Raw genomic sequence first — 143,027 nt, forward strand, 5'->3', positions numbered from 1 at the left:
TCCATGTTTGATTTTTTTCAATCATTTGAATCTCCTCCTTCATGGCATTTTTCCACTCTGAAAATTTGACAGCTTTTTCAAAGCTTGCAGGTTCAAGAATGGCAACATTTGATCTTTGATAAATATCTATGAGTGGTCTGATTCCTCTCACTGGTTCATGATCAATGATTTCATTTTCAAACATATAATTTTCTTGATCTTGAAAGCTTATCATGTCTGCAGCAATTTGCTTGACTGATTTTTCCTTTGATTTTTCCTAATTCCAGGCAGCTTGCTCATTAAATCTCACATTTTTACTTACAATCATCTTGCCTGTAAGTGGATTGTAAGTCCTATAGCCTTTGGTGATGTTGCTATAGCCCAGAAAAATACATATTTCTGCTTTTTGATCAAGCTTGTCCTTTTTGATATCAGGAACGAACACATAACAGATGCTGCCAAAAATTTTGAGGTGGTGCACTGATGGTTTGCTTCCATTCCAGGCTTTAAAAGGAGTGTTTCCCTTCAAAGCTTTTGTGGGCAGCCTGTTGAGCAAATAGACAGAGGTATTGACTGCCTCTGTCCAAAATTTCTTTGAAAGATTCTTCTCAAACAGCATGCATCTTACCATCTCCATGATTGTTCTATTCTTCCTTTCACTGACTCCATTTTGTTGTGGAGTGTAAGTTGCTGTCAGTTGGTGTTCAATTCTTGCAACTTCACAAAACTCATTAAATCTGTCAGATGTGTATTCAGTACCATTGTCTGACCTTATGATCTTGATTTTGCAGCCACTTTGATTCTCAATCCAAGCCTTGAACTTTCAAAATACATTTGCAATTTCAGACTTTTATTTCATGAAGTAAATCCAACACATTCTAGTAAAGTCATCTATAAAAGCAATGAAATATCTACTGCCATTCAAGGACAAGGTTCTCATAGGACCACAAACATCAGTATGAACAAGTTGTAATCTTTCAGTTGCCCTCAATGCTTTGTTAATTGCAAATGGAAACTTACTTTGTTTTCCTAGTTGACAGACTTCACACACTCCAGCACTGACTTCAACAGTAGGCATGTTTAATACAAGATCATTTTTATGCATGAAATTCAATGCATTGTAGTTGAAATGTCTCATCCTTTTATGCCATAAAGAAGATTCATCATGTGAAGTAGCATATGCAGAGGAGTTTGCTTCATGCCAATTCAAGGAAAAACATTTTCCTTTCATATTAACAGTAAAGAGTTCATGGCCAGTGGGATCATGAATTATGCATGCCTTGTCTTTGAAGACTAAAGAGTAGTTATTTTCTAGCAACTGTCCTACACTTAACAGGTTTTGATCTATTTTGGGCACAAATAACACATATGAAATGAGTTTGGTACCTGTTGGTGTCTCAACTGCCACTACTCCTTTTCCTTTGACTTCTATGAAATCACCATTACCTATTCTGACTTTAGAGATGCAGGTCTTGTCTAGTTCTTTGAATATGTTGATATCAGATGCCATATGGTGTGTGCAGTCACTGTCAATGAGCCATGCACTGGAGGAGGTTCTGGTTCCATAGCAAGTTGCAACAAAAACTTGCTCTTCTAGCTGTTGTTGATTGTCAGCAACTCTGGCTTGTTGATCTGGCTGCTGATGTTTTTTGCTTTTACATACCTTTTCCATGTGACCAAGCTGCCTACAGTACCTACATTGTATGTTAGGTTTGTACCAGCAATATTTCTCCAAGTGAGTAGTCTTTTTGTAGTGAGAGCATGGTGGAAATTTTCCTTTCTTTTTACTGTTTCTAGAACCTTGGTTTCTTTGGTCTCCTTGTTTTCTGCCTTTACTTTCTGTTTGCATCTTGCCTTTCTCCTTGGCTGTAAAAGCACCTTCTGTTGAATTCTCTTGTCTGATAGCCCTTCTTTGCTCTTGAGCTTGTAGAGCATTGAACAATTCTGCTGGAGTTATCTTGGTCAGGTCCTTAGAGTCTTCAAGGGATGAGATTTTTGACTCAAACCTCTCTGGTAAGCTGACAAGAACTTTCTCTACAATTTTTTTGTCTGACAGCTCCTCACCAAGTAATCTAATCTTGTTTACTATCTTCATGAGTCTGTCATTGTACTCCTTTAAATTTTCAGACTCCTTCATCTTTAAGACTTCAAACTCTCTTCTAAGATTCAACACTTGCATTTGTCTTGTCTTGTCACTGCCTTGAAACTCTTCCTTGAGCACATCCCAAGCTTGTTTTACAGTTTCACAAGTCATGATTCTAATGAATATGTCATCAGAAACTGAAGACTCAATACAGCTTTTAGCCTTATACCTCTTTGCCTTTTCTTCACTATAATTTTTCATTTGAGTTACTGTTGGATTTGCAGGAAGTTGTGGTGGTTCCTTCTCATTTTCCACCACTTCCCACAAATCAAAAGCACTCAAATAAATCTTCATTTTGACAGCCCATATCTGGTAGTTCTCACCAGAAAAAATAGGAGGTGGAGGTAAGGAGCAATTGCTTGAGGCCATTTAAGGTTGACAAAGGCTGGCTGGAAAGTGTTTGATGGCTTTTCACTCAATTTTTGAAACTCACAGATCCTCTAAGAACTTAAAGAATGCTCTGATACCAATTGAAGGATTTAGAGCAAAGGAAGAACAAACAAAGACAGCAGAAACTAATCTGTCACTTGAAGTAAATTGGCTCATTTGATCATGAGCTTCATTTCATTAATTTATAGGTTTGAAAAATACAAAAGTTGTTGGCCTAACAGCATGGGTCACCATGCACAGACCCATCATTTTACCTAAACTAATCTGCTGCCAGAAAGTTTCAGCAGAAATGTCATACTAACTTGCTTCAACCACTAACACACTAACATGCTTCAGTACTAGCATGCTTCAACCACTAACATAAACTCCAATCATATCAAAGTACAAAGTAGCAGAAAGTTCAGCAGAAACTAAATTAATACTCCAAAGTTCAAAACTGCAAGAAGTTTTCTGTTCTGGCTAGAAAATAAGCTGCCTCGTTTCTTCTACGAAGCAATGGCTAATTTTGGTGCTATAGAATTGACACCTTGAAGCATCTACAATCAGCTATTAGAGTTTTAAAGGGGTGAGTGTCCACAGTCAACATTAGCATTTTCAATCTTGGGAGGCATAATTCACTTGAAAATTTTAACTAAGCCTGTAGTGACGCAAAGAGTTGAGCTATTAAAAGCCCATTCTCTAATATAGCTCAGCTTGTTGAATAATGAAACAATACCAAACCTCAAGTGATATGCCAAAATCGTCACTCATTACTTCTTTAGGCTGCAAGCCCTGGACTGCTGCGTTGACCCATCTAATTTCAGTTTAGCCCATCTGTAGGTTACTTGTTTCTAGCCAATGTGAAGAGTTAAAAGAAGTTTTAGCAAATTCACTGTAAGAGCATTCCTTTCCACATTCCAGCAAGATAACAGAAGTGTTAAGAATGTTTATAGAATCAAGTAATTTTCTTTCAAGAATCTGGCTTTGGGAAGGTACTAACAGCAGCAAATGAAAATCAGATTCCGAGAAGATCAGAAAGCACAAACACAATTTGATTTAAGCCAGGCGAAGTAGACGGGAAAAATAGGAATAACATTAAGAACGGCCTTAATTAAAGTGAGCCTTCCAGCATTGGGGAGACAAATCTCACTTCGTTCATATGAATCATTTTCAACTTCGAAAATCTCCTTGCTCTAAAACTAATATTTGTCTCACTTTGGAGAGAAAATAGAATTTATCACCATATTCTTCAATATAAGGAAACATATGCTGTATGCAATTATGAAAAAGGAAAACTACATTCTCTTGGAAGCTAAACAAAATTCTGTAAAATACAATGTCCAAAAATATAGAAGCCAAAATTTTATCCAAGCAAACACCAAGACATCTTAAGTCATGTAAAAGTAGCTTAGATGAGATAGCCATACCCCAAGTCTGTAACTATCCGCAAAAGATAAAAAACCCATTAATCATTCTTCATCCTCTTCATCTCCATCTCCATCTCCATCAGCAGCCCTCTTGGCAGCGGCCCTCTGCTTCCTTCTCTTTACTCTTCCAGGACATCCACCACCAAACGGACTAGTGAGAGAGAAATCAATGAGTTTTTGTGAATCAACTCTAACCATGAAAGAAGGAATGTTGACCACCTGCCTGCCAACGCTGCACAGCCAGAAGAAATTGAGCAGAGTATTAATGGACAAATGATAATTATTCTGCAATATTTTAAACACGAAAGAATTACTCAAACAGAATTGAATAAACCAACATAACTAGATAACACATTAAATAAACACAAAAATACTTCTATTGGTATATAAAAAAAATCGAACAGAATTTAGTAATCAAACAAGAAAATCAAGAAAAAGCATCCCAATGTCGACACGTAATAGATCAATAGAAAAAAGTTTTGATACAATAAAGTTAGTATCTTATTGCAGCATGCATAACCAGAAGCAACAGAACAAAGGAAATAGTTCACAATATTTATTCCAATATTCAAGTGATAGAAGCAAAAAAATGTCCCTCATTCAAAAGAAAAGTTGCACTATTTGTTTTGTGTACTTCCTATAACTAATGACATAATAACCCATATTTTACCAGTAAATCATATTGATTTTACAGTATAACCAATAATTAACATTTCGGGATCAAGAAAACACAACTTATATATCATATCATCCGGATAAAAGAATAAGTCAGAAACATACAGGCTAAAAGTTGATGTCAACAGCCATCATTCTCAACTGGCATCAAAAGAGTTATATAAGCTCACCTGATATGCCTCTGCCTGATAAGGACTCGGGAATGGTGGATAGATTTAGCCATACCAGCCTTGAATACAAGAGTCTGAAGGCGGCGCTGAAGGAAGTTCACGGTCAAGTCCAAGACATAATCAAGCTTGTTCTGGCTCTCATCCAAGAGTCCCATGTCGATTCATCCTGCGAAGAAGAGCCTCACCCTGACGTGGGTTCTTCTCATCAAGGGTCAGCGGATCCCTTGCAGCATTTCTGATACGGCTCAGAGCATACTGAACTCTCCAGAGCTCCCACTTGCAATGCAGCCCGTACTCTCCCACCAGCTTCAGCTCAGCATGTAATCGTTCCTTTTCATAAGGACGACTAGGCTTCTTAAATGTCCTTCCATCTGTAATCATTCATAAGTTTACACAACAATGAGAAAAAAAATCATTATCCAGCAAATCATTTACCAAACCAACACACAAACTTCAGGTCTGAACACCCATTTTTGTTAGGACAAAGGCAGCACCTTTTTTTTCAAGATCAATAAAATAAAATAAAGGAACACACGCACATTTCCATTTTATTTTTCCTCTGGTTTATAACCTACTACAAGCTTTGGTTCAGGATAGTTGCTTTTGAGGAGATGAATGGTTGGTTATATAGCAGTGGCCCATAAAATTCACTAATCAATTTTCCAAAGTTAAATTTCCAGATCCAAGCTCTAAAAGGGTGAACCGCTTCAAGTCTTTGCATACAAAAGCATAAGATACACTATCTGTCATATCCGCCATCTGAATTGAAGCGGTAAAAATTGCTTGGTACAACCACCATGGAAAGACAATGTGAAGAAAATCACAGCTGGTATATTTATGTCCAATTCAAACAAGTTAATGCTTTAAATTATTGCAATTCATACAAAGGAAAGACGAGGGAAACTCCTTTGCGCGTGGATGGTTGAATTTCCTCGGATGAAAAGACCAGCTTTGAAGGCACATCCTATTGGCCACTAGTTCTATCATGCAAGATTACTTCTTGCAGAGCATCTGGCTTTTGCATTTGTTGTTTATCCTTACATTTTCAACATCTGCAACAATGCATTAAAAACAATTGATAGTCCAATTATGTGTCAAACCGAGTAACCATGATGGATTCAAGCGGCAGGAGGTTTTTTACTGGCTCTGCGAATCCAGCCTCTCATCACGCTGTCCACTCCACTCTAAGGAGCTAGACGGTACTCGAGCTAAACTATTTGCTAGGAACGGGCAGGCCAAATATTAGGCACAATGGATCCTGCTGCATGAGTTAAGCCAATGTCCGATTGCTATATTGCCCCCACATGAGCAACAAGCTTGCGTTACTCAGCTCGGCGATGAAATCTTCTACTTACATTATATTTAAGAAATATGTGGATGTTGTAAGCAAGAGATGTGGGTTTTCAATTGACTCCCTTTTTCAGAAAGCATCTTATCGAGGCGGTGAAGTCTGAGGCCTTATCAGAAGAGAACAGTTGAATTGAAGGTAGTGAGTGCCAAATTCTATTTCAAATACTACGTAACTCTAAAATTCTAACTATTTGAAAATGAATGTATTATGGGACAAAAAATCTGATACTAGAATTTATTTTTAATTAAATTTCAAGATAAAATTTTAGGATTATATAGCTGCCAAATTTACGCAATTATATTTTGCATTACCTAACAAGAAAGAAAAAAAAAAACATTTTCATTAATGTAAAACTTTCCTCCAAAAAAATTCATATTGACAGAAAATCTGGCATACTTAATTTAACCATATACCTCAAGCTTCACAGAGCCATGTAGATAAAAGCGAGCACCGGCCTGCAATCCTTCCACTGCCATAAGCGGACGGTTTGCGATGGCTCTGTGAACCCAACCTCACGGAGGACCTTCCACTCTAGGAATCTACCACCTTGAACCCGACTCGGCAAGTACAACCAACGGTACATCACCTAACCGCCCCACAGGAGCTAAAAGCTGGCGTTACACAACTCAGCTGGCGGGGCTCTTCTTTGTGCTTTTTTTAAATTGCAAACAGATAAACTATTATACCGATGTGGGATTGCTTCCACTTTTCATGTATGTTGTGACGAGTGGTGACTTTGAGGTCTTATCTGAAGCTTAAAATCATCGTTCTTGTCAAAATTGATGATTGACAAAGATTAACTGGATTTACTTGCATTACAAACCTAATAATTACCTAATAAAAATGAAAGCAACGCATCTCAGCAGAACTTTCTTTCCGCCACCTTTATCGCACAATAATGGATTTCTTTTTGTTTTTCATTGGATAGTTACATGGTGGCTTGATCAGATAAATTGACATTAAACATTAGTTTAGAATCGATTTGTTTTAACTAATATCTCCTTAAAAAGGGAACTTCATGAAAATTAAACAGCGTTTGCAACCCTAGAGTAATAAATTTCAATAATAAAATAGTATAAAATGACAGAAAGTAATCTTCAATTTCAGGAGAATATGTGATTTTTGGAAAAATGTAAATACCTAGCAATGAGTGATTCTTCATAATATGAGATTGATAGATTCTTTGGTAGTTGAGAATCTCAAATAACTTAATCACGTATTTTTATTATAATGTCCTTCACTATATAAAAAACACAACAAATAGTTAATAAAAATAATAGATAATTAATGCGTTTCAGCTCCTAAATATGTAGTATTCGAGTGCCCAAATATATATATAAAAAAAAATTAATCAAGTCCTGCGTTAAGTTCATCTAAGAAACACATGAAATAATCCACTATTATTACGTTTTAAAGCCTAGAAACATAATATCCGAGTGGTTTAAAAAAAATATCATTATCAATTACTACATTTTTATTCCAAGGAACACAGTAAAAACGACAATTAATGTGTATCAAATCATAAAATATAAAGAACAATTATTGCATTTAGCTTTAAAGAAATGCAATAATTGATTATAAACATGATTTAAAAATGAACAATTACTGCGTTTCACTTCAAAGAAATATAGTAATTTATTATACACATGTTATATTACAATGAAAAATTACTATGTTTCTGTTAAAGGAAACACGGTAATTGAGCTTTAATTAAAAAATACAACAAAAACCCTAAACCTAAAATTGAATCAATTATATTTTTATAGAGGATAAAACTTAAACCCCAAAACCCTTGGCCGAACCTTAAACTACAAAACCTTCGACCGAACCTTCTCGGTACTTTGTCTCCTTTATCGCCCCCATCATCACTATCAATCCCATGTCGTCGATTAAGGTAAAAATGTGTTTACCTTTTCATATATATTAGAAAGCATCTACTGTCTATTTTTTTACATAAATATCTCAGAAATATGTCAACTATTGATTGAGTAGTTTTTAAACAATAAACATTAAAACTCATTTATTAAACTTAGAATCAAAGCTATGTCATTTTTATTTATGAATTTGTTGTAAACAATTGCTTGCATCTCTGTCATACTGATTAACTATATTTTAATGTTTTGATTGTCAACGAAATCTTAGGACAAGAGCATTTAAAAAAATAAAAATAAAAAATATGTTAAATCTTAGTCTTCTTTACTAAGTAGGTGCTAGAATTTTTTTTTCTCTTGTAGTCTGCGTGAAATTCTAGTGTTGTTCCAATTTTTCTAATCAAATTCTAGTATTGTTCATATGTATTAAAAATTATTTTCTTAGCACTCATGATAAAAAATATCCTATCCAGGTTGTGATATTGCAATTTACATTATTTTAGCCAAAAAAAAGAATTTTTTTTATGTAATTTTTTCGCATGTTCTCGAATGGTGATGTTATTAGTTCAGAAAAGAAATTAATCTTTAATATGTTAAAGATTTACATTTTTTTCTTCTATAGTGGCAAACATGGAAAACTTTGTCAAGGTATAAGATTCAACAACAGTTAAAAACTTAAAATATGAAGTTTGCCTCATAATAGTTAAATTATTAAAGTTGAATTTGATTTTTGATAGGTAAGGTGAATATTTCTTTTGTTGTTGATTATTAGCATTTATGTACATTTATAAATCAATTTATTTAATTTATGTTTAATACATGTAATCTATGCTATTGTCATTCCACATTTAAATTGCTTGATATATTCAATATATGTATTTGTTGCTAATGGCATTCCATATTTAGATTCGTATATATTAGTTGATATTATGGCTTCTGAAGAATATATGTCTACCTCTACCGAACATGAAGAAGAACATGGTATTAACACATACTCTTCGAAAAAAAGAAAAGTTAGAGGACGTGGTAAATTGGTTGAAGCAACCGGAAAAAAAATACATGTTGACTTCAATGCAGATGGGCAGCCTATGTTAAGTGGTGCATCAAAGATGGCTAGCCATATTGGATGTGTTGTCCGACAAACAATATCAATTAATTACGACAGTTGGAGAAAGGTTCCAGTAGATTCAAAAGACTGTATATGGGATTCAGTTGTGGTAAGTTATAATAATTAAATAACATATTATTGATCGTTTATGTCTATTGTTTATGGAATGTAATTATGCTCTTCTTGACACCTTTTAATATAATCTTTCAAGGAACGCTTTGATGTCCCAGTTGAATATAAAAAGTTTGTGTTGCAATCTGCTGGGGTAAAATTCAGAGATTTTAAAAGTAGATTGACAACAAATTTTATTTTGCCATTTGCTGACAATGTTGAACATTTGGCTCATCCTCCATCGACATATTCAGATGTTATTAGTGACAAAGAATGGGCAAAATTTGTTTCAGCTCGTCTATCAGATAAATTCAGCGTATGCATAACAAGCTTCATTTGTTTTCATTGATTTGATATTCATTAATCCCATACATGGTTATTTAATTTAGAGTGAACTACAAGCTAAACCATTTATTATTGATTTTGCTTTTTGTAGAAAACAAAAGAAGCTCAAAAGAAAATACGGGCCCAAAAAGTATATCACCATCGAGTATCAAAAAAAGGGTATGCAAATGTGAAGCATGAACTTGTAAGTATTTGATACTAGTTATTATACACATGGTTTATGATTTTTAATTCATTTAATAAAGTTGTCAACTTATATTTTCATATGGTTTTAGGAAACATCCAGCACAGGTATCGAAATATCAAGATGGGATGTTTGGAAAAAAGCACATATGTCAAAATTTGGAACCTATGGGAATGAAGCAACTGAACAAATGGCTAAAAAGATTGTAAGTTCATTTTGAAGTTATATCTCGTTTGCTATTTCACCATTTATGCATCTTAATATATTGTATTTATTTATGTTTGCATGTTATGTTTTAGGATGACATTGCTATGAAATTCACATCTGGTGAACTTCCAATTGGTCCTGGCGAAGATGTGATGACCATTGCTTTTGGTTCAAAAGAAAGACCTGGTCGTGTTAGGGGGGTTGGGAGCTTTGTTTCTCCAACAACTTATTTTAAAACTCAATCTAAACCTCGCACCTCAAAAACTGTTAAATATAAATCCATAATAGAACAACAACAACAACGAATTGATGAGCAACAACAACAAATTGCTGAATTGAAGGCACAGCTAGCTTCAACACAAATTAACATGATTCCATGCCAATCTTTTAGTGACCTTGTCAAAAATTAATTCGTGGATCAAGTGTTTGAGCAAACCTCTTCTTTGGTAATCATCATTCTTATGATTTTTGTGATGTTTATGATTTTTTTAGGATTTAATTTTTTATTGGATTTTTTATTTGATTGTATTTTAAAATATTTTATTTTTTTATTTTACAGGTGTCGCAATGGTTTTGAGGACTACTTAATGAATTTTGAAATTTTCAAAAATAAGGGGACTTACCACCAATCTTCTTTGGCTAGGTGTGATTAGGCACCTAAAAGTTTATCTTTTTAATAAAACCCTAGAACTAGTTTAAAGTTTATCAAAAAGACAATTTGGTCTTTGGAATCAAAGATGTGTTTGGAAGTACAATTGTGTGAGGAATGATTAACATTCCCATAATGCCTATTTTAAAAACAGTACCAATTAATCTTGTGTTATTCGTTAATTTTAATAAAAAAAAGTCTTAGGTTCAACATTTTAAAAAAAAAATTTCCTTTATTTATTACAACCAAAACCTCTTTCTTTCTTTTTTTTTCATTTGTTTGAAAGATAAATAAGAACATTGTATATTGAAAAATTCTCAAAAATATTTCAATACTTTAATAATATTAAAAAAAATGTTTTTACCTGAGAATTTTTTAGGACTTTTTAAGAATCTCATTCTCGATGGTTCATATTTATCTTCAAAAGTTAATATTTAAAATGTATATAATAACGTAATATTCAAAATTTAATCCAAACAATAATTTTTTTTATAAAAGTTTATTTCTTATTAAATAAAAAGTAAACAAAAATTTTTATTGAAAATTATTTTAATTGCCTATTACTTTGGCAGCATTTTAAAAAAATTTTCTAATCTAGATATTCCTAAAAAATCATCACTTAGATTTTTTTATAATCTTATCCTTGCAGACTCATACTTTCTTTTTCATAATTAAGATGCACATATGATGTAATGCAAATAAAGAAATATGATATCCATGCATAGGTATACCCCATTTATTTATGTATTTATATTTTATTTTGTTTTATCTTAATTTATTTATTATTATTTACCATCATTTCATTTTAAAAAATTGATTATTACTTTTTTCCCTTTCTTTTTATATTTTTCATATTTTTTATTAAAAATTTTATAAATATTCCAATACACTGTTAGTCTTTAAAAAAAAATTTTCACTTAGAGATTTTTAAAGAATCATTACTATGATTTTTTTAAAGATCTTACCATTGAAAATTTTTTTATTAATTATTAATATTTCATTCTAAAAGTTATGGAATAATATAATTTTCGATAAATAAATTTATTTCCTAAAAATACATATTTTATAAATATTTTATATTTTTATTTCTTTTAAAAAAATGTATTCAAATTAAAGGGAAAAAAATCTTTGTATTGAAAAGAACTTCTAAAGATTCTAATATTTTGATAATTTTTAGAATTTTTTTTTCACCTAGAGAATTCTAAAGAATCATTATTCAAACTTTCTGAAATCTCATCATTAAAAAGATTTTCATTTTTATTATTTTTAACATTTTTTATTTTTTATTATTTTTTTCTTTTTTACATTAACAAAAGAAATATTCACACAAAAATAAAAATAAACACTAATAATAATCTTTTAAGAATATGTATTTTCAAAAGAATTATTAATTATTTTCAAGGCAAGCACGTTTTATAAAAGAAAAATATTGACATGAATAATGTTAAAACATTCAAATAAAAAGCCCAAAATGGATAGAAACCATACCCAAAGAAGCCTTGATGTTGAAGCCGAAAAGTCACAAACCTACTAAGCCCAAGTTTGAAACCCAGCTACCGATAAACAAATAATCCAAATGGGTTAGGCCACTGAAACGGATCATGGGTAGGGTCAGCAAATCAACCCGAAACCGTCGGGTTTCGACTGAACCCGATTATTTAGGGGCGGATTTTTTTTTGAAAAAATGGATTTCGGGTCGATTCGGGTCGGGTCGGTTTTATTTTTAAAAATGTCAGATTCGGGAACCCGACCCGACCCGAGATATTTACCAAAATACCCTTACTATATATATAAATAATTTCTTTTAGGGTTCTGAACTTTGTTTTTTTCGTCGAAAATCTTGTTTGTTTACTAACTGATTTGGGAGCATCCGGTTCTGGCATAGTCCCTTTCGACGGATCGACCTCAGGCAGGTGGGCGACTGGTTGGAACCAGATTCGGGCGCATCCAGACTAGGGGTCTTGTTGGAACCAGATTCGGGCGCATCCAATTCTGGGCATAGTCCCTTCCGACGGATCGACCTCAGGCAGTGGTGGGCGACTGGTTGGAACCAGATTTGGGCGCATCCAGTTCTGAGCGTAGTCTCTTCCAACGGATCGACCTCAGGCAGTGGTGGGCGACTGGTTAGAACCAGATTCGGGCGCATCTAGACTAGGGGTCTTGTTGGAATCAGATTTGGGTGCATCCAGTTCTGGGCGTAGTCCCTTCCGACGGATCGACCTCAGGCAGGTGGGCGACTGGTTAGAATCAGATTCGGGCGCATCCAATTCTGGGCGTAGTCCCTTTCGACGGATCGACCTCAGACAGGTGGGCAACTATGTGTTTGTGAATGATAAATTTTGTTTCAAATTTTTTGAATGATGTCTTTGTGAATCTACGTCTAGACCCCAATATAATATGCTTGAATTGAATGTTACCAGTGTCATTGTTTTAGGTTTATAGTATTACTTTTGAGGCTTCTAGTTGTGACAATAGAAGAATATGTAATATTATTTTACTTATGGTCTCAACCTAGAAAAGTCTGTATAAAATCATCATCTTCAAGTTTATGATTAAATGCTTTTGTTGCTTGGAGTCAATGCTAGAGTAACTGTTTGAATTGGATGATATGAACTATCAAAGGAAAAAATTATTACACTAGACTTTTATTGTTATTTTCTTTTTGCAAGAAAAAATGAGTAAAAATAATCATGCTCTCTAATGTATGATAGGCTTAAAATCTCCAATGGCAAGTTGGAATTCCAGTTTTGTTTTAAAAAAATTTAAGGAAACTTAAGTACAATATTAAAGTCTTGAGAAATGGATGCTGAGAAACGTGAAAAAGAATAGTTGTCCTTATGCTTTTAGTAACAGTTAATTTATTTAGTTGCTTTATTTGTTAATATAAAAAATAATAACTCTAATTTTTTTTTTATGAATGAAGGTGAAATGTCTAATTTTGGAGATAATTCGTGTTCTCCAACACCTCCTACTTCTACCTCACATCAGTCACCAATTCAGCAAACTCCTATTCCAACATCTGACGAAAATACAACTCCATCATTAAGTGTGACTAACGATGGTACTGAAGTTGATAATAGTGGGTATAACTCAAGTAAGTTAAAATCAGAAGTATGGAAACATTTTAGAAAAGAGAAGATCAATAATGAATGGAAGGCAATATGTAATTATTGTAAGAAAAAACTTGGTGGTGCTTCTAAGAATGGGACAAGTCATTTGCGTGATCATTCAGAGAGGTGCAGCAAACGATTTTAAATGGATATTCATCAACAAGTGTTGCTAGCAAATCAAAGGAAGGCAGATGGAAAAGTAACATTAAAAAACTTTTCTTTTGATCAAAATGTCACAAGGAGGGAGCTTGCCAAGATGATAATCATGCATGAATACCCCTTATCAATGGTTGATCATATGCAATTCAGAAAGTATTCTTATAGTCTCCAACCTTTGTTTGCTATGCCTTCTCGAAATACTATAAAGAGTGATATTTTAAAGATTTTCAAAGAGGAAAAGGCAAAGACAATATCTAAGTTGAAAGCTAATGAAGGGAGAATTGCTATCACAACTGATATATGGACTGTTGATCACCAAAAAAGAGGATACATGGCTGTCACTGCTCATTATATCGATAATCAATGAAACTTACAAAAACGCATCATCAGGTATATTTTGTTAAATTGTCTTATTTTGATATTGTTTATTTTTTATTAAGTAATTATTATTATTGAATTAATTATTAAATTAGTGTAAATAATTGATTGTTTAATTAGGTTTGAATATGTGCTAACTCCACATACGAAAGAGGTCATTACTTCAAGTTTGATGAAATATTTCTTAGATTGGAATATTGATAGAAAACTTTCATCTATTACAGTGGATAATTGTAGTGTGAATGATGGTGTTATTGAGTTGTTAATTGATAGAATTGGTTGTGATGCACTTTTGCTTAATGAGACTTTTTTTCATATGCGTTATTGTGCACACATCTTGCATTTGATTGTGAAAGATGGATTGAGTGTGATTGGAGATGGAATTGATAGAATTCGTGATAGTGTCCTCTTTTGGAGTGCTACACCAAAGAGATGGGAAAATTTTGAAGAGGCAGCGCGTCAATTGCGCATTCCAACTTTAAAAAAGTTGTGTGTTGATGTCAAAACACGATGAAACTCTACTTACTTAATGCTTCGAACAGCTTTGTTTTATAAAGATGTCTTTTCTCATTGTGTGCAATTACATGGTGATCCTTTGTACAAATATTTGCCAACTGAAAATGATTGGATCATTGCAACTGAGATTTGTGAGAAGTTGAAATTGTTTTATGATATCACTGAAGGTTTTTCTTGCACAAAATATGCTACTGCAAATCTTTATTTTCCTAATGTTTGCAAAATCATATTGGCATTGAATGAATGGATTATGCATACCAATAGAATTATTTCATGTATGGCTGTGAGCATGTTAGGCAAATTTAAAAAATATTGGAATGATGTGCATGGTATAATGGGTGTTGCCATAATTTTAGATCCAAGATAGAAAATAGAGTTGTTGGAGTATTACTTTAAAAAAATTTATGGAGAAAATGCTGAATTTGAAATTGAAAGGATTGTACAAATATGTCGGGATTTGCTTAAGGAGTATGAGGAGAAATTGGCTTTGAAAAAGGAAGAAGGACCTTCTAGTTCAAGCTTTTCATTCTTAGATGGTGTTGATGCTACTGAATTAGGAAATTTGGGAGATTATGATGATTTTGTTTCAAAGAAAAAAAAGAAAAAATCAAAAGTAAAATCAGAGTTAGATCGCTATTTGGATGAAGAAGTCATACCAAAAAAAGGAGATTTTGATATATTGAATTGGTGGAAACTAACTGGACCTCAATTTTTGACCTTACAACTTATTGTTAGAGATATTTATGCCATACCAGTTTCTACTGTTGCTTCAGAGTCTACTTTTATTACCGGAGGGAGATTGGTGAGTGCGCAACGTAATAGACTTCATCCATCAACTATAGAAGCTTTAACATGTTGTCAAAATTGGTTATGGGCTGAAGAAAAAGGTACAATAATGTATATTATGCAATTTTATTTTTTATTTTAGCATATTGTTAGTTATTATATTTTATTGTTATATATTATTTGTTAATAGTTTATTTTTTTATTTGTAGGGTCAATTTCATTAGAAGAAAAGTATTTTTACGAAGATGTTGATGAGAGTGAGATTGAGGAAAAGATAACTAGTTTGGTAAATAATATTATTTTTTTAATTAATTTATTTTTATATTATTATTTTTAAATATATTATTTTATGAGATTTATTTATTCATCTTATTGTTTTATTTTATAGGACTAGTGTGGTTACAGGAGAATGATGATATGGAGCTTAGTGATGATGGAATGATTTATTGTGGTCTTGAAAGATTTTTATCATGTTAGATGAAAGGATGTTCGAACAATTTAGCTTTTTATTGTGGTGATTTAAGCTTTTGATGTTCATCTTGTATCATGTATTATGTTTAAATTTAGTTATTAACTTATGCTTGTTTAATATTTGAATTTTAGTTTACTAAGTTTTATATATTTCATAATTCCATCATCTATGGTAAGAATTTGTGAGTTTGAATTTACTATATTTTATGTATTTTATAATTCTATTATTTATGATGAGAATTTATGAGATTTTTACTAGATAAAAAAATAGTATGTACTAAGTTTGAATTTATGAGTGATTATGTTAAATTTGTTAATGCTTGTAATATATTTAGATTATAATTTATTACATTTTTGGTAAATTTAAATAGGTAGTATATTGAATTCGGGTCGGATCGAGTTAAATTCAGGTAAAAAATATTCTAGCGGGTCGGAGTCGGGTTTTTCAATAACAACTTTCGAGCGGGTACGGATCGGGTATCGAGTAAAATATTGAAGCATCGGGTCGGAGGCGGGGAAAGCAAAAAACTGCCCCGCCCCGCCCCGATGCCAACTCTAATCATGGGCTGCGAGTTCTGGTTGGATAGGTTGTGGGCTGCAAAAATCGGGTCGGGTCTAACCTGGTCAACTCCTTTCTTCTCCTTTCTTTTATTTTTACTACTTCACTATAAAAGTTTTTTTTTTTTTTTCATATTCATTCCAACATTTCTTTAAACAAAAAAATATATATATATATTCTATAACATTTTCAACAAAAAAGCCTAACCGCTGCTCAACCTAAGCACTACTGTCACTACCACCGCTGACCCCTATTTATCAAAATATTCCCCTAAAATACCAAAAAATTTCTCTCTTCCTTCTCTTTCTTATTACTTACTTGGTTTTGCCTAACACTTCTCCTACATTCATAGATTTGAGTCAAAAGTTTTAGCTTTAAGCAAAAAAATTCCACGCTCCGTCTTTTAAAACACTGTGTGCTTCTAGTACGTTCATCCCCTTGTCAATACCTTCTCTTCCTATAAAAATTAAGCCTCAAAACTCCCTTAAACACAAAAAAATTGAAGATTCATTCTTTTGTGCTTTGTTTTTTTTTTTTCTTTTACTCTGGCGTTGTGTTCCCCGTTTAAAAGGATGTGGTTTTTATGTTTTTTTTTTTATGGTTTTTGAGCTTGGTCATAGGGGGATTTTTTAGTTTTTTTTTTTTTTTTGAATATTTAGGTTGATGATGAAACTGGCAACGGGGTGGTTAGACAAGGTTGTGTTTGGGGTAGATGTTTGGTGGTGAAGTTGATGGTGAAATGAAGGGCTATAGTGTGAGGCTTGACTAGGCTAGCTTTGGAAGAGGGTGATTTTGACTGGTGACTTGGTGTTTTAGGCATTGCTTGAGTGGTGTGTGGCCTAGAAAGAGACTAAAAATGGCGATGCTATTTTTGGGCGATGGTGGCATTGGTTGAAGGTGATTCAGAGGTGGCTATCGAGTTGAGTGACTTGGTTTTACTATTGGTTATGATGGTTGAGTTTAAGCTGAATTTTGGTTTGTGTTTGTATGGTGAAAGGAAATACTGAGGCATTGGAATTCGACTATAAAGGAAGATTGATGGCTTTTTGGTTGTATGAAATGGTCGTTTGATTTTTAGGGTGATTTGGTTAAAGGTGGTTTATGATGGTAAGGATAAGCGTGGATGGGCTGTTTGGCTGTGGTTGTTATGGGGTGGTAGGGGGATTTGGTACTGCTTAGTGATGAGTTTGTGTTGATGTGTAATTATAGGTTGAATACAATGATAGGTTGCTATTTTTGGTGGTTCTTGAAAGGAAGTGGGGCAGTGGTGGTTCGGTTGGAGGTGTATGGGTTAGGAGATGGTGATGATGGTGGTAATGGATGAAGGCTCATTCCTTGGCTCCTTGATTTTTTTGCTATCCATTCCTCTTAGCTGAGCCTTAAAGTTAAGCTATTGTAGAGCCATGGTTTTGATAGGAAATAGGATTTTAATTTTTTACAGGGTTGTAATGCAACATAATGATGCATTTTTTGGGGTGTGGAATGTGTGATAAATTCACGTTAAGGAGCAGAGGGTAAAATTAGAGGTGAAAGATGGGAACTCGGAATGGTGAGGCAGTTTAGGGAAGGGAAGACATTTGGGAGAAAAAAAAAGCTGACCTTTTGGGTCTTTTTTTTTTTAAATTAAATATAATTTAACTCTAATAAAAAAAACTGGACTTTTAATTTAGGTTTAAAATTGACTTAGATTTTTATTCGGCTTTCAAGCCCACGTAACCTAACTTGAATTGAGCTTTTACTTAAATGGAATTGGATTGGGCTTTAATTTACATAACATGATCCAAAAGTGATTAATTTGAAATAAATTCGAACAAGTTTAATCCAATTAAAATGCTTAAGTTGACTCACATTGAAATGTTTAAATTGAGTATAAAAAAAAATTTAATTGATCTGAACAAAATTAAATATTTATAATTATTTTTTTTACATATTATTAAGAATGAAGAATAAAGTAAAGACATAAATAATAATTTTGTCTGAAGTCAATGATTCAAAGATTTTTTGAAAAATTTTTTCATGATTTTCAAAATTTTTTAGATTTTTTAATTTTTGATTTATTTGAATTTTTCATTTTTTTTTGAAAACTTTTTTTATTAGAGACTACACAACTTTCGAAGGTAGATTTAAAAGTTCATCTTATTAGGGGTTCCATAACTTTGAAAATTTAAATATAAAACCTCTTCTCGTTAGAGACTTCATAACTATGAAAATTTAAAATATTTTGCTTGGAAGATTTAGAAATATGTTTTGAGGTTTTATAAATCTCAACATTTAAATAAATGTAACTCTGAAGACTTGCAACTCTTGCCTAGGAGTGAGTAAATGGTCAATTCGGTCGGTTCGGTTTGAAAAAATCAATAATCGACTTAACTAACTTTTATTTAACAAATAATCGAACCGACCAAATATTATTAAATAACAGACCATAACCGAATCGACCAAAATCGGTTCGGTTCGATCGGTTTGGTTAAATAATCGATTTTTTTTATCATTTTTCTTCCTATTATGAATAATTATTTAACCATAAATTCAATTCAATAAAATTCAAACTCTAGTATCATTCAAACTAAATTACTAAAGAATTTAATAATTTCAACAATATTTTACCAAAAATAAATAAATAAAAATATTTATCTCAATTTTTTATTTTTAATTATTAAAAAATCGGTTAATTCGGTCAGTACGGTTATCAATTTTAAAAATCAAAAATCGATCGAATTAACCAATTTAACCGATTTAAAAAATCGATTATAATTAAAACCGAATAAACCGAACCAATTCAACCGAATTCACTCGATTTTGGTCGGTCTAATCGGTTCAAACCTACTTTTGCTCACCCCTACTCTTGCCCCGATGACTTAGAGATTATGCTTGAAAATCTTATAAATCTCTACATTTACGAAAGTAACCCTATTAAAACTTTAAAGATTTAAAACGTTTTGCCCAGAGGACTTAGAGATTATACCCAGAGGTTTTACAAATTTCAACATCTATGAATGCTCCTCTAAATAGAAGCCTTGAAACTTTAAAATTTTTTCTAAAAATAACTTATCATTAATAGAGGCTTTAAAACTTTAAAGATTTCATCTAAAAAAGGCTCTTTTAGCCAGAAGTATTGAAACTTTAAAAATCTTATCTGAAAAAAGCTCATTTAACTAGAGGCATATAAACTTTAAAGATTTAAAACGTTTTGTCCGAAAAACTTAGATATTATAACCAGAGGTCTTACAAATATCGACATCTTTGAATAATCATTTAAATAAAAGGTCTTGAAACTTTAAAATCTTTTCTGAAAATAGCTCTTCATAAACAAAGGTTTGAAACTTTAAAGATTTCATCTGAAAAAGGCTTCTTTAATCGGAGGCATTGAAATTTTAAAAATCTTATTTGAAAAAAATCCCTCTAACCAGAGGCATTGAAATTATAAATATTTAAAATATTCTACCTAGAAAACTTACAAATCCTTTGTAAAATTCTCCTTTCCAAAAAGAAATGTTCAATTTTTAGGATTTTTTGAAATTTGGATATCACCAATGAAAAATTATATGACTTCGAATATCATCATCGAAGAGAGCTCGGATATCACCATCGAGAAAAGATGCAAATGTCTATGAATATCACCACTAAAAAAACTAGAATATCATCATCAAGTAAATGCAGATAACTTCGAATATCACCAGTGAAGAGATCTCAAATATCATTATCAAGAAAAGATGCAAATTCAAACTTGGATACTTAGATATCACCACCAAGTGAATGCAAATGTTTTTGGATATCACCAACGAAGGGCTCTCTGATATCACCACCAAAAAATTTTGAGTAAGCTTAAATATCATAATCGAGAAATTTTAAGGAAGCTTGGCTATTACTATTGAAAAATTTTTAAAGATATTCAAGCATGAATATTCGAATATCACCACTGAAGATATTTGAAAGAGCTCGGATATCACCACCGAAATATTTTAACAAAATCCAAATATTAATACTCGAATATCGCTACCGAGTGATTTTAAGAAAACGTGGATACCACTATTGAAAATATTTTAATAATAAGGCTCGGATATCCTCATCAGGAATTATTTAATGAAAACTCCCACCAAAAAAATTAATGAAATTCAAACATGAATACCTAGATATCACTACCGAGTGATTTTGAAAAAGGCTTAGACTAAAAATTTAAATAAAATTCAAATATAACTATACAGATATCACCACCGAAAACTTTTAAGAAAGCTCAAATATCACCATCGAGAAATTTTAACGATATTTAGACATGAATACTTAGATATCATGTCCAAGTGATTTTAAAAAAGGCTTGGACATCACCACCGAGAATGTTTAATAAAATTCTAATATCATTACCAGAAATTTCATTTTTCCTTTTACCTGTCTTCATTGTTTTCAATTCCTTTTTTGTTCTTTCTTTTTCACAACTCATAAAGACTTGAATTTGCTTTTTTTTTTCAAGGTTTTGAAAGCTAACAAATTTAGTTATGCCTAAAGGTGCAAATGCCAATGTCCTTATGCAAATGTAAATGCCACAAACATGTGTCCCTCATTTCTATGATGTAAATGCAAATGTCTTTATGTAAATGCAAGAATCGATGTCATGACAAAACTTTTTCATGATGCAAATACTCAATGCAAATGTAAATGATCTTTTCATGATAAAAAAATTCCATACAGAGATGTAGATCCCACTATTAAAATTTTTTATACAAATGCATAATACATGACTTGAAAATTATGTAGATGTCCTCATACTAATGCAAACACAAACATCTAATGATGAAAATGTCTTATACATGATGTAAATGCCCTAGTGGCGCAAAAATCTAAAAATTTTCTTTTTTGTTTGCAAGACTTTTTCCTATTCAATGTCAAATCATTTACTTATTTCTCTTTCCTCATCAAATCAGTCTTCATCTTTTTTCTAATAGATTTTCTTTCCATTTTTTCCTATCTTTCTTCTTACTCCCTCATTTATTTTTGCTTCTTATTTTTTTCATAATTTTTTTCAACCAAGATTTATTGACTCTCTTTTCACTTTTAAATCCAATCATACAACATTGATGTGATTTATGCTAACTTTATTTTCATGACAAATTCAAGAAAACAAACCACTATGTTCTTGTTACTCAATCAACCAAAAACATTTTTCATGCCAAAAACAAACATGTCACCTTTCATGTTTTCTTGCCCCAATATCATAAGCACTTATTTGCCTTTCCATTGGAAAATGATCTTATTTATTCTCCCTAAACAAATATTCTGTTTTTTTTAAAAGACTAATTTTTTAGTGAAAAATATTTTATTTCATAAATAAAAACTCACTTTATATTGACACAATCCTTACCAAACATAATTCTTTTTTTACAACAAAATAGATTTCTCTACTTTTTATCAAAAATGCCTAACAATTAACTCAAAACTGACCAATAAAATTCCCCTACGTAACTAAATTTCATGATAAAAAAATAAAATTTTTTATAAAAAAATGCTTTTCGAATCTCTCCAAAATAGGTATTCACTATTATGGATGAAAAAAGTGATCCTTTTTCAAATAGATTAAATAGTCTATCACATCAAGATTCGGTTCATTAGAGAATGCCTTACAACTTGAATAAGAAAAATGAATGATCTTTCATCTAGGCTCATGAATGAAATATGAATTTTCTAAAAAACAAGAATTTTTTTAAAATCAAATATGTTTGACTTTCTATTTAGTCTCCAAACGTAACATTTTGATTGATGTCAAGACTAATTATGATAGGTTCAAGATTGTAAAAGGTCATTTATGAATGGAAGAAAAAAGCTCAAAGTTTTTTTAAGTTAATCCTTTTGATGGATTTTAGGGCATCAACCTTCTTAAATCTTTTAAAACTATAGGTTGCTTCATACTAGTTTTTTTTTTTTACTTTGCTTGGCATCCAAATTGGCTTCAAAGCTTTCATATTTGCTTTAGACTACCTTTTTTAGGGTTTTCACCTTAGAGCCCCATTTTTTTCCCTTTTTTTTTTGTTAATTATTTCATTATGCATTTTAGAATTTCAATTTCATCCTAAATGAGTTGACAAATCAAGTGGGTATCTTGGGAATGAAAAAAAGTAAAGGATTCAAAAGTTTTATGATATTTACTTAAAAAAAAAGCTCATCAATTTAAGCATTCATTCTGGATCCAATATGAATTTTTCTAAAGATGCAATGTAAGCCAAGGTTCAGGATTTTAAAAAAAGGATAAATATGCTCAAAATAAGTATTTAAAGAGATCAAACCAAGGATCATTTCTTGTTAAGGGTTTTTTCAAGGGACATTTGTCATTTCTTTTCTCAAATATTGTCATTCTATCACATTATTCATCTCTTTTACTTTTTTTTTCTTTTTTTTTGTACACATTCACCTCTGATTTTATGAATTCAAAATTTTTTAAAAACTCATTTATTGTACATTTACCCCATCAACATGTAGGGTTGTTTTCTTATACTTGAAATAAGATCTCACTATTCGTGATTCTTAAATATGTCCCTTCTTTACCCCTCAATGTGAAGGGTGATCCTTAGTCAGGGTTCATTGAAAAAAAATTCATCAGACTCAAAGGAATAGTAAAGGGATAATTTTCTTATTTGTGAAAAGATAATGGAATATGATCATTTATCATCTCAAGCATAACCACTTAAAATAAATAGCGATTCCTTTTAGGAAAATGAATATGAAGAAAGGTTTTATTTCCAAAAATTTATTTTTCAAGATTTTTGGTTTTCTTGACTTTTTCTTTTGAAATTTTCATTTTAGGCTTTTTTTCTCCTTTTTTATTTATTTTTCAATTCTTTGTTTGAAATTATTTGAATTTCTTGAATACATGATATCACAATCATTTTTATTTTTATTTTTTATTTTTTTTTCTTCTTTTATACATGCTCTCTATAAGTCATACATTAATCCATTCCATCAAAAACACAATGTATGTAAGATGCCCTTTTTTAACATGCTACTTCAAATGAAAACCCATATGATAATGATGATCACATTGATGAACTCGCGTGAAGTCTCAAATTTTTCATGTCATTCAATTAAAAGAAAGGGTTGTGGAACAAATCAATCAAGTAAAAGCAATAAATTAACTTGTTATTCATGCTCATATGCCCCAAAACATGGGATAAGGTAGGGTGAGAATTGAGCTTTTATGTGTTCAAAAAAAGTTTGATAAAATATGAGTGATTTTGCTTTCAACATACTTGAGGCTATAGCATAGTCTTGACATGTAAGGTTTCAAATTCTTCGTGTCATTCAATTAAAAGAAAGGGATATAGCACAAATCAATCAAGTAAAGGTAATAAGTTAACTTACTTAACATGGGATAAGGTAGGTGAGAATTGGGCCTTTGTATGTTCAAAAGAAGTTTAATAAAATTTTGGGTGATTTGGCTTTTAGCAAACTTGAGGCTATAGCATAATCTTGACACATCAAATTACCAATATCTGAATTTTTTTTTAAAAAAAATGTCATGTTTACTTGATTTTCTAAAAATTAAAAAAAAGTATTTTTTATTTTTTTTCAAATTAACTCTCATTACTCATTGCCTAAGAAAAGATTATCACCATTTTTTATCACCATATGATCAAGTGAAGACAAGGCTCGTGAATTCAAGTTCATGCCCCCTGAAGGGTTATAGCTTATAAGTGAAATTATCTAAGTGGTTTAGGACATGAGAGTATTCAAAAAAAAGGTGAAGGTATTGAATGAGTTCATATCTAATAGTAATCACCAATTCCTTCAAAACTCTTGTCAATTTTTATATAAAAACATGAATTTCTCCTCTCTTTTTGAAAAAACCCATTTTTTCAAGAATTTGTTTCTCTTACTTCTTCTTTTTATCCTAATTTTCCTTCATAATCTTGAAAATTTTTTATATAAGAGTTTATTCTCAAACAATTTCACATCAATTTTTTAATTTTTCTCAAATAAAAGTTAGAAAATATAAAAAATAATATTTACAAATACAATCTAACCAATCAATAAGTTATTATTTACAAAGTTTAAAAATTAAAAATCATCCCTTTTGAAAAACCAATAGTCTACTTTCAAGAATTTCAAAAATAAATTTATGCACAACATTAGAGAGACAAAAATCATCTATGATCAACAATTACGCTTTCATTTCCACAATGTTATTTTTCATCTTGAACTTTTTTTGTTCAACGTACTCAATCCTCTCCAATATTCAACTTCTTTAAGTTCTTGCCAAACTCAGACAAAAAAGAAGTATATTAGTTGGAAGATGGCTTGAGTTTTATCAAATTTCCATGATCATGATCTTCCTTTGCAAGAACTTTAGGATTTCTTTTTACCCATAGGAGCACTCTTTATCCAACAAATGATGGGATGTCATAGAGAATAGTTAATAAATGCATGAATGACATGATATTTCCATGATGAATTTGAAAATGTGTCTGCAATAAAGATGATGCATTTTTTTTTAAATGTAATTCATGTACCATTCAAGTTTGATGAGAATCATATTATTTATCCTCTTATACATAAAGTAACAAGATATATATACATGAAATAAAGTGTATCTGCAATGCGAATGTAATGAAAATGAATCATTTTTGGATACATGTGCATTAAATATAATGTACCAGTGTTTGAGTGATGAGACATTTATGTGAAATGCAATATATGTACAATAAAACTATGTAAATGTATTGCATGAAATGCAAAATCTTGTTACAAAGATAGTGACATGCGTTCATATGAAATGCGATTTATACAATGCAAGTTTTATGAAAATCATATCATTTGTGATTCCACATATATGAAATATAATTATATAGTACATGCGTGATGAGATATAGGTACATAATGATGAAACATGCTTATATGAAAAGTACTAGCATATTATATATATGATAAGACATATTTACATGAAATGCAATGCACGTACTATGTAAACCCAATGAAATTGACACTATCATTTAGATATTTAAGTATGAAATAAAGTATATGTACAACCTTATTATTTTTAAATGGACACAAAAATAATCAAATGAAATGCAAATGGTCAAATAGTATTCAAAATCAAAATGTTCCTTTTTTCATTTTTTTTTTTTAGAAAGAAATATGAATTCAAGAAAATATTTCTTATGAAAAATTAAAACACATAAAAATCAAATATTTATTTGTATTGTTGCTTTTATTATTTAGCCAATTAAACAAAAAAAATTCCTTTTTTGAAAATTTTTCATCTTTTTTTTTTGGAAATTTTTGTTTTTTGTTGTTTTTATTATTTTGATTATAGCAAAGTGCAAAAAAAAAAAATTTTTTTGAAAATTTTTTGAAGATACAAATCTTAAACAAATAGTAGATGAATTAAACAGTATATCAAAAGAAAATTTATTGAAAGAATATTTTTCATTTTTTTCAAAATTTTAATTTTATTTACACTATTATTACCCATAAATACATATTGTATAAGAATGTCCTTCATGTGTCTTTATTAGTGTAATTTTTACAAAAAGGTGGGTATGGCTCTACGTAAGGCTGATTCCCTAAGATTCACTACATGTTGAGTGAAAATTTATAGTCTAAAAATTCTCAAATTGTTCCTCACTAGCATCCTTGTAAGATTAGTAAGGCACCCTAATCTGAACCATTATAGGTTACAAATGAAAATTGTTCAATTTGAGTGAGAGTATTTTACTTGTCATTGTAGAAGTTATCACCTCACAAAAGCATAAGTATTCTACTCCCTCCTAAAAGGGATGGAGCCTAGATATAGAACACATTCATGACATGAATGTGCCGTGTGTGAATGAAAGAATATAACATTGAAAACCTAATCTTAAATGCCTTACAAACTATTAAGAATAATCTATAAAAAACATAAAACAATAAATGAATAAATGGCATAATTAAAATGAAATGCATGTAATTTTTTTATTACTATTGTTATTTTAAAAAAAAATCAAAATCAAGAAAATTAAAGTTAAATATCAATTAAGACCATTAAATTAAAATTAAGGATAGCACATAGTTAATTTTGGCCTGACTCAAAAAAAATTACCTCTTTAGTAGAGTCGTCAAGCTATGATAATGATTTTGGAAACTACTTAACAAATTTGAAAATTTTAAAAACAGGAGAAGTTGCCACCAAATTTTTTTACTTAGGTGTGATTGGCCACCTAAAAGTTTATATTTTTAATAAAACCCTATAACTAGTTTAAATTTTATCAAAAAAATAATTTTGGTCTTTGAAATCAGAGATAGGTTTGAGAATACGATTACGTATGGGGAAGAATTAGCACCTCCATAACACCTATTTTAAAAAGGATACAAATTAATCTTATGTTATCTTATAATTTTGACAATAAAATCTTAGGTTTGACATTTAAAAAAAAATAATTTCCTTCATTTATTACAATCAAAACTTCTTTTTGTTTTTTTTTTCATTTGTTTAAAAGATAAATAAGAATCTTAAGTATTGAAAAACTCTAAAAAACAATTCAATACTCTGATAATATTAAAAAGAAATTTCTCACTTAGAAATTTCTTAAAAATCACTTCTCAAACTTCTCAAAAATCTCATCCTCAACGGTTCATATTTATTTTCAAAAATTAATATATGAAATGTATATAATAACGTAATATTCATAATCTAATCCAAATAATTTTTTTATAAAAGCTTATTTCTTATTAAATAAAAAGTAAATGAGAAATTTTTAGTAAAAACTATTCTAAATGCTCTATTACTCTGTTAGCATTTTAAAAAAAATTTCTCACTTAAAATTTTTTAAAGAATCACTAATTGGATTTTTTTAAGATCTCATCTTCGGAGACTTGTACATACTTTTTCATAATTAAGATGCACATATGTTGCAATGCAAATAAAGAAATATGATATCCATGCATAGGTATAGCCCTTTTATTTATGTATTTGTATTATATTTTATTTTATCTTTATTTATTTATTATTATTTAACATCATTTCATTTAAAAAAAATTGATTATTACCTTTTTTCTTTTCTTTTTATATTTTTTGTATTTTTTAAGTGAAAAAAAAAAGATTTTTTTATGAAAATTTTATAAATACTCCAATATGCTGTTAGTATTTAAAAAAATTTTCTCACTTAGAGATTCTTAAAGAATCGCTACTCGGACTTCTTTAAGATCTTATTATCAAAAAAGTTTTATTAATTATTAATATTTTATTCTAAAAGTTATTCAATAATATAATTATCGATAAATAAATTTATTTCTTAAAAGATGCATATTTTATAAATATTTTATATTTTGATTTCTTTTAAGAAAACTATTCAAATTAAAATAAAAAAAATTCTTTGTATTGAAAAGAGTTTCTAAAGATTTTAATACTTCGATAATTTTTAGAAGACTTTTCTCACTTGGTGAACTCTTGAGAATCGTTATTCAGACTTCTCAAAATCTCATCATAAAAAAGATTTTCATTTTTATCATTTTTTTTATTTTTATTTTTTTTACATTAACAAAAGAACTATTTACACAAAAATAAAGATAAACACTAATAATAAATTTTTAAGAACACATACTTTCATAAGCATTATTAATTATTTTCAAGGTAAGTACGTTTTATTAAAAAAAATATATTGATACGAATAATATTAAAACATTCAAATAAAAAGCTCAAAAATGCATAGAAACCATACTCAAATAAAGCCTCGATGTTAAAGCTCAAAACCGCGTATCTATTAAGCCCAAGTTTTAAACCCAGTTGCGATTAAACAAATGATTCAGACGGGCTAGGCTACTGAAATGTGTCCTGGGCTGTGGGTTCAGGTTGGATGGGTTGTGGGTTACAATAAGCGGGTTGGGTCTAACTCGGTCAACTCATTTCTTCTCATTTCTCTTTTTTTTTACTACTTCACTATAAAACTTTATTTTTTTCAAATTCATTCCAAACTTTCTTTAAACAAAATAAAAAAGCAAACGTTATTTGATATTTTCAACACAAAAACCCAACTGCCGCTCAACCCAAGCGCGGTTGCTGACCGCCTTTCATCAAAATATTCCCCCAAAATGCCAAAAAATTCCTCTCCTCATTCTCTTTCTTGTTCCTTACTTGGTTTTGCCTAACACTCCTCCTACAATCCTAGATTTGAGCTGAACGTTTTAGCTTCAAGCTAAAAAAAATTCCACCTCCCGTTGTTTGAAACACCGTGTGCTTCCAGTACGTTTATCCCCTTATCGAGACCTTCTCCTCCTCCAAAAATCAAGCCTCAAACTCTCCTAAACACTAAAAAATCGAAGCTTCATTCTTCTATGCTTTTTTTTTTTACTTTGGCGTTGTGTTCCCCACTATAGGGAATGTGGTTTTTGCTTCTTCTTTTTTAGTGTGTGGGTTTTGAGCATGGTCACAGGGGGATTTTTTGGTTCTTTTTTTTCCTGAATATTTAGGTTAATGGTGAAACTGGCTACGAGGTGGTTGGACAAGGTTGTGTTTGGGGTGGATGTTTGTGGTAAAGTTGATGGTGAAATGGGGGCTGCTAGGGTGTGAGGCTCAGTTAGGCTAGCTTTGGACGAGGGTGATTTTGACTAGTGACTTGGTGCTTTAGGCAGTGCTTGGTGGTGTATGGGCCAGGAAGAGACTAAGAGTGGCGATCCTATTTTTGGGAGATGGTGGCATTGGTTGAAAGTGATTCTGAGGTAGTTATCGGGCTGAATGACTCGATTTTGTTGTTGCTTGTGATGGTTGAGTTTAGGCTGAGTTTTGGTTTGGGTTTGTACGGTGAGATATAGAGGAAGGTGGATGGCCTTTTCATTGTGCAAAATGGTTCGGTTCGTTTTTGGGGTGACTCGGTTGAAGGTGGTCTATAATGGCAGGGGTAAGCATGGAGAAGATGTTCGGCTGTGGTTGTTATAGGATGGTAGGGGGCTTCAGTGCTGCATGGTGATGAGTTTGTGTTGAGGCGTAATTGGTGAGTTGAATGCGTGGGTGGGTTGTTATTTTTGGTGGTTCCCAAAAAGGAGTGAGGCAGAGGTAGTTCTGCTGGAGAAGTGTGGGTGGGGAGATGGTGATGATGATGGTAATGGCTGAAGGCTTTCCCCTTGGCTTCCTAAATTTTTTGCTATCCATTCCTTCCCAAGCCGAGCCCGAAAGTTAAGCTCTTGTAGAGCTATGGTTCATATAGGACATAGGATTTTAATTTTTTTTAGGATTGTAATGCAGCAGAATGCTGCATTTTTTATGGTGAGGAATGTGTGATAAATTGACGTTAAGGAGCAGAGGGTAAAATTATTGGTAAAAAATGGGGGCACAGAGGGAAGATTTTTTAGGAAAGAGAAAGCCAACCCTTTAGGTTTTTTTAAAATTAAATATAATTAACTCTAATAACAATAAAGAAAAATAAACTGGACTTTATAATTTTAATTGGGCTTATAATTGACTTGGATATTTATTGGACCTTCAAAAGCACATAACTTAATTTGAATTGGGCTTTTACTCAAATGAAATTAGATTGAGTTTTAATTTACACAATACGATCCAAAAATAATTAATTTAAAATAATTTTGTATGAGTTCAATCCAATTAAAATATTTAAATTAACCCACATTGAAATGTTCAAATTGAATACAAAAATTAAATAAATTTAAATTGATTTAGATAAAATTAAGCATTTATAAATTTTTTAATTTTAAATAATTTCACTTGTAGAATTTGCATGTATTATTTAATTATACGTGTAAGTAAAAAGATCGATTATTACCATTTATCTCAATAATGAATTATTTAATTATCCTTTAATATCGTAGATTGGACAGGAAAAAATTCTTAAATTTATGATATGAAGAAAATATCAATAACTAAAATTATTGCATAAATAAAGTTAACTTATATATTTATTTAAATATATTATAATGTCCTTCCATCTCTAATCATTCATAATTTTACGTAACAATGAGAAAAAAAAAATCATTATCCAGCAAATCATTTACCAAACCAACGTACAAACTTCAGCTCTGAAGGCCCAATTTTGTTAGGACAAAAGCAGCACCTTTTTTTTTTTCAAGATCAATAAAATAAAATAAAGGAACACGCATATTTCCAATTTATTTTTCCTCTGGTTTATAACCTACTTAAAGGAATACTCCAATTCCAGATGGCCTAAAGATTACAAGCTTTTGGTTCAGGATAGTTGCTTTTGAGGAGATGACTGGTTGATTATGTAGCAATGACCCAAAAATTCACTCATCAATTTTCCAAAGTTAAAATTCCAGATCCAAGCTCTAAAAGGGTGAACCGCTTCAAGTCTTTGCATCCAAAAGTATAAGATACACTATTTGTCATATCTGCCATCTGAATTGAAGAAGTAAAAATTGCTTGGTACAACAACCATGGAAAGACAATGTGAAGAGAATATAGCAGAATCACAGCTGGTATTAATTATGTCCAATCCAAACAAGTTAATGCTTTAAATTATTGCAATTCACACAAAGGAAAGACAAGGGAGACTCCTTTGTGCGTGGATGATTGAATTTCCTTGGATGAAAAGACCAAATTTGAAGGGACATCCTATTGGCCACTACTTCTATCCTGCAAGATTACTTCTTGCAGAGCATCTGCTTTTGCATTTTTTATTTATCCTTATATTTTCAACATCTTCAACAATGCGGTAAAAAAAAAATGATAGTCAAAGTAGGGGTCAACCCGAGGAGCCAAGTTGGATTCAAGCGGCATTGGCTGCCTTCCACTGCAATTTTAGGATTATATAGCTACCAAATTTACGCAATTATATTTTGCATTACCTAACAACAAAGAAAAAACATTTTCAGTAATGTAAAACTTTCCTCCAAAAAAATTCATATTAACAAAAGTCTGGCATAATTAATTTAACCCATAATACTTCAAGCTTACAAAAAGTGACGGTTCAGTTGGGTTCAACTCACAGAGCCATGTTGGATCCAAGCGGCACCGGCCCGTAATCCTTCCACTGCCAGGAGCGGGAGGTTTTCGCTGCTCTGTGAACCCAGCCTCACGCGGTGCCCTCCGCTTTAGGAATCAGGAGACTCAAAGCTTTAGCTCAAGTCCCCTGGCTCAACTACTGGCTTGGAACGGGCGGGCCAGGAACTAGCCACTCTAAATCCGACTCGGCGAATGGAACCAATGGTCCATCACCCTAACGCCCCCACATGGGTTACAAGCTGGCGTTACACAACTCGGCATGCAGAGCCGGTCTTCGTGCATTTTTTAAATAGCAAACAAATCAACTATTATAGCGATGTGGGATTGCTTCCACTTTTCATGTACGCCGTGACGAGTGGAGGTCTTATCTGAAGCTTAAAATCATCGTTCTTGTCAAAATTGATGATTGCCAAAGATTAACTGGATTTGTTTGCATCACAAACCTACTAATTACCTAATAAAAATGGAAGCAACACATCTCAACAAACATTCTTTCCACCACCTTTATCTCACAATAATGGATTGCTTTTTGTTTTTCATTGGATAGTTACATAGTTGGTGGCTTCCTCAGATAAATTGACATTAAACATTAGTTTAGAATCGATTTCTTTTAACCAATATCTCCTTAGAAAGGGAAATTCATGAAAATTAATCAGCGTTTGCAATTTTGGAGTAATAAAGTCCAATCATATCATAGAACAAAATGACCAAAAAGTGACATGATAGTTACGAAGCATTTGATTTACAAAATCTTAGATTTCGAGAAAAAATATAATTCTCAAGAAATTGTAAATTTTTTATAAAGTTTGATTCTTCACAACATGAGATTGTTAAATTCTTGTGTTTGATAATGGAGAATCCCATATTACTTAATCACGTATTTTTATTATAATATCTTTCACTACATAAAAAATACAACAAATTGTTAATAAAAATAATAAACAATTAATGCATTCCAACTCTTAAATACGTAATATCTGACTAATTTTAAAAAATTTTCATTATCAATTACTATGTTTCTATTCCAAAAAATACAATAAAAACAACAATTAATGAGTATCAAATCATAGAATATAAAGAACAATTAATGCATTTAGCTTCAAAAAAATACAATAATTGATTATACATATGGTCTAAAAAATGAAAAATTATTGTACTTTGCTTCAAAGAAATGCAATAATTTATTATACACATGTTACATTACAATAAGCAATTATTGTGTTTCTATTAAAATAAATGCAATAATTGAGTTTTAATTAAAAAATACAAAAGAAACCCTAACCTCAAAATTGAATCGATTTTATTTTTATAGAGAATAAATCCTAAACCCTAAAACCCTCAGTCGAACTCTTAACCACAAAAACCTCGACCAAATCCCTTTAATACTTTGTCTCTTTCATCGCCCCCATCACCATTGTTGATCCCTTGTTGTTGATTGAGATAAAAATGTGTTTATTTTTCATATATATTAAAAAGCATCTATTATCTACTTTTTTGCATAAATATCTCATAAATATGTCAACTATTGATTAAATAGTTTTTTAGACAATAAACGTTGAAACTCATTGATTAAACTTAGAATCAAAGATATGTCATTTTCGTTCATTAATTTGTTGTAAACAATGGCTTACATCTCTGTCATACTGATTAATTATATTTTAATATTTTCATTATCAATGAAATCTTAGGATAAGAGCATTTAAAAAAAAATTAGAAATGTATTAAACTTTAATCATATTTGCTAAGTAGGTGCTGGAATTTTTTTCTCCTTTAGTGTACGTGAAATTCTAGTGTTATTTTAATTTTTCTAGTAAAATTCTAGTGTGATTCTAGTATCGTTCATATATATTAAAATTTTTTTTCTTTGCACTCATGATAAAAAATGTCATATCCAAGTTGTAATATTGCAATCTACATTATTTTAACCAAAAAAAAAAGGCTTTTTATGTTTTTTTTTTTTTTTTGCATGTTCTTGAATGGTGATGTTATTAATTCAAAAAAGAAATTAATCTTTAATTTGTTAAAGAATTTCATTTTTTTTATTCTATAGTGGCAAACATCGAAAACTTTGTCAAGGTATAAGATTTAGCTGCAATTAAAAGCTTAAAATATAAAGGTTGCCTCATAATGGTTAAATTATTAAAGTTGAATTTGATTTTTGATAGATAAGTTGAATATTTCTTTTGTTGCTGATTATTGGATTTATGTACATGTAAAATCAATTTATGTATTTTATATTCAATATATGCAATCCATACTAGTGTCATTTCATATTTAAATTTCTTGATATATTCAATATATGTATTTGTTACTAATGTGATTTCATATTTAAATTCATATATATTAGTTGATATTATGGTTTTTGAAAAACATATATCTACCTCTACCAAACATGAAGAAGAACATAGTGTTAACACCTCATATTCGAAAAAAAAAAAAAGTTAGGGGATGTAGCAAGTTGCTTGAAGCAACCAGAAAAAAAAAATATATGTTGACTTTAATGCAAATGGGCAACCTATGTTAACTAATGCATTGAAGATAACTAGTCATATTGGATGTGTCGCTCGAAAGACAATATCCATTAACTATGACAGTTTGAGGAAGGTTTCAGCAAATTTAAAAGATTATATATAGGATTCAATTGTGATAAGTTATAATAATCAAATAGATTCTTGTTGATCGTTTATGTCTATTTTTATAGAATGCAATTATGCTCTTGTTGACATCGTTTAATATAATCTTTCAAAGAACACTTTGACGTTCCAATTGAATATAAAAAGGTTATGTTGCAATCTGCTGGATTAAAATTCAGAGACTTTAAAAATAGATAGACAACAAAATTTATTTTGCCATTTTTTAACAATGTTGAACATTTGGCTCATCCCTCATCGACATATTCAGATGTTATCAGTGATGAAAAATGGGTGAAGTTTGTTTCAACTCGTATATCAAATAAATTTAGCCTATGTATGGCAAACTTCATTTGTTTTTATTGATTTGATAGTGAACTATAAGTTAACTCATTTATTATTGATTTTATTTTTTGTAGAAAATAAAAAAATCCAAGAGAAAATATGGGCCCAAAAAGTGTATCACCATTAAGTATCGAAGAAGGAGTATGCAAATGTGAAGCATGAACTTGTAAATATTTGATACCAGTTATTATACACATGGTTTATGATTTTTAAATTCATTTAATGAAGTTGCCAACTTATGTTTTCATATGGTTTTAGGAAACATTCGGCTCAAGCATCAAAATATCAAAATGAGATATTTGAAAAAAAACATAAATGTCAAAATCTAGAACCTATGGGAATGAAGCAACTAAACAAATGGCTAAGAAGATTGTAAGTTTATTTCAAAGTTATATCTCAATTGCTATTTCGACATTTATGCATGTTAATATTTTATATTTATTTATGTTTGCATATTGTGTTTTAGAATGACATTGTTGTGAGATTCATATCCGATAAAATTCTAACTAGTCCTGGTGAAGATGTGATGATCATTGCTTTCGGTTTAAAAGAAAAACCTAATTGTGTTAAGGGGTTGGGAGCTTTGTTTCTCTAATAACTTATTTCAAAACTTAACATAAATCTCGCACCTCAAAAATTGCTAAATATGAAGCCATAATAAAGCAACAAAAGCAACGAATTGATGAGCAATGGCAATGAATTGCTGAATTGGAGGCACAGTTGGCATCAATGCAAACTAACACAATTTCATGTCAATCTTTTACCAACCTTGTTGAAAATTAATTCATGGATAAAGTGTTTGAGCAAACCTCTTCTCTGGTAATCATCATTCATATGATTTTTTTTATGTTTGTAATTTTATTAGATTTAATTTTTTATTGGATTTTTTATTTGATTATATTTTAAACTATTTGATTTTTATATTTAACAAATGTCGTAACGGTTTTGGGAACTATTTAATGAATTTTAAAATTTTGAAAAATAGGGAGACTCGTCACTAATCATCTTTGGCTATGTGTGATTGACCACAAAAAAATTTATCTTTTTAATAAAACCCTAAAACTAGTTTAAAGTTTATCAAAAAGATAATTTTGGCATTTTAAAATCAGAGATGAGTTCTGGAATACAATTACATGTGGAAAAGGATTAGTATTCCCACAACATCCGTTATAAAAATTGTATTAATTAATCTTGTGTTATATTTAATTTTGATAAAAAAATAGTCTTAGCTTTAACATTTAAAAAAATGATTTTCTTCATTTATTGTAACCAAAACATCTTTTTTTTTTGTTTTTTTCATTTTTTTGAAAGATAAATAAGAACTTTGTGTATTGAAAGTTTTTCAAAACTATTCTAATACTTTAATAATATTAAAAGGAACTTTCTCACCAAATTTTTTTTTAAAAAGCACTATTTGAACTTCTAAATAATCTCATCCTCGACGGATCATATTTATATTCAAAAGTTAATATTTAAAATGTATATAACAATGTAATATTCAAAATTTAATCCAAATAACACTTTTTTTATATATAAATTTTTTTCTTATTAAATAAAAAGTAAACTAAAATCTTTATTGAAAATTATTCTAAATACCTCATTATTTTGACAATATTTTAAAAAAAATTTCTCACCTAAAGATTTTTAAAGAATCATTACTTGAATTCTTTTAAGATGTCATTTTCGGAGACTCACGCTTTCTTTTCCATAATTAAGATGCACATATGATGTAATGCAAATAAAGAAATATGATATCCAAGTATAGGTATACCCCTTTTATTTATGTATTTATATTTTATTTTGTTTTATCTTCATTTATTTATTATTATTTAACATGATTTTATTTTTAAAAAAATTGATTATTACTTTTTCCTTTTCTTTTTATATTTCTTATATTTTTTAATTAAAAATTTTATAAATACTCAAATACACTTGTAGCATTTAAACAAATCTTTTTATCTATAAATTTCTAAACAATCACTACTCAAACTTTTTTAAGATCTCATCATCAAAAAAAATTTATTAATTATTAATATTTCATTCTAAAATTTATGCAATAATATAATTATCCATAAATAAATTTATTTCCTAAAATATGCATATTTTATAAATATTAGATATTTTTATTTTTTTAAGAAAATTATTCAAATTAAAGGAATAAAAGTTTGTATTAAAAAGAGTTTTTAAAAATCCAATAATTTGGTAATTTTTAAAAGTTTTTTCTCACTCAAAGAGTTATCGAGAACCGTTAGTCAAACTTCCCAAAATCCTATCATTTGAAAATTTTTTATTTTTATTTTATTTTACATTAACAAAAGAAATATTCACACAAAAAAAAATAAATACTAATAATAAATTTTTAAGAATATGTATTTCATAAGCATTATTAATTATTTTTCAGGCAAGCATATTTTATAAATATATATATATATATATATATATTGACAATAATGTTAAAACATTCAAATAAAAAGCCCAAAATATATAGAAACCATACCCAAACAAGGCCTAGATGTTGAAGCCCAAAGTCACATATTTACTAAGCCCAAATTTGAAACCCAGCTGCCATTAAACAAAATATCTAAATGGGTTGGGCTATTGAAATGGGTTGTGGGCTGCAATAATCGGGTTGGGTCTAGCCCAATTCACTCCTTTCTTCTCCTTCCCCTTTTTTTTTTTACTACTTCACTATAAAAATTTTTTTTTTTTTTCATATTCATTCCAACCATTCTTTAAACAAAAAAGAGCAAACTTTATCTAATATTTTCAACACAAAAACCAAATCGTCGCTCAAGCCAACCGCCACCGTCCCGTAGCTAACCCCATTCGCTGGAATATCCCCCCAAAATGTTAGAAAATTCCTCTTTTCCTTCTCTTTCTTGTTCTTTACTTGGTTTTGCCTAACACTCTTCCTACAATACAAGATTTGATTCGAAAGTTTTGGCTTCAAGCTAAAAGAATTCCATCTCCAGTCGTTTGAAACACTGTTTGCTTCTAACACGTTCATCCTCTCGTTGAGACCTTCTCCTAATCTAAAAATTAACCTTCAAAACTCTCCCAAACACCAAAAAATGGAAGCTTCATTCTTCCGTGCTTTGTTTTTTTCTTTTTTTCCTTTTGCTCTTAACACTATGTTTCCTACTCCATGGGATGCGATTTTTGCTTTTTTTTTTTTTTTGGTGTGTGGGTCTTGAGCTTGGTCACAGGGGGATTTTTTGGTTCTTTTTTTGTCTGAATATTTGGGTTGATGGTGAAACTGGCTACGAGGTTGTTAGACGAGGTTGTGTTTGGGGCGGATGTTCGGTGGTGAAGTTGATGGTGAATTGTAGGCTGCTATGGTGTGAGGCTCGACTAGGCTAGCTTTGGAAGAGGGTGATTTTGATTGGTGATTTGGTTATTTAGGCAGTATTTGAGTGGTGTGTGGGCTAGGAAGAGACTAAGGTGGCGATCCTATTTTTGAACGATGGTGGCATTGGTTGAAGGTGATTCACAGGTGGTTATCGGGCTGAGTGATTCGGTTTTGCTGTTGCTTATGATGGTTGAGTTTAAGCTAAGTTTTGGTTTGGGTTTGTCTGATAAGGGGAAATGGTGAGGTGGTGGAATTCAACTATAGAGAAAGGTTGATGGCTTTTTCGTTGTGTAAAATGGTTTGGTTGGTTTTTGGGGTGATTCGGTTGAAGGTGATCTGTGATGGTAGATGTAGGCATGGAGGAGCTGTTCAGCTATGGTTGTTATGGCGTGGTAGAGGGCTTTGGTGCTACTTAGTGATGAGTTTGTGTTGAGGCGTTATTGATGGATTGAATACAGGAGTGGGTTACTATTTTTCATGGTTCCCGAAAGGGAGTAAGGTAGAGGTGGTTCAACTAGAGGTGTGTGGGCGGGAAGATGGTGATAATGGTGGTAATGGCCAAAAGCTCCCCCTTTGGCTCCCTTATTTTTTTGCTATCCATTTGGGGGAAAGAAAAAGTTAACTTTTTGGGTTTTTTTTATTATTATAAATTAAATATAATTAACTCTAATAAAAAATAAATAAATAAAAATAAGACTTTACAATTTAATTTAGGCTTAGAATTGACATGAATTTTTTTTAGGCGTTCAAGCTCACACAACCTAACTTGAATTGGGCTTTTACTCAAATGAAATTACATTGGACTTTAATTTATATAACATGATCCAAAAACGATTAATTTGAAATAAGTTAGAATGAGTTCAATCAGTTAAAACATTTAAGTTGACATGTTCAGATCAAATATAAAAATTAAACAAATTCGAATTGATTCGGATAAAATCAAGTGTCTATAACATATTTTTCAACCTCAGATAATCTCACCTGCGAAATCTAGTCAGTAAGCGCTCTCCAATTATATGTGACGCTAGACAAATTGGTCATTACCATCCATCTCGATTATTGACTATTTGATTATCCCTCGACATTGTGGATTAGGCATAGAAGATTATTAAATTTTGTGATATGAGAAAAATATCAACTACTAAAATTATTGCATACATGTGTTAGCTTTTATATTCATTTAAATATATTATAATGAATATATTTTCATATATTGTATATAACGGTATGATAATTGAATTTTTTTCACCATGCAACCTTCTTTATAGAGGTTTGAAAAAGAGACAAATAACTGGTATCTACAAATTCATTAACCCGAAGCGTATTAATCATGATGCTAGCTCTGTAAATATACGTGATGGTGTATTGGCTCAAGTATTGCAAAAACAGTCCCAATACTTTTGGATGCCTTATAATCCTATATATGTTAATTACTTTGTTAATTACTTGACTATGTTTGATATACATATTTTATAATTGTTACAAGCATTACATTCTAACATTAAAGATATGACTATGATTTGCAAGGGTTATTGGCAACAAGTTATCATTGAGTATGCAATATTTATATTTTACTTTTTTTACTCATAAAAAGATGGGTCAAATCCTAAACATGAGCTTGTCAATATAATAAAAAGGTATTTATCTTTGTTATGTTAACTAATCTCCACTATGTTTACAGTTTTTTATGAGTATAATTTATATTTAAAAGTTCCTTAGTGTTGTTTCAGGGGATTGGGTACTGTTGATAGAAAGAAACGACTAAATTAGGTTACATTTCTAGTAAGTGTTAGATATATTGTTTTTTTATTTATTTAAAAGCACTTTGACTACCCAACAATATTTTTGCAAGTTCTTTATCAACCAATAATGATAGAATGTGGATATTGTGTCCTCCATTTTATAAAGGAGATTGTTATTAATGATTTTATGAGAACATCAAATAAGGTTAGCATAATATTTAAAGTATAGATATCTGTTCCTATTAACCATAATTATGAAATGCAAATTGATTAATGTTAATTCTTTTTTTTTTTTTAGAATGGGCTCAAAGGAACACTTTATGCAAGATGAAATTAATGAAGTCCATCATGAATGGTGTGAGTACGTATCCACATTTGCACATTGAGGATTAAAGACAACGAGTCACTTATAAATTTATATATAGAACTCCAAAGTCTTTATACTTCATATGAATCTATATTTTTTCATTAATACAATTCATAATTGTTTCATTTATACAAACAACATTTGTTCATTTATACAATTCATAATTGTTTCATTCATAATTGTTTCATTTATACAAAAGTCCAAATTTGTTCTATTAATACAAATAATAAAATGATCATTTATACAAGATAAAATATTGTCATTCATTTATGGTTCATATCTAAATTCAATCTATGTTTGTTGTATCCAAATTCAATCTATATTGGCAGTATATATATACATACAATACAAACATATTTAAAAAACTGTAACTCAATCATATTTGTTGTATCCAAATCCAAATTCAATCTATGTTTGTCGTATCCAAATCCAAATTCAAGCTGTCAGCCTTATACATCAATTTATAAACTATAACTCAACAACACATAATGTATCAATGTTGTCAAGATTACAAATAAGCTACATATGTCCAGAAGACGAAAATCAAATGATGGGCGATAGGTATTACATTCATGTATCTACTTTCATATATAATCTTTTCTAAATACATATGGTAGTGCAAAGAAAAAATATACTTTGTAAGTATCTTTCGATATATACTCATTAACAGATAGCATTTCATCAGTCGAGAAACCATCAAATTATATTTTTTCATTGACAAACTACATTTTCTATCACTACCATTGGCTTTTTTCTTAAAGAAAGATGAAATGCCCTTAATTTGGCTTATAGTCTCACAGTATGCAACTATTATATTGCCTATTGCAGCAACCAAATCAATTAATCTGTTGTCGTTTCTAAAACGTTTCTTGCCCTAGTACATCTTAGCAGTGGACGGATTTGCCACACAAGCTGAACCTATTTCTTCATCCACATTTACTCTCTCCTTCTCATGTATATTATAAGGCTCAATCTCTAGAAAGCCAAAGTCAACATCCCTACTAGCTTCAATGATTCAACTGAATCAACTGCTATTTAAGCTTTTTAACTAGTTGCTTTGTCGATTTCAAATATAGTCAAAAAATCTTCAAAATGAGGAAAATGTTTATTCCTTAACCCTTTAACATGTGAATAAGTCTATAAAAAAGTTAAATTAAATATATATATCAATTATTTTGAATAGAAATCAACATTAAAGTAACTTATACATTATAGTAAACTATTTACCTGAAACCACTCATCAAAAATTAACTTATGAGCAGTAATACATTTTTTCTGATTGTTTCAGCGAAATTCACTTGTATATTTCATAACACAAATAGTATAATATTATCTTTTTAGTAGCTTAACCCTTAACTCAATGTATAGATTGGTTTTAAGTTGGGATTGGAAAATTAGTGACTCTAACATCCTTTCAAGATGTCTTAGATATCAAACTCTGAACATTTTATTATCACCTCTCCATTTAGGATCATCTACCAAAACATATAACATTGGACGAGATATGCATCTTTCTCTTTTGTCCATAAGTGGTCACTTAATGATGAGCTTTATGTTCTTTTTCTAGATATATTTCTTACAGGATGTCCAAGAGTGACACCAGATGAAAACATTTTGATATCCTAATCATATGGTTAAACATTAATGAGCAACATGCATATTAAATCTAAAACCAATGAAGATGAACATGTAATTACTCCATGAAGCAAACCAAATGACATGGAAACAAAACAAACATTATTGCAAAGAATAGTCAAATACATTGTACACTCATTAAGAAAAAAATATATATATATATATTAAGAAAAGGTAGAAAACAAATAATACACTCAACCATACCTACACAAACACCAATTTAACTAATAAAATAGGAAAAAAAAAACTATAATGTCCTTAACCCCAAGACTGCAACCAATTTATGAACAACTCCTATGCCAAATTATCTCTAAACTAAGTCCAAGCATCAGTTGGCTCAACATGCCTAATCAAATTTTGATGTTCAGATCCATTTGGTTGGCTACTACTCCCTTCATTAACATCAACTTCAACAGGATCAATTACCATCTCAGACTTAATAAAATTATGGAGAAGGCAGTAAGTAAAAATAATTTTACACTGTGTTTTTATTAGATAAATTACTTCTCCCTTAAAATTATTTATCTAGCTTTCAATATACCAAAATATCTCTTGATACAATTTTTTACTTGAGATTGTTTCATATTAAAGTATTCCTGAAGTGTCGTCTGTTGGTGTCCTAGCCTACAATCATTCATGTAGTATTTTTAACCTCTATATGATGCCAAAAAAACCTTTCTCATTTGCATCTCCAGCATCATACAAATAGTAATAACTTATTCCAATGTTATAATATTAATACACATAAATTATATTCTCTATGCAAAAATTAAAATCAAAATATTAAAAGCTAATACCTTGTGGAATCCTTAACCCATTTCTACGTGTAATGGCATCCTTTAGCCTTAGCCATCTACTGCAAAAACTTTCCATCTTGATAAAACATATATAAATTGTATATTTGGGGTGCAAATACCAAAAACATTAGTAGCAATTTCATTTTTTCTAGTCTTGTACATAGGCTTATTAACTGAGTCTACATTCACCTTAGTGCATGTTTCATCTAAGTTACCTAAACAACCCTTGAACTATTTTCATCTATTATCTATTGAATTCTTTGGTATTGGTTCAGGTTTCTTAAACAACAAGGAATAGAGTTTTAAAATAGAATTTAACACAGCATTAAATTGCTTATTAATTGTCTCTCTAGATCTAGCTACTTGACGTTTCATAAAATTATTTTTTGTATAATGGGCAATGATGTGGAGAAAGCTAATAACCAATTCTTTTATTGACATATGTCTAGATGTTTGTAATCCCTTTTGTATTTGAAACAAATGACATAATTTTATAAAAACTCTCATATCCATTCTATAATTATCTATACATTATGTATCACTCTAAAAAACCATTATAGTTAAATTTAACTCTCTAATATGTAGCCTATCTATCATAAGTGTTATCAGCATAAGATAGTCTACGTCTTTTTTTAAGTTTCATTACAACTAATATCATAACAATAATAAGTAACATGTTTAATATAGTTTTCATCTGGTTCAATTGCATTATAAGTACGATTACCAAATGCATCTTCTTTTTTAGTGATAAACAAGCTATAACTATTTAGAAAAAAGACTTTTTTTAATGTTAAAAACATGTATCGAAAGCAAAAATGTGCATTTCATAGATATAATCTAAGACACTTCTAAAAAAATGAACAACATAACATTTGTGGATCAAAGATTAAAACCAAAATGAAGAATACATATGATAGATTTATATCTTTTCAATTGTCATAACATATAGATCCAAAAATCTATAGTGAGATTTAACAAGAGGAGTCACAACCAATCTTTTTTAACTATGTGTGATTGGCCACCTAATGAATCTATCATTTTAAGGAGCTCCTAAACCTGACTAAAGGTTCCTAAAAAATAAGTTTTGGTCTACTAATCAGAATAAGGTTTATGAGTTCGGTTACATATGGGGAACGTTATAGTACCTCAGCATGCCCATCCAAAGGACAATACCATTTTATTTTAAATTATTCTAAAATCTTGATTCTAATGATCTTAAATTTTAATCTTGAATATTGAAAATAACTTTTAAGATTTTTCATCAATCTGGTAAAATTCTTAAAAATATTTCATTACCTCAAGAGTATTCAAAAATCTCATTTATTTTCTTGAAGAGGCTTCGTCGTCAAAAAATAGTTTAATTAGTTTTTTATTTTGGTTTTTTTATCATTATTGAAAATATATCTAATTTATACACCATTTAGTCAAAATTAGAAATATCTTCTCACCTAAAAATTTCTTAGATAATCAATCATTTGTGATTACTAAAAATTTCACCTACAAATTTATTTTTTATTTTACAAGTTTTATTTCTAAATTTTTCAGCATTTGGGTCTATTTAAATTTTTTTTATTTTCTATCTTTAAAAAGAAAATAATATTACAATTAGTTTCTTAAAGTTTCATTTAAATTCTTCTACCACTAAGGATAAATTTGAAGAAATTTCTCACCTAGAAATTTCTTAGAGAATTTACTATTTAAAATTTTTAAGAATCTCATCCTTAGGTAATTAGTATTTAAATTCTAAAAATTTTCATTAAAGTTTTTTTATTTTTTCTTTTTTATTGAAAATAAATATTAATTATTATTATTATTGAAACTTTATCTAAATTATTTCACCATTTGAGACAAATTTAAAAAAATTTCTCACCTAGGAATTTTATAGAAATTTACCATTTAAAATTTATAAAAATTTCATTATTAGATAACTATTATTTATTCTCAAAAAATTTTATTTTATTTTTTTATATTTTTTTACTTTTCTTAAAATTTAATCATACAAAAATACTTAAAAAATAAATAAATAAAATATCATAATAGGAAAATGACTTGGCTTGATTGGAGAACACAGCTTAGCTGCAAGCGAGGGAAACAGTTGGAACAACGCAGTTCACTGCTTGGCTAGGCTGGAGCCAATGATGTAAGTCAAGCGTTACGGGTCGGGTCATCGGCTAGAAAACATGCAGATCCTGGGTTTTTAAATGCCCAAAATGATGTCATTTAATAGTAGTATAAAAGACCAAATTCTTTCTTTTTTCTTCAAAATTTTTTTCTCCATCTCTCTCCTTTTCTCTTTTCTTTCTATCTCTCTCTAGAACTCAAATGAACTTCGATTGAATATTCACTGGATTCTGAAGGAATCTGGGAATATCGTCGAAAAGTCACTGAAACCTTCAAAGATCGTTAAAAAATTCAATCAGAACCTGAAATTTTTTCAAAAAATTTCCAAAAATAAAATCTTTTTAAACTAAAAAATCTTTCAAAAATTTTCGTACTCTCTAACTGCCTTTGCGTGTGTTTTTTTCTAATCTCTATGTGTATTTTTCCCTTTTGTGTGGGTTGGTATTTATAGGGTTCTGATCAAGAGAACCCTAATCTAAAAAGGATTTTGATTCCCATTAAATTTTAACTTCAAATTTTAAGTCTAACCTAAACCCAAATAAATAATTTCATTTAAACTCAACCACTTGATTTTTATTTATTTATTTATTTATTTATTTTTTTAATTAATAGAAACAAGTAGAACCCCAGATAGATTAGGGTATTTGCATCACTCAAAATCTAAACGAGATCTAAACAAATAAAACAAGAACACATTTGAATCAAATAAATAAAATAAAATAAAATATGGTGTAACAGATAGTAGACACACTATTTATTAATAAATTGAAGATAAACTGAATAGCATGAAGATGAAAGCACGAAGGTTGAAGCTAATGTTGGTTCAAACTGAAAAGTCTTTACTTAAAGATCTACGATGTTGTTTGAAAAAAGAAAATGATCTTTGTTATTCAACATATTTTAATTACAAATACAGCATTTTTTATGTCATAAGTGTTGTAATTGTTATTAAAAATTGAGCTTTTTATTTAATTAGACATAAGAACATTAGTTGTGTCAGAAACTAGATTTTTAAGAGGAAAAAAATTGAAATTTATGAGTCAATAATTACTATGTTTTCTTGAATAAAAATACAGTAAATAATAACATTTATTGCATTATAAAGCCACAATATTTGACAATTATTATTGCGTTTCAAAGCATCCAAATGTAATATTAAAGTGAAAAAATTCCAAAAAATGTAAAAATTGTCAAATACTACATTTATGCAATAATTAATAACAAATACTATGTTACAAGCCTTGGAAGTGCACTATGTAATGGGGAGAATATTAAAAAATTAAATACAAGACAAATGCTACGTTTTTGTTAAAATAATCCAATAAATAATAACAATCATTGCTTTTTAAAGCAAAGATACATAGTATTCGAGTGGTAAAATTGAAAAAATTACTACTAAAAAATTTTTACTACTCAAATACCACGTTAAACTTCCAACAAACACAATATTTGTGTTATTTGTTTTCTTATAAAAAAAATAATTAAGTTAATTAACATACATTGATTTTTAAAAAGGTAAAATGGAAAGAAAATATTTTTTATTCTAGTCAAATATAAGAAAAAAGTAAATTTTCTTCCAAAATCTTAAAAAATCATAAAGAGATGTGGGTTTTTGATTATGAGACTTTTAGGTACCTTAGAAACTAAAATTATCCCAAGAATCAAGATACCCATAAACTAAATGTGAGAATCACATTGTCACATACAGAATTCAGGAAAAAATCTTAAATTTTTCTAAACCAAACATGCTGTCAAAAGAAAATACAAAACTACATGAAGTTTTCTCTGTTTTGGCTAAAAGATCAATTGCCCTATTTCTTTTATAAAGTAGTCGCTAATTTTAGTTATGTTGAGGTCTCCTAGCTCCCTTTATTCTTACTGCATCTCATGTTTGCTTTTTCGTTGGAACCTCTCCAATGAAAGCATATGAATGGTATATTATGCATAGCCAAGTGCCAATCTATATTTACTTAGATAAAAGTTTCCAATATGAAAGGGTTATCAAAAGGCAATAGTTGTAGAAATGCAATCCAAATCTATATAGGTAAACACTAGTAAGTTTGTTCACAAAGAATATTTAGCTCATTAGTGAAAAATGTTCTAAGTTCTTGCATGCTTATACCACTTTTCTAATGATAATATACTAATTAACACAATTTGTACAAGTTTTTATTACTTTCGAATCATTTTAGCTACTATTTCTCCATAATCTAGATACTTTCTTCCATATTTCTAATTTTTAACCTTAACAAACTATACATTTCAAGATATAAAAAAGGCTAGTGACAATTCTTGGTTCATATTGAATCAACTGCCAATGTAAGGCTCATAGAAACATCTGCAGCCAAGGTAAGCTGTCTAGTTTTTTTTTAGGTAATATAGGGGTATCTCAGGCTTTGTGTGACGAGTCGAGACTCAACCTTCAGACCCGTGCAACTCTAAGACCCAGGCATGCACTTATCCGGTATCTCAAATTAGCCTAACTGCCACAGTTCATATTTTTGTGAGGTATTATCCGCTTTGGCTCCTCTAACCTTACGATTTTGTCTTACAAAAAGTGCCTCACATGACAAAGGTGGTATGAACCCTTTTATACCCTAATGACCTTCCCTTTCATGTCCAATGTGGGATTGGAGTACCTTGTCTACTCTTTTTTGAAGCGTTTGGCGTGATATTCTCTCTCACCCAACCTCATGATACCCTCATCATGGAGGTTGACCACTTTGTCTACCTCCCTCAAGGTGTTTGGCGTGAGTAGAATGGTCCAAAGCTTGCTTTGATACCACTTGTCACGAGTTGAGACTTAACTTCCAAATTCGCTCGACTCCAGGGCCAGGACATACATTCATCCAACATCCCATATTAGCTTAACTATTACGGTTCACACTTTTGTGAGGTATTGTCTGCTCTGATCTCTCTGACATCACGATTTTATCATATAAAAAATACCTCACAAGACAAAAATAATGTAAACCCTTTTATACCCTAATGACTCTCTTTTTCATATCCAATGTAAAATTGAAATGCCCTACCTACTCTTTCTTGAAGCACTTAACATAACACTTTGCTTGTGCCTAATCCCCAGCTCAAATGATCTTAAGGGCACACTTCTTTAATACATTCAAAATTTTACTTTTAGGGCATTCTCTATAAGGATCAGACCAAGCTTGATAAGAAAAGAGAGTTTCTCCCCTTACCAACTAGAGCATCCCTTCTGATAGCCATTGTCAATTAATTACGAATACTTAAGTACCATTACTCTTTTTTTTTTCTTTTGTGACAATCTAATCCTTTTCGGTGAAGGATAACTATGTTAAGATATTTAAAAAGGACAAAAATTCAATAAATAAAAAGGATAAAGTTAACTACCCAAAGGGAAAATACAAGCAAAATTAGCAAACAATTTATTGAATATCATATTAATAATTATTCACACAAATATAGAAAATTTGTGTTTAATTACTATGCTGATGGTAGTGATATTAAATACAAAAATAAAAGTATTATCATTGAAACTTCTCAGCGATGGGATGTTCTAGAAATTGGTTGTGATATATATATATATATATATATATAAATTTATACTTGTGAGATATTTTTGGATCAAAACTAATATTCTTTTCATCCCAAGTTGTTTGTCTTGTATTAATCTTTACAGAGTTTAAAAAAAATTGTTTTTAATGTATTTAATATTAAAATTGAAATTCTTTTATAAAATTAAAGTTTCATAATTTTTAATATTAAAAAATAAAAAAATCATAAAAATTACTTTTAAAATATAAAAAAGTACATTTTAGATATTCAAAAAAAGAAATATGACATAATTTTGAAATATTCCAAAAAAAAGTGGACAAAAAAATGGTAGAGAGAGTAATTTTTCACAAATTGGATATAGATTTTCACAATTATTATAAAATCAATCATTAACCAAAAAAAAAAATTAAATGTTATATCATAAGAAATATTTTTAAAAAATTAAATATTATCAGAGTCAACTTAGAATTTTAAAACCTACGTTTTGATTTTATACCGATTATAAGGGATACTATTTAGGGATTGCAATCAACCCTGTCTTCGACGGGTTCCGACCCGACCCCATAGGGTTGATTTTTTTTTGTTTTTGAATTTCGATTTTCGGGTTGGGTATAGTTAAGGAATGATCGGGTTCGGGTATGCCTAAAACCCGACCCGACATTATATAAAAAATTATTTTTTAATTAATTAATTATTTATTTATTTATATATATTTATATAATGATATTTTTAAATATTTATATTTAAAAAATAATATTTTATATTTTAAAAAAATAATATTTTATTAATTTCGAGTCAGGTCGGATCGAATACGATTTACACATTGTCGAATCGGATCGGGTTCGGGTATAAAAAAATCGGTAGGATCGGGTTTGAGTATGCTAAAGCATAAAGTCAGGTCGAGTTCGGGGCGAGCAAAACCCGCCCCGAACCCGACCCAATGCCATCCCTAATAATATTTCGTAAGTAAGACCTAGATCTCCACAATCATCACATTATTGGAGCAAGGCAAGAGAGATTAATGTCAACCGGAAGAAATTGTTATACTCCATGGTCAAAGGCGAATCCAATTTCTTCTCCTTGAACACATCTTCGCACGTGTCCATGGCAACCGGAGCAACGCTTATGTAAACTTTAGTTGTTTTATAATCGATAGACTCAAAAGCCTTGCCAACACTTTGTAAATCAGAACCGAATAAAGTTCAGAACAATCTTCCGAACACTTCCTTATATACTTGCCAAGGTTTTTGTTATCCAAAAGCTGGGAAATAGAGCGCCTAATGCTTGTTGCATTAGAGATGGCTATTTCGACTGAAATGGGCAGCAAATCTTCAAGGGTGGTGGCAGTTTTGCTGTTGGGATTCTCTTTAAGACTTTCAATACAAAAGTCAAAGGTAATATTGCGGCCATCCATGGCGGGTTTGTTGCAAGAATCTTGGATAACATCCGATCTTACGGGTAGAAGCAAGAGAAAGAACTAAATAGGAAAAGTGCATAATAAAGGAAAGGAATTCTTCGTCTTTAATTTATTGTAGTAGCTAGTAATTGATATCTATTAGGAAAATCTAACATTCGTGATATTATGGCTTTTTTGCTGTGATTCTTGTTAATTTTTGGCTTCTCGAATACGGAAAAATGACGTCGTTTTTTTTTTTTTTTTGGAGGTGACCAACATTTTCCGTAAGTGAATATAAATCATATGTAAGTTCGAAGTCGACAAAGGTTTGGTCTTTGAATCAGTATTCAACCAACAAACACTAGGATGCCCTTGCTGAATCAACTACAATTTCAAAGTCTAAAATACAAGTAGGACTCATCGAAGAAGAAAGCAAAGGGGATATAGAAGAAGGGGAAGAAAAAGAAGGGAACACACAAGAAGGACAAGAAATTTAAGAGAAAAAAAATTAGAGTTACCTAATAAAAATGGAAGCAATCCATATCAAAAGAACCTTATTTTCGCTACCATGATCACACTATACTGGATTACTTCTTTGCTTTTCCTTGGATAGTTACATAGTTGCTGGCTCGATCATATGAATTGATAATAAACATTAGTTTAGAATCAATTTGTTTTAACCAATATCTCCTTAAAAAGGGTACTTCAAGAAAATTAAACAGTGCTTGCAACCTTGGAGTAATAAATTCCAATCATGTCAGAGTACAAAATAGCAGAAAATTCAGCGAAAACTAACTAAATACTCACTATGAAAAATTTTAATAATTAAAATTAAGAATTCAACCCTTTACCAACAGACTACACTGTTGTTGACATCCTCAAGTGATATTCCATTACCATCTCTCATTACTTTAGGCTGCAAGCCCTGGACTGCTGAGTTGTGCTATCTGATTTCAATTTATTAGCCCATCTGTAGGTTACATGTTTCTAGCAAATGTGGAGTTTCAAAGGAGTTTTAGTAAATTTATTGTAAGTGCATCCTTTTCCACATTCCAGCAAGATAACAGAAGTGTTAAGAATGCTTACAGAATCAAGTAATTTTCCTTCAAGAATCCGGCTTTGAGAAGGTCCTAGCAGCAGCAAATGAAAATCAGATTCCAAGAAGATCAGAAAATGCAAATACAATTTGATTTAAGCCAAGCGAAGTAGACAGGAAAAATACGAATAACATTATGAACAGCCTTAATTAAAGTGAGCCTTCCAGCAATGGGGAGACGAATGTCACTTGGTTCATATGAGTCATTTTCAACTCTGAAAATCCCCTTGCTCTAAAACTAATATTTGTCCCTTGGAGAGAAAATAGGATTTATTACCATATTCTTCAATCTAAGGAAACATAACCTGTATGCAATTAAGAAAAAAGAAATCTATATTCTCTTAGAAGCTAAACAAAATTCAGTAAAATACAATTTCCGTAAAATAGAAGCCAAAATTTTATCCAAACAAACACCAAGACATCACTTTTAAGTCATGTAAAAGTAGCTTAGATGAGATAGTCCTACTGTAAGTCTGTAACTATCCGCAAATGATCAAAAACCCATTACTCATTCTCCATCCTCTTCATCTCCATCTCCACTGGCAGCCTTCTTCGCAGCAGCCCTCTGATTCCTTCTCTTTACTCTTCCAGGATGTCCACCACCAAACGGACTAGTGAGAGAGAAATCAATGTGCTTTTGTGAATCAACTCTCACCATGAAAGAAGGAATGTTGACCACCTGCCTTCCAACCCTACACAGCCAGAAGAAATTGAGCAGAGTATTAATGGACAAATGACAATTATTCTGCAATAATATAAACACAAAAGAATTATTCAAACAGAATTGAATAAATCAACATAACTAGATAACACATTAAATAAAAACAAAAAGGCTTGTATTAGTATATCAAAAAATCAAACAGAATTTAGTAATCAAACAAGAAAATCAAGAAAAAGAATCCCAATGTCAACACCAAATAGATCAATAGAAAAAAGTTTTGATACAATAAAGTTACCATCTTATTGCAGCATGCATAAACAGAAGCAACAGAACAAAGGAAATAGTTCACAATATTTATTCAATATTCAAGTGATAGAAGCAAAAAAATGTCCCCCATTCAAAAGAAAAGTTGCACCATTGGTTTTGTGTACTCCTTATATCTAATGACATAATAACCCATATTTTACCAGTTAATCATATTGATTTTACAGTATAACCAATTATTAGCATTTTGGGATCAAGAAAACACATCTTATATAGCTTATCATCCAGATAAAAGTATAAGTTAGAAACTTACAGGCTAAAAGTTGAAGTCAACAGCCATCATTCTCAACTGGCATCAAAAGAGTTGCATAAGCTCACCTGATATGCCTCTGCCTGATAAGCACTCGGGCATGGTGGATAGATTTAGCCATACCAGCCTTGAATACAAGAGTTTGAAGGCAGCGCTCAACGAAGTTCTCTACCGTCAAGGCCAAGACATAATCAAGCTGGTTCCGGCTCTCATCCAAGAGCCCATAGCCTCACCCTCAAAGATCCGACGTGGGTTCTTCTCATCAAGGGTCAGGAGATCCCTCGCAGCATTTCTGATACGGCTCAGAGCATATTGAACTCTCCACAGCTCCCTCTTGCATCGCAGGCCATACTCTCCCACCACCTTCAGCTCAGCATCCAATCGTTCCTTTTCATAAGGACGACGAGGCTTCCTAAATGTCTTCCCATCTGTAATCATTCATAATTTTACATAACAATGAGAAAAAAAAATCATAATCCAACAAATCATTTACCAAACCAACATACACACTTCAGCTCTGAACACCCAATTTTGTTAGGACAAAGGCAGCACCTTTTTTTTTCAATATCAATAAAATAAAATAAAGGAAAACACGCACATTTCCATTTTATATTTCCTCTAGTCAACCCTCCATTTACCATGCAAATCTAAACTAAAATCAAATATAACAAAAACCAGATTTCTCTTTTCCCCAGAAAACAAAACCCACAAAGCTATTAAGCCAAACAAGAAAAAACATACAAGACAAGAAGTAACATAAGATCTATGCAAAATATCCAAAGCAGATCAAAGTTCAAAGAAAAATTTGTTAGAGAAAGAGAGATGGAATTCTTACAGTTGCGGTAAAAGGAAACGTGAACCATGGTTGCTGAGCGGAGACGCCGTGTCTCTTAACACTGGCTCTGCTGCCTTTGTCTACCAAGAATGGGTGGCAAATGAGGTTCTGGCGGAGCTTAAAAGATAAAACCTAAAAATGTTAAAAAAAATAAAGAAACACTAATCCTGGATCTCAACAGTTGCTGTCGCCAAACACACCGATTCATTTAGATTGAGTTATTTTTATTAGGCCCAACCTTGCCCAAAATACGTAATCTAACGAAGTCTTCATATGATCCAATATCCATATCTCAAGATGGGTTTTTGTTTTTGGAAAATTTTATTTGCATTCATTATTGTTCGCTTTACGATTAAATGCTAAATAATAAATATAATCAAATTTCAAACATAGTTTAAAGAAAATTACTTAAAATAATTAACTTTTTTAAAATATATATTCAAAAAGTTTTTAATCTTTAGAAAATGCATATTCGAAAATATTAAAACTTTTTGAAAATTAAAATTTGATAAATTAAAATTTTTCAAGATATATATTTTCTTTTGCCAAATAAATAATACTTACATATGTCCATTTGTTAAAATTTTTTATCTATACAAATTTCTTTTCTATAAGTTACCTAAGCATCTAAAAATACATATTCGAAATGTATAACTTTTTTTTTTAATTAGATATAAAATCACAATTCAAAACATTTGTTTGATCATTTTACATGTAATTTTCACCGCAAAAGATTTTATTTTCGCATTTTACATTCATCCTTTAACTTAAGAGAATCAATACCTAATCTAGATTTTATAGATAGAAAATTTGAAATTTGAAGTTTATGATATCGACTGAAAGCAAGAAAATAAAATGTGTGACTAAATGATTCAAAAGTGTATTTGTTAAGGATAATTAGATAATTCACTTTAGGAATAATTTTGTCAAAAAAAAATCGTAATTTTTTGGTTTTAAATTAAAAATAAAAAAGTGGTTGCATATAGAATTTTTCTATTTCTTTTTAGACTAAAACTCTTTTTGAGCTTGTTTTTATACATTACCATTAAATTTTTTTAATTTTAGGAGCAAAGCTAAGAGACTTACTTATATATTTTTTTTAATTAATTGATTATTTTATCTTTTTAATACCCATTAAAAGGTATTTGTTACTTTTGGGCAAAAATAAAAATATGCTATCTTACTAATCATATTTATAAAATTTAAAAACATTGTTAAGGATGATGAATATATAATTTCTCATTCTTTTATATATTTAATAAATATTTAAAATTTAAAATGTTATTTTTAAAAAGATATATATTTTGGATCCTAATTTTGTATTCTTATTTTACTTTTATATTAAATTAAAAATATATATATATCAATACTACCTTATATAAAAAGGATCCTTTAAAGAACTTGATAATGACAGCTGACTTTGTTTTTTTAAGTTTTGATTCTCTACTCAACTCAATAGCTTTTTTTTTTGTTTTTAACTATTTTAAATTATTTTTTTATGTCTCTGAAGATTCCACCTTCTTCTCACAACCTCCAAGCTTCATTTTATTATTTTCTTTCTCTTTTTTAGATTTTACTTTCTCTATTTTTCCTTATTTTACTTTTTTTTACTAGATTTTTAGGTTTCAACGTCACCGATTAATAAGCTTGTAATTTTTTCACTATGGCTAAAAAACCTGGTTCGTATTTTTTCGATCATCAATATAAACTTCTTTAATTAAAGACGTTTTTCCTAAAAGCCTAATTTTGATTAACAATTTGCTTGCTTTTTTTGTGTTATTAACACAATTTATTTGTTTATATGTTTGATGGTGTGAATTGTACTTTTTTTTGTGTAGGAAAAAACGGTGATATGTATGAGAAGTTCTTGAAGTGAGTAGTGGTTTCAACCAAAATGACAAATTGGATTTTTTTCACAACTTTATTACTAATGAATTATTAATTATTTCTTTGTTTGTGTCATTTTAGCACTAAAGATAAAGGACAACAACCTTTTCTCTTTCCAAATTAGTTAGCATGTTAGTTTTTTTTTCTTAAATATTTGTCTAAAATATTTATTACATATTGCATGGATGATAGCAAGTTGGTTATTTTTGTAGATTGGTTTGTGTTTTTTGTTTAATTATTATTTTTTATGCAGGTATTGTTAAATGTTGTTATGGAAATAGATCTCAGATCAAATGAGTGAGTGACCTGGTAATGATGGCGAAAACAAAGAAATTTGTGAAAACTGATAATTTAGAGGCTATAATAACAAGAATCAAGAACAAATCTAAAAAGATCCAGAGCTTACTTAAACAGTAAAAATTTCTAATCCAAATTAAAATGTCTCATTTTTATTTTTGAAAAAAGTAACCCTAATTAAGTAGGATCGATTTGTTTCGATCTTAGGAATAAACCCATTGAAGCTTTTACAATTGCGCTTAAGGGCTCTCCTCCTATGACCCAGATGCGTGATGCAAGGTTTTGAAAAAAAAAGTAAAAATTTTTTTCAATTTCTTTTTATTTAATTATAAAAAGAATTAAACTATTTTGGTTTTTGGATTTAGGCTTTACATTTTGCAAATTAGATAGTTGTACATAGAGCATTAATGGCTTTAAAATATGTTGAAAGAACGTTCTCTTTTTAAGATCTCGAGACTATGATATTTTTATGAAGTTTTATAAAGCTTTCATACAATTTTTAAATATGTTAGTTTCCTAATTTGTTTTCTTTTTCTCTTTAATTATTTCAATTTTATAGGTCTTAAAATCTTATATGCTTAATTTTTTTCCTTCTTCTCTTTAATTATTTCAATTTCATGGGTTTTTTTTTTTTACTTGAACTAAACAAGTTACATAGCAAGATTGCCCACATTTACTCTTCTATGGGTCATCTGGATCTTGCAAAAAAAACCCTAATTCTGGCTTTTCTAAACAGATATTTGGTCCTAGTGCTAAAAAGGTATAACTTTTTCTTTCTTTTTTGTTTTTTTGTAAATTTTTCATTTTTTTCATCATTTGACCCGATTTAGGATTTTTGTTTTTATAAATGTTTGGTTAAGGGGATAAATTTTTAAGTACCATGATAAAATTTGAGTTTTTTTTTTTAAATTTCTTTACTTAATTATTTTAGAGCTTGAATTGTGTATTTCTTTTTTATCATTTGATTTTTGAGTTGGATTTTTTCATAAAATAGAGAAAGTTTATTGAATTGTTTTCAATTAGATTAATATTTGTTTTTCTTTGTTGGTTTTCTAATCATTCAACACAATAGAATCATTTTGTTCATTTGGTTGTAGGTGAAAACGGAGAATAAGAATTGGAAAATTGATGTAAGTTTTCATATGGTAATGTAAATTTCGTATCAAAATTTTTTGATATTGTGAAATGAAATATTCTGCTCTATGCATGTACTCTTATATGGATAAAAGTTTCATTAAGCTTTCATTGTAAAAATAAAGATTTCAAATGATAATTTGCATATAAGAGCTCTAAGATTGACTTTCTCATGTCTTTAATCTATCAAAGGTATCTTAGAGATTTCTTTAATCCTCAATGTTTAAAAATCTTTTATACTTAATTTTACATTTTTCTTTAGTAACTTTGAATGCTACAATAGAGCTTATTGTTTTATTGAGCTTTTATGATTTATTATTGGTGCTCTCTAACTAGAATCTCTTTTTATCTTAATTTTATTTCTGGCTAGACATGGAACCATGGATCTAGAGTTGATCACATTATCAATCACCAACCGTGTGGAGTTAAGTTCAAATGATGTAGGCTTCCAAGATTGATATATAAATTCAATAGATAATTAAAGAAATGGCTAAAAATAAACCAGTTGACGGCAAAGAGAAAATAAGATATAAAGGTAATTCTAATATTACTTTCTTTCCAACCTAATAAATCCCTGTTAGAAGCATATCTCTCTTTTCGAATGTAGTATTAAAGTATGTCTTCAATGGCATTGCATATGTATCTTTAGTATTTGGTTTTCAAGATTTAATGCTGGAACTCTAAAATTGATATATCACTATTTTCAGTCAAGAAAGAGTATTTTTTGTGCAAGTCTTCGAGTTGCATAAACTAATAAAAGTAAGCCGATCATTTTGCTATTTACTTACTCAGCATTTTAGCAAGTATCTATGTAATCTCATTTTTTCTATTTTATTTTACTATATGATGATGAATTAACAATAGTGGATGTTTGAAAATTTAAGCATATTCACAAATGCAAGTTATTATGAGGTATTGTTGAATTCATACCAATTTGCTCTTCTTTTCTTTGTTAGTTTTAATTATTATTCAAAACGAGGGTTTTGGAAAATATATTGATATTAGCGTTAGTGCTTTTGTAATAGTAAAATATGTTTAAGTAATCTCTTTAACTACAAAAGTATATAAATCTATTTATTTTATTTGTTTAATATTAATTTAATATAAAATTATTTTAAGTGGAGGTACATTCATCTTTTGAAATAATTTTCTCTTTTAAAATGTAATGCATTAGTCATGATTAAATGAAAATGTGTGTTTGTTTTGGACAAGAAAATATTCAGATAAGTCAAATTTATCTAATGAATGGATTAAGCAAGGAAAATTTTTGAGTAATATAAATTGTCTGGGTTGTAGCTCCTAGATTGTGCCTTAAAATTGTTTATTTTTTACTTTAATATGACTTGGTAGGTGAAAGCTTATCCAGCTGGTGGCAACAATGAGAAAGCTAAAGATTCAATTTTTGGACAAACTATGAGAGCTGGCTTTCAAGCCTTAGGTGATGTTTTCAGGTAAGGTAAATACCAATTTTTTTTTTAAGGGTTATCTTCAAGAAATTATTATTACTTCTAAATTTTGTTTTGTGATTAATTTTGATAAGATAGATTGCATTAATTGATTAAATTAATATGATATTAAATATATATTAAAAAAGATGATATTGAATATAATCTCGAATTGAGTTGAATTTTGAGTAACCGATTACGTCAACTCACTTAAATATATTTGCATCCGGCCTAATTAATTCCATTTGCTTAAAACAAAATTGATAATTTTAAGAATATATTCACATAAAACACACACCCAAATAAAAACATTTTGGAACAATCATGGATGTTATATTTGGTAGAAAAGAAAAAAAAAAAACAAAATAGTTTCTAATATCAACCAATTCATTTAAATTGAACTCTTGACGCATTAATTAAAAATAAAAACTAAAATTTTAATTATTCAAAACAAATAATTTATAATTTAGAAAATAGTAAAACATAAAAATAAATATACAAAATAAACATAATTGATATCTCATTATGAAAAGTTTAAATGAATGTATTAAATAAGCATATATTTAATAGATACAATTTGGATTGATTCATGAGTATTTATGTTAATAAATATGTATGTAGATTCAAAATATTAAACTTAAATGACGTTAAACAATAAGTAAATTCATTTAAAATTAGTTAGATTTATAAATGCTGTAAATTCATAAATAATTAAATTTAAAAATAATTAGATCCATATAATTTAAATTTTAAAAAATTAATCAATAGAGAACCAGTTTGGCCCAGTTGAAGCCTTTTATAAGGGGTGCTGCTAATGAAAAATTGTTCTAAAAGTGTTGTAAAAAAGCATTTGACAAATTTAATACAGAATTGCTATAAAATATTGAAAAAAATATTTAATAATATTTTGTATATTTTTAATAAATAAAAAATAAATAATCAATTTTATTAAATTTAATTATAAATTTTAAGTGAAAAATAAATGAATTCAATAGAAAAATAGATAAAATAAAAAAAATGTGAAATAATATAATTTTCTTTATAATTTTGTAAATTATTGAAGAATAAAATGAGAATATAAATAAATTTCATTATAAATTTATTATTAAAATTAGCACTTTTTGAAATAAGTTTTATTTATATATATTTATTTATTTATTTATATTTTTTTCATCCCACGCTTATTTGTTGTATTTTTCTCTAAAAACAAACAAAAGAAAAAAGTCAAGAAAAAAAAAAAAAAACAGAGAAAAAGTCAAGGATTTGTTATATACTTAAATTAATCTGTTAATAAATTATTGATAAAAGAAGAATTTTTTAGAATAAAAAAAATATTCCCACATTAAAAGGGTCGGTGGCAGCTACACCAACGTTGGGTTTCTTACGCTTTCGGTTCTGTTGTTTGAGATTTTAGCCTTCCATTTCCTTCAGTTTTTTCAGTACTAAAAATTCTAAAAAATTTTCAGAAAATCCAAAATTGAAATCATTTTCAAAAACCCCTTCCCTTCCTTGAATTACGCCTTAATCTTTCCTTCTTAATACCCACATTATTCTCTGATTCTCCCTCTCTCTCTCTTTCGCTTTTGGGTTTCTTCTCTTCTTTTCTTTGCATGCTATTGCAAAGATTTTTTTTTTTTTGAATTTGAGAGGCTAAAATAAAAAATAATTACAGAAAAGAAGAAGAAGAGAAAAAATGTCGTCGAATATAGGAATGATGGATAGTGCTTACTTCGTTGGAAGGAATGAGATTTTAACGTGGATCAATAACAGGCTTCAGCTTAATCTCTCTCGTATTGAAGAAGTAATGTTTTTATTTTATATATAGTATATGCCAAATTATTAATTTTTATGGTTATTTCGTGTTTCTTTATTAATGATTGTTACTTTTTCTTTTTTCGGAATTCCATGGCTTTCTAATACATTCTATATGCAAATGTAGGATCTCTTTAGTTTTGGGTTTTTTTTTTTTGTTTACTGTTAATGCTGGTTCTTATTAGAAATGGTTCATTTTTGCCCTTTTTTGGGTAATTTTAACGGAAAAAACAGAGATTGTTTTAAAATGTTTTTTTAATTAAAATATTTCTTTGCTAACAACTTATAAAACGAGAAAGGGTTTTTTTTTTTATTATTTATAATGGAAAGAACAAAGATTGCTTTGAAATGGGTTTTTTTTTTTATTATTATTATTAGTTACTTTCTTTGTTTTATGAAGCGAGAAAGGAAATTTTTTTATTTAAAATGGGATTCTTTTGGTCCATTTTAATAAAATTTTAATGTTGGCAATTTACAGGTGCAAGGCAGCTTTTTGTTAACGTTCTCCAGATGTTTGAATTTATTTTTTTTGTTAATCTTACTTTGATTTTCTTCAAAATGTTGGTTTTCTCTTTTTCTTTTGCCATTGATAGAGAAATGTTACTAGTTATACTCTAGTAATTTCACTTTTGCAACCTTAGTGTTGATTGTTATATTCCTACCTATTAATCCATCCCATTTCTGCATGTGATTTGAGATATTATCAATCAGTATGGATGGAACACTTAATGACTCACCCAGTGATTCCACTTGTAGATTAGGATAATTTTGAGACGAGATGACCGTGTTGTTATGTCTATTGCCAAGGATTTACACTGTCCTGCTAGATGGGAGCATGATTAACGTAACATGATAAGCACATGGAATTTAAATTAGGACCAAAAGTGGGTGATAATTTGCGTATTTCTAATATTGTGATCCCTAGCGTTCAGCCTCCTTGTTGCAGGTAAGGTTCTATGGGGGTTGATTGGGACATCGTGATATCCTTGTATTTGTTTAAACTTTACCCAAGAGTTATTGCAGTTTTTCTGTCACAATATCAGACCTAAGAGATTGATTGGTGCAATGAAGTAGGCTATTGTTGTTTGGCTTTTCAAATATTCTACCGGGAATGTGCACTATTCATCTGGGGGACTTTTGCTTCAGTTTTATGTCTTCATTTCCAATTTTTACTATACTGAAATATGGCTGATTTAAGACTCACATAGTCGTCGTTCACTAATATAATCGTACTATACTTTTCTTCACTTTAACTAACTACTTGTTGCCAGGCTGCATCTGGTGCTGTGCAATGCCAGATGATTGATATGACCTATCCAGGAGTTGTCCCAATGCACAAGGTGAATTAGCCGATTTGTCTCTATTTCATCTTCCCCGTGTCTTTTTTCTCAATTAATTTTCATCATGAAATGATTTTCCTGATTTTAATTGGAATGCAGGTGAATTTTGATGCAAAGACAGAATATGATATGATTCAAAATTACAAGGTTCTGCAAGAAGTATTCAACAAGTTGAAAATTGAAAAGGTAATTACATCTCTGTTTGTTGTACATTTTCTTTTTCAATGCCTAATGTATGAGGTTTTTGCCCTTTTTGTCACTATACATGTTTTAAAAGAATAAAAAAAAAATACCTTGAGTATGCTTCATTACATTTGGTCGCAAATGGGAAAGTAACCATAAAATTTAGTTAATTTTTGGCATTTTAGAAAACTCAATGACATTTCATCTGATAAGCTCACATGTGACTTGTAGTTCTTTTGGTTGTAGGCCAAAATAAAATTGTTGCTGAATGCTAATAGAAAATAGAACAAGAGTCATGATGCCTTTTGTGGGATTCTTAAAATTTTGCTTTCGGCCTCACTTTTGGCATAAAATGGATGGTGTCATATAATTAGATGCTTTTGTAGGAGATGAAGCTTAAACTTCATATGAATTAAGATTTGGTCTCAGTCCCGTGTTGTTCATTGCCATGGGCAATTGAGTGTATGCTTGCACATGAATAGGTCTCTATGAATTTGATTTCCTAGTGGCTTTTCTGAATCTTAGCATGAAAAAGTAGTATTTGTTAGTTTTATTGCAATTATTTAGATAACAAATTTTTTCAAATTTGATACGGATAATTTTACCATATTCAGCATATTGAAGTCAATAGACTTGTTAAAGGCAGACCTTTGGATAATTTGGAGTTCTTACAATGGCTGAAACGGTATTGTGATTCTGTGAATGGTGGAATCATGAATGAGTAAGCTGTTTTTCCTGTCACTTTATTAATCTTCTCTACTCTCTCCTCCTCTCTCGCCCTCGTTACCTCCTTCCTTCCCTGATATATGAGGATGTTACAATTGAACTATTTCATTTCTTTTGTGTGATCTAATAGGAATTATAATCCTGTTGAAAGAAGACTTAAAGGTGGAAAAGAGCGGAACTTGAAGGGTTCTCATAAGAGCTCAAAATCTCTGCAAGCAAACAATCTCCATAACTCTGCCTCTGGAGATACAGCTGCCATTAATAAAAACACTGGTCTGCTTGTGCAATGCAATTCGTTTTGCACTAATATCATAGTTTGTATTTTTTATGCATTTAATTCTCCCCAATATTGTTTCATACTTACCACTGTCTCTCATCACCATTGTTTGACACATTGTGTCAGTTTCCAAGCAAGGGAAGACAGGTGTAGCAGCAGCTTCGGGGGATGTCCAGGGTTTGTCCAAGGAGGTGATAGCATTTGAGCTCTCCTTTAGGTTCTTTTATCATCTATTTATATTTACTTGTAATATTTAAGCTTGACATTCCATGCTTTTAGTGCTTATGATGGCTCTCTGACATGAATTGTTCCTCTTTAATAATTGCCTAGTGATAATCACTCTGTAAATTTGCCATGGGTTGACTCCCTTTTTATTTTTTATTACTTTTTAGAGTGGAAGGAGTAATTGTGCTAAGCATTTTTAGTCTCTCGAATGCTTTTTCCCTCTTCTCTCATGTCACGTATGCAATTTGCAGAAATTTGGGTAATTCACTAGCTGAATAAGGAAAATGATATTCTGTTGTGACTTTGTCATATGATGTGATTTAATACCATTTTTCATGTTGTTCTTGTACAGATTACTGATTTGAAGCTCTCGGTTGACCTTTTGGAAAAGGAAAGAGATTTTTACTTTGCTAAATTGCGGGATATTGAGATACTTTGTCAGACTCCTGAAGTGGAGAATCACCCGGTAAGAGTTCCTGTTAAGCCCATCTTCACACTCTCTCAAATGAGTGCATACATTCATGCATACCTGTGTAGACATTATGGTGCATTTCCCATTATCATCTTCGGTTTGCGGACCATACATCTCGATGTCATCCATTAGCTGCCCAAGGGTGGATATGTTTCTAATTACTTGTGCTCGAACAAAGGACATAAAGAGGTGTGCTATTAGCCCTCAAGGTGGCAGTGTCCTATATTTTTATGTGCTAATATGATGCGTGACAATGACTATCCTTAATTGTTTAGTTTATAGATGTCCGCTATGTTAGCTGTTAAACATTGCACACTGTGATGTTAGGTTTGATCTGTATTGATTTTATGTGAAATACCTAAAGTCCTAAACAGTAAATCTGAAAATTTTTTTTGGGACCTTAGGCTTCAATTTGATTGTGTATAATCACATTTTACTCATTCATCCAAGTAGGCTTCCTTTCTCTCTTGATATGATGATACATGTTTGTAAGGACTTCAATTGCACTTAGAGTGCATGAATTGCCTTTTCTTGTTTTTTCATCCAATTCTTTAAGTTGAAGGATCTTGAGGTAAAAATCAGAAATGTAGCATTAATTGTTCCTATAGTCTTGCCTTTTTGGGTGTGATACATATTGTTTGTGATGACAATCGAAGTGAACCTGTACTCCGGGGGTCAAAGTATTTTAATACCATTTTTCTGATCGGTATCCTTGATGAAAAAATTTGCAGATGGCAGTAGCAATAAAGAAAATACTGTATGCTGCTGATGCAAAAGAATCTGCACTTGATGAAGCTCAAGAGTATATTATTAGCCAATCTGCTGATTCTGATGAAATAGAAGAGGCAGACGAAAATTGAGCTTTGACAAACCAAAGGAGGTCTTGGAAGTGAACACACCTGGGGCTCCCCCCAAACAAAAGCTTAGTTCTTTCTTGTATTGATTATGAAGTAACTCTAGCATTTGTGTCCTCTCAATTAAGCTGGATGATTATGAACTGAAGTAGTGAATGAGTTACTGGTTAATTCTGATAAGGAAACAGCAGTAGAGTTGCTGCTGTTGCTGTTTCCGGGCTTTTGTGTTTTGTTTATGAAAATCAAACCGAATGCATAACTAAAATTTTACGTTTTGATTTCACGTCAAGTTTTTCAAGTCAAATTTTACGTTGGTGTTACCTACACATTAATTATTTATAAATTATTTATAATAATGAAGAAGGAAATAACAAAAACATGAAATAAATGCTTTTAAGTATGATTAATTAATTAAGTTGGCTAGAAATGAGAAATTAATTATGATTAATTAATATTTTATTTTATATAAAAAAGTAAATAATAAAAAAAAACTTTAATGAGAGAAAATCATTAAAAATTAAAATTTATTAAAAATTTAATAAAATGAAATTTTAATAATAAAAAAATATTTAAATTAAAATATTTTTAAAATTTTATTAAAAACATTTTAATCGATCATTATATATTTTTAAAATTCATATATTTTATAAATGATGCATATATATATATATATATATATATATATCTTAGTCCATATTTTATCGGATCCTTGTTAATTATATCTTATCCAATATAATGATACACTATGATTGGCGGTTGTGTTATTTCGCAGGTTGTCGGTCTCCTTGGCTTTTCTCTATTTTTTCTTTCTTTCCAATTTGCTACTAACCTTGATATGAATGAAACTACCATTTTCAATCTTTAGTAATACTAAAGGTCTAATATGATAAGTGATAAAATTAATTTCGATATTATTAAAAATAAAGGTTAAAATGAAATTTGTTATTGTAATATTGAGATTAAAGATATATCTTTAGATATAAAAATAACAATGAAGATAAGATAAATTATAGTGAAAAAAAATAATTATTAAAAATATTTAATTAAAATTTATATATAATAAAAAATTTAAATTATTTAGTATTTATAAAATTCATAAAAAATTAAAATTTTATTAAATTATTTTTATGATAAATAATAAAAAATTCATAATAATATATTAAATAATATTTTTATTATATTAAATTAAAAAATTATTTCAAAAATTTTAAATAAAAAATAATTAAACGTTAGGATATTTTTATATTTATAATAAAAATTAAGGAGAAAAAAAAGAAAAAAAAAATCTCGAGTGAAACACTAGACCAACAATAACCAATGAAAAAACTAAAGCAATTAAATTTGCCGATTAAAATCAAACACAAAATTATGTACTGTACAGTGCGATTTGCATAATCTCCCACGACAACTACAACCCCAATTAAATCCAAAGACAGCCTAAATCTTGCGGTTCAGAATATGGTAGTTGCTGGAACATAAGTACCATTTACAGCCCCCAACAGTATACATGAAAATAGGTATGAATATCTATTATATTTCTAATTTGTTATTTTAATAATTTTTAAATTATTAATTTTAATGTTAAATAATTAAATATTATTTGATTACCAATAGGATAGGTACGAGGAACATGTAAAATTATCGTTGGATAAAAAAAATAAAAAGTGAATGGATAAGAAGAGAAATTGTCATTGTCAATGATAGGTAATTATTTATTTTTCTTTATTTGTTTGGCTTACATTTTATACAATATATATTTTTTAATTTTAAATTGTATATAAAATTTGAATATAAAATGTTACATGTGCCATTAACTTTGTGGAAAGTTATTGTTTAAAAGGAAGATCAATTGTTTGAAGATAATTTTGATGGAACCCCTATCATTATATCGTCCAATGTGAAAGCTTCACTTTATGATAGTAAGTTCAATTAAATAGCTAAGGAAATTTCGATTATAAAATTGTAAGTAAATTTTATTAAAAAATACATTATTTAATAATTTAAAAATAATTAAAATGTAACATCACATAACGCACGTGACCTAAAAATCAGTACTTAAAAAATGGAACAAATTTCATATATAATGTTTAATTTTTTATATTCTAATTTCACTTTAGGCCACTCAATTGTTTAGTTTAAGTCTCTAAATTTTTAAAATGATTATATTTAGATTTGTTAATTTAAAATACGATAATACGATACAAAAATAACATAAATAAAAAATATAAAAAAAACACGATTTAAAATTTTACAAAAATCATAATATATTTAATAAAATCAAAAATATATATTTTATATTTTATATTTTTATATCGATACGCATTATAACACATAATTTTTATGTAAAATACGACACGAATATAATATTTTGCATGACATAATGACACAAATTATCAGATCTAATTATATTTAAACTTTTTGTCAAATTATTCCATTAAAATTGACCTAATTCACATTATAGATTAAGTGGCATTTGCATTAACATTCCATTGACATTCCACAGACAGTTTTCTCAATTATTAGTAGAATAATGTTATGAAACGAATAAAATGAAACTACTTTAAAAGCTTAAATATTCAAATTGAATAATTTAAAAATTAAAGACTAAAGTGAAACTAAAATAAAAAATTAAGGACTAAAGTGTCGCTAAAATGAAAAAGTTAAATGTCATGAATGAAATTTGCCCTAAAAATGTAAAGCAACCTATTTTCCTTACTCGAAATATCAACATAAGGAAATGAAATTAATGTTTGAAAGACTTGGATGGAGCCATCTCTTAGTTGAGACTTGAGATTATGATTAAAACTATCTTTGTGCAATGTTTTTTCATTAGAAACAAATAAAAATTTTTAATTAAAATAAAAAACTCTTAAACTATTCCAACTTTCTTAAATAAATTTTTATATTTAATTATACTCAAATGAGTTTTTATTTTTTAATTTATATCTAAATAAGTTTTAATTTCAAACAAAAAATTGATTTATATTAAAGATTTATTTAAGAATAAATTAAAAGTTAAAAACTTATTTGAATACAAATTAAAAATCAAAAACTTATTTCTATGCAATAAAAGTATAAAAATTTATTTAAATAAGTAGATAAAATTAATGAATTTTTAATTATTTTAGTAAAAGAATAGAGAAAAGAAAAAAAAAAAAGAAAAAGAAAAGAAACAGCCGCAGAAATCGAAAACTCAGAAACAGAGGCAAGGGTAGCAAATACCAACCACCCTTCTGCTCTGGTGGTAACGTGCCAGGTGGTTTGGCACCAATAACTGGGTTCAAAACCAGGAGCTGACCTCCCACAACCACCTATGCCCCCAGCAAGTTCCATCACTGAAATGAAGGAAAACGACTTATAGGAGAAAAAAAAAACCTATGAAATATTTTAAATTTACTAGAAAAAAACTTACATTACATGTAGTAGAATTTGTGTGCTAATTGGCTACTTGTACAAATTTCTTTCCTATTGAGTTTGTTTCTAGAATTCTCATCCTACCGGCTACCGGCTTGTGTTATGAGGACAATTTCCTTTCTTAAGGATTGCAAACTCCACAAAACAAATAAAGATACTGCTTACAATAGGTGGAAGTTCCTGAGAGTGGAATCTTACTGTCCCTCCTTTTATGTTTTGACATTGGCAGACAAAATTTGTTCTTTCCTCTAGATGCATGCATTGATCAAATACCTTCCTTGATTGGTCATCCCATGTTCCTGACAGTAGAAAAGCATTCAGGCAAATTATTAATCTAAACAGAAATACTGAAATATGTGATCATGAAAGTGGTTACACAAAAGGACTGACAAGTCCACCAAAGATATTGGCCAACTCATTCTATTCCAACAACAGCCAAATTCAGACATTACCAATGATATTGGTATGACAGGTCACAGAAATATGACAAAAGATCTTGTGCAGGTCATAAAACAGAACTGCAAAGGGTGTGTGTGTATATATATACACACATATGCCCAAGCATAATACAAGAATAATTTCCTCGAAACGCTCAATTTTATTTCTTAGACTAGAAAATATTCAAAATGAAAAGAATGTATAAGTGTTTGTATTTGAAACGACGCTACTAGAATTTATACAATATTATAGTTCTTAAAGCAAGACAAGGTAGTGATTCATAGGCTTTTCAGTTCAGACATACATCAAATAAAATGTTTTAAACAAAAAGAAGGTGCCTGTACCTGAGTGGAAAAGTCTCAAATAGTTAACTGCAGACCAAGAGGTAAGAGTTATATATGCCACGTTTGGGTTTTACTATCCACTAATTTGCCATCCAATCTCTCAGTGCTGTTTACTTTAACATCATACTCAAGATGTTGCGTCCGTAAAAGGACCTTTCATTCTATTTAGGCTAGCCATGCTTCTGAGATAGGTTGGACCCTGAACAAAAATGTGGATTCAGCAAGCTAAATTGAGTTCCTAGGTGCGGTTGATTGTTCGGCTGCTCCTCCTGCCCTTTTCTTCAACTGCCAAAAAATAGTAATAATCAATATCCATTGTTGTTAACATGGATAAACATAATGCCAAATATTAAAAGAAAGCAGCCCAATAATAATTGTATTTCATCATTCTGTTCATAGCTCAAGTTACATGGACAATGTAATGGAGCCTTAATGGCGTCTAAGAATCATTAAATAATGGTATCATTTTTGCCATCATCAACAAGCACTGGACCAGTAAGGTTGAAGCCAGGACCTTCGCATATGTATAAACCTGTTTGTATGCACACATTTAATAAAAGTGCATAGGGTAAAAATCAATGCCATCTACGTAAAATTTTGCATAGGTACATTTCTGGTCGGTCTTCACATGCACAAGCGTCTCTCCAAAATTTTTTCTATTCTATTGGGTTTAGGTTTTATAAATTGAAAGAAATGCTCTTTGAGGAAGAATAAAATTTCTTCCACCATTTTTTGAGTACCTAGTGTCCATGTTTGTCTTATTTTGAGGCTGTGTTCAATTATTTGGGTAACCAAACAATGAAATTACTAATGTAATTTGTTTTTCTTTTTCTCCAAAATATTAGTCACTACTTTTCTAACTGAAGAAGCGACGGGTGGAAGGTCCACAAGATCCATATAAAGCATATGTGGAGGTCTCCCTGCAGCTCCTATTCTTAGTGCATCTCGTATGTGCTTTTACGTTGGAACCTCTCCAAAGGAAGCATATGAGTGGTATATATGCATAGTATTAGTGCCAACTGCCAAACTGTAATTATTTGCATAAAAGCTTCCAGTGTAAGGGTTATCAAAAGACAATAGCTGCATAAATGCAATCCACATCTCTACATTCAAACACTAGTAAGGTGTGTTCATAAACAACATTTAGCTTATTAGTGAAAAATGTTCTAAGTTCCTGCATGCTTATACCACTATTCTGATAATAATATAATAATTAACATATTCAGTACAAGTTCTTGTACTTTGGAATCCTTTCAGCTACAGTTTCTCCAGAATCCAGATATTTTCTTCCATATTTCTAATCCCAACCTTTAATAAACTATGCCTTTCATGATGACATAAAGAAAAGTTCAATCAAATTCAGGAATGTCCAGTTTAAAGCTTATATTCAAGTGCAATAGCAGAACCGATATTTTTTTTTTACCTTCGCTGTTAGAGATCTGATTACTTCCCTTGAAGCCTTGTTCTTTTCAGCTTCCTCAACTGCCTCTTTCAACCTCCTTGATGTTGTTTCAAGTTTTGTTTCTGGGACTTGGGATTTGACAGTAAGATCCTCAACCTGCAAGCCATATTACCATAATAATTCACTGCAGCTATAACATAGTTTCCTCCATGGAAAATGGATGCGAGATATGCACTAGTGACAATTCTTGGTTCATACTGAATCAAGTGCCAATGCAGGGTTCATAGGAACACCTGCAACCAAGGCGGGGTGTCTAGTTTTTTTTGGTAATACAGTCAGGGGTATCCCTAGGAATTTGCCTGGGCCTAGTCCCTACCTTGGGTGATCTTAAGGGCACACTTCCCAGCATCAGCTTGGTGCATTCAAAATTTTACTGTTGGAGCACTCCCCATAAGGATCAAACTGAGGATGACAAGGAAAGGGATCTTCTACTCTTACCAACGGAACCAACCCCTTGTGGGTAGGCATGGTGTCTATTGATTACTAATACTTAAGTGCCATGGCTCATTTTTTTCTTTTGTGACAATATAACCTCCCTTTTCAGTAACTGATGAATACTTTAAGACATTTAAAGGTACAGAAAAATAAATGACTCTAGAATAGCCCCTATCCTCCTAAATTACATATCAGAATGGAAAAAGGAGAGCACGTTTTGGAGTATTTGTCAGGAAATTACTTTTTTTGGAATAAACTACAGAATAAAAATCAAAGATAAAATTGATAACCCCAAATGTAAGTGAATAATAAATGCAAAATTAACTCATGTAGAGACCCGCAAAAGTAAATAAAAGTTTATGCACACCTAAGCAATCCTAATCATCTTTGATACCCAATAGAGTCAAGGTATGCAAGTGTTTGACATAAAATGTTGAAAAAAATCATGGTAGTTTGTTTTTTTTACATGAATTCCCCACCCCCACCCCCCAAACAAAAGAGAATGTAGTTTGTATCTTTATTCTATCTTCACTATTTACTAAAGCATGTTTCTGATAATTGAGAAGCAATGGTAATTACCTGTGCTCTTAATATACTTATCTCTTGGTTGAGGTACTCAATTGAGTGCTTTGAGTCATCAAGAAGGAATTCTGGATTTGCAAGATCAGTATGAATTGAAGTTCTTGTAATAGAATAAGCTGGACTCGACTTCCTCGCAGGAGGAGATGATATTTGAGAAACCATTCTTGAACCAGGAGAAGAAGCTGATGTTCTCATAAAATTTCCAAATAAAGAGCTTGATTCCCACTGGAACTTTAATACTCTCCTATCATGTTTGGAATTCCGGCTCTTGGTCTGTCTAAATGAATCAAATGAGCCAAGCCTGGCTAATTTACGAAGAGATTTTGAATTCGAAGAATCTTTCTCTGGTAACTCATTACCATTCTGATGTATGCTTTCCCTTGAACTCTTAGTGAGTTCAGGAGTTGAATGAGATTCCTTTTTCCTTTTTAATTTTGTAAAACAATCATCACACACCCGATAAGGCTTGTTCATATTAGGAGCCAAAGCAGCTTTTAGAGATTTCTTACAGCTGCAAGCTTTACAAAAGACCAGCCCGCAGTTGTAACAGTTATGACACTTTCTGATCAAACTAAATGGATTCTGACAACCAGAACAGTTAAAATGATCAGCACCTAGTGCCCAGTCTTGAAAACAAATGGCAGCAGTAAAGTTGGAGCCACATACCACTCTCTTTACTTGTTTGCTTCTCAAAGCTTCAACAAGTGTGGGAATGTTCCTGTCTGCATTGTCTCCATGACCTAATTGACCATTTCCACCCTTTCCCCAGGTGTAAACCTTAGCGTCTGAACTGCGAACAGCAATATGATAAAAACCACATGCTATCTCTTCAATTCGGCTGTTTTTTATATTTCCTTTGACACAAGTTGGAAGCTTGCTACTTCCAGAGCTCCCAAGGTGTCCACGATCAACACTCCCCATGGAGTACACTTTCCCAGTGTCAGTTAGAGCAACACTGATACTGTATCCACAGGCCACTTGAGAAAAGCTTGCAATATCTGACAGTGCTACCCAAGAAGGTACTAATCTGGGTTCTTTATCACTATGTCCAAGCTGCCCTTTCTCCCCATCACCCCATGTGAACAGCTTTCCAGATGAAAACCCACCAGAAATATCATCAGGCACTTCAACAACCGCAGCAGTGTGCCAAATTCCAAAAGAACACCTCAGCGTTTGTAGCCCTCTAAGAGCATCAACTTCTCTAGGAATATTTGTGCTACTACGGTCCCCATAGCCTAGAGCTCCTAAAGTTCCACGTCCAATGTAAATAATTTACCTGTTGATGTAACAGCAGCTGTATGCCAAGCTCCACAAGAGATATATGACACTTACATACCTTCCATCTCACCGCTTACCTTTTTAGGAGCCCACTTACTAACTTCAGTACCATGCCCTAGAAGACCAAGATTGTGAGAACCATCACCCCAGGTATAAAGGTCTCCTCAAAGTGTTACAGCACCAGTATGAATTTCCCCACAGGCAACTAATCCAATAGTTGACGCACTAAGAGCACCAATGAGCTTTGGTTGAGAAACATCAGCTTCAACTCCATGCCCAAGCCACCACTTCCCTCACCCCAACTAAAGATCTGCCCCTGTCTTGTGACTAAAACAGTATGCTTATTTCCACAAGAGATATTGTGAGCATCTAGGAGCACAGTTGATTCAAGAGCCTTGGGTGAAAGTGCAGCTATTCTGGTAGCAGAAGTAGTTTGAGTTTTATGCACACTGCCACCAAGCAGTCCGTTACCAGTTCCTTCTCCCCAGATAAAAACATCACCTAATACATCACAATCCTCAAAAGAAGATCACTGGGTGGATGAACACACTGCACTGGATAAACTACTTCGAAATGAATCAACAACAGAGGAGTTATCTAATCCCCCCAACGATAATGAACTGAAATGATTCGCAACTGACTCAGTCTGAGTTAAGGCCTTTGTTATAGAAGTGTATGTTAAAATCTCAGAAAAAGCTTTTTCCAGTCTATGCTGAGGAGAGCCCTCATATGGGAGTGAAACAGTTTGGCTATCTCTGGGATCCTACAATAAGCAAAACAAGGAAATGTATAATAAAGAAAATAGCAAATGATTGAATTTTGCATTCACAGTAGGAAACCTTATACATGATATCGCTGCTTGTAGATGACACATTAGATAGAGCAGTTCTTTATGTATAGCTACATGGACTTTCTGATGATGTATTATCACTTGATGCATCATTTTTTTGCCCGCGACTGTCACCTCCCAAAATTAAGACCCTAAGAGCAGTAAACCAGATCTCAGCTTCATCTCTGTCCTAGCATATCTATTAACATTGCCCAGTAATTAGAGGTAGTTTTTATGTATTGGGATTCAGGTTATGATAACAAATAAAATCAAAGTTCAAAATCAAAATATATGGTATATTAAAGGACAAAAATTGGAAAATGTGAGTTTTAAACCAATGTACATGAGAAGTTTCTCCATATATTCTGCCAACCATAAAATATGAAAGCAAAAGAAAAAGAATTAATAATCATTCACAAATCAAAATGAAACAGAATTAGTAATTCATGAAACAGTAGCAAAATGCAGCAACACATTTCCTTTGTTCATTACTAGCACAAAAGGTAACGAAAGGAATAGAAAAGCAAGAAATTGAATTCTCCTTTTCTACAAAATCCCGATCATTGCTTGGGGAAAGAGAGCTAAGAAACACAAAACAAAAGTGGTAGACTTTTATACACACATAAGGACTCTTGCCTCAACACCACTAATGAGATTAAACTGTTCAGCACTGAAACTGTGAATTTCAAAAACTAAAACCAACTTGAATAATAATAAGACAGAAAAATTGAGAAGCAAGATACAGTCTTAAAATTCATAGGTTCAAAACAAGTTTAATATGGATCCAGGATAAAATTATAATGTTATGAATGGGATGAACATGCACTTCTGCTATGCATATATTAAACAGTACAGTTGAAACTGAAAAGTGACAAACAGTGCAGTCATGGTCAACATAATCTAAAAAGAGATATTAACAGGTCAAAAGGAAGACAGAATACAAACCAAATCCAAGGATCTGTTGCTGTAAATAAGAGAAAATGACTGATGTTCTTTATCAGGCTGAGGGCAGCGCTGGAATATTGCCTGCAAGACCATGCAAGCAAAATTTTGTTACTTTTACCTCCTGTTGAGACTGCTGCAGTCTTAACAAATGCATTTCAAGAAGATAAGGTACATAGTTCAGATTTTTCTGATAGTGAAAAATTTTATAGGAAATATAGGATTGGTTAGGATTTAGGAGCTCCTAAATAGTCAGTAGCTTCAATTTTCACACTTAGTTTTGTCCACAAATGGTTTGATATTAAGATATATTCACACTCACTTTCTTTAGGTACATATTAATATTGTTAAAATTAGTTCGATATGTAATAAAAGTGAGCACATAAAAGTACAGATCAACAGCAGAAGGCATTATAAAATATTACTTCTTAGTAGATGTAGAATTGGTTAGATTCTCCTAAAACATTCAGTAGCTTCCATTGTCAAACTTTTTTATCCATAAATTTTGGCTTCATATTAAGAATATATTAAAACTCTGTTAAGATTAGGTTAATTCTGTGTTAAATATACAGATCAACAGCAGAAGGCATTAACAGATATACGGACTTATGGTACACTGTCCAGTTATAATCCTTGAAACATGGCTTAGTTTGAGTTGTTTCTCTTTTTTGTCAGAGTACCAAATCAACCTCATCCTTGCATGTAGAAAAAAAATTATCTTAAATCACTATAATCACCCTTACAGAATGTGCATATTAATTTGTAACTTTGTACACAAGGTTCCTTGGATTTTGCACAACTTGTTCAATTCATATAGCAATATATGCTTTACAGAAAGAAATAGAGGTGGAAAACCTCGAAGACAAACAAATAAAACTACTATCAGTTGTTGCTCTACATGTTCTTTTAAGGACCTTCTCACAATCTGGCTTAACTCATATATTTAATATTTGATACTGTAATATTTAAAAGTTATTTGGCTCCAATTACTCCTAGTAGAGTCAGTTTCACATATGGAGCAAAAGCCATCCCAACTAGAAAGAAAGTGAAATGCATATAATGACATAAAGTTAAATTCTCTGCCAACATTTGAACTTGACAAAATTTTCAACCCCTTCTCAATTCTCTAAGTAATCCTTAAATACAAACTGAAATACAATACACGAGATTAATAAAAGGTTGAACTTAAACATGATAACTCTAAAGTATCATGCAATGGAAATGTATTTTAAGTCATATTCGCATGATAACAAGTTAGTTTTGAAAGACATGGAGCAAAGCATATATCTTCCTGAGGTCCAAGGATTAAGAGAACACTGCTAGAATGTTGCTAGATATGGCAATTGATCAGGTTAAGCTTGTTTCATAAGAAACTGATGCGGCTATCTTCCTTGATCCCCTTTTAGTATTTTTTTTTTTTTTTTTTGGTTTTTCCCTTCTTATACGTGCACAAAAGAGGTTAAGTTGATAAGACATCAAATGTAATGAAAGCAGTTTAAGGCTTAAAGAAGCACAAGAACACCAGATTCATGCATATGTGCACAAACCAGACTCCAGAGCAGTCACTTAGGTTGAGAACCTTAAGGGTAAAGCTGCATTTAGATCATCCATAAGATAATCCGGCCATGATAGGGCCAAAATCTGTTATCGACCCTTCATCTAGAAAAGAGCTTAATTTTTGAAGTAAAACTAAAAAAATTCACATGTAAATTTTTGGGTTTGGAGATGAACGGATCACAATCCACTGATAAAAGCCTTTTGATAGAAGGTACTTAAAAGCAGGCTACATCAATTTAGATGAGAATACTTTTACTGCTTGATGATCAGTTGATCACTAATTCATCACTTATATGTATTACATTCCTTTTTGAAGAAAAAAAAGTAGTTTCTAGAAAGTTCATTACTGAGAGTTCTCAGGGTAACATGATATCCAATGAATTTTCAGTGAGGAAAACTTTAACCAAAGAAAAGTACCAGTAATTCATGCAGCGGAGATTCAAGGCAACATAACTTAGAAAGCCAGAATGGACAAAATTTAGGCTTTCCCCAACGTCCATACTTCAGCAGATACATCCCTTTCTTAAGGGTTGTAATGGCCTGCAAAAAAAAGAGACAAAACTATTACATATACTAATTATATTTGAGGAAAATGAAAGGCCTAAAAACATATAGACTTGGTTGCAATACCAAATTACCATCTGAAAAGGAAATCTAAAAAAAATAAAAAGAGAGTACTGAATAAAGGAGCTACCTCCTGAGAGGCTGGAAGAACCAGTTTAGATATGGATAATGGTGCAATTTTTATCAAACTGAATAAAGAGTAAAAGGTTTGAAAGTATCATGAGAAGATGAGAAGATAACCTTCTTTTTTTTTTTGAAATAAGGAGACAACCTTCTCAAACTAAAGAAAAAAGAAACAGTGAAATGTAATGAAGGTCCCATAAAGACATGTAACTCAGCCTATAACATCTACAACCTCCATGGAAGGGAAAATATTCTACTTTAAAAGGCAATGCTGTCAATGTTGTAGATCGCATGCTGCTGAAACGATCTAAACCAATATCCTTGCAACAGTCACAGCTAGAAAAGTTCATTACTTGGAACAAGTTATGACTTTAACATAGATTCATTTACAAAAAAACCAGAATAACAGTCATGTATGGAGAAAACAGAAAAAGGATATAACTTTAAAATCAACGATCACAAACGAATCAAAAAGCATAATCAGATTTGATTCTTTTGCAAATTAAAAAAACACTATATATAAATGAAAATATAAGATAACTGAATAGAAGAAAAGAGAATCAGAGCGAGCTTTTCTCTTTCTTTTTTCTATGTTTTATATTCCCTCCTCCGAGTTTGACTGTTGACTTCCTTTTGTATTTATATATTTATATTGGTTATATTATAAAAATAAAACCTTAATACAAATAAAAAAAAAAAAAGAAAGAGAGTTTTGGTTTGAAATCAAATTTTTTATGTTCTTTAAGCGTCTTTTAGTTATTAGATTAAAAGTTTGGGAACTGTATTTTTATATATTTTTTATAATATAAAAATAAATATTTTATTTTTAAATTAGTGTAAAATATTAAAAAAATACTATAAAAAGGATAAATTTTCGAAATTTCTAATACCAAGGAACCGAACAAAATTCAACTGGAATCAGTTTAATCAAAGCCACCTGCTCATAATTATCTAAAAACAAACATTTAGTAGTTCGATTAGAGATGTTACGACAAAATTTCATTACATTTGATTGGACGTTCGGAAAAAATTCGATTCCAATCAGCATATTAGAGATACTATGTCATTAGATTTTCCGAAAATCAAATTGCTCTCATTAATCGCAATTTTTATTGAAAATCAATCCGAACCGTTATCTGCAATGAAACGAGTGTAAAGCCCTTTTCAATCCATTGAAAAGGATGCTAACTGATACTTCGATCCTAATTGCTTCTTGAACCCAAACCAAATTGATATCTCATCGGTTTCAACGATAACACTATCCCATTGTGATTTTAGCTGTTTAGTGTTTTCAAGGCCCCGTTAATCCATTTCCTTTCCTTCTGATCCTTTGCCATAGCTTTGAAAACTTTTAAAGGAGGTTAGTTTTGCGAAATCTAACGTCCTTTTTTTGGAATTTAATTTTTCATTGTTGATTTTATTTAAAAATTTTCTTTTAAAATTTTACAATCCCAACTGTATCAGAAAAGAGAAAATAAGGTAATACAAAACTATTACCAAGGTTTTTTAAAATTTTGAAAGGAAAATAATTTTTTTTTATTTAATCTCAATTAAACACATTTTAGATAATATAAATAACAATGCTATTTACCATAAAATTGTAATTATATATATTATATAATTTTGAAAAAAGTTATTTTTAATAGTAAAAATATAATTTTTGTTAAAGATACATTATGAAAAAAGTTATTTTTTAAAATTTAACAAAAATAATATTTTTAAGAGAAAAATGATCTTTGTAAAAAATATGAAATTTTTATTTTTTAGAATTTAACAACATTTTTAAGACAAAACCGTTACTTTTGTTCAAAATATAAAAATATTATTTTTTAAAATTCTTTAATTTATTAACGAAAACAACGTTTTTAAATTTAAAAATATGTTATTTATTGAAGATATATTATTAAAAAATGTTATTATTACATATAAATTTTATTATTATATATTATATATATAGTAAAACTTAAAATATTTTAAATAATTCACAAAATATTAAATGAATAATTTTATTAAATAATCTTACATTATTCTAACCAAACACAAATCTTACATTCTTTAAAATTAACAAAATTAAAAAATCACACTCTTTTTTTTAATATCATTTTTTTTAAATCTAAAAATTTCAAAATCTAAATCTACAAACCAAAATTTCCTAAAATATAATGTGTTTTGAACTCTTGCAAATTGGGGCTGCAAATCCCCGAAGGATAACAAAGCATTCGAAAACACTAACGGAAGAACTCTAATAGTCTTTGTTAACCAGCAACTACATCTCCCAAATCGAATTTGTATATTTCAAATTTAACACATATAAAACAGAATTTAGCATGAACAAAACACAAAAAATTATTGTATTACAATTACATTGATCCGTCAAACACAAAAAATATTTTTTTTTTTTATTTTTATCAAAATTATAAATAATTTTTATTAAAATTTTAAATCATTGTCGTGTCTTTTTTTTATATCGTCCTACCATATCATATTTTTTTTATATCGTCCTATCATATCATATTTAAAATTGACAGATCTACGGGCAACCAAGAGATGCATGAAAACTAGCAGGGAGACTAGAATTAACACAAGGTATGCCGAATATGAAAATTATTTAGGACCTTGCACTATCTACCAAGCAACCCAAGATAATTACATAACATTACACAAGCATTCAGAGTTTTTCACAAGAACCAAAAGTCTATTTTGGGATGACACCGGCACATGTGACTTTCTCTAGACAGCAAAATATACAAGACATTCAGAGCCATAAGGATCAATGTCTGTAGCCGTCATCATCGTATATGTAACCGTAACCATTACTCCTGGACCTGTCAGCCTGCGAAACAAGGGACAAAAATGTTGCACTAAACAAGCTGTGATATTGAAAACGCTTAAACGATAATCAAAATTTTCCAGGGCTAATATCCGTTAATTGCCATATTTCTTATCACTTTCAATTAACAAACAAGACAGGATGACCTATCCGAAAATAAGGATACTATACTATTAAACTTCCGCGCGTGAACATGACAAGTCTCAAAAGCATGTAAATGAAATTGAACCAATCATGGTTGATGGCATACCCTATGAATGAGCTTCTCAAATGCTTCAGTTCCATTCTCTTCAATATATCTCTCCGCAGCAGTTAAAATATCATCTGGCTTACTGAAGATGTCCTTCTTCCTTGGAATATACCAGATGTTAATTGTTTGTTGTGGGTTCATAAAGAAGGGTCTCAAATAATGCTCATAAACATAAGCAGCACCACTGAAGTATGGGATGACCAGCCAGCAGGTGAAAATCAGCTTTGCATAGGACCAGATGGGAATCCTGCAGTAGAGTTTTAAAAGGTTTTAGCAAAGCATAGCAGGTTTTATATCTGTGCATAAAAATAATAAGAAGGCTTTAGTATACTACCCGAAAAATTAAACCAGTAAGAAGAATAGAAATATTTAACACCTAGGTGAAACTTCAAATAGCCAAGTCTGATTTAATTTCACAATGTCTTCCAGTTTTTCTACAGAATCAGTTTGTTATTACAAAGCCGGTTGAAACCCTTGCAAAGCATTAACAGCTATATTAAATAATTAGTTCCTCTTCTGGTGAATGAGAAACAATTTGAAGAATACATCGCACATGCACATGGTCATCTAAACTGCCGATTTTGGATAAGCTCAATAACAATGTTTCTTGAGTTGACCAACTAGAACAATATATTTCAAATGGAATATCCAAGCTTGTCTTACAACCCCTCCAGCCCCCCACTCCCCTCTCTTTCTCTGTCTGACCCCAAAACAAAGGGAAGAAGTTAACTCGAATTCCAGGAAAAAAAGAAAGCAATACAAACTGGATCAATAAAGAGCAAATAAATTTACCATTCAATGACTTTGGCAAAAGTAAGCTCCAGCAATGTAATCATGGAATAGAGAACCCAATATGTAAGCCATTGTCTGTCATCAGCACGAGACTCAGACTCAATTGCCCTAACTGAGGCATATCTGTTAAGAATTCAACACAACAGAACAATTAAACCAATCCAAGTAAATGTCAAAATCAGACAACTTCTGAACTACAGTACACAAAAAAAAAAAAAAAAACAAAGAAAGAAAGAAAGAAAGCAAATGAAACCCTAAAAAAATTAAAAAAGAAATACACTTACAGAGGATACAGAAGACTAATAACTGGCCTGCAAAATCAACCCAAAAACCACATTAACAAATAAATATAAAAAATTCAGAAACAAAAGATAAAGTTTGGATGTGTCAGATTAATAAGTTCAAAGAAAACTTGAACTTTACCTTGAAATAAAAAAGTAGACATAATCCCAGAAATCTGTTTTTCTCTTAGTTCATTTATTAAATTTATAATTTTACTTTTATGTTCTTAAAGCAGTAACAAAATACATACCCAAAAGGGAAAAACGATAAAATGGCTTAATGGAAACAAGTTACAATTGCTTTTATTTTATTCTTTGTTGAAGCAAAAAAAGAAAGCAAAGTTGATGAAAGAGAAGAAGAACAAGAAGAAGAGCAAAGATGAGTTATACCCAGCAAGAACATCAAAGTTCTTAAGAAGAACCTTAAGGAAACTTCCAGCCCCAGATCCCATCTCTGATCTCCAATGCCCTTTTTTTTGTTCTTTGTCCTGTTTCTTTCTGAAACCTCTGATCTCAAAACTAAACAAAGGGTAGGGTTTGCCTTTGTTTTTGCTTTTAGTTTCAGTGACAAGATTGTGTGCAAGTTAGTTCCTGCGTTTTTGTGTACGAAAGCTTTAAGCTGCCAAAAGCAAGTCGTGAGACAATTATTCTCTGCTTCGGGTTGATTGTCGGTGTAATCTAACGGAGGATTGTTCACATTGAATAAGATGGACGGTTGAGGCTGTTCCTCACTTTCAAAACAGTGAGGGTGTTTTTTATTTGTTTGGGAGATGGGGTCCGCTGTGCAACCAATCAGCCCAAGTGAAAATACTATGAAGGGACTTTCTTTCATTGGAAACCACAGAGTTGCCACTTCCTTTATCTAGCAAGTTCTGAAAACGTAGGAGGGAATTAAAGCTTCCACAGGAGCCACATAGGTGCCATCGCACCCCAGGAGCCGCGTAGGTGTCATGGCATTTTGGCTTTTCGTTTTAAAACAAATGCTTTGTTGTCAGATCAACATTTGTTAAATTGTTCTCAGACAACTTTTGTTGTTTAGTTATTTCAATGCCTTCAAAATGTGCCTTTGTTTTATGGAGTTGAAGGTGGTCCGCTAATGTTAGGGACAGATAGAGGATGTAAGCCAGTTTTTAACTTTTCATTGATCACCATCTATCCATGTCAGAGTCAAAAACCAAAATTCATCCAATGCACATGGAAAAACACTATTGATTCATCTTTTAATTCACCCACTACGCGACGTACAAGCTTTCGAAAGCGTGGCAATCCTAATTTAACCAAAAGGAAGGGTTGGGAATTTTGCAGAAGTAAAATTTACAAGTTATCTGGGCTTCTGTCATTAAGTTGACACTCATTCCTAATTGCTGACTACTTCCCAAGAAGTTGAGAAGGCCATGAATCTGCCGGGGTGGGATACCGAGCATGTGGTTTGCTAACAATTGAGTTAGGCTTAGCTGCAGCAGGTTGCGTGGAATCAGGCACAGAATAAGCCTGCATATCGGGACAAATGGGAACAAGAAGGAGAGCAGAAGGTCGTTGCAGAGCAGGTTCTACAGCAGGCAAACCAGGATGATCTCCATGAAAATGTGATGATAATTCTGATTGCTGAAAGTCAAGAGGAGGCTCATTCAGGTCAGGTTTAGAATTGGCCACCCTTGTCCCTATCTCACTTTGCAGTTTCTGGATTTGAGTTTCCAGGATGGAATTCTCCTCCTTCAGCTCATTCGTCTCAATGTTCACCTGTCCACATTTCGGATAACAAAGTGGTTGAGTAAAAGCATGTATCAATAAAATGGGGTACCATTTTTCTACATTCAGCAAAATTATCAAAGATAAGTTTAGGGGTCTTACATAGTGAGATTCGGATAACAAAGAAGCATTCTCCTTTTTGAGGGTCTCAATTTGACCAAACAAGTCCTTTAATAGTCGAGTTGCTTCACACAGAACAGAGGCCTTCCCATTGTTCTGCTGATTCGGATCTGCAGAAAAATTTCCTCAAGTTAGATATAGCAGTATCTTTGAACACCTCAAAAAAGGACTTGTTCTACAAATTGAAACCTACGCCAATTATCAATGAGAATCATTTCTATGATAGCATTTAAACAAAGTTCTAGTAAGTCCTAAATGTCGAAAAGCTGGAACAGGAAATTGATAAGACTTTAAATTAAGTTACCAAGAGCATTTGCCAGGTCAAGGAAGAGCTCATTCAATTGCTCACGCTTGAGCTTCTCCCTCTCAGCCTTGTGAATTCTTTTGGGAACCTTTCCCTTGGTCTTAGGAGCACAAGACCTGTATGGAAAACAGTTTTCAGACTAGCAAAATTTGCTGCTTTCATCAACAAATTAGGCACTTAACCTGCATATTTTCATTGCAGCCAGAACCAGATGCTTCTGAAAATGCTTAAACAGATATGTCAGCTAAAAGATAGTATAAACTATGAAAATCAGGAAAATCCAATGTCATTTCAAGTAATATATGTTGTTATGCAGAACAATTATCGAGATTACCTAAATAACGCATACTTAGAACAAGAATTGACGCATCCCAGATATCAAACAATGGCGCATAAACAAACAAAAGCAGCAAGTTGTACAACTAAAAAACATCAAAAGATTTGAAACTAAAATGTATAAGGAAGCACATGTGATAATAATGAGCCAAGGCTCACAAAATTGAAACAAATGGTTTAATTAAGCCATGAATTTAGACAAAAAGCAGCAATTACAAGAGAAAGGCAACTAAAGCTTCTAAGATCTTCAATGACTAACCTGCCAATAGATGTCTCCATTGCTGCATTTGTCTTCTCAACTAACGGAGCTGGAGTATCAGAACCCATGTTATATCAATAAATTTGAACAACACCAAGAATTCCCTGAAATTACCAAGATAATAACAATTCAAAATCTCGAAAGTTCATTATCCCTTCATTGATGATTTTATAAAACTAAACCAATAAATCAGACACCAATTAGAAAGGAAAAGAATTGCAATGCAGATATTGGGTATTACTTCTCAACCAAGAAAGTTGACTTGAATGGTTGTCAAATCAAAGAGCTCACGTTTAACAGGAATCAAATAGTAGCTTTTTTTCTCAGATAATAAGTTTTCCCAGAAGATGACAACAACCACTTAAAATCACGTTTCAATTGCAGCCCCAATTTGACCATTTGTTTCATCTATAGTCAAGTTGATTTAGCCCCGCAAAAAAAAAAAAAAATGCATCTAATTTTCTGAAAAAACTTGATCAAGAAAACAGAAAAGCTTCAGACAAAGTCTCACCATTTTCTTATCAAACGAAAAGGGCAACCTTAAAATAAAAAAAAATCCATCTCAATAAATCAAAAAAAAAAAAAAATCAAAATCAGAGACAACAAAACAAAAATAAAAAGCCCATTAAAACCCACATCAAGATGACAAGATCAACTTATTAGAGACGAAAAAAAAGATAAAACTGAGAAGACAAGAATTGTGAAACAACCATTGCAAAAAGAGATAGTGTTACAGAAGACAGGAAATTTTGTTGTTGTGTTTGTAGGAAATTTAGGTGTTGAAGATGGGAAGGTTTGTTTGTAAAAGTTTGTGTTTTGGAGGAGAGAGTGTGTGTGGTGTCAGAAAAGAGTGCACATGGAGGCGCGTGGCTGGCAACTTACGAATGGTGCATTGACTCAGGACAGGTGGACTTCACACGTGCTCTTAACCTCTTCACTTTTGTCTGCTTCATTTTTGCTGTGTGCCATTTTGCTTCACAACTCAGCTTAGGATGTTGAGAAAACAAAACATAAATAAATGCAATTTAATATATGTAAATGGAATTTTTTCAATAAATGTAAATGAAATTCTTATTTTAGATTCTTACGGTGATAAGTAAGGTTGGTAATTTAATCTATATTCATTGTGTTTTACTATAATTTTATAAGATTAATTTTTTTTAAATCAAATTTTAAGTTAGGTCAAATATTATTTAAAAAAATTAGATCAGATTTTATATAAATTCATTTCGATCTAATCCGATATATATTATTTTTATTATTTATTTAATTATATATATTATATATTATATATTATATTTAAAAATAATATTTTATATTAAAAATTAAATTTTTATTTAATCAATTATAAATTTAAACATATATTATTTTAATCAAATTTCAGTATAAAAATAATATTTTAATATTAAATCTAGTCAAATTTGAGGCAAATAAAAATTTAGTCTAATTCAATCCATTGTCATCTCTAATGATAAGGTGTTAGATTTTAATTTAATTATTTTAATTCATGTAAAATATTTTAAATTTTTAAAAATCAATTCAAATTGAAATTAAATTTCTTTTAAAATTTGAATGATTTAAATATTAAATTTTTTTATAATCAATGATGAATTTTGATATTTAATTATAAAAAAATATATCTCATTCTTTATAAGATAATACACTAATAAAAAAGAATAAATTCATAAAATTATAAGCAAAAGTATGATTATGATAACATTGAACGTTGAAAATAACAAAAATTTTAAACTAATGGTACAAAAGGAAATATTAATTACATAATATTTCATAAATTATTGAAAATTTTAATTTTTTTTGTCAATTTTAAAATTAAAACAAAAATATAAATAAATCAACGGATAACTAATATATTATTTTATTAAACAGGAACAGAGAAGCGCGTGGTGGACATAAGATGGCAGAGCATAGCATACGTGACTGAGGGCTGCAATTGAAACTGACAAATACGTGACTTCTACCACTGGATACTTTCGCAAGGGGGCGTGTGCCGTCCACCACGTGTGCCCTCCGCCAGCATGTAATATCGGACAACATGGAAGGCTTAGCTTGTTTGGTGAAAAATAATTTTTAACAAATAATTTTTATATTTTCAAGTAATTATTTGATAAAAAAAAATTATTTATTAATGACAATTAATTTATTAATCAATAAAAAATAAAATTATTTTTTAAAATTATTTTATGAATTTAAAAAAAAATATTTTTCACAAAAAAATTATTTATGAATAAAATTATTTATCAATATTTTTATTATAATTTTTAATAAATAATATTATATTAATAAATAAATAAATTTATAATAATAAATAATATATTATATTAATAAATAATATATTAATATATAATATTATAATATATTGATAAATAATATATTATAATATATTATGATATTTGTTTGTGGAGAATGGAGCATGATGAGAAACCAACGCGGTATTTTTTTTATCATTATTAAATTATTTATTTTATTTATTTTAATTTTTATTAAATAATTTTTTAAAAAAAATTAATGAAAGTAGAAATGATCAAACAGTTCAACATAAGTGTTTTTTTTTTTTTTAAGAGATCGAATTAAAATTTCTTTTAAAATAACTTCAAATTGGAGATGAATATAAAATATTTTACTTTGTTTTTAATGTTTGCGTGGTACCTTCCTCTTTATTTTTTAAAAGCTTTTACTTGTTTTGGATTTTTTTTTATTTTTATCTTTTATTAGATAAATTTTATAATAAAAAATTAATTAAAATAAAAATAATAAAATAATTCATATTTTATAAATTTCGATTCACTTTAATTCAATTGATACATTTTCTTAATTTTAAAATAATTAGATTGAATTTTTTTATTTTAAATCAATTTAAAACAAAATTTTGAATGTTAAATCTCGGACTTGTTTTATGCTCTTTCTATTCCATTTTGTTATCCATCTTTTTTTTTAGATGTCTCAAAATTATGTTTGATTTTTTTTTGAATATCTAAAACTCTTACTTTTGTATTTTAAAATTATTTTTATGAATTTTTTTTTAACTTTTGACATTAAAAATCATGAAATTTTAATTTTGTAAATTTTTTTCAAAATTTTAATATTAAATACATTAAAATGAAAGCTTTTTTTTTTTAAAAAAAAAAAAAAACTCCATGAAAGTCAATATATGACAAACATTTTGAGATAAAAGGAGCATAAAAATAAATTTTTTTATTTATTTAATTTTATATTTATATATATTATTAAAAATATTATTTAATATCTTAATTTACTAAATTCACATTCGATCCATTTGGCTTTTTTTTTGGTCATTTTTTTGTTATTAAAATTTTATTTATTAGATAACTTTGTAAAGAAAAATCAATGGATGTAGCTTTAAAAAAATTTTTAAATTTAGTCTTTTTGAAAAATTTGGATAAAGTCTAAATCTAATTTAAGATGCTAGCTGACCCTCAGGATATATAAAGAATATATTTTGTTATTTATGTAATTTATAGTTATATATATGTCTTATATTAATAAAAATATTCTTTAATATTTTAATCTAATAAAAAATTATATTTATATATAATTAAGTTATAATTTGTATTAAAAAATAAATACATTTATATTTATTTATATATGGTCAACCATTAAAACTTTATATAAAAATTTTACTTCTCTCATATTTAAAACATAATTTAAAAAAATAAAAATTTATCCCACGACAAAACACAGATCTAATTCTAATAAATTTTAAGTTTATAAAAAATATAAAAATGCACTAGCTATTTTAAACTCTGTTTGGATTGGTTTGGTTGATTTTCTTAGTATTTATTTATTACTATTCTTTGCACACACACACACACACACAAAAAACAGAAAGTAAAAATAAAAAAAATAATAACAAAAACATCAAGTAAACCTAGAGCCCTTGACCATATTCTAGAAGTTAAATTAAATCATGAATTTCACACCATGAATGCTTGAAACTTGAAAGAGTAACATTTTTAACATTTCATTAGATTAATAAATCTTTGTCCCAAAGTGAAATATTAAATAAACCATGAATTGAACAATGAAGTTTGGTATCAGCTTTGCCTACAACCTATAGAGTATAGACAGTGTAGGAGAAATGAAATTTATAAGGGAGGATTGGCTTTAAACATAGTTCTGCAACAATACTGCCAAAGATTAAATGTGCTCAAAATTACATCTGCATTTGGAACTTCAGGTAATTGAGCAACCCAGTTGGAACCTGCGCGGCTTCATTCTTCCATTCAAGGCAAGGGCCAAGACATCATATTCCTCCACATACCACAGCTCCGACACCGTCGCCTGAATCATATTTGAACATCAAAAGCAAACCAATCATATTTGTAGATGCCCAAAAAAACATAAAAAGCATTTGCATACGATGGTGTTGTTGCCAGTAGCCTAAAGCTATGCTTAGTACATGAGGATTTGTGCATTCCTAGTTTAAGTTCCTTGACAACGTTTTCATCAATATGTTAGATGGAACAAAAACTTTAAGGTACTCAAGATTTTTTTTTTGTATTGGACAAATGAATGTTACTAATCAGAAATTATTAGAGTTACGGGGGGGGGGGGGGGGGGGTCAACAACGTATAGTAATAAACAAAAGTAAAAAACTTGAAGTGTTAAATTGTGATTTCTAGCAAAATGAGGAAAACTTGAAAGGTAAGACTGAGATTTTGAAAACGCCAGCCCCTTGGCTCCGTCCTTGATTATCAACATTGAGAAGAACCAACATGACTGTCAAGTTAGGGGTACCTCCTCTGAATGTGTTGGATCATGGACGGTAGCATGTGATGATTTCCCACATATGCAGCTAGTCAAACACATGAAAATGCACATGAGAAGTAATGATACAAAGTATACCAACTTGCCTTAAATCCACGGATTTTATTGTTTAGTTGAGTGACTAGATTATGGAAGAGTTTGAGCTGATTTGAAGTATCACGAGGGTCCTGCATAAGACATGAATGGTAATGGTATACATATATGTAAGAATATGAGCTCAAAACCAATCTCATGATTCATGACAACTTTTATTTGCCATTTGATCTAGAACAATGACACTAAATATAACAAGCTTTGCCAGACATTCTTCCGCCCGTGTGTGGTATAAAGTCACAGTTCACTCAAACAAGAGTCAAGGGGAACCTTATGATGTGCAAGTCCATTAAGTTGCAACACTTTTCCAAAGAGACAATCATCAATCTACCAAACCAGAGTGTGCCATACCAACACCAATGGGCTTCTCCCAAATTATAAAAGCAGTTGCCATTTAGTCATTCACGGTTCAACTGTCATGGCAATATGTGAAGGCATGAAAATACCCTGTTTACCTAGTTGTTGTGGGATAAAATTGGCAGATTACAGACAAGTTGCCAAACCTAAAACCGTAGAGCAAAACTAGGTGGCTCAGAAGATAGTGACTTCTGGACATGACTCAAACTACATATAAAAATGCGTAGAAAGGACATTGATACCATACAACACTGGCAACACAGGGAATTTGAGGAACTTTTTATATTCATGCAAAAAAAAAAAAGGCATTCAATTTCCTCAAGCATAGGTTGGGTATATTACTCGCAGGCATAGTTTAAAGTCAGATGTTAAATTCAAGAGAACCATAAATTTACTGTAACTAAATAAAACTTCAAAATAATACCATGATTGAAGCTTTAGGGTGACCCAGCAGCCTTGCAAAAGATGTATGAAGAATAGCAGCATCATACTGCAACATTAAGCAGATAAGTGTTAAAAGAAAAATATTTTCTTTATAACCAGCCACGTACTCTTTAATTTCTTATCATTGTCAGACCAGATGAACAGAACCCAACATTGATGCCAAAACCATCAAATAAAAGTTAAAAAGCCAAGATATTGGAAAAAGTATAGCCCTGAAATCCACAATGTTGCCATTTATAATTTACTAGTTAAACAGAAACTAGAATTTTCATAAGGATCTTACAAGTTGCTTCTCTGGTGCTCGTGGAAGTGCTGTTCTCAATTTAGCACGAATGCTTATGGGATCCGTTCCAGAAATTACCTACAGAAAGGAATAAATAAATTAGCGTTAACCTGTACACAACAAAATCTTTTGTTTTGTTGAGGGGTCATGCAGAAGAAAAGGAGAGTATAATTGAAAGAGTAACCTGCCAGCAACCAAGAAGTACGCCAGTTGAAGTTAAAACTACCCTGTCTAAGACAATTTCTAAAGGGCATAAACCCTCTGCAACAGCTCTAACAGCAGCCGCTTCAACTTCAATCTGACAAAAGAAATGAGGTCTCAAAACCTAAGGCCAACATCTAACAAGTAGAAAAAAGAGGCAGAAAATAGCTCCAACAGGCAGTTTACCTCAACTTCAGTGGCAGGGACAGGAGAAATATGATGTGAGGCGTGGAACAAGCTGAAATGGTACAAGCTAGAGTTCTGAAACCAGATTGCTATCCAAAATATATAAGCATGCGAACACATGAGAATAAATACAGAAAAGGAAAAATATCAAATAACTAAAGGAATAAACAAATAAACTGACTGAACTGTTCTTGTTATTAAAGAAGTATCCAATAATTTAAATAGATAACAGTTAATTGTGGAAGAAACAGCATCGTAAATATATATTCTTTACAACAGATTACCTTTATCAAAGTATGGATCAAATACTTGTTTTACAGCCTTCCTGTGACAAGCAAAGCATGAATGTATGACATAAGCATCAGACTATCACGTAAGGACTAGCCCCCCCCCCCCCCCCCCCCCCTTTTTCCTTTCCCACTTTCTCTAGCCAAGAAAAGGGGTTAAGTATAAAAAGGAGATATTATATAGAAGTCCCCACCAGTTATATTGGAGAATAAATTATAGAAAGCCAGTTGCAACTATCAAAAGGTATTCATATCAGAAAGCTGAGCTCATCCCACCACTACAACTGAGCTCATAAATGGACCTACTATAGTAAATGTTTCAGTGTATACTTATGCTAATGTGGAATAATGGGAAATCACACATAACTAAGATCAGATAAAAAGTATTAATATGGACATTTTAGTTCTGAGGTCTATGTTCTATCAAGAAACAAGTAGGTCATAAATTTAATAAAAACAACAAACTAAAAACAGAATCCAAAGGACACAAAATTCTTACGAGATGGGCACTGAGTATTCTGTGCTCATGTATAAAACATTGGCCCGTACAGGAGGATGTGCTGCCTGCAACGTTGAGGAAAACCATTATTCACTGCTCATACAGGAAGATTGATTACAGCTCTTTTGACTCATATATTACCTTAAGTACAGGTGTCACAGATCCATCTTTCAAAGTAAAGAGATCTGAAAGTGACAATGATTGAGAGGTTTCACCATGTTTTAGAAAAGCTGCTCCATGCTCATCCAAATCCCTTTCCATTTTATCATACAAGGCTGATCTACGTTCAGTATTTGAAATAGCAGAATCTGATACAAATGTCCCAAACAAAATTAGCATATTCTGGTCTAGATTCTCGCCTCTTTGAAAAAATCTTGCCTTAATTTACACAAAGCCTGGTTAAAAAAACTCTAAATTTCATTTTTGATAGAAATCTTATAAAAAAATAAGGGTTTTAGAGCTAAGGCAAACATGATGAATTAACCCCATCAATTCACAACAAGCAACATGAAGTTCTGTGGATTTCAAACCTAAAATCATGTAAAAAACGTGGTATCAAGGTTGCTGAAACAATCATCCTAAAAGTTCAGCCTTTTATTGCAAATTATAAAAGCAATGCTTAAGAAGTAAAAGGAAAGAGGACAAAGTATCTTCCCTTTTTTCTTGGCGATCAATAAGAAAGAAACACAGCATTAGCACTCAAAAGTCCCAAATCCCAGAAAGAAAACATGAAGTTTCATTAAATCCCAGCAACAACAACTCATAAATACAGGATAATTTAATATCTCATATGAAAAATGATATCATGATAAATAACCAAGCTTCATATCAATTATAGCAAGCTAAAATTCCATAAGATCTTAGAAGTTCTTATCTTTTTTCCAATTAGGATGTCATGATAAATAACCAAGCTTCATGTCAATTATAGTAAGTTAAAATTCCATAAGATCTTAGAAGTTCCTATCTTTTTTCCAATTAGGATGTCATGATAAACAACCAAGCTTCATATAGTAAGCTAAAATTCCACAAGATCTTAGAAGTTCTTATCTTTTCTCTTCATCAAGGTTCATTCTTTTCACCTTTAATTACTCATAGGAATGAATATGGAATGAGAAAGTAAGAACTTCCCAGAGGAAGAAAGAAGTGGCAGAGATTACCTGAAGGGGAAGAAGAGGAGGAGGTGGAATGCTGGAGGGCCATTTGGAAGAGAGAGTAAAACAAAGCAATAGAGAAAAACCAGATCAAAGCAACAGTTTTTGAATGGCTCCACCAATTTCTAACTCTACCCATTACCATTTCATTGCCTTTTTTTTTTCTTTTTTTCTTTCTTAAATTAACACCCAATGAATGAATGATGCCATTCCTGCAGAGTGGATCAGAAATGGCTACTATTTGACTATTTCTATTTAGAAGTTTTATAGTAGGGAAAAAAAAAAAAAAAACCCTGTAAAAGATTCATTGGAGCAGGGTCAGCTCTTTCACAAGGAATATTTGGGCCCTTAACTTTGCTTTTCTGTGTTGATAACAGTTTGGTCCAGTTTGGTTTTGAACAAAAATTGCAAGCAATATGCATTATTTTGATTTTCTGATAAGCGGATGAAACCGAATTGAATAGCGTTTTTAATTTAATAAACCTCAATCGAATTTCATTAGTTTGGATCCATTCGGTTTTAATTCTAAAAATTTATATTTCTGTATATTATTTTTATTTCTTGTACTAATTTAAAATAAAACCTTTATTTTAATATTATGAATAACAAAAAGTGATTAAAAATTAATAAAAAAATAATTTGGCCGAATTTTGATAATTGTGGTTTTTCATCTTGTGATAGGAAACCGAATGGAATAAATTACTATTCAAATTGAAATTGAACAGAATTTTATAAAAACTTATTTCAACAAAACAAAATGGTTCAATTTTTTATTTTTTTCTCAGTTTTTTTTATTCGAATAGATAAAAGTGTTCATAAATCAAATTTAATCTAATTAGCATTTTTAATTTTTTAAAATTTTGTACAAAATTAAGCTTGACCCGCCTATTTAAACCCAATTAAGCCAGTTTATTATTTAAAATAATATTAAAATATAAAAAATTTATTTTAATTTTTTTATATATATTTTAAAATTAAATTTAAAAAGAAATAAATAGTTTATATTAAAATAATAATTCCCATCAAATCTGATAGGATCAACCGGAACTTAAAAATTTATATCTAAGATTTGGGCTTAGGTCGAGCCCGACCAACGAACTTAGTAAACGGCTTGGCCCATGAACCGGTCTAGTAACAGTTATATCTCTTTGTGTCTTGTCTTGTCTGTGACATCTGACTGGATAAGTTGTTCATTTTCATTCTATTGTTTTTTTCCTTAATTAAACAAGCATTTGTTAATTACATTTAGGAGTGTAATCGAATTGAATCGAATTGATATAGTGAAAAGCTCGAGTTCGACTCACAATTTGAGATTCGATCTTCGGCTCAAATTTGATCGAGTTTTATTTTTCAAGTTCGAGTTCGATTCGTGATCGAATTCGAGCTACTCGAACTCGCTCGATTAATATATAAAAATAAACTCGATTCGTATACTCGATAAAAATTCGATTATTTATGTTCGAATTCGAAATATTTTATTAATTAAAATAATAAAAATATACTTAAATATAAAAATTCAATTAGACTCACGAGCTACTCGAACCAGATATAAAAATATTTAAATTCGACTCGATCGATAAGTCAAGTTACTCGAGCTCGAGCTCGATTCGATAATAATCGAATCGAATTTAAATTTTCTTCAAATTAAATCTAAATAACTTACATATACTAATATATTATTTACACCCCTAATTACACTCCATAACATACCATTCTAGCGAAATAGCGATAATATTTCTTTTGAAAAACTTTCTCCCTTGTTGAGAATTGACTTCACCCTGAAATCAAAGTTAGACCTTTTCTTTTTTTTGCCGGCTAGTTGCTTTTACAATATAGGCCTTTAGTAAAAGTATCTCGTCAAATGAGATCTCGTTTTAAAAAAAAAAAAAAATTTAACATATTGAAGTCTCTAACTTTAAATTATTTTTGAGTTTGTAATTTATTTTTAAATTTCTTATCTTATTATTTTCTAAATGGATAGAGAAGTTATTATGTGTCTAAGTTTTTTTGGGATTTATAATCTTTAAATATCAATTTTAAAAATATGTTAATTGATATAAGTGTTAATCTGTCTAAATTTTAAATATTATCATATGTGAATTTAATTTAATTCTATGCTTAGTTTATTGAGTTATATGTGGGTACTTTGATTTGCTGGTATGCTTATTATTTTTTATGAATTTTAGTGATATTTTATTATGGTTGCAATTAATTTTACTTGTACTTATAATTTTATAAAAAAATTTCAAATTTTGATTAAGAAACATTGAGCCTAAATAGCTAGTTTAGTAATTCTCTCTTACAATAAATCTTGCATTTAAAAGTTAACAAAATGTTGCTAATGTCAATAATTATGCGATCTAATATCAAAATATCATATTTTCAATTCCAATGGTTAAATTTTAAATCTTGTAACTAAAACTCCAATCGACGACGATTATTTAGTAGCATAAACCTACAGACTCTTTATTGCCAATTATTTTTTGCCACACAACACAAGCATTGTAAATTAGAATCAGTGAAGGCGGCATTGCAGTGCGGATATAATAAGAAAATGAGCTTCTTAAAATCCTCTGCTACAGCCTGCCATAGCAATTTTCTACAAATGAAAAACAGAGAAGTCAGGTAACTGTTAGAACTAATTCTGCATTTTTAATACCTCCCCAATTAATTATAAATATAGCTATATAGTTGATTGGCAGTAGAGATTTGTGCAGAAAATGGTTGCAGCAAACCTCTTTAAGAGCATATGCAGAAACTTCTTCAATGGACACCTGTTTTTCACACACAGAATTTTGATGAACATAATTAAAACATCCTTCTGGACACATTTCTGGCAAATTATAACATATGGGTCTTTTCTATCTTCAATGATTTATGATTCAATATTGGGTTTGCTGGCAACAGGGCAGCACAGCAGCAAACAAACATTACACATGCAAACTCAATTAACTAGCTAGCCTTCACTTTTTGCCAGCTTCCCCTTTTCATTGCTTCTTTATATCACGTGAGATGTCTTATAGTTTCTTTTTGTTTGGAGAATTGCAGATTGTAGACTTAAAACTTGAAGGTAAAGTCCCAAATGTATTAGGAGCTAAAGGCAATGACCCTACCATGATAGCACTGTCAAGGCCATCTATGATATTGTCAGAGCGGAGTTAAAGGTGCTACCTCTTGTTTGGATTTATCTCTTATAAAGTAGATTGCAGTTTAGAAATAGAGAAAGAATTTTAGCTGTTAGAAATTTGAATTTTAAATCTTTAGTGTTGGATGTTGCTTTTTTAAGAGTGATTGTATAATTTGATTGAACAATTTATTTTAAATTTGTTAAATGATACATTTTAAAAATGATTACATGAATTGATTGAATTAAGTTATTTGAAATTTTTTATGTTATCATGTTCTTGCCGAAAAAAACTTGTAAATAACGTTAAAGCTGAGGAAAAAAAAAGTCCCAAAATCACACAACAATTAAGTTAGGGTTGATTAATTTCGGTTGTGGGTCTTGACAAAGTTTGCATTTATGTGCTAACCACCAACCTGCTGCAGGCCAAATTGGCAGTCGGTAGAACTCTAACCAGCAATGTATGCAGTAGGCTGAGCATCAACATCAAATCATGAAAGGATTAGGAGATCTCCTGGGGCCAAATGAGGCATTTAAAAACTGGCATTAAGGGATTTCCTGGCCCAAAATTGAGAGAATCGGCTGATTGTTATCAGCCACTAATCAACACTAAAAGAGTAATTGCAACCCCTCAATTGTTTGATTAGAGCAACCTCCGAGAGGGGTTGGGATGGGATACATGGTTGAGAGGTGGTCTAATCATGCAATTTTGGGGTACAAAGAGATTTGGGTGGGGTGTCGGGAGACTTTTCTCTTTTTATTGTTTGTTCTTGTGATTGTACCAATGCGGGGTTGAAGTCCATGTGCACCAATTGTGTTGTGTACCAACCAGACCGCTTCCATTACTCGATGATGGTTTAATTTTTGACACCATTTCCCTACAAAAAACATGAACCCATTGGTCAATTAATGCTGAACCATGTGCTGAATCATCATTTTAAATGCTCCCATTTTATTACTATGCAGGCATGCACCATTTAGATCATATATTTTTATAAGTTTATATTTGAGGTATTATTTTATACATTATTAATGAATCAAATTATATTATCTTATTAATTAGTTAATTTTTTTAAAAAATATTAATTTTTATATATTTATTTTAAATATTGATATTTATTTATTAATAAAATGATATAATCCGATTTACTGATAATATATAAAATTTATATATTAACACTGTATCAAATATAAAATTTATATTTATATATGCAATAGTACAATAATCATTTTTATTTTGTTTCTCTTGAGGTCAAACCATTGACCAATCACCATTGCTCCAACGTTAGATATATATATATATATATATATATATCAATCCAAATACAAATATTTATATACCTTATAATGTTGAAATTGAAACTAAGGGGGTCTTTAGCAAGAATGAATATAGGGTTTACCATTTTGGTATACATATACATAAACATATATATATATATATATATGTGAGAGTGATGACTCAAATTTATAATTACAACTCAAATCTCTGAAATCCCATCCTCACCCCTTAATCTTCATACAAAATATCTCATCTCACTTCAAATATCATCTCATATTTCATTTGGATTTGTTTGGACCAATAGATTCCATTTGGTTAATACGTTTATTATATACTTTTTTATAAAAAAAAATAAAAATATCGATTAAACGGAGGTTTTTTTTTTTCAATGACAGAGCTTTAATCAAGTCCAATTAACTTTTACCATATGCTTTTTTTTTTTAATTTTCTTTAGACTTAGCTAGTTTTTTTTTTTTTTTTTTTTGGTCGAATTGACAAAGATGGTCATTGTAGTAATAAAAGTCGTAATTTAATAACATTGATTGTATTACAAGATAAAACAACTACTTTCATTTGTTCAATGATGTATATAATTGCATTTCATAATTGATATTATTGATCACCATCTACATATTACATGTAATAACATAAGGTTTAAATTTCTCCAAATTTTACTTGAAGCAAATCTTTCTAGTGAATGATCTTAAGAACACATCATCTCAATATCGGTTTACTGCATTCAATTTTTTTTTTCAAATGTTTCCTATAAAATTCTAATTCTGATGGACGAGAATGGAAAATTATTCATCTTATAGTTATTGTTAGTAAAAGGGTTAAGTCTTCATATCCATTTTTGTGACACATTACATTTTTTCATACAAAAGTATACATTGTGCTATAAATAACATGAATTATAAAGCCAACGAAACGTTGTAACCCCCAAAAAAAAAAAAAAAAAAAAAACCAAAGAGACATGATAAATGATGGTATGGGATTAAACATGGATGAAATATTTAATTTATCAAGTTCATACAATTAAAACTGTCATTTCTTCTAACCTTTTAACAATAGATTTAATTACATTTTTTGCACCTAAATTTTGAAAAAATATAAAAATTAGTATTTACACTATAAACTTTCATAAAATGTACAATTTATATTCTAAATTTTTAAGTTATATATTATGTTAATCCAAATTTTAATTTCATTAATTATATTAACTTATATATATATATATATGGTGTTGGATAAATATTATCAAATTATTTATTCACTACACATATTATAAACATTTTTCAGTAAAAAGGATCTAAATTTTTTTACGTAAATCATAGAAATTGTTTAAGAGATCGATCAATTATTATTTGTCACATGATATCTATTTAATATTTTTATTTAACAAATAACATATATGTAACAAAATTATATAAGTTAAACATTATAGAAACAAGTTAAATTAATAGTAATAAAATTTGAACTAAAATAATATATTATTTGAAAATTTTGGATGTAAATTATGTATTTTATTTTTTTAAATATCAATTTATCATTTTTTCATAGATCAAATACAAAAAATATAATTAATTCTTAACAACAATTTTCTCTATATATGTTGATTCACGAGATTAGATTTGTATTTATTTTTTCCCCTCGGCATTGGAACCAATTAAATATATAGCACTATAGTACGTAGTGCTTATGCATATATATATATATATAAAAGATTTTGATGACTTTATGAAGTGATGTAATCTTAATTATTTCTTTCTATTGCATGCAATCATTGAAATAACAAAGATTATTCCAATTGGACCTATGTGCTTTCTTTTTCCTCTCTCTCTCCCACTTGTACACTTTAATATATATTATATATACATATAATGTTAAAACTTTTCTTTATCTTTATCTTTTTCTTCCCTAATAATAACCCAAAGAGTAATGATTTGATTAATCTCTTCACAAAGTAGTGGGTTGATTATATATAGCAGTAGCTTTATTAATTTGGGATTGGAGTTTGTTGAAATTATGCATCACGACAAAATAATTAAGAAAAACCATGTGCAGTAAATGTTTGGCTTTATTCACCTCTTCAACACACAAAATAATTTTAAAGAAAAAACTTGCACTTCCATAATTGATAGTACCATATATTTTTTTGGGTCGAAGGATAAGGTTTACTATGCTTCGCTTCATAATTTTTTGTTCATAGTGATCAAAATAAGTTTATTTATTATTAAATTAAAAAATTTATATTTGAGCATAATATATACTGTTAGTGAATCATATAATGATATTTTATTAAAAAAATTAATTTTAATTATATTTTTAAGATTAAATATATTTATTTTTAAGATTTTAAAATTTTAAAATTAATTTTTTTATGAAACGATATTTATGATTTACTAGTAATGTGTCTATATATTAATAGTGTATCGAAAATAAATATTTTATAAAAAATTATCTTCACATAATTTTTTAATGGATTTAAACTCAAAATAGGGATGTCAATGGGAAGGATGGGTATTCCTCATCCCTTTTTCAAATTTTATATTATATTTATTTTTGTACTCATGTTTAATGAATATTTTAAATCTATTTTCATTCTCATTTTCATGGATATTTTTATGGGTATGAATAATCCCCATACATATAACTTAAAAAAAAATTAAAAATTATTTTTTTAGCTTTTTTATTTTTAATTTATATATTTAAATAATTTTTTATAAATATATATAAATATATATTTTTAATAAAAATATATTAATTCTAATTAATCTATAATAATATTTTATATTATTTAATGAAAAATTTATTTACTAATTATATATAAATATATATAAGGTATAAATACGAGACAAATATTATATTATCTATTCTCATATCTATATTCAATAAAAATTTAAAATTATATATATTGTTATATTTATAATGTAATATTCATCTTTACCTTAATTTTCATCTTCATTCAAGTAAAAATTAAATTTTTTATTAAATATAAATAAAATTAACATTTCTAACTCAAAATAATAAAAAAGTTAAATAAACTCATTTACCACTTGAATCGACTTATATCCTTCGCTTGCATATATAACATCTCAAAATTCACTATAAGAAATTTGGAAACTAAAAACAAGGGGTTATTATTATTATTATTTTTATTTCTATATTTATAGAAGTCTAGAATATTAATTAAGATTTTTATTTAAAATTTAATATTTTAATATTAAAGAAAGTTGGATGAAAGAGATATGATTATAACGGGGTTTGAAAATGAGCATGAGATTTAATTAATATGAGATTTTTTGTATGATGGGGGTGTCGGTCATATATGAAGATATTTTAGAGAGAAGCGCCCCAATATCTCTGGTTCACACCACAGTTCACATCATGACATCGACACATAAAATTAACTATTGTTGTTTGTTGCTGTGAAAAGAAAATTGTAATTCAAGAAAAGGCAAACTATGTCTATGAATAGATTTAATAATTTTTATATTTGTACATGTTTATTTTGTATTAAATATATAAAATATAAAAATTATTATATTATAATTTATATTAATATATTAAATATATTTTTTAAATTTGTATATATTTTATCAAAAATATAAATATTATTTTTATATCATATTTAAAATTATAAAATTTATCTTTAAAAGAATTTAACAAATATGTAATTTAAATAATTAGATTAACCAGTGCTTATAAACATTTGTTAAAAATTAAGTAAAATATTAATATTTTTAAAAATATTTTTCATTTAATATCATATTGTTTTCATCTTAACAAAAAAAAAAAAAAAAACTCTTAACTCCATATTCCACAGCTTTATCTTAAAAACTGCCACTGATCAGACCGAATCATTCAATGAAAGGGAATGGCCCACAACCAAAACAAAAGAAAAGGAATTGAATGGTCCAGATTAATGAGATGGGACCTTGTCCCTAAGTAGGTCATTACTACCCACCACCGATGTCTACGGTGCCAGCAAAAATTAAAAAACTCCTCGTTTTTTTTTTTAAAGTTTTTCTCTCCGTTATTATTGAAATAAAAAAAAAAAAAGAAAAAAGAGAGGAGGAATGATCCACTTGTTTGTCAGTGACGATGTTCATTGGTTTGGGCAATGAACAGAAGTTGGGACCCCCCCCCACCTGAGCTAACACCTGGAATTGATAAGGTCTGGCCCCCACACTCCTGATCCTATTACCCTTCTCCCTTCCCCTCTCTCTCTCTCTCTGTCCCGTTTCTCTGAAAAGTCTTAATCATTGATGCAGTAAAACCTTGGATTCATGGCACAGATTAGAATCAGAATGAAAGAAAAAGAAAAAAAAGAAAGTAGTTGTAAATCTTAACACCAAAGTCGTAAAATTCTTTCAAATTTACAAATGGCTTTTACTACTTTTGTCTTAAAATTTCATTTGACTGCTTTTTTTTTAGGAATCGTTGGTATCGATCATGAATAAACGGTTTAAAACTGAAGTTGCCACATCTAAAGGACTTAGTTGAAAGGGACGCACGGTGCTCACTACAATTGTTTGCACTGTAGTGCTCACCCTACAAAAGGGCAGTGAACACTGTTTCATCTCTTTCTCTATTTATACTTTAGCGGGTATGAATCACTCGTACTATTAGTAAGTTATTCTAGTTGAATTTGAAAAAAATTTTGAATTTGATTTATTTATTGTTAAATTGAGTTCAAAGTTATTCGAATAATGAATGAGTGGAATTTGAATAATTTAATATCCAATTCAAAATTTTTTTAAATTTAATAGAGTTTTTATTTTATAGTATATTTAATATATATAAGTAAATAATAAATATTTAATATTTAATATTAATATTTATAATTTTATTAAATCATATCAAAATTTTAAATTAAATTTAAACGATTGAATTAAATTAATTATAAATCAAATTCAAATATAAAAATGAAGTTTTACGGAGTGCTAATTGAGCTGAACTTAAAATTGATAATAAATGAATTCAATTCAACTCAATTAAATCTTAATTTATACTATTACCCAAAATTTTTGGCCTTTTTACCGTTTCATAGACAAAAGAAGTGAGAAAAAGGGGAAGAAAAGGAAAAAATTCAATTGCTGGTGGGTAGGAAACTAACCATATGACATGCATATAATGCAAGTCAATTTTTTTCCTCTCCAAAACACACAACGCATAAAAATTACATAGGCAATGCGATTTTGACCTCTTCCAGAAAACAACGATGGCACAAGCAAATGATGAAATGAAATTAATATTGTGTAATTAAATAAAAATAAAAAAGCAAAAAAATTGAGATTTTGTTTCAGCAAACCAGCCAATACCAATGTTAAAAATAGTGTCTTCTCCTCTGTCTGTCTCTTACTCTCTCTCAAACCCCAACAAGAACCCCATATTAATCACACCAAAAAAAATTTTCTTCTTTTTTTTGGCAAAAAAAAAAAACTCAATTCTTTTTTTTTTTTTTTTTCAAAAGAACAATCAAACCTCACGTGTGTTACACATCAAACTACACAACAGATCAAAAGAAGCAAAGAGATGATGCATGGTGATATTGAACATCTCTATGAGTGATGACTAGTTGTATCGAGCCGGTCATCGCTGCCGCTGCCAACTCCAACACCACCCTCTCCTCCGTGGTGTGAATGGGATCCGCTCACTTGTGATTCTGACACGCCGGTGCCAGAGACTTGCCGATAAGGATTCAACCCGGCTAGCATATTTAACTGTCCTTCACTTATGCAATTACTTCCACCACTGCCACCACCAGCGCCAGTAGAAGCAGTGCTTGAACCCAATTGTTGGCCTGGCAATAAGGCCATTGGAGTTGGAAAATTCATGAAATGTAACCCACTAGACATAGTGCCCCTATACAAAGCACTGTTATTAACTGAAGGAAATGTCCAGACGGGGTCACCACTTATAACTTGATTATTAGAATTAGTTACCATCCAAAAATTAGCTGGAATCTGACCGTGACTTGCGGCTGGAATTGCGCCTGTGCTTGACTGCAACAAGTAATTAGCCATTTGATGTTGTGAGGATAAATCTTGTTCGGGTCTTCTTTTCCTTCCTAGAGTACCTTCTTCAGTTTCTGATATATCCAACGAAGTACTATTATCACGCAACTCTTGCTTAGCTTGGAACATGGAAGTCAAGTTACTACTAGATTGGAAGTTAAGGAATGTTGGGGTTGTTTCTAGTCCAATTCCGGGGAACAAACTTCTACGTTGTTGCATAGAGAAGTTGGAGTTGAAACCTGAGGATCGCAACTGAGAAGGAACTGACATGCTTGAGCCTGAGCTACGGAGAGAGATGTTGAGGGAAGTGAAGTTTGCTGGGATAGTGCCAGTGCCCGTGGCGGCGATCACTGCCGGTTCAGCTTGTTGGAGTAGCCACTCGATTGTTTCACCATCGGACTTGTGGCCTAGTTCACGAGTGAGTTGAAAAACCCTAGCTGCACAAAGAGCTGGCATGCGGATTCTACGACCACGTCCATCGACTTTGGTGTGTCGGTCTTTGGTGGAAGTACGTTTAGGGGGTGGTTTTTTGGAAGGTTCCGGGGAGATTTGGAGGCTTGCAATGGAACGAGTTGTGTTGGGTTGATCGGCAGATGAAGACGGTGGGACGAGGGAAGGAAAAGGAAGGGAGGAAGAGGAGGAACAAGGTTGGTTATCTTCTTCTTTCTTCTCCAGTAATTGGAATGGGAAATTAGGGCGGTGGTGCTGCTGTTGATGGTGATGATGGTGGTGAAGGTGGTGGTGGTGGTGGAGTTGATGATCATCACTACCTCCTCCTTCCATGATATCATGAAAGTTATAGGTTATTTCTCCAATGGCTTTCTTTCTTTTTCTTTATGAGAGACTACTTTGTGGTGGTGATGACTGATGACAGATGGGGATCAGAGGGAGTCTTTAATTTAATCTTTTGGTGGGTCTTTTGATCTTTTTCTTCTTGTGAGTGTGTAGACTAAATGTTCAGAGGGGAGGGAGTCTTTTGATTGATTTGCTTTCTTTCATCAAAATCTCTTTTGAGGGGTTTGCCTGGAATTCTCTTGATGAGAATTCATGTGTTTTCAGACATAGATAGAGAGAGAGGATAAGGGAAGAGGGCAAGCTTTAGGCAACAAAGATAATGAGTGGGAATTATATGGGTGAGCTTTATTTTTTAGAAAAGAAATGGCTTTGTTGATGTCTTGGGAGGGAGGGCACTGCTCAAAATTTTTATCATGAAAAGAAAAAATAGATTTTTCTTTTTCTTTTTAATTTATGTGAATCTGAGGCTCCTTTTTATTGTGGATGGACAGCCCCTTTGGTTCAGACTCCACGTGAGGTGCTCTTTTTATCATTCAATCCATGAAGGCAATGGTGGCCAAGGTGGGACCCGATCCCAAGTCAAAAAATTGAGAGACTTAGAAAGGAAAGATTATCAAATGGGACCCATCTCATTCAAGTAATCATTCAATTTTGCCTTTGCCCTTTGCCTTTGTTCTGCACCTTTGCTGGGGGACTTTGGGATTCCTCGAGTTTGCCTTCTTGTTGGCCAATTTGGTTAGGGTTTAGGACTTTTTGGTTAGGGTTAAAAGGATTTCCAAACTCATCTTTGATTAATTCTTTGGCTCCCTTTTCCTTTCCTTTGCCAACAAATGAAAAGAAAAACAAAACCAGAAGCAAATGCAAACACTTTGGATTAAAATTTTTTTGCACAACTATGATCTACTACAAGTGTTGATTAGTCCTTGGAATTATCTGATACATGTGAACAAAACTTTTTTTTTTTTTGGATAACCAAGGATTATAATTACCAGATCAATTTAGACTCTAATGGAGGGAATATAATCAATTTCCCTTTAATCATTGCCTTGACTAACATAGTGATATTTTATCAGCTCTGCTGCTATGCACATTAATTCATCATATTTATAGAGAACAATAGTCTCATCCTCCTCCATGGTGAACACATTTCTGAGGTGCACACGTCCAAAATTGTGATATATAAAAGAAAAAAAATTGGGTTTCTAATTACAGTTGATCATGGTTTGGATCAACTGCTCCAGTACTGATCCAAGTCAAAACTTGCAGCAGCAACCCATACACAGAGCTGGCACATAACCAGAACTGATGATCTCTGAAAAAGAAAACATTAGTATTGAGAAATTGGGTTTATTCAGAACCCCAAATGTAAAAAGCCTGTGTAAAATATATTGGTATTATTCCCATAAACATCGAAGCTGATAGAAGGCAATGCATTCGGAAATCGTTTTCCAAACATAGATAAATATGCAATGATGATCCTACTGCATGGAAGGCAGAAAGGGTAGGCTTTCTGGTGGCAAATCTATAGCTAAATCATTTTAATTAGTTGGGATTCCTTTAAGGCTCTCTCCACTGGTCCTGACTTTCATCTATTTGAACAAAATCGATTAGAGAAGAAGCCCCTTTTTGGTTTTTCCCTTTCCTTTGTGTACTTGTTGGCAGGTTAGAACTTGGCTTTTGCATCATCATTATTGCTGCTGGCACGTAGATATAACCTTACCAAGGTAAAATATTTAATTTCAACATTGCTTTTAATTGGTTTGTTTTTCTCTATCTACATACTACTACCATAGCTCGGGCATACTTGACTTTTTTTTTTTTTTTCATTGCATGCATTGTATAAAAATTTTTTAAAATTTAATTAAGTTAATTTTTATAATACTTTAAAAAGATGATATTAATAGGATTAGAGTTCTAACATTCATAATTCTTTTTCTTATCCTTAGATTATAATTTCATTTGTATAAAACATTATTTATATTGAACATTACGATATATAAAAGATAATTAAATATATGATGTTGGGCTACATAATAGTAAAAGACAAATCTTTTTATCCCATAAATTTCATACTTTTTTTTTTTTTTTTTATAATTCGAATATGAGACATTCAACTTAGAGTCTCATTTTCAGTTTCTTGAATGTCGCTTTTGAAACTCAAGGAACTCAGCATAGCATGTTATAGAAATTGCACATATACAGTATGGTTGTCTTTAGATTGGACTAGTTTTATCTCTTTAAATGCAATCTGTACCTTGCCATTATTTTCAAGGTCGTTACCGGCATTACCATATTTGTTGAAGAATTAAAGTTTTTTTTCTCTTTTACTTTATTTAGCAAGCAAGACAAATTTGTAGGTAATAAGATTTCACTAAGGAATGTTTTTTCAGGATTCTATGTCAATTTTGATATCTATAGCTTTAATCAATAATAATAAAAGTATTTGATGGGTAATAATCAAATAGCAGGTTGTACATAATACAATTTTTTATACAAATAAAGTCAATACGAGAATTAAAAAAATTATAAATATTTAAATTTAAATTTAAAATTTATTAAATATTATTTTTTAAAATTAATTTTACAAACCATGTATATTATATTATATTATATTATATTCCGGATCCACTTGGACATGACATAATACAGTTTGTGATTATGCTTCAGACTTTAGAGTGGAAGGTGGGGTATCTTTTCTTTTTGTTTTTGTTTTTTTTTTTTCAACTTCCGAGAGAGTTTGGGATTGCAGCTTTATTTTAGACAATGAAAAAAAGTTTACCTAATGCGCTGATCTGATATCTACGGCTGCAAACAAGATAAAAGTTTTGGTTATAGCGGAATCAAGTTAAAAGGCGTTTTCCTTCCTCTATATTGATCTTTACAGTTTTTTTCTTGGTTTCCCTTTCAGAAACTGTGGCAAAGCCGTTTTGCTTGACCTTTACTTTCTTTTACCCTTCAGGTTCCTAAGAAAATTGAAATTAATTGATTGCTCTTTGGTATAATTCCAGAAACACAGAGCTGCTTTTAATAAAATTCAAGTTTTAGCTTTCTTCTAGTTTTGTTGGTTGGATCTTATCAAAATTTCCCAGAAAGAGTGCTGAATTAAGCAAGTTTGCAAAAATATTCAAAACATTTCGTGTCAAATATGAAGGAGATGGGTATGGTAAATAAAATGTTATTTTTTCTATATAGATAAGTAGGGAGGTAAGGTGAGATTCCTTTTAGTAAAAAAAAAAATATATTACTTATTTTTAATTCTTAATTATATGATTACTATTGGATAGGTTATTACCTACATTAGTGGTAACTAAATTTAGTCAACTTTTTAAAATTGTTTTTTAATGTAGATTGCTGAAAAGAAGAGATATGATGAATCTTACATGTAAATGCATGGGATTTACTAATTACTAGAAACATGCTATATTTATATTATTCATCAGAGTTATTAAATCTAAGCTGCAGGCCTGGCCCGATTAGGTTGGAGTCTTGGACAAAATTTTTTGATTTTAGGTTTGACTTGATATGAAATATTAAATTATTAATAAAAAATGTTTTAAAATTTAAATTTAATATTTATTAAAAAATTCTGATTTAGTAACCACATTTCAAGATAAGATACTATTTATACAAAAAATTAATTATTTTATTTTATATACCTAATTTAATATATAGTGTTAATTTGATATTGCCATATGCAATCTAGCCAACAAGGCTTTATCTTAATGTGCAGTAAAAAAAGGAACATTGAAACCTTTAGGTTCAAGTTTCACTATGTAGGATGATGTGATCTAATTTTATGTCTATTTATTATTTTCGATTACTCGATTGGTTTATCACATTTTATACTTCCTCTATTCCAATTAAATTGTCATAATTATTTTTTGGTTATTTTTTTTAACTTTGACCTCATTATGTTAAGTATTTTTATTAATTAAATTTTATCAAACATATATTTAAAAACTTCTTCATTCAAAATTTTGAAAATATATTTTTTCTTATAATTTCCATCAGTAATAAATATAAAATAATAGGGGTCAAAGTTTAAAAATTTTGACAAAAAAATCAAAATGTGACAAATTAATTAGGATTGAGAGAATATTATAATATATATTGATTGTGAAAGTTTTGTTTGTATACATAAATTCGTTAAAAAAAAATCATGCACACTATGAGATTTTTAAAATTACTTTTTTTTTTTTTGGTCTCTTTGACTAGCTATTTCATTGTTTTTTGTGCTACCTTGATGAAAATACCAAAAAAAAAAAAGGACAAACGAGCTGGTGCTGTATGTAAATGCAAGAACATAGATAGGGCAGCACAAACTTGCAGGGCTCAAGTGAAATGTTGTCTTCTTCTGCGTTTTGTAGGAGGAAATTAGATGAGGGAAAAATGAGAAAAGAAACAAAAAAAAAGAAAAAAAAGGAAAAGGAATAACACAGTAGTAAAAAGAATATCCTGGCCCATAAGACATGACAACCACAAAAAATGAAAAAAAAAATATAGCAGTGTCTCTCTTTGTAATCTAGTCTCATGCAAATGTAAGGGAAATTCCAATATCTCAAAACTGAGCGGGGTGAGATTGTAGAATCCTGTGGTACATCTGTTTAGGACTGGAGGTGGTGCCAGGGGTGAAGTAACAGTTGCCTGTGTTTGATCGCACTGCTGTGTCCCACCGAGTTCTCTGTGGCGTGGACCTTTTGCCAAGAGATATGGGACTTAGCCCGATGTCGCCTTTTCTGACACCACATGCCTTGCCACTTATGTATGCGCTTCTGAACAAGACAGTTTACTCTCCAACTTAGCCTCCGGCCTTTAGCTGAGAGAAAGAACTATAGCTTATTAGTGTTATGATCTGCTGGGAGGCTGGACAACAATCTGGAGGAAAGGTGGGGGCTCACGATTTGGAAAGATGAGCTAAAATTGTTTTATATGGACCGCTTAATTTGTGATTTGGCTGCATATCCCCTACCTGCTCTTCTCCGCAATTCTTTCATGTCTTCACAAAATGGTCGTCTTTTATTGCTTTGGGTGCATGCGTGTCAAACTCGAAGCCATCAGGGCTGGACATTTATATATCGTCGAAGAAGAAATAAAGATTGTGGCGGCATTCATTCTGTATAGGGGAATGCCAGCATCTGCAAGCATCAGTGGGATTAGTAATTAGTTTAGCAAATCCTACTCCTACTCTTCAGCTACAACTAGGTTAGGATGCCGATGTTGAATATTATGTTTTTAAGGTCAACCTAGCCAATCAGACTCTTTTGTCATATTGTAATAATTTATTGTGTAGCATGAATTGTGCTTTCTGAACAGATTTTTTAGTTTTCAAATTAGGGGCATCGGATATTAATTTTTTTTAATTCAAATTTTATCTCTTAATAGTTTTATCATATTCCTAAAACTCTTTTGTGTAAAAAAACGTAAACATGAATCTTAAAAATCAATATTTTGTTGTTTTCCTTGCTTTGAATCCAAAAAATTTTAGTAATACCACTATTTTATGTTGGTTTTCCTTTTGTCCTCTAAACGTATGGCATTTAATAATAAAGTAGAAAAAGAAAGTTAAAAAAAAAAAAAAAACCCACCCACGAGGGCATGACTCAACCCTTCCCAAGGGAAGGGTAGCCCATATTTCTATATTTGATCTTCCATATTCCCCAAAATTGCAAACAATGGAGCGATCAAAGTTGTAAGACAGTTAGAATCTTTCTATTCATGGTGGAGAAAAAGCTTAGCTTTGCTGACGCCATTCCCAGAAAATTTTCCATGGAACAAAGCTGCTGTTGGGTCGCATCATTTCCCTCAATTTTTTTGGCCCTCCCCACCAATTTTTAATTTTTTTCCTTGAACCAAATTGCATTTATTTATATATATTTGGCCAATGGATATATTTATTTTTACTATTTCTATTATTTATATCCAACTATCCAATCTTTTTCCTCAAAAAACTATTTTTTCCCAAGTGGATATATTTGGATCAGAGCTCAAAAGATTTTTTCCACGCGCTTTTTTTGTCAAGTACATAGCACAGCACTGACTTTTTTTTTCTAATTTTTATAAATATATTAACCATATGTACCTTTATTGTATGGACGAAATATTTAATAAAATTGATTATTAAAATAAATAGTAAAATGACAAGAAAGAAAAAAAATCACATAGTTATTTTAAAATGTAAAATAAAAAATAAACAATAATTATACATTTTAAAATGTAAAAACAAAACAGTTTTTTATTTTTTATTTGTAAAAAATATTAAAAAATTAATATAATTTTATTAATATTTATTAATTTTATAATTTAATTTTGATGTACGTTTAACAAACATGACACCAACTAAAATGATTTTTTATTGTGTGTCATTTCATAGCACCTAAACCTATAGTTACCATGTGAATCATGTGATGTTGACAAAAAAATTTAAAATTTTCATTAAATTGCATTATTTTTTAGTTCTAATTTTTGTTAATCCTAAAAATTAATTGATTCCATTGCATAACTAAAAAAGAATCAACTTGTTTATATTAACTTTCTTCATTCTTATAATTTTAATTTTACATTAATATTAAAATAATAAAATTTATATTAATTTGATATAATTTGCACATGAAACAAATTGGATATGTTAAAGTAAATTTTGGTTAATACACATTTTATTAATTTTATTTATTGATAAATATATAATTATGTATTTAAATAAAATAAAACAACTAGTATTCGCGAGTGATAATAAAAAAATACTACTATATATAAATATATGAAAAGACAAATTGAAGGACCCTTTTCTTCTAAAAAATATATTTTCTTAATTCGCTGGTGAGAAAATTACAATCAAAGGACAAGTTATGTGATTTGCTTTGGGTTATACATACATTTTCATAAATAAATTGTTCAAGATTAATTATTATAGATGTTTGTTCACAATAATGATGATGGTAGTCGTGATGAAAAAATGTCAAATTTAAATTGAATGCATTTAAAATGATGTTACGATATGAATTAAAATTATAAAATTTTATTTTTATTTATTAAATGATATTTAAGTATTTAAAAGGTCTATTTTAAATTATTAAGTTATAAATATTTCGCTAGTAATTATGAGTTATTAAAGGGTAAAAAATAATAAAATTTCGTAATTTTGAGGAGCTGTTCCTAATGGATTTTTTAATCGGAATTAATGGATTTTTTTAATTGATTGTTTTATTATATTGTGATATTTTACATTGTTGAATGGATCCAATCAAAAACTTAGATGAAGACAAAATTATCAAAAAATGAGATTCGTTATTTCGGATTAATAATATATGAATTGCTTAGTGATTTTAGTTAAATGATTGTTGAATCGGACTAAATAGAATAAAACGGATCTTAAAGCATTGTAACCAACAAGTTGTGCTGTCGGATTCATTAGATTCAAGTGGTTGATGAAGTAAGGCAATGAATTAGGTATGAGCGCACAGGAAAAGTATGTATGTCCATGTTTGTTGGATATAGATGCGAAACTTTGAGACATCACTGCACATTTTAAGGATCATCTATTGCTTTCTATGCTTCCTCTCTTAAACTGGCATATTAATCATGTAGCGGCATGAATTAATTAAGGATCAACACTTATATACTGGTTGCTTAGGATACTAGTTTATCAATGATCGGATCATTTTGTATAACTTTTCAAAGCTAAAGAGTGGTAAAGACTAAATTACTCAATTTCATAAATTTTTTATAAAAAAAATCTCAATCGGGTGCGGTCATACTAATACTAATACATCGAATCCCATAAAAATTGTTGCTATGATAGAATAAGTTGTTAGTTAATTGTACAGATAATTGAATGGTTATTTTGTAAGAGAGTTTTGCTCACTTGAATAAATAAAACACAACAAATTAAAAAAAATTACAACCAAAAAAAAAAAATACAGGTGTTAGAGTTTTAAATTTTAAACTTAATCATTTAGAATATCTTAAGAATTTTTTTTTATCAAAAAATACCATAAGATGAGAACACAAGTTAGATTGCGGACGCGAATCCTCAATATTTCTCATGCTTAATCAACCAATAAAAAAAAAAAGAAAAAGAAAAAGGGAACTAACAAATCACAAATATAAATAACTCATCAAGGTCTTGAAGCTTTATTGTCTCTCAAAACATTTTGAGGTGATCTTGTTGCGAAATTAATTAAGGCAACAATGAACCGTCTCATAGTTTAGATATTGATGTTTCCCCTCATCATCGTGCCTTGCCACAGCAAGGACTACAGTCTAAATACTTCATATTATATATATATATATATATTTTAAAGGTTTTATTGTAAAATTAATTAATGATTAATTAAACCAATAGTTGTATAATCTGTTAATAGAATATTAAATTTTTTGTTTCAGTAATCAGAGTTCAATCCATAATAAATTCAAGCATAAAAAATTAATGGTTATAATTAAGCAAGGTAATTAATTAAAAAATTTTATGTATGATGATTTTTATACAGGTGAAGTAGTAGTGGCAATAACAGAGAAGTGCTGTGAGTCATTCCCGATGGACGAATGTTGCATGAAAGATTGGTGTAAAAGTAGGTGCAGGGTGAGGCACCCTATTCACTATGTGGATTACAAATGTCCGGGTAAAAATACCTGCCGCTGCATCTTTGATTTGCTAGCCCCTCTACTATATGAAAAATAAGGGAAAATAAATAAAGTGAATGTCTTATGTATTTAATTTATATGTATAAATCATAATCCAATATGGTTCATGTATTTTGATTATGGGAAAATACTCATGGTTGGTTTTGAACCACATTCCATGTATTCGCATCAAATGTTGAATCCAGTATCAATAAATAAAAATTTGGAGGAAATCAAATTATGATTCTGTATGATCATCAAGAACAATGAGCACTCTCAAGTCTCATCGATTATGTTTTTTCTCGAATATGTATTTTAAATTTCTTTATTTTCATAATTTTAATTTTTCATTAATATTAAAATAATAAATTTTATACCTTTTTATAAAAAAGTTACAGTTTGAAAATGAGAGAAAAGATTGCAAGTATTAGGTTCGAATTTTAAATTTATTAAATGATATTTTTTAAAAGTGATTGTATTTGAATCATTTTGTCTAAATTATGAGTTCATAATAAATTTTATATTAATTTGAAATAATTTTCATATGGACTTTATATTCAAATAATAAACTTTATATATATAAAAGAGGCTGCAGTCTAAGAATGAAAGAAAATGTTGTATTTGGATCCGAATCTTAAATTTATTATATATCACTTTTTAAGGATGATAGTAATTTATCTAAACTTTGAGTTTATAATAAATTTTATATTAATTTGATATAATTTTCACATGAAACAAATTTTACATGTTAGTGTAAATTTTGGTTAGTATAACTTTATTAATTTTATTCATTAATAAATTGAATAATTATATGCTTAAAAAAATATAAAACAACAAGTATTCAAATGCGATGCACTCGATAACAAATACTAGTAAATATAAATATATGAAAGGATAAATTAATGGATCATTTAAAAAAAAAAAAAACCTGTTCTTAATTTGCTAATGAGAAAATTACATTCGAAAGACAAAGTTCTGATCAACATTAGAGCTTTAAACCCAAGAAGTTATGCTCTCGTATTCATCATATCAAAGTGGTTGACGAAGTCATATAAGGCAACGAACTGGGTACGAGCGCACAGGAAAAGTATGTATGTCCAAATGTTTTTTTGGATATAGATGCGAAAACTTTGAGACATCAGTGCACATTTTAAGGATCATATCTATTAACTGACAAATTAATCATGTAAATCGCATGAATTAGTTAAGGATCAACACTTGGACACTGGTTGCTAGGATAGACGTTTGTCAATGATCGGATAAGTTTGTGTCTATATTTTGCCAAAGCTAAAGAATGACAAAGCATATCAAAATTTTCAATTTGTTATTTTTTTATTTTTTTTATTTACAAAAGATATTATATACACTAATAGAAAAATGATTTTTATAAATGAAAAAAGTTAATATTCTGTTGGTAATATTTTTACCATGGAATTACTTATGAAAAAATTATGTTGGTAGTAAATATTTCAGTAATGCTATTTGTTCGCTAAAAGTTAAATTCCATTGATAATTACTAACGGAATTTTTTTGTTAGCAAAAATTCCATAGATAATCCGTTGCTAAAGTCAGTGAGTAATTCGTCGGTAATTGATTGAAAATCGATCATTAATTTCATCTATAATATTAAAATTTTATCGATAATAATATAATTCTGTCAGTATAATTTTAATTTCATTTATAATTTGATTAATTTCATTTATAATAATTTAAGAAACCTATAAACATGTGTACTTAATTAAAAAAACTTATTATTTCTATTATTATTAATAAAAATAAAAAGTTCATATATTAAATCCACATAATAACCATTAAATAAATCCAAATTATAAATTTAACATTCTTAACATCTCTAACATCCATGAATATATCCACATCCATAAAAATATTTATAAAGAGAAGAGCTCCCTGTGTTACTGTATCACATAATCCAGAATCGATGTTGTCATCGTCAGGTTTAGAATAATGTTGGTAGATATTGTCTAGACCCTATCAACTGTATCATCTGATTCATGAAAGACCTAAGCTCAATCCTTAACTCGATCCTCAATTCATCAATATGTTCTTAAATCGGAGGTTGAGGAGCGATCTTCATTTTTTTTAACTCTAATTGCATCATCATAAAAGTCCAAAAAAATATTACTTTTAGTATATTAAACTAAAAATAAACAATTAAAAGTCAATTTTAAGCAGTTACAGAATTTTACACAATTATTTTAAATTGAAAAAAGATAAATTTGGCATTTTATCTTTTTTATAGCCTTTTATAAAATTGTTTGTGGAAGAGAATTATGTAACAAAATTAAATAATTTCTTTTTTAATTGGCTAATCATTGTGGACAAATGGTTCATGATTATCTAAATGAATGCTTTTACTCTAAGAGATATACTAAGGCAATGTTCAAAGACTTCCTTTCTTAACTATAAATTGTATGTATGCCAACAATAGTATAATTTAATGATAAAAGTGTTCAATTTTTAATTTTAATGTTTAAAATTTAATTTTTAATAATTTTAAATATAAAAAAATTGCATGGATGATCCTTAAACAAAAATGCAAGTATCAATTTTGGAATATGAAACTAAAAAGACCTAATATTTTTCTCATTACATGTTTTGCTTCTCTATATAATTTTCAGCATCAAAATTTAAAACAAATTATTGAAATGAGTATATGATCAGGATTTAAGATTTAATTGTCAAACTTTTAACTCAAATCTTTAAAATTATATAACAATCATTGCATTCAAGTGATTCAAAATTCTTAATTACTTAAACTTTTAAGTTTATTTAATTTATTACTTTTAAGTTTATTTAATTTATTCATGTTATTTATTAATGTAAACCTTGTCAAAATACAATTACAGTAAAAGGAATTTTTTAAAATTCTTATTTTTAACTGTCACCTTACTACTTTTGTAATGTTATTTAAAAATAATACAAATTTTTTGGATATCAAATGTGATAAATGCATACTATTTATATATCTCTAAAAAAAATAGAAATTTTTTATCTAAATTCTTTTTAGCGATAGATTTTTTTCATCAGTAATCTATCATTGAAACTTTTAGCAATGAAAAAAAATCTATTGCTAAAAGTGGTGCCAAATGCTCATTATCCCGTGTCAACTTTTAATGATGGAATACCGATGAAATTTTTTTCTATCTGTATTCCATTGGTAAAAAATTTTATGTTTTTTGTATTTCCATTAGTAAATTGTTGCAAATTCGTTGATAATTACCAACAGAAAAATTTTATTGGTAAAAATCTATAAGTATTAGACTTATTTTTGGTAGATATAATATAAAGATAAAGAAATAAGTTACAAGTACTAGAATTTGCATTCAATACTATCATTTAAAAGTGGTTTTATGAATCAATTAAGGTAAATTTTAAGTAATAATAAAATTTAAAGATTCATAAATATTTTAATGAGATATATTTATAAATTTTAAAAGTTTCTTAATTATTTATTTATTCGTCATTACCTAATCATTTAATGAGCAAGCATGATTTGAAAATCTTATATTTACTAGATTCTTGTCACTTACTTCGTTGAAGGATTTTTTTAAAATAATATTTATAAAATGTTTATTGAATTAATTTTAAAATATAAATTTAAATTAAAATATATTAAATAATTATTATTTATTTAAATGATATTAAATAATAATTGTTTAAGTAAGCAAAGAAAATAAATAAAATAAATAAAAACAAAACAAACAAAAAGTCACCATGGTAAAACTTGAAAATAGGTTAAGTTAAGAGAGGTTTGCACTTAAATCATTATGCAGGTCAAAAAATATAATTCTCAAACTACAAAAACGATGTCATTCTGGATTCGATATAAATATCCCTTTTAAACTTTTTCCTTATTTTCCTTTTACCTTCTCTCTTTACATTTCTAAGCTTCTCTTTCTAAAAACCAGTACCTATTGAAATTTCAAACTTGCCCAGATCCCGACAATTGACCACTTTACTAACTGTTATCTATCATCGCCCCCTAATGTCGGCTTGCTTCAAAATTTTATGTAAATGTTCCTTGTCATCCTCCTATTTTATTTTTCAAGTTAGATTTTTCTAAAAACCCTTACATTCTACAAGATTTACAAAAAGAGTCACTTGGTTTCAAACCCTAAAACATATAATTTCGCCATTCTGATTCACCTAATAATAGGATATATCATTCCCATTGCCTAATTCTTTGTCTTAATGAGCTTAAAAGCCTAAAAGTTTTTTAGCCATTACAGGTCACTGTTGTTGAAACAGTTAACCACTATCATTTTAACCGTCTCATTCCTTTTCTTTGCCACTTTCTAACTTCAATTTCCCAAATGAAAACCCTAAAGCCCATAAATTTAAATCCTAGGAAAACTAAAATCCTATTACTAATTTTATATATATTTTTTATTGCTTCTGTTTTCACTATCAGAAAAATAGTTTTTATTGACAAAATTTTATGCTGATAATAGCATGATTTTTGTTGGTAACAGTATTACTGATGAAATTTACCAATAAAAATTTCCATCGATGCTACAAAAGTTAGTAATAGCTTTCCGTCGATAATAGGTAAAATCCGTTAACAATTACCAATGAAAATTTTTATCAATAATAACTCTGTCAGTAATTCTATTGGTAATCCATTGATAAAATTCGTTGGTAAAATGTCATTGGTAAAATCCATCGGTAATCTGTTGGCAGTATTTATTTTTCAATTATATCTTGTTCATAATTTTTGTCATTTCATTCTAATTTTTTAATTTAATTTTTAAAATAAATACATGAATTTTAAAATATACATAAATAAACAAAATAAATAAACAAAATACTGCATTTTATTTATAAAAGAATATAATAATTTTTTACAAAATTATTTATGAATTTTAAATTCAACATAAATAGCACAATTTTATTCGGTTATTATAGACTACTTTAGGACCATCATAAAATAACAACTCCAAGTCAACTTTGTGTAAAATGGTATTAAACATTTCTTGGATGCCCTATCCACTTGATAAGGCCTAATCATGTAAATGAATTGTATTTGACTCAAGATTGTCCATATACATATCTTTATCATCAACATTGAAGTAATTTATTTCCATGGCTCAATTCTTGTTTAGCTATTTATGGAAAGGAGAAAAAAAAAAGCAAAAGTCAATGTATACTGCTACAAGTTTAAATTTGGCAACTATTAATTCTTATAAGAGAAACATAGAGGACTTGCATAAATATCTCCCAACATTTAGGCATACAGATCATTTAGCTTTAAATATAGTTGTTAGTTTTATATAAAATCATCAAAGCAATAATATGCCACAAAAATTTACTAAAAAAATATAGTATCGTAAAACTTACTGTCTCACATCAGGATTTGCTGGTGATTACTCTTTACCCTTTTTGGCATATTGCAAAGCATGCATGGGTAAACAAACAGTGATTATTTAAACAAAAAATACTAGTAAATGTTAAAGATACACCAAATCAAACACTATTTACAAGGGAAAATATATTTATGAAAAAAAGATTTGACAATTCTATCAAACAAAGCATAAAAACTACTTTCTAATTACCATTTCAATTGCCATATGGAGTTGTAAGATAATTTAGCATTTAACCAATAGCATAAGAACTATTTATTACTGAATCACTATGTTTCACAAGTGCTTTGTGTTTTTACCTTTCTAACTTAAGTAGAGACATCGAGAATTTGTTTAAAAAATTGAGAGACTTAATGGTGAAGGTAAAATGGTTTTTGTCTCTTATGCTCGAAACAATTAACAAATTAATCAAGCATATAAATTACACTGAAATTTGACTTACAAACACACCCAAGAAAGCATAAAAATTCAATATTTACTTTTTCGTCATAGCTCTCATGTATTTCTACACTAGGAAAATCTTGTTGAGTGTAAATTGGACATTATTAAAACATCAAATTTGAATAATCCGTGACAAGTTAACACATTTCAAACCAAATAAAGACATGTTATAGTTTGATCTGATGTAATATAGAATTATTTTGTATCTTGAAGAAGCCACTAGGGGACAAAAAAATTACATATTGAAATATATATAAAAAAAAGACATAATTGCCACAGGTTCAAACAAGTATTTTTGATGGAATAAATAACTTTAATGAAGACATAATGAATGTCTAGCACTTACAAGAATTACTTCAAGATCCTTTGAAAAATATGCATGCACAAGCTTCCCTCTCTCTTTCTTCTTATATCTAAGAACAAAAGAAAGTAAAAACAAGAACAAATAGCATACATAATTGACAATGATCTCATATCACTAAAAATAGAGTAACAAACAAACATGAAACAAGCGCACCAACCTTCCCTATGGTCGGGTAGCCTTGACAACTTATTCTTCAGTATCATTAGACACATTGATCTTGGTTTCTACTTGATTTTCATTATTGTTAGTTGTTCAGTAAAATTAACTTACTTCTTAATCAATAATCTTCTATTAAGTATAAAATGAGATTAGTTTTTCATTTCATTTGAATAGGAAATTTAAATCTTACATATCTAAAAGACAATAAATCTATAACAAGAAAATCCAACAAATCTCAATAATACTAAAAAAAAAAACTTAATAAAAAGTTGAACCCAACAAAAACTCAACAAATTTATTAAAAAAACCCAACAAATTTAAAACATAAATTCGAACAATAAACTCAACAAATAAATAAAAAAAATTAACAACCATATTACTGACGATAGAGAAAGGGATGACTAGCTAATTGGCAATAGAAATTGGGCAGTCAGGATGGGGATTTACGGTGGAGAGGGGGAGAGGGAAAATAGTGAAAAAGATGACAGAAAGATTTTAAGGATTTTAATTTAGGGGAATTTGGGGTTTCCCAAATCTGGGAATGGGGGTTTAAACTTTTTGATACTTTTCGATGGATTATTGATAGAAATTCTATCGATAACTGGCAACCATAAATTATTTTTTTTTAAAATTTTTTTATTAACAGAAGATTTCCCTTGGTAATCCATTATAATACTTTTACCGACGAATTATCAATAAAAGAATTATGTTTGTAATTTGTCATTAATTCGTATCATATTTGTACTTACGGATTATCGATGGAATCAATTCCATTGGTGATATCCAAATTTTTTTATAATTATATTTCGTAGGTATTCTGTCGGTAATCCATTGATAATTATTGACAGAAAAATTCCTTTGATACTAAAGATAATTCTAGTAATGTTTGTTGATTTGTGTGTTTGCTGAAAATTTTCTTTGTGTTTGCTGATATTAGGTGTAGACACCCCATTTTGTCTAGGGTTCTTTGTCAATTGAAACCAGTCCAAGCTCGATTGTAGGGATTTTTATTTCATATTTATCATTTATTTTATTTTATTTTATGGTCTATCTATTTTTTTTCTTCATTATATGATTAATTTAAAAACAAGCTGAAAGATTGAGATTAGGCTCGATGATGATTGTTATCAGAAAGCATAATTAGATGCTAATCTTTAGCTTTGGATGCTAATTAGAATTGAATTGAAATTCTATCAGCATGGTTTTATATATCATTATAATTCAGGGCAGTCAGCGAAGAAAATCAGAGGGCAACACAGTGGAGATTGAAAACAAATCCCCATTTTGTTCGGCCTAGCTCCCAATGGCCAGTCACCACCATCAATCATCCATAAACTAAACCAGCCATCGAAGACTACCATTACCTTTCCTCGCCCAAATAGTAACCATCGATCCAAAATCCAACAAATAATCAAAACACAATAACCAGAGTCAAGCAGCCAAAAAAGGCCACAAAGATAAGAATCAACAATGGACAATAATCGATAGACGAAAACAAAAGATTTTTTTTCTAGCAGTGGGTTTTCGGTTTGGGATTCACTTTTAGTTAGGCACTTTCTGCAATTCTTTTAAACGACAAAAGAAAGGGGAAGAATTTGGAAGAGTTTTTCAATGTTCGAGTAGCTGGGATTAGGAATCCAAAAAGGGATAAAATGATCTTATGTGTTTTAATTTACAAAGTGTTAGTGAGATTTCGAAATTAAAAAGGAAGGAAAGATACAACTTGTCGACAAAAAGTAAGAGACAACAAAAAAAATTGAGAGCTATGTTGCTGAAATGAGAAGTCTGGCTTTATCCTTTTGTAATAAAGAGTAAGAAAAGGGGAAGGATCTTGTAAAAATGTTTCAGAACTTGAAGATCTGGTCCAAGTCAAAAAAGCTTAAATTTTGAGTGTAACCTGAAAAGGATTCAAGACCCCACAACTTGAAGCCGATAACTCCAAGCCCACTTTTTAGCTTAGGCGGGCCTGCGTTGGATTTGAGTTGTAACTCAAATTTTGGATTAAGAAAAGACCAAGATTCACGCGTTTTCTAACAGGTGACCTGACCCGAGTACTAATCCATTTTTGACCCGAGTTTGACCTACGCCTCAACCAATCTTTCTAGTCGAACCGAGCTACCAAGCCATATCATCCAAACCGTTGTCTGTGCCTGGAGTCGAGCCACGCCAACCCTCAAGCCAAGCCATTTCAATTTTTTTTGGTATTTTTTTGTTTATTTTCTTTGGTTTTTTTTTGTATTTTGTATTTTTTATTTATGTGTTTGTTTTTTTTTTAAAGTATTTTTTTGCATGAATAAATTTTAAAAAAAGAATAGAAAAAATATAAAATAAAACTTTCAAGAAAAATATTTTTAAGGAAAAGTTGAAAGTATCAATTTTTCTTGAAAAAAAATCTCAAAAAATATTTTGAGAAAAAGTTGAAAGTATCAATTTTACTTAAAAATAAAAATTTTTAAAAAGTATTTTGAGGAAAAGTTGAAAGTATTAATTTTTCTTGAAATTAAAATTTCAAAAAAAAAATATTTTGAGAAAAAGTTGAAAGTACCAATTTTTCTTAAAAATAAAAATTATAAAAAAAATATTTTTAAGGACAAGTTGAAAGTATCAATTTTTCTTGTATAAAAGCAATAAGTTTTTTTTTAAATGAAAAGAAAAGGATTTATATTAAAAGTTGAATCATTATTCTTTATTTTATTTTATTTTTTCCTTTTATTTCTTGAAAAATTTTTAATGTTAAATAATCCGACGATGCAGCATCTGCAAGAAAAATAATAGTTTCCTTGCATACTTTTAAGGTGAGGAAATTTTTTTTAATTTTTTGCCAAAATTATTGTAGTTAATTAAAAATAATTTTCAATAATTAATTACTTGGTAAAATTTTTAAGGCTTATTGGATAATACGAAATTAAACGGGTACTATCTTTCGATGGGCGTTGTGAGGGTGCTATAACCTTCTTCATTTATAACCGAACTTTCGAACTCTGTTTTGGTTAATAGACCCGAACCTATTCTTTTAGGGACCCTTAGTCAAGCTTAGGTGTTCCTTGAAAGGAAAAAATCAATTAGGTGGCCAATCGCACCTAAATAAAAAAGATTAGTGGTGACTCCTTAAATCAATGTTTAGCGATAGGTCCTCGGATCTAAACGTTATGATAGTTTGATGACTCCATCGGGGATATGCTGAGAGTCTGGCCAGTAAATAAATTTGTGTTATCCGAAAGCCTAATAAAATTATTTTTTTTTGTAAAGTTTTTTATGCATTCATTTTGTTTATTTGTTTGATAATTATGTCATTAATATGCATGTGCATGACATGGGTTCTATACCCGAAACCCATCCCTTTAAAAGAGAGTAAAGTGCCTATGCTTTCGTGAGGTTTTAATGCCTCCACAGTGGCTAGCTAAATACTCCCACTCAAATTGAATCATTTTCGTTGGTAGCTTGTAATAGGCGAGGATTGGACTACCTTACTAGTCTATGATAAACAATGATGTAAATAACAATTTGGGAACCTTTAGTGGGCAAAATCACCTAACCCTACATGTAGTGTACACTTAAGAGGCCAAACTTAGGTTAGAGCATTTCCTACCTAGTGATAGATGTAACCCGAAGTTAAGACATAAGAAGAAACAATTTATGATCTAACTATTTTGATTGTTTGACTTTATGCATTTGCATTTGCATTATCATATCATACATCATTTTTATTATCATATGAAATATTATGCATCTGTATCATTTTCATCTCATCCATAAAAATATACATCTCATTTATGCATCGACATATCATTGCATTTCTAATTAAAATTATGATGCAAAAGTTTCAAAGATAGCTCTACCAAGCAACCTCACTCACCAATATAATACAAGAGCTCGAGCTAAACAAATGGAATAAGAAAATTTCAATCATCTGGAGAGGATAGAGAAAGCTCAAGAGAAGCTAGAAAGAGAGTTAAATAGGATTTTGAAGGCTCTGAACAAGTTAAATAAGGGAAATAGTGTAGATGAGAATACCAGCCAACAAGACCATCCCTCATAAGAGGAGGATGACCCATTATACCCTTCTCATTTTGGGCTGCATCAAGCCCAACCCACACAAGGTCCACCACCATAGCAGTTTATCTATCCTGTAGGGTATACATACCTTGAAATACTATCAACTTCAAATATGTGGCAGTTTCAGAGTTATGTAAATTTTATTTTTGTTGAAAAGGTAGTAGAACCAATATCAGTCCCTAATTTGGATGATCCAGAAGAAAAAAAGATGTTGAGGCCCAAAAAGAATGAGACTTTAGAAGCCTCAAAAGTTGAACAGAAAATAAACTTATTAGAGGAAAGGTTACGAGTCGTAGAAGGCATTGGTTCTTATGGTTTAGTGGATGCTACTGGGCTTTATTTGATCTCAGATGTTGTTATTCTTCCAAAATTTAAAGTGCCAAAGTTCGAGAAGTGTGATGGTACATAATGTCCAAAAACCCATATTACCATATATTATAAAAAAATGACTGTCCATGCTAATAATGAGAAGCTATTGATGCATATGTTCTAAGACAGCCTCACAAGCTGTTAGGTGGTATGTCCAGTTAAATAGGACTCGTATTCATTCTTAGAGCGATATGGCCCATGCCTTCATTAATCAGTATAGGCATATTATAGATTTAGCCCATGATTATCTTTCTTTTTAGAATATAGAGAAGAAAGCCACTGAATCATTCAAAGAATATACCCAGAGAAGAGAGACATAGCCTCTTAAGTGTAGCCTCCCTTAACTGAGAAAGAAATCACCGTATTGTTCGTCAATACTTTGAAACTCTTTATTATGAAAAAATGATAAGAAATGCCATAAAAAATTTTGTCGACATGGTAATCTCAGACAAAATCATTGAGAATGCCATTAAAAATGACAAGTTGGAAGGAGAAGAAACCAAAAAGGCCCAAGAGAAGAAAATGGCAAAAACTCAAGCTGTGAACTTCGATAGATAATTCAGGGGATATCAACCTTATCCACCATAATGTTACTTTTCGTACTATCCTGTTATGAATAATATCTCACCTTATCAACCATATCCACAACCAGCTTATCCACAGTCAGCCCTTCAAGTACCTGCATCAACTTTAAGGCTTAACAACCAAGAAATGGGTTTAAAAAGATCTCGAGATAATCAAGAAATGGCACATATTGACACTATCCCTATAACTTACACTGAGTTATTTTTTGAACTGATCAAGAACAACTTGGTATCTTCGGTTATTCTAAAATCGTTAAAGTCACCTTATCCAAAATGGTACGATGCTAATGCGACGTGCGATTATCATAATGAGAATATGGGTCATTCTATTGAGACTTCCCTACTTTTAAACATAAAGTGCAAAGTTTGATCCAAAAAGACTTAGTGAGTTTCGACGAATCAGAGGGGCAATATGACAATAAAAAATTTTTCACCTGATTGTATAAGGGCATAATTTTAAAAAATGATGTCAAAGCTGGTTGGAAGATATGTGTCATTTTAAGATTTTTTTTAAAGTAATGTTAGAATTTTTTTTATGCAATAGGATTTCATTTGTTATCATTTTAATAAAAGGTAAGGATAATGCATTTCATTACATTTTCTCTTTCATTCAATCACTGTTCCATTATTTGTCACCTTTCATAATTTTTCATTCTCATTTTTGAACTCTAAACGATGAATGTTTAGATAATAATGCTAACAATAATTCTGAGATTTAATTTTGAGAACTTATTCACATTGATTTGAGGTGATTATTTGAAAAAAAGTTGTTGACAGATATGAGATGGATATACATTGAAGATGCAATCTTTTATGAAGATCCATAAGCTTATTTTTGTTCAATAAATGATTTTCAAAGAAAGCATTCACATTTGAGATGAAAATTTTTCATATTTCTTTTATCATTCAAAAGACCATTCATTGCTACCCCTTTGAACCTATTACAATCATTTTTAAAGAACCCCAACCAAAAATCACCCTCTACCCTAGAGGGTAATTTTTGAAAGAAAAAAGGTAAAAGATCACAAAAGGTCTCAAAGATAGAAAGAGAAAGAAAAGTAAAAGAAAAAAAGAGAAAAAAAATGAATGCCACAAATGATTTGAGGTAAAGTAAGGGGAATCCTTTTGTGAAGAATGAGATCAATGAAAAAGGAAAAAGTAGTCAAATAATGTGGAATGGGGCAAAATGCCAAGTTGCATCAAATAATAAATGATCATTTGGTTCTGAAACCTTTAAACACATGTTCTGAACCTATTTTATTCATTTTTTTATGACCTCTCACCATGACCTACATTACAATCTTGAAAAGTCCATTTGGATCAAGTGTGAATGCTCGAATTGAATAATCATATGTTGGGCAAAGGTATGCTCATGATGAAATAATGGAATTATACTATATTGCTCTAGAGATTAATATGTGAGAGATATCTATAATGGATGAAAGATGAAAAAAAAAAGAAGAGAATGAAAAAAGATGAAAAAGGAAAGAAAAAAAAAAGAAAAAATGGATGGAAAAAAATGAAAAATAAAAAAAATGAAAAATGAAAAAAAGATGAAAATTAGATAAAATGAATACTCAAATTGAAAACATAAAAGGGCGATTTGGGTAAAAAATCTCTGAGTTGAGCGTTGGATAGACAGTTCACATTTATGAAAGATCAAGAACATTTGAAGATCCCTTAGAGTTAAGGGTAAAGTTCAATGAGCTCAATGTGATTTTGAAAAGTCAATGGAATGAGTTTTTGAAAAAAAATCATGGATTAATGTTCAGAATTGTCTAAATATTCATTGTTTGGATATACAATTCATCCCAATGACATGCATCCAATTACTTTTTTCTTAATTATTTTTGTACCAAACTCACTCCTTATTGATTGTTTTTTTCCCAATGTACCTTGTGTTGTTTTATTCTCATATCCCTAGAATGACTTAAAGAAATGTATGATTGCATTGTATTTGTCATGATTTGAAATGATGATGAATGAATGATAATATGCGCTTAAAAGATTCTTGCATTCTTTTAAAAAAAATTTAAGATGATAAGGGGTAAAAAAAAACTTGAAAAGATGATTCAAAAGGACATATGGTGTGAGCAAGTAATGAATATGTGATGAATTGGTCAATATAATTTATGAGAGGTGATCAAACGATGCAGATCAGAAGATAAAATTCATTCTGAAATAGTTAATGCTTAGAAGCTTGTGAATGGTGATCAAGTAATGAAAATAATGGGGATTAGTTGACAAACTTGTTCTAAAGTGCTGAAAAGCTAACATGTAAAAAGGTGAGATTGTGGGGTCTTGAGGACCATGATACCATATTTTGATTAGAATTTCATGACATGGACATCCGTATTACATGCATTACATTTGTATTATTGTTTAGAGAATATTCCAAACCTTGATTTGGCTATGCATTTGCATTATGCAATAATATTTGAATCATGGTTGAGAATATGGCATTGCGAGAATCTAGATTATTGTATTTGAATCATTAAGAAAGCACTTGAATCATGGATCATGTTATTCAGTACATACAAAATTTTGACTTTAGTAAAACTTTGAAACCCATTTGCAAAAGAAATTTTAAATTTTAAATGAGAATCTTTAAGAAATCATCAAATGAGAATCTTTGAGTTTTAAATAAGAAATTCTCAAATGAGAATCTTTGAGTTTTAAATAAAAAATCCTTAAATGAGAATCTTTAAGTCTTAAATGAGAATCTTTAAGACGTTGTCAAATGGGGATTTTTGAGGTGTGAAATCTAAAATTTATTGAATATGAATCTTCGAACTCAAATGAGAATCTTCAAATCCTTAAATGAGACTATTTGAGTGTCAAATGAGAATTTTAAAATTTTAATTGAGAATCTTTAAGGTGTAAAACTCAAAATTTATTGAATGTGAATCTTTAAACTCAAATGAAAATATTTGAATCCTTAAATGAGAATCTTTAAATTCTCAAATGAGAATCTTTGAGTTTTAAATGAAAACCTTTAAGACATTTTCAAATAAGCATCTTTGAGTTTTAAATGAAAACCTTTAAGACATTTTCAAATGAGAATCTTTAAGATGTAAAACCCTAAAGTTTGTTAAATTGGAATCTTTGAACTCAACTTTTGGATGTGAATCTCTAAATTTTTGAGTGAGAACTTTTAGACTTAGATATGAAACTCTAAGATTTCTTGAATGTAAAGCTTTGAACTCGAACAAGAAGCTTTGAAATTTTGAATGTGAATCTTCAAAATTTAAATGAAAAATGTTAGATGCGAGTCTTGTAATTTGGAAATACGAATATTGTAAATCTGAAATCTTGCAAGTTTGAATTTTTGTGAAACTAAAGTTTTGAGAATAAAATTTCAGCTAATTCTTGTGAAGTTGAAAGGTTCTTGTGAATTTGAACATTTGAATTTTAAACTCAAATTGTGAATCTTTAAGTTTCCATTACAACTTTTATCAAATTTGATCTATGACTACTTTGCACATGATCGTCAAGGAGCTTTATTTATTTTTTCAAAGTCGTTAAGCCTCTGATTAGAGGAGCCTTGTTTATTTTTTCAAAGTCGTTGAGCCTCTGATTAGAGAAGCTTTGTTTATTTATTTTTAAAGTCGTTAAGCCTCTTTTTAGAGGCGTTTTGGTTAATTTAAAAAAAAAGAAAAAAAATGTGTCGAGTTGATTATCTATATATAAGGGGTGTCTACATCTTTGCACAATTTTTGTTACACAAAAACTGCGCAAAGAAGAGTAGCTGTAGATACCCCATTTTATCTGAAATTCTTTGTCAATTGAGACCAGTTCAAGCTCAATTGTAGGGATTTTTATTCATTTTTTATTTCATATGTTTATTTCATATTTATCATTTTATTTATTTTATTTTATGGTCTATCTATTGTTTTTTGTTCTTTTTTCATTATCTGATTAATTAAAAAAAAAGCTAAAAGATTGAGATTAGGCTTGGTGATGATTGTTATCAAAAAGCATAATTAGATGCTAATCTTTAGCTTTGGATGCTAATTAGAATTGAATTGAAACTCTATCAGCATGGTTTTATATCATTGCAATTCAAGGTAGTTAACGAAAAAAATCAAAGGGCAACATAGTGGAGATCGAAAATAAATCCCCATTTTGTTTGGCCTAGCTCCCAATGGCCAGTCACCACAATCAGTCATCCACAAACTAAACCAGCCACCGAAGACTACCACTACCTTTCCTCACCTAAATAGTAACCATCGATCCAAAATCCAACAAATGATCGAAACATAATAACCAGAGTCAAGCAGCCAAAAAAGGCCACAGAGATAAAAATCGACAATCGACAACAATTGATAGATGAAAAGAAAAGATTTTCTTCTAGCAGTGGGTTTTCGATTTGGGATTGACTTTTAGTTAGGCACCTTCTGCAATTATTTTAAACGACGAAAGAAAGGGAAATGATTTGGAAGAGTTTTTCAATAATCCGAGTAGTTGGGATTAGGAATTCCAAGAAGTGGTAGAATGGTCTTATGTGTTTTAATTTGTAAAGTGTTAGTGAGATTCTGAAATTAAAAAGGAAGGGAAGATACAACTTGTCAGCCAAAAGTAAGAGACAACAACAAAAATTAAGAGCTGTGTTGGCTAAATGAGAAGTTGGGCTTTATCCTTTTACAATAAAGAGTAAGGAAATGGGAAGGATCTTGTAAAAATGTTTCAAAACTTAAAGATCTGGTCCAAGTCCAAAAAGCTTAAATTTTGAGTGTTACTTGAGAAAGATTCAAGACCCTACAACTTGAAGCTGAGAACTCCAATCCCACTTTTTAGCTTAGGCGGGCCTGCGTTGGATTTGAGCTATAACTCAAATTTCAGATTAAGAAAGGACTAGGATCCACTCATTTTCTAGCAGGTGACCCGACCCGAGCGTCAACTCGTTTTTAACCCAGGTTTAACCCACGCCTCGACCAATCTTTTCAGCTGAGTCGAGCCAGCAAGCCGCATCATCCAAACCATTATCTGTGCCTGGAGCCGAGCCGCACCAACCCTTCAGTTAAGCCGTTTTGATTTTTTTTTGGTATTTTTTGTTTATTTTTTTTGGTTTTTTTTGGTATTTTTTATTTTTTATTTATGTGTTTGTTTATTTTTTTTAAAAGTATTTTTTGCATGAATAAATTAAAAAAAAAGAATAGAAAAAAATATAAAATGAAATTTTCAAGAAAAATATTTTTAAGAAAAAGTTGAAAGTATTAATTTTTCTTTAAAATAAAAATTTTCAAAAAGTATTTTGAGGAAAAGTTGAAAGTATCAATTTTCTTTGAAATTAGAATTTCAAAAAAGATATTTTGAGAAAAAGTTGAAAGTATCAATTTTTCTTAAAAATAAAAATTATAAAAAAAATATTTTTGAGGAAAAGTTGAAAGCATCAATTTTTTTTAAACTAAAAACTTTCAAATGCTTTAAGGAAAAGTTAAAAGTATCAATTTTTCTTGTATAAAAGCAATGAGTTTTTTTTTTTAAAATTAAAAGAAAAAGATTTATATTAAAAGTTAAATCATTATTCCTTTATTTTTTCCTTTCTTTTCTTGAAAAATTTTTAATGTTAAATATTCCAATGATGGAGCCTCTATAAGAGAAACAATAGTTTTCTTGCATACTCTTGAGGTGAGAGAATTTTTCTTAATTTTTTGTCAAAAGTATTAGAGTTAATTAAGAATAATTTTTAATAATTAATTACTTGATAAAATTTTTAAGACTTATTAGATAATACGAAACTAAGCTGGTACCATCTTTTGATGGGCGTGTGAGGGTACTATAACCTTTTTCACTCGTAATTGAACTCTCGAACTTTGTTCTGGTTAATAGACTCGAACTTATTCTTTTAAAGACCCTTAGTCAAGCTTAGGTGTTCTTTGAAAGGACAGATTCAATTAGGTGACCAATCACACCTAAATAAAAAAGATTGGTGGTGATTCTTTAAGTCAATATCTAGCGATAGGTCCTCAAATCTAGATATTATGACATTAAGAATTGTTGAATGAATTAATAAATGAATTGTTGAATTCAATTTTGTTGATAGTGTTGCTGGAAAACTGTATTTTGCTGAATTGTGTATTGTGTCAATTATGAAATTATTGTTCTCCCTAAATGTTAATGTTTTTGGTGCTGCTTTTTTTTTTTTTTTTTTTATAAATTTTATTGGGTTTAGATTGAATTTTTAAAAAACATTTAATTTTAATTTTTTATAGCACTTTAGACAATTATTTATTTATTTTTTAGTCCATAAAGTTTTAGTTTTTTAATTGCATTGATTTTTATTAAAAGAATTATTATTTTATAATAATAGATAGGTGTCACCAAGTATTTCTTTGATAATTTTTATTTAATGGGTAAAATAATAATTTTATAATATTGGACGGCTGTTATATGTTAAAAGGGTTTATTTTAATATAGAGTAGTATAGAAATGCAATATTTCAAATAGGCAACTTCAGTTTGTTGAGCTTACCTGATCATTTAGAATACCAAAAGATGACTACCCTTGACTTCACAAGTTTAGATTGCATACACGAATCCTCAACACTTCTCATGCTTACTTAGCCAATAAAAAAGAGAAAATAAAACGGAACTAACAAATCACAAATATAAATAACCCATCAAGGCTTTGAAGCTTAATTTTCTCCCAACACATTTTGAGGTGATCTTGTTGTGAAATTAATTAAGGTAGCAATGAACCGTCTCATAGCTCAGACATTGATGTTTCTCCTCATCATTGTGCCTTATCAGGGTAAGGATTACGGTCTAAATTTTTTTTTTAGATTTTTTTTATTAATTTAATTTTAGTAATCAGAGTTTAATCTCGAGTAATCTAAAAAAAATTAACGGTTAATTAAGCAAGGAAATTAGTTTATTTTATGTGAGATTTATGATTTTGATATAGGTGAAGTACTAGTGGCAAGACAAGTAGAGTGCAGTGAGTCATTCCGGCTGGACCGATATTGCACGGGAGATTGGTGTCAATTAAACTGCAGGCTGAGGCACGTTGTGCGCTATATGGATTACAAATGCTCTGGCCTAAAGACCTGCCGCTGCATCTATGAATGCTAGCCCCTCCCCCTACCAACTCTACATAATATGAAAAATAACGGGGAAATAATTAAATAAAGTGAATGACTATGTCTTATGTCTTTAATTTAATTTATATGTATCAATCATAATCCAACAAGGTTTATGTATTTTGTTTACAGGACAATATTCATGGTTGGTTTTGTACCAAATTCCATGTATTGGCATCAAATGTTGAATCCAGTATCACTAAATAAAAATTTAGAGGAAATCAAATCATGATTATGCATGATCATCAAAATTCATGTGCTCTCCCATAGACTTCGCTTTTTCTGGAATACTTCCTAGCTGCAAAAGAACTTGAGAAATCAAACGTTTAATAGTTAGGGATTAACGTCGTATTGAAATCTATATTTTATAAAATTTTTCAATCGTGCAATAATAAGGTACTCGAGGATAATTGAAACTTTTAATGTAGATTTCATCCATTCACATTTTAATAAGTGAAAAATAATATCACATCATCATGTCATATGTTATATATATATATATATGTGGATGGCATGTATTATAATTTCAAAAAATATGCTATAAAATAAAATTATTATTTTGGAAAATAAAAAGAAAATTTCGCTAAGAAGAAACTTTCCTAAAGAAAAGGAAAGAGACAATTTAGAAAAAAATCAAGAAATTGGAAGAAAGGCAGAAATAGTCTCAAGGCAGGTGATAAAATGATCAAATACTAGTGTGTTGCCCCGCACTTCGTCGCGATTTTTTTATTTTGTAAGGCAGTTGAAAGAATAATTTTTAATTAATATAACATAAACATAAGATATTAAAAGAAAATAGAACTGTAAGTAGACAAAAAAAAAAAAAAAGAAATTTAGAACTTAATTACAAAAAAATTTAGCTTATCATTTGTCTTTATCATCTTAAAAATCTTTAGATCTTAATTTTTTTTAATATACTCATTTATAATTCACTACAAAAATTCAAGTTAAAAAAAGTCAATAGAATTACACAAATATATAAAAAAAATTTAGCATTAGAGGTACATGAAGAAAATAAAATATCTGCTGAACACTTTAAATACAAAGTTCACAACCAGATTGAACTGCCACCTGCCAAGAAAAAATAAATAATCATAAGCTAACCATTATAACATGTTGCATATTGAACTACTAAAGCAAATTCTTACCCCCCGTTTAAGACCAAAACCCACTAACCTAAATATGTCAGAAACCAAGATCTCATACCCTAAACTCACCATAAAAAGAAAAAAAAAAAAAAACAATTGTCAATATTAGAAGTCTCAACAATCTCAAATTTGACAATCTCATTTCATTTAATTGATTAAATAAAAATAAAAATAATTTTATGTTATTAATTATTTAAAAAATTAAAATACACTGCTTTTATCCAACTAGAGAAAAAAAAATTAGAATTCTCCAAAATTTTCTCATTAAATCATTAAAGATTATTTTTCTAAAATTTCTATTACTCGTGTTATTAATTAAAAGAGAAACATTTGTTAAGTGACATCTGTCTTTTAATTGAAGCATCAATTAAACAAATATTTACTGTTTCGATTGCGGGATTATTTTTATATTAAGTATGGATTTAGCAGTTACGCATTAAAATTTTTGTCGCTGGGTTTTGTATTTGTGAATGTTGTCAGTGTTCCTAGGTCCTGCTCTCTCAACTTGTAATATTCATCAAATGTTTAGTCTGGTTTACGTTTATTGACGTATTTTCGAGTTACCCATAATTTGGTAAGCATTTTATGTAATAGTAGTACGATTCGTCGGTAAAATTAAAATTTAATTTTTAAATATAAAAAATTCCCTTTAAATAAATAAAACCTAGGATAAGCTCTATTACATAAAATCAACCCTTATCATGAACATATTCCATTATTTTTTCAGGTATAGAAAATTATTATTTATCTTTAAATATTTTGGTAAATAGAATGTGAACGAGTTAAGCAATATTAAAGAGAGTAAAATTAAAAAATAAATTTCTCAAAATATTATTAAATATGGAGTTTGTATTTGATATTATGTGGATGTGTAATCTTATACTACAATACTGATAATTTAATTCATCATTTCATCAAAATTAACATGTATTAATAAAAATTTTAAAAAAATTCTAATGTCGTGGAAAACTATGATCACGAAGAAAATTATTATAAATTTCTTTTTTAGAAACCAAAAAAAAAAAAAGCAAAATTCCATGGTAGGTGCAGGGAAAGTACGTCAAGTCAACCCTTTAAGTCAACAGTTGATTATCTTTCCTGGAAAGAAAATCCGGGGACAGAAGTGAAAGCCAAAGGGAAAATGGCTGATGAAGTAGATTCTACATCTGCAACAGGTTTCAGTTTGTCTGATGAGTTGGCTCTAGAGAATTGTTATCTTGGGTTTGGTTTGATGGAGAATCAGGACGATCATGTCCCGTTTCCTCTATTGAGTCCCAACAATAATCAGGAGGCTCATCAGCCAATGTCGTTTGATCGTGAATACAGTAACAACGGTGGTGGAGTACATGGGTCGAGCGATGGGTGGTCGGCTGTGTCAGGGGCCCTCAGTTTCACTACTACTTATGGTCCAGAACTCGACGAACAGCAGTTGACTCTCCCTTGGATCACTGAAATAGCCATTACTCACCAGCAGCATAGCCAGGTCACTTTATCATGTTATTTGTTTTCAAGATTTTTGGCATAAATTTGGTCTTGCACTGTCTCTGGGGACTCAAATCCTCAACAGAAACCGAAAATTCGGAGAAAAAACATAAGCTCCCAGAGATCAGGCGTCTATGTTTAGCAAAATCTGTTAATATTTTTCGGTTTGCTAATTTCTAATTCTTCATCTATTAAACATGTTCAAAACTGAGATTATCCTAAAACAAGGGATGAGTTGTTCCATGTCCCCCCAAATACCACATTCAAATTAGTGATTAATTTTGTTCTAATAGCTTTTGTTTGAAAATTTTAGTCCCACATTTGAATGGTTTCAAAGATAAATATAGCTCTTAAGTCAAACTTTCACATTTTCTTGATTAATTCTGCAACTAACAAATGATGCCATTTATGGTCAAATGAGGGGAACGACGATTGCTTAAAAATCTTATGGACATACCTGCATACCGAAAGATACTAGGATCAGCCATGTCTTCTGCATCGAGATACAATCTCTAAGAATGGGCAAACTGTCCTAAAATATATCTTATTTATGTAGCTCTCTGTATCATCTTTGGCTGTTGCACTCTTATTTCATTAGTCAATGACCAAATCTAACCTTCTGAAAACTTGTATTTTTGTGCAACATTTGTATATGCAATCTGAGTTAGTAATGGTTGCATGATCTCATGTTGGTTCTTGCAAGAAGAAACCATGATTCAATGTATCCTAAGCATTTTTTTTTTTTTAGCAGAAGATGGATAACTCAGTGAAACATCATTTGAGTTGTGGTACTCATTCATCATCATTGGACAGTGATGGCTATGATACAGCATCATCGGAGAGCATTAGGGATGAGATGCTGCAACAATCAAAAATGAAAATCAATCATGAAATTAGTGTTCAAGCACCAGAACTTGGGATGGAGTTTTCTTCTGAAGACGATGCATACAAGTTTTACAAAGATTATGCTAATGCAATTGGCTTCTCTGTGAGGAAAGGAAAGTACCAACGGTCGTCGAATGGAACCATTAGGAAACGAAACTTTTTGTGTTCAAATGAGGGGTTTCGATTGAACAAACCTAACAGCAATGCAGTAAGGTATAGAAGGAAAGAAACCAGAACAGGATGCAAAGCCATGGTTCAAATCACAAGTGAAAATGAAAAATGGATGATCTCCCACTTAGTTCTTGAGCACAATCATAACCTTGAAGGTTCAAGTCAAAGGTATATAGGTTCACGCCCTCACAACTCACAGACCTCAGAAGATCATTTGACAAATCGCACAGTAAGGAAAACTGCAATGGTGCAAAAGGCAGGGGATTCAATTTCTGCAAAATTTTGTAATGTGGATTATAGTAGCTACTTGGGCCATCAGAACCTAAGTAGTCTAAACCCTGAAGATGCCCAGGGCTTAATTAACTACCTCAAGCAATTGCAGCTGGATGATCCTTCATTTTTCTACACGTTGCAAGTTGATGCCAAAAGCAGCCTTACAAATTTCTTTTGGAGGGATGGCAGATCGAAATTGGACTATCAGTACTTTGGAGATGTCATAGTTCTGGATACCACATTCCGAGTTGGGTTACGCATGATTTGTGCACCATTTTTAGGGCTTAACCATCATCGGCAGTATGTCTTGTTGGGCTGTGCTTTGCTGCTTGATGAAAGCAAGGATTCTTTTAGGTGGTTGTTTGGGACCTTAATGGCAGCAATGGGTGGTCACCAACCAAAGACAATTTTAACTACTGAGTGTCAAGCAATGGCTGATGCAATAAAGGAAATATTACCTGATACACAACATCATCTTGGCATGTGGTACATTCAACAAACTGCTGCACAGCATCTTTCTGAACTTTATCAGCAATCAGGATTCAAAAACCTTTTCAATAAATGCATCTTTGATTGCCAATATGAGGAAGAATTTGATTTGTTGTGGAATTCTCTAGTGGAGCAATACAGTCTGCGAGAAAATGAATTCCTCAAGACTCTACACGTGTTGAGGAAGAAATGGTCTCCTGTTTTCAGCAAAAGTACTTTCTTTGCGGGCATACAATCAACAGATGATTGCAAGACCATTAGAACTGTTTTCCAGAGTTTGATGAGAGAGAACATGACTCTGTCGAAGTTTGCTCAGCAATATCAAATGGTGGCAAAGGAACAGCGTAAGAATGAATTAGATGAAGACTTGTGCTGTAATAAGACTTCTCCATTGACGATTCTTAAAGGCAGTACCTTGGAGAAACAAGCTGCAGATGTCTATACTCGTACCATGTTCAAATTGTTCCAAGAAGAGTTACGCGGATGCCTATCAGTGGCGATAGAGGACATGGGATTTACTGGCACAGTTGCTACATTCAAGCTGAAAGAGGAGGCCCAAAAGGATCACATTGTCAAGTTTGATGATTCCTTGAACCAAATCACATGTGGTTGCAAAAAATACGAATCTGTTGGTATCTTATGCGTCCATATTCTAAAGGTACTGAATGCCAAAAATATCTTTCAATTACCTTTCCGTTATATATTGAAGAGGTGGATGAAATCTGCAAAAGATGGCAAGGTGCTGAATGACCATATTGGAGCAGCAGAGAGGAGCGAAAAATCACTGAAAGTGAGCAAACTAGAGCAAAAAGCTCTAAATGTCATCACTAAAAGTGTTGCTTCTGAAGATAGCTATAAGATAGTAGAGGATTGTCTGGACATAGTCTTGGGAAAGGTCGAAAATGTTCTGAAAACAAAACATACTGGACATCAGGATAAAGAAAAGGATGTTGAAATTCTTAACACATGTAATGAAGGTATAGGAACACAAACTGTGCTATCAGCTCCCCCATTTCAAAAAGAAGCAGCAGATCATAGACTGAGAAGTAAATCAAAGAGAAAGCATGAAGTTGATGTGAGTGAGATAAACTGCAAGTCTATGGATGATTGTGTTCTCCATCGTCAACCTCCTAGAAAAGCAACAAAAGGTCAGAAATATTATTAGTATTAGCATTATGACTTCTTTAATTGCTGATCTATCTTAAACTTATTCCCTTTATGGTTGTATGTTCATTAGGAACAGACAATGAAGGATCAAGGGCAATATCTAGCCACTCATATTTTGCAGGGGATTGTTCACAACAACCTGCCTGTATTTCGCCTCGACCTCCACTGCCTTCACCATCCACTATCCACCAATTCAAAGGTTTCAGCAAGCCTATGGGTATTTTGCAGGTAAAAAACACAAAGTACTAATGAATGGCTAAATTAGTATTAGAGGACGTGCACTAAATGATTAGTGTTTAGAAAGTCGTATATCTTAGACCGTAATATGTTTTAATCATCCTGAGGTGTTGACATTAGACAGGCCAACAAGAAACTGTATTTTGTTTTGTAGGAAAGAAAGAAGCAAGCACCGGATGCGCCAGTGAGTAGAAGAGAGATGGAGACAATGGAAATGACAATAATGGTGAGAATTCTATACCATGTTGCTGTTTCATTAGTTTTCTGTTTTTGTGTTCCTTCCCTCCTTTATGTTGTGCAATTTGTGATGTAGGCAAAGATGAAAGAGATGCACGAAGGGATCACAAAGATGAAAGGGATGCATGAAGCGATCTTAAGGGCTATAAATGAGAATAAGAAGTCTTTACCATGACCATGAGAACAACAGGATATGGAGAATCAATTATGTTTATAGAAAGTAGGCCTCAAGCATTGATAGAAATTTTTTTGTGCCTTGCACTTGATTTCCCAGTTTGGTTGATTCTCTGGTTTCTGGTCTTGCAGCTTATCTTGCAGCTCTTCTCTTCTCTTTTCCACTCAGAAGCTGGTATTCAATTAACCTAGCTGGGGAGGAAAGAACGGAAACAAAGAAGAAGGTAGGACGCTGACCTTGCTTTCAGTAATGGTAAGAGTGGCAATGCGTCCTTCTAGCAATGTGCCCCTTCCTTTTTGGGTTACACCCTTCCTTTGTCAATACACCTATAAAATAGGGTAGGGAAGTAATGAACCTTTGGGCGAGTTCTCCCTAAACTACTTAATAGTGCAGCCAGCTCCCATAGATTTATATAAAATTTTTGTATCAATTTGGGAATGTCATGCTTTTCAAGTCATTATCACATTGCTGCCAAACTAGTTTGATGAATTGATGCCAGGCCTAATAATGTATAGAATCAGTTTGGATTTGGATTTTTGTGAACTTTCTACATAAAAAAATCAAAACCTGAAATGAGAACCACATTCTTTCCCTTAAAATTGAAATTGATATGATTCCTTAAAACCTTGACCTTTAACAAATTGATCAAAGTTATAGAATTTAGTTCAATCTGTTAAACAAATTTGAAAAATATTGAAAAGGCATCAATTCTTGGAAATGTCACAGTAATTTGAGGTTGTTGATTGTTGTTCATTGGTGTCATAACTGGCAAGGCTAGATGTATAATTTTCAAATCGAGAAAAAAAAATAAAAGTCATTAATTTTTTTTTAATGTGTGATTGACCATCGAAAAATTTATTTTTTTAATAAAAAATGAGTTTAAAGTTTATTAAAAAGATAATTTTCTATTTGCAAAAAAGAATTAGGTTTATAAGTCGATTACACGTGGGGAAGGATTAGCACCCCAACGCTTATAAGAATTGGTACCTATTAATCATGTCTCATCTTCAGGGTCAGATAAAATGGTTTTGATTTAAAATTTAATAATAATTTCTTTAATTTTTTATGAAAAAAAAAAAAGAAAATTAATGTTACTAGTCCTTTATTTAGGAATATTGCAAAAAAAAATTTAAGTTGAAGAATTATCTTCAAATATTCCAATATCTAGGCAAAATTTAAAGATAGTTTTTTTCACCTAAGATTTATTATAACATTCATTGAAAAAGAAAATAACACTCTTTTGTAAAAAATAATTGTTGGTGACTTTTCAACATCTAGATAAAATACCAAAAATTATTTCTTTCGAAATGTTATTTTTTTCTTATTTTATAATTTCACATATTTAAATTGCATTTAAAAAAAAATATTTATATGCAAAAATAAAAATTTGATGATGGTACAATTAACTAGCAAATGATAATTAAAGGTGTACACATGCAAAATGAATACAAACAATAATGATAGATACATGCATGCCAATTGATGTTATGTAAGATGATGAAATGTAATTTTGACATTGGGTTCTTTAATATAATGAGATCATTCATGTTCCTCAGCTTCTAAGCAAAATTTGGGTGAGACTATTTATATTTAAGATATTATTTTTAAAAATTTTTTTATTTAATCTTTTTATTATTGTGGGTTAAGGACTCGTACGAAAAAAAAATTTAATAAGATAAAATTTCCTAAATATTTTAGCTTTTAAGTAGCATTTGAAAAAAAATTATTTCATTTGAGATTTTCATACGTATTCTTAGAATTTTGAAATGGTTTTGGGTATGGGCTTAGGTTGAAACTTTAAGGTTTGGATGATTTTTTGGGTGATGATTTGGGGTTGCGAGTTGAATTTAGAGTTTTGATTAAATTTAGGATCTTGGTGGATTTTCAAGACGTAGGTTTCATTTTAAGGTTTCAAGTTTTTACTGTTTTGGGTTTTAAGGTTTTGGTTTTGGGATTTCAAGGTGTCAAGGTTTATGGTTTTAGGGCTTCAAGTTTTAGGGTTGAAGGTTTTGAATGTTTAGCAGTTGGAGTAATTAGGGTTTAGGGTTTTGGATTTTTAGGGTTTTGAGCTTTTAGGGTTTTAAAAGTTTTAGGGTTTTAAAGGTTTTAGGATTTGGAGTTTTGGATTTTAAGATTTTGAGGTTTTGGAGTTTTAAGATTTTATATTTTTAGGGTTTTGAGATTTTGGGGTTTTATGGTTTAGGGATTTCAAGTTTTGGAGTTTTACCATTTTAAGGTTTCAAGGCTTTAAGGTTTCGTGATTTTGAAAGTTATAGGGTTTGAAAAAATTTTTTATTAGAAAAATGAGAATTAACTATAATATGAACTTTCTCAATTATCCCCAATATCTATGCAAACTTTCGAAATAAGTTCAATTTTCGTAATTATCCTTTTTCCCAAACAATTTTATATTGATGCAACATAAGGCAAATAATTTATGCAAATGGAAGCTAAAAATTAGAACAACCAATTTAATCAATTTTGTATATATTTCTATTTACTTATCATTATTTCCTATCTAAAAATTAAAAAAAAATAAACTTTATTTGTTATTTAATTTACTTATGAAAATTTTACTTTATATTTTAAATTGTAATTTAATTTAACTTAATTAATTTTTTATTATTTTTTTAGTTCCCTAATATTTAGGTGAAATTAATTTTTTAAAACATGATTTTAAATTTCCTACAACATCTAGGCAGTGTTTTCAAGATTGTTTTCTCACTTAAAATATCATTTTATCTTTATTTTCATAAAAAAAATATTTTTTTAAAGACAATCATTTTTAAATCATAAAATTGCTATCTTTCACTTTTTACTCAATATTCTTTTTTATTTTGTCAATTACCCACAAATAAATTAATTTTCTAAAATATATCTATATGCCTTTTATTTTACTATGATTGTTATTTTTTTAGAAATCCTAAAACAACATTAACGAGCATAAAAATATTAAAGATATGGTAAAATAAGTAAGCCAAAAAAGAAATGAAACACACATTAGAACAAGGAGTTTGGGCTTAAACCCAAAAACGGAGCCCATTATCTGAAAAGACTTTTAATCAGTTGGGCTTTGAATTAGGCTAGGTGAATGCTAGGCTAGGTCAAGTGTGAATTGGGTATGGATCGAGTTTGCAAAGATTGGGCTGATCGAGTCTGGTTGGCAGGTCAACCTGGTGGGCACGGGTCGGTTGAACCCTTTTGCTCTTTTTTTTTTAATTTACTATAAGTATCAAGAAAATTTTTGTTAATTTATTCCATCTTCCTATTCTCTAAAAAAAGGTTTTCCCTCCATTCAAAAAAAGCAATCAGCCATTAACCTAGAAAATGGCAGCTGACCATTAACCCATAAAATGGCAACTGATCATTGCTCTCGTCGCCAGTATTATCGTCGGCTAGTTGCCTTTCAAGCCTAAATTTCACCTAATGTTTCTTTTTCACCCTATCTTCGTAGATCCAGACTTTGTTTTTTCATAAAACAGCTTCAAAAACCCCATATCTGAGCCAAAAGTGAAAACTTCAAACTGCTAAAGGTCATAACCCCACCGTCGAATCCTTTTGATTTATATATATATATATATATATTTGTAGGAGTGTGCAATCGGTCAATTTGGTTAATTCGATTTGAAAAAATCAATAACTGAATTAACCGATTTTTATTTTATCAGTAACTGAATCGACCAACAAAATTTTAATTAACCGATTTAATCGAACCGATCAAAAATCGGTTCGATTCGGTTAGTTCGGTTAAGTAATCAAATTTTTCATCATTTTTTCTCTTATTTTGAATAATTATTTAGCTACAAATTCAATATAATAAAACTCAAATTCACATACCATTCAAACTAAATCACTAAAGAATTTAATAATTTTTACAATATTTTACAAGAAAAAAGACAAATAAATACTAATTTAAACTTATTTAATCAAAATAAATTAAACAATAAGTTTTGAAAAGTATTACTCTAACATATATCAAATAACCAACAAAGCCATCAATACATAATAATTGTCATTTCAACACATAAACAAGTTTTCAAGGATCAACAAGCCAACTTAAAAAAGCAAATCAAGCAAATATGCATCTCATAACTTTGGTGCAAAACATAAAAGACATTTTAAGTTGACAAATTGAGCTAACAACTCATACAAAACATAAAACAAGCTAAGAACACTCTGAGTTGACAAATGAATATAAAAGTTCATAAAAAAAACATAAAACAAGCTAATTAAAGGACATTCCAAGTTCTAATAGCATTCTTCATACATGAACCTCATAACTTTGGTGCACATCTTTCATTTTTTCCTAAAATGTTAAAGAGATTAAAACCTTAATTAGTTGTCAATGAATACAATAAATATTTTTTAAATGTAAATATTCATAGAAATTAATAATGAAATTACCTCAAAAGGTCTATGCACCTTTGTTTTAATCAATTACTAGATCTAAGGCAATTTTTGACAAATCTAAAAATATATAAACAAAAAATAACAAAAGTAAGCTTTAAACAAATAAAAAAATAAAAAATAATAATCCTTAAAAAATAAATGATAGTATAAATAAAATATTACATAAATTCATTTTGTCAAGCTGTATCAAATCATCTTCAGGTTGAAATGAATCAAGATTAGAAGATCTACGTAACTAATCTTGAGCACAAATAAGGGCTTGCATAATTTTAGGAGTTAAAGAGCTCCTATATGCATCAAACACACGACCACCAGTGCTAAAAGCAGATTCGGAAGCAACTGTGAATATAGAAATTGCTAACACATCACAAGCTAGATGGGAAAAGATAGAAAATCTATGGCTATTAAGTTTTCACCAAATTAAAACATCAAAGTCATCACTATCATCATCATCAGGCTCCTCACTCAAATATTTAGTTAATTCTGATTTATGTTCATCTTTGCCATGTTCAATCCTACACCTCTTGTACTTGGACTTAAAGCTTTCTTTTTTTTTTTTTTTGTCGTTCCATTTCCACTTTCATCATCGGTGAGCTATGACATTTGGCTCACTTGACTACTTTCACCAACTTGCTCAGACTGAGGTTCTAACATTCTTTTGTATTCATTAAATAAGTCTTCTATTGCTTGTTGTACTTTTTTAATCATCAATGAAGCTTCATCAGAAGAATACATTTTCATGAAGCAATATTCAACAAAAGAAAACTTTTTTAAAGGATCAAGAAGAGAAGCAATATAAACCAACATATTCATCTTCTCTATATTTTCCCAATACTTATCATATTTATCCTTCATTCTCTTTGCCATTGCATTCAACTCAACATCAGGATTTAATTGCCATTCTCGCAAAGTGGAATAAACATCACATATATCATCAAAAAAAGTATTAGATGTGACATAAGAAGTACCTGAAACTTTCACGGTGAGATCATAAAATTATTGCAAGAAAAGGTAAAACTTCCTAACAATTGCCTAATCATTTTGATCGGGTACCCCATCTCCCATCAAAAGCTCATTTCTATAATAAGGATCAGCATCATCAAATGCATCAAATGCCCTTTCAAACTTTTGACCTGTATCCAACATCAAATAAATAGAATTCCATCTAGTGCTAACATCCAAACATAATAAACTTTTACTTTGAATATGTTCATTCACAATACACTCTTTAAACTTAGTTAACCTGAAAGGTGATTGTCTCACATATCTTATTGCCCCTCTAACACGAGCAATTGTTTCATTCATTTCTTTCAATCCATCACAAACAATAAGATTAACAATATGTACAATGCATCTCAAATGAAGATATTTGCCTCCCAAAATACTTGTTCCAGCATTGTTAAATTTTTTCCTCAAATATGCAATTGCAACATCATTAGAACTAGTATTATCAATTGTAACAATAAAAATCTTATCAATCCCTCAATCACGCAAATATTTTTCAACCGTCTTACCAATAGCTTCACCTTTGTGACTAGAAATTGGATAAAATTTTAATATCTTTTTGTTTAGTTTTTAATTTTTGTCTATGAAGTGAGCCGTAAGACACATATAATTGATCCTTTGTAATAAGGTCCATGTATCAGTGGTAAGAGATACTCTTGTAAAAGATGATTTCATGAATTGCTTCAAATGAGTCTTTTCATCAATATAAAGCTGATAGCAATCCCTAGCAACTGTCCATCGTGATGGTACATAAAATCTAGGACATGCAACTGACATGCAATGCCTAAATCCTTTCGACTCTACAAATCTAAATGGCAACTCATTTAGAATGATCATTTTAGCTACAGCTTTTCTAACAGCATCTTGATTAAATTTTCAAGTGCCTAAAGATTCCACTCTTCCTAATGGCAACACCAATTCTGTTTGAGTACCATCATCCCCACTAACACGAGGAAGCCTTTTACAAGAATTCATGTGATTCTTTAAAGTGGTGGTTTCATTCTTTTTAGGATAAGCAAAAAATTCTCTGTCACAATAATTACTCCTAGCTTTACGATTACCTTCTTCATTAACAAATTTAGTAAAGTGGTCCCATAGCTCTGACCATGGCTTAGATGTTCGTCTCATCACTTTGAAATTTACAGTTTCACTTTTTGTTACCTTATTATATGTAGGAAGTTGAGAGGCCAATTGTGTTTGATTAGTTGTGGAATTCAAAATCATATCATTCACTTCATTTGACATCTTCAAAAAAAAAAATTAAGTGATCAAATTATATCCAAACAATAAAAAATAAATAATTATATTATATTAAAATAATAAATAACAATAAAATTATATTCAAATAATAAAAAAATAATAAAGTAATATTCACACAATTATTGAACACATTGGATATTCAAATAATGAAATAGTTTGTTAATCAAACTATCTATTAGTTGCTTATTTTATCAACAAACAATGTAAGTGTCTAGCATAGTTTAGGCTAATTTATTTTAACTTTTAATTTAAGTATCTAGCATAATTTAGATTAATTAGTTGCTAGATCTAGTAAGAAAGTTAAAACTTAAAAGTGCTAGATCTCTGACAATAGATTTCTTTAAAATCTTTATTCCCGAATAGTTGTGTTTTAAACTTATTTCTCTATGTATACATCCAATATTTACACACTCTACTTCAAGGTGTAAATCACTTAAACTATTTCTGTCTTTCGCTTGTGAGTTGTGGGACCATCCTCGAATTGTCTTAGTCCACATCATTACCATGTTGCCATACCAATATTTTTTTAACATTGAACAGAACACTTCTTCTTCAACTTCAATGTAAAAGCTTTACTCTTAAGAAATGAATCAAGATGCAAGCAAAAAGCATTACAGTTACCTAGCTTAGCTTGAAAAAGATCACTCGAAGGATATGCCTTTGTATTAAGCAAAAAAAGACCTTGGAATACCAACAAGTCATCAGCTTATTTGAAAAAAAAAATTTGGCTGGTAAAATATTTCTATTGGTCCGGGAGAGGGAGGAGTTCATTCACCATTTCACAAAGGGATTCGCAAAGCAAAAGTCATTAACCCGAAACCCCAGCAATTTCAGGGTCTGCTAGACCCGTGTACCGAACAAAGATGTAGCCTGTAGGAGATGCGGCAGTTCTGTTCCAGTCTATGACAGCACTACAGCTAGCACAACTACGAGCTAAGGCACAGAAACAGTACCAGCGGGAGCGAAGCAAGTCGAAACTGGTAGAAACTGTTATTGAAAATCTTGCTCCCTTCATTTTTATAAGTTAAAGTGCTTTCCTCGACTAAAAGGAGTATTTTCACAGCTTGCTACAGATACTGTAAATCCAGCGTGGGGCGTGCAAGGTTTTGACTTTTGATCCTTTTGTTCCAGAACCTAGTCAATCAACTGGAGGAGTAAACAAGCCACTGAAAGTCCTAGACCTATTCCTTCCAGGTTAGAGATAGGGTCCATCTATCGAATCACTCTAAACAACAAAAGGTACTGAAAAATACCAGCAAAAAAAATATTACCGTGGGCACACCTTGGGGTTGAGGTTTGGCCGTTTGGGTTATGCTTTAACTTAAAACATATAGGAAGAATACAGCTCTAAACATCAAGCTAAAAGAAAAAATAAAGGTTATT

At 30.0% G+C, this 143,027-nt stretch overlaps 9 protein-coding genes, 1 non-coding gene and 3 pseudogenes across 14 annotated transcripts; 3 read left to right on the forward strand and 10 right to left on the reverse strand.

Annotated features, from left to right (window-relative positions):
- Positions 1-3,932: 3,932 nt before the first annotated feature.
- LOC149516199 (small ribosomal subunit protein uS4y pseudogene) lies at positions 3,933-7,995 on the reverse strand (annotated as a pseudogene).
- Positions 7,996-8,914: 919 nt separating this feature from the next.
- Positions 8,915-10,350, forward strand: LOC149516200 (uncharacterized). The gene is made up of 5 exons (XM_089768736.1): positions 8,915-9,202; positions 9,305-9,520; positions 9,641-9,733; positions 9,825-9,938; positions 10,033-10,350. The coding sequence occupies exons 1-5, from the start codon at positions 8,915-8,917 to the stop codon at positions 10,348-10,350; spliced, it is 1,029 nt and encodes a 342-aa protein (XP_089624862.1).
- Positions 10,351-31,456: 21,106 nt separating this feature from the next.
- Positions 31,457-31,762, reverse strand: LOC149516201 (signal recognition particle RNA). The gene has a single exon (XR_016346746.1).
- A 17,256-nt stretch (positions 31,763-49,018) lies between these two features.
- LOC111290280 (putative invertase inhibitor) lies at positions 49,019-49,437 on the reverse strand. Its single transcript, XM_089768737.1, has 2 exons — positions 49,259-49,437; positions 49,019-49,199 (listed from the first exon to the last, which is right to left on the reverse strand). Exons 1-2 carry the CDS (start codon positions 49,435-49,437, stop codon positions 49,019-49,021), a joined length of 360 nt encoding a protein of 119 aa, XP_089624863.1.
- Positions 49,438-50,830: 1,393 nt separating this feature from the next.
- LOC111290956 (small ribosomal subunit protein uS4y-like) lies at positions 50,831-52,784 on the reverse strand (annotated as a pseudogene). The gene is made up of 3 exons (XR_016346539.1): positions 52,586-52,784; positions 51,821-52,178; positions 50,831-51,245 (listed from the first exon to the last, which is right to left on the reverse strand). The product of XR_016346539.1 is annotated as a small ribosomal subunit protein uS4y-like (transcript).
- A 5,938-nt stretch (positions 52,785-58,722) lies between these two features.
- On the forward strand, positions 58,723-63,520 carry LOC111289959 (microtubule-associated protein RP/EB family member 1A-like). Its single transcript, XM_022881325.2, has 8 exons — positions 58,723-59,149; positions 60,432-60,500; positions 60,600-60,686; positions 61,298-61,404; positions 61,540-61,682; positions 61,813-61,877; positions 62,264-62,377; positions 63,115-63,520. The coding sequence occupies exons 1-8, from the start codon at positions 59,042-59,044 to the stop codon at positions 63,241-63,243; spliced, it is 822 nt and encodes a 273-aa protein (XP_022737060.2). The 5' UTR covers positions 58,723-59,041; the 3' UTR covers positions 63,244-63,520.
- Positions 63,521-66,280: 2,760 nt separating this feature from the next.
- On the reverse strand, positions 66,281-75,822 carry LOC111290574 (PH, RCC1 and FYVE domains-containing protein 1-like; annotated as a pseudogene). The gene is made up of 8 exons (XR_016346540.1): positions 75,429-75,822; positions 74,936-75,058; positions 72,965-73,045; positions 69,910-71,953; positions 68,857-68,991; positions 67,434-67,718; positions 66,650-66,950; positions 66,281-66,572 (listed from the first exon to the last, which is right to left on the reverse strand). The product of XR_016346540.1 is annotated as a PH, RCC1 and FYVE domains-containing protein 1-like (transcript).
- A 1,931-nt stretch (positions 75,823-77,753) lies between these two features.
- On the reverse strand, positions 77,754-80,045 carry HVA22A (HVA22 homolog A). The gene is made up of 5 exons (XM_022881779.2): positions 79,749-80,045; positions 79,362-79,388; positions 79,078-79,200; positions 78,286-78,532; positions 77,754-78,038 (listed from the first exon to the last, which is right to left on the reverse strand). The coding sequence occupies exons 1-5, from the start codon at positions 79,808-79,810 to the stop codon at positions 77,976-77,978; spliced, it is 522 nt and encodes a 173-aa protein (XP_022737514.1). The 5' UTR covers positions 79,811-80,045; the 3' UTR covers positions 77,754-77,975.
- A 508-nt stretch (positions 80,046-80,553) lies between these two features.
- On the reverse strand, positions 80,554-82,986 carry PYE (basic helix-loop-helix (bHLH) DNA-binding superfamily protein). The gene is made up of 5 exons (XM_022881776.2): positions 82,837-82,986; positions 82,127-82,230; positions 81,532-81,647; positions 81,210-81,337; positions 80,554-81,098 (listed from the first exon to the last, which is right to left on the reverse strand). The coding sequence occupies exons 2-5, from the start codon at positions 82,192-82,194 to the stop codon at positions 80,727-80,729; spliced, it is 684 nt and encodes a 227-aa protein (XP_022737511.1). The 5' UTR covers positions 82,195-82,230; positions 82,837-82,986; the 3' UTR covers positions 80,554-80,726.
- A 3,115-nt stretch (positions 82,987-86,101) lies between these two features.
- Positions 86,102-90,724, reverse strand: LOC111291287 (uncharacterized). Its single transcript, XM_022882934.2, has 10 exons — positions 90,440-90,724; positions 89,424-89,590; positions 89,283-89,347; positions 88,781-88,821; positions 88,497-88,585; positions 88,294-88,407; positions 88,110-88,187; positions 87,807-87,872; positions 87,019-87,099; positions 86,102-86,446 (listed from the first exon to the last, which is right to left on the reverse strand). Exons 1-10 carry the CDS (start codon positions 90,576-90,578, stop codon positions 86,339-86,341), a joined length of 948 nt encoding a protein of 315 aa, XP_022738669.1. The 5' UTR covers positions 90,579-90,724; the 3' UTR covers positions 86,102-86,338.
- A 9,221-nt stretch (positions 90,725-99,945) lies between these two features.
- LOC111290746 (transcription factor TCP15-like) lies at positions 99,946-102,108 on the reverse strand. Its single transcript, XM_022882198.2, has one exon. The coding sequence runs from the start codon at positions 101,637-101,639 to the stop codon at positions 100,401-100,403; it is 1,239 nt and encodes a 412-aa protein (XP_022737933.2). The 5' UTR covers positions 101,640-102,108; the 3' UTR covers positions 99,946-100,400.
- A 28,737-nt stretch (positions 102,109-130,845) lies between these two features.
- Positions 130,846-135,502, forward strand: LOC111291256 (protein FAR1-RELATED SEQUENCE 5-like). 3 transcript variants are annotated; one of them, XM_022882897.2, is made up of 6 exons: positions 130,846-131,336; positions 132,087-134,301; positions 134,391-134,548; positions 134,712-134,783; positions 134,871-135,014; positions 135,101-135,502. In XM_022882897.2, exons 1-5 carry the CDS (start codon positions 130,995-130,997, stop codon positions 134,967-134,969), a joined length of 2,886 nt encoding a protein of 961 aa, XP_022738632.2. In that variant the 5' UTR covers positions 130,846-130,994; the 3' UTR covers positions 134,970-135,014; positions 135,101-135,502. The 3 variants fall into 3 exon arrangements, with proteins under 3 accessions (XP_022738632.2, XP_089624488.1, XP_022738633.2); XM_022882898.2 differs by having other exon boundaries at positions 130,892-131,336; positions 134,397-134,548; XM_089768362.1 differs by lacking the exon at positions 135,101-135,502 and having other exon boundaries at positions 130,890-131,336; positions 134,717-134,783; positions 134,871-135,009.
- A 4,909-nt stretch (positions 135,503-140,411) lies between these two features.
- Positions 140,412-141,221, reverse strand: LOC149516202 (zinc finger BED domain-containing protein RICESLEEPER 2-like). Its single transcript, XM_089768738.1, has 2 exons — positions 140,987-141,221; positions 140,412-140,860 (listed from the first exon to the last, which is right to left on the reverse strand). The coding sequence occupies exons 1-2, from the start codon at positions 141,219-141,221 to the stop codon at positions 140,412-140,414; spliced, it is 684 nt and encodes a 227-aa protein (XP_089624864.1).
- Between the last annotated feature and the right edge of the window lie 1,806 nt (positions 141,222-143,027).

Source organism: Durio zibethinus, chromosome 11, assembly GCF_047325235.1.
Source record: "Durio zibethinus cultivar Kanyao isolate XHJ-2024 chromosome 11, ASM4732523v1, whole genome shotgun sequence".
NCBI lineage: Eukaryota > Viridiplantae > Streptophyta > Magnoliopsida > Malvales > Malvaceae > Durio > Durio zibethinus.

Coding starts and splice junctions, on each gene's coding strand:
- LOC149516200 (XM_089768736.1), top strand. CDS start 8,915: ATGGCTTCTGAAGAATATATGTCTACCTCTACCGAACATGAAGAAGAA. Junction 9,203..9,304: donor GTATATGGGATTCAGTTGTG/GTAAGTTATAAT, acceptor TAATCTTTCAAG/GAACGCTTTGATGTCCCAGT. Junction 9,939..10,032: donor AACAAATGGCTAAAAAGATT/GTAAGTTCATTT, acceptor GTTATGTTTTAG/GATGACATTGCTATGAAATT.
- LOC111290280 (XM_089768737.1), bottom strand. CDS start 49,437: ATGGATGGCCGCAATATTACCTTTGACTTTTGTATTGAAAGTCTTAAA. Junction 49,200..49,258: donor GATAACAAAAACCTTGGCAA/GTATATAAGGAA, acceptor TGATTTACAAAG/TGTTGGCAAGGCTTTTGAGT.
- LOC111289959 (XM_022881325.2), top strand. CDS start 59,042: ATGTCGTCGAATATAGGAATGATGGATAGTGCTTACTTCGTTGGAAGG. Junction 59,150..60,431: donor ATCTCTCTCGTATTGAAGAA/GTAATGTTTTTA, acceptor ACTTGTTGCCAG/GCTGCATCTGGTGCTGTGCA. Junction 60,501..60,599: donor GAGTTGTCCCAATGCACAAG/GTGAATTAGCCG, acceptor ATTGGAATGCAG/GTGAATTTTGATGCAAAGAC.
- HVA22A (XM_022881779.2), bottom strand. CDS start 79,810: ATGGGATCTGGGGCTGGAAGTTTCCTTAAGGTTCTTCTTAAGAACTTT. Junction 79,201..79,361: donor ATTAGTCTTCTGTATCCTCT/GTAAGTGTATTT, acceptor AATTCTTAACAG/ATATGCCTCAGTTAGGGCAA. Junction 78,039..78,285: donor TTGAGAAGCTCATTCATAGG/GTATGCCATCAA, acceptor CTTGTTTCGCAG/GCTGACAGGTCCAGGAGTAA.
- PYE (XM_022881776.2), bottom strand. CDS start 82,194: ATGGGTTCTGATACTCCAGCTCCGTTAGTTGAGAAGACAAATGCAGCA. Junction 81,648..82,126: donor ATGGAGACATCTATTGGCAG/GTTAGTCATTGA, acceptor TTTTCCATACAG/GTCTTGTGCTCCTAAGACCA. Junction 81,099..81,209: donor TGTTATCCGAATCTCACTAT/GTAAGACCCCTA, acceptor AAATGTGGACAG/GTGAACATTGAGACGAATGA.
- LOC111291287 (XM_022882934.2), bottom strand. CDS start 90,578: ATGGTAATGGGTAGAGTTAGAAATTGGTGGAGCCATTCAAAAACTGTT. Junction 89,591..90,439: donor CTCCTCTTCTTCCCCTTCAG/GTAATCTCTGCC, acceptor CATTTGTATCAG/ATTCTGCTATTTCAAATACT. Junction 88,822..89,282: donor GAATACTCAGTGCCCATCTC/GTAAGAATTTTG, acceptor TGCTTGTCACAG/GAAGGCTGTAAAACAAGTAT.
- LOC111290746 (XM_022882198.2), bottom strand. CDS start 101,639: ATGGAAGGAGGAGGTAGTGATGATCATCAACTCCACCACCACCACCAC.
- LOC111291256 (XM_022882897.2), top strand. CDS start 130,995: ATGGCTGATGAAGTAGATTCTACATCTGCAACAGGTTTCAGTTTGTCT. Junction 134,302..134,390: donor TCCTAGAAAAGCAACAAAAG/GTCAGAAATATT, acceptor TATGTTCATTAG/GAACAGACAATGAAGGATCA. Junction 134,784..134,870: donor CAATGGAAATGACAATAATG/GTGAGAATTCTA, acceptor TTTGTGATGTAG/GCAAAGATGAAAGAGATGCA.
- LOC149516202 (XM_089768738.1), bottom strand. CDS start 141,221: ATGATCATTCTAAATGAGTTGCCATTTAGATTTGTAGAGTCGAAAGGA. Junction 140,861..140,986: donor ACAAAGGATCAATTATATGT/GTCTTACGGCTC, acceptor TGCGTGATTGAG/GGATTGATAAGATTTTTATT.